Source organism: Conger conger, chromosome 3, assembly GCF_963514075.1.
Source record: "Conger conger chromosome 3, fConCon1.1, whole genome shotgun sequence".
NCBI classification, from domain to species: domain Eukaryota; kingdom Metazoa; phylum Chordata; class Actinopteri; order Anguilliformes; family Congridae; genus Conger; species Conger conger.
In genome coordinates this window covers 57,136,376-57,280,554 of record NC_083762.1, presented here as the reverse complement: position 1 = coordinate 57,280,554, position 144,179 = coordinate 57,136,376, and the positions used below count along the sequence as shown (strand labels likewise).

Here is a 144,179-nt window from a genome sequence, read left to right as displayed (position 1 = left end):
GTTGTTCTTTAACTTTTTAATAAATTAACCTTTTTGAGTTTTATACACATCCCATGGTGTGCTTATCACGTATGGCTAAAACCTGGCAGGACTTGTAGCAATCTGTGCATTTTAGTTTTTTATCTGTTTTGAATAGATATACTTCATATACACAGTGAGAACCTTATTAGGTATTTATTAGACTTTTTTTTTTGAATGATTGGTCTTCTGCTGCTGTAGCCTATCCACTTAAGAGGTTTGAAGCATTGTGTGTTCAGAGATGCTCTTCTGCATACCACTGTAGTAATGTGTGCTTATTTGCGTTACTGTCACCTTCCTGTCAGCTTTGACCAGTCTGACCCTTCTCTCATTAACAAGGTGTGTAAACAGAACTGCTGGATGTTTTTTGCGTTTCGCACTATTCTCTGCAAACTCTAAAGACTGTTGCGTGTGTGATCAGCAGTTTCTGAGATATTCTGCATGCTTTTATGCATTTAGTTGCTGCCATGTGATTGGCTGATTAAATATTTGCATTAACAAGCTGGTGTACAGGTCTACCTAACAAAGTGCTCAGTGCGTATATCATGGTTGTAAATCAGATAAGGAAAATTTTTTTTGTCATTATTTAACTACACGGTCTTTGGGTCTCTATGTTTTTCTACTGTACATTGAGATCAGCTGATGGAACAATGTCAGCAGTTTTTCCGAATACCATTTTTTATTCACTACCAACTGCCAGTCAGAGCAACATAGAGCCTGTGGCCACTATTTTTACTGTTAGTTTTCTAGAGGCTATGGGGAATTAAATGTATAATAATACTAATAATAATACTACTAGTACTACTACTACTACTACTAATAATAATAAAATAAAAATTAATAAAATAATAACACTGTTGCTGATAGAGCTACTAGCAGACCTATGTATCTTGTTGAATCTTGCAGATAATGCATGCACTTGAGCTTGGAGTAGAGGAAAGAATGTTTGTATACCAAATTATATTTGCAATGCGCAGTAATCATACAGCAACCCATTTGTTTGGCCATGCACAAGACTGCCATCTAGTGGTTGTGTTTCACAATCACCTGCTTTGCTTTCGGTGCATGGGCATGTCCAAATACTTGAAAAAATCCTCCTTTCCTCTGCTCATTTCCTCCCCCCATATTTTGGAATTCATGTGACTTATTTTTTAGATTTATTGGTCATCTGCTGCTGTAGCCCATCCACTACACGGTTCAATGTGTTGTGTGTTCAGAGATGCTCTTGTGAATGCCAGTGTTGTAACGCCTGGTTATTTCAGTTGCTCTCACCTTTCTGTCAGCTTGAACCAGTCTGGCCCTTCTCCTCCAACCTTTCACATTAACAGGGCTGCTCACTGGATGCTTACTTGCTTTTCGCACCATTGTCTACAAACTCTAGAGACTGTTGTACATTTGTATATTCTCCCCATGTCTGCGTCGGTTTCCTCCGGGTACTTCGGTTTACATTACATCGCATTAATGGCATTTGGCAGACACTCTTATCCGAAGCGACGTACAGTTCATTAGACTAAACAGGAGACTCCCCGGGAGCTCTGCTGGGTTATGGGCTGTGCAGATCTTATTGTGGCTACACCGGGGATCGAACCACCGACCTTGCGCGTCCCAGTCATGTACCTAAACCACTACGCGACAGGTTGCCCTGTACGGTTTCCTCCCACAGTCCAAAGACATGCAGGTTAGGTCACCTCCTGCCGTTACCCTTGACCAAGGCACTGGCCTCAGAACTGGAGTTGGTCCCCAGGCCCTGTGCTATGGCTGCCGACTACTCCTGAGTAACTAGTATGGGTTAAATGCAGAGGACGCATTTCATTGCCTTAGAAGGGAATGACAAAAAATCTAGTTTCTGAGATACTCAAACCACTCCGTCTGGCACCAACAATCATTGCACGGTCAAAGTCACTTAGATCTCCCCCATTCTGACGTTTTGTCTGAACAAAAACTGAACCTCTTGACCATTTCTGCATGCATTTATGCATTGAGATGCTGCCACACAATTAGCAGGATTAGATATCTGCATTCACAAGCTGGTCTACAGGTCTACCAAATAAAGTGGTAACAAAGAGAATATCAATGGACATTACTGCAGGGTAACATAGTGATGTGGCACAACAGAGTAAAAGGCAACAGAGCAAATGGTATCAGGAAGATCCAGGAAAGCCTAACACATCATGAATGACTAAAGGGAAACAACTGTTATCTAAACCAAGAAGACCAAAGTCCACACCCATGCATCACGCTAACACAAACTTTGTACTCGCCATTGATTGAACTGAACACTCACTGCCTATAGGAAAGAAGCCCACAGACCACAGAAGGTGACTTCTGCTGGCAGGGGGAAACGGTTGGCATTTATATAGCGCCTTTATCCAAAGCTGTCAGGTTCTGTATTTTTCTGTATCTGGTTTTTGTCTGAATTGTTAGCATTCTCGATCCTTGTTACCCTCTGTGACCACCGTAGTTCTGTTTCCTGTTCCATTCACCCTCAGTCATTTGTTTCAACTGTGCTCCATTTAGTGTCTCCGCCTCCCACTCCATATATGTACTTCCTTCCTGTCTCTTGTCATTCATCTCACCTGTTTCTCATCTGTTAATCTCTGTTCTATTTAAGCCTGTCTTTTTCAGTTCTTGTTGCTAGTTCCTCTCTCTCTGTTTCTGAGTTCTGCCCTTGTGTTCCCTACCCTGGTTCTAGCCTGTACTTCCGGATTCCATTTCCCTGTCTGTTTGTCTGTACTTCAGTTTTTGGATTTTTTTTGTTTGTGATCTCTGCCTGCTTTTTAGATTACTCTTTGGATTATTTTGTATGTACCTGTCTGCCTTGATTTCAGCCATTGCCATTTCTGGGTTGTGTTTTGGATCTGCCCCGTTAATAAAACCTACCTTTCACGTTACCCCTAAGTCTACTCTTGGTTCATCTGTCCCACAATCCTGACAAAAGCGCTGTACAATTGATGCTTCTCATTCACCCATTCACACACACACACAACAACGGTGATTGGCTGCCATGCAAGGCACCACCCAGCCCATCAGGAGCATTGCGGGATCAAACCGGCAACCCTCTGACTGCCAGACCATTGCTCTTGCCGCCTGAGCCAGTGTCGCCCCATGCAGGTATAGCATAAGAATAAATTATTCTGAATTTATATTGCCTTTGTCTTTTTCATCCTTCCTTTCTTCTTAATTCCTGAGCCATTCCCACTACAAAAGCACTGGGAATTCCTATTACGAACCAAAACATGCTGAAATTATAAAGAAGGGAATGGAGCATTGGAACTGAGTATCTGCTGTATCTGCTGTAGGGTGATGACTGTAAGAATACATTCATCCTGGATATTATAGATCATCTTATTTTCAGCAGTTTTCATGAAAATAATGTCAGTTTCAAAATATGAAACTGCCATAGCACATTCTAGCACATCCATAGCGCATTTCAAGAAAATAAATGATAGGATAATACTTTAACCAGAGAGTTTAAATCAGTGGTATTTCCTCTTGCCTTTGGAGAGCTGTGCAGGGTTATGTTGTTATTCATAACTTACTTCATTAAAGCAGCTAATGATGCAACTAATCCATCTCACCTGGTGTCTTTAGTTTCAATTGGTTGTTCAGTCACAGTGCATACCACAGGTTTCCTGAGTGTTTATGGGGGCGACATTGGCACCGTCATCTGACTAAACCTCAAATGCTCCTGACGAGCTGGTTGGTACCTTGCAGGGCAGCCTGTAGTGTGGTTAAGGTAAATGACTGGGACACGCTAGTTCAGTGGTTCTAATCCAGGTGTAGCCACAATAAGATCCGCACAACCGTTGGGCCCGTTCCTCAAGGCCCTTAACCCAGCATTGCTCCAGGGGAGGATTGTCTCCTGCTTAGTCTAATCAACTGTATGTCGCTCTGGATTAGAGCGTCTGCCAAATGCCATTAATGTAATGGCATAGGTGAATGAGAAGCATCAATTGTAAAGCGCTTTGGATAAAGGCGCTATATAAATTACAACCATTTACCATTTGTTGTTATCAATAAATGGACGAGTGGTCAGAATTAATTGTGGAAAAAATGCATCTGGCTTCACAGTACTTTGTACAGTCGATCCCATGTGTGTTTGCCATCACCAAAGATAAGATATACTTTATTTAACCCCACAGGGTATTTTTTCCTCTTCATTTGATCTAATCCTATTTACTTAGGAGCAGTGGGAAGCCACAGTGCAGTGCTAACCACAGCATTGACCACTGCACCACCATGCTGTCCTATGTGTCTTCTGCAGTATGACACCCTTTGCAGAAGAACCTTGGAAATTGAAATGTATTGGATTTAATTTTGCCAAAATGAAATGAAATGAAATGAAGGAAATGAAAATGATTTTGAGATGACAGATTGTCTTCTGCAAATAGTTCTAAACTGCCATCTACTGGGGGGATTATTTTCACTTTCCAATTTAATACAATACATTCAATCACGAGCACCCATGGAGAAATCATTGACTCATTCCCCCCATGAACAATAATTGCACATACAAAAGTATTGTAGTGGCAAAGTCCTTTACCTGCCGCTACTGGCTGCTAACAGGCGTACTTTTTTGAAGACGTGCACTGAAACATAATACTCAAATCACTTGTTGTTAATTGGCGTTTATTCTCACCATGTCCATATTCGTCCATTTCATCCGTTACTCCAATAGTAACAGGCAACCAATAAAACATAATAAACAGCCACAGATTTATTCTGGCGTAATTGAGCACAAATGAGTACAGTCAAAAACTGTTTGCTTCCCTCTATTAGCAACCACTGGGCATTGCCTGACAATTACCTATATAAACTTGCATGACCCCACATGACCTGTAGTCAGCCTGGTCATTGACATGCATGGATGACTAAAATGCATATGGCTCTTACACACCAGCCCCTAATTGCGCATGGCAGAAGACAAAGCAATTCTCAAACAAAATTTAAAGGAGCCATTAAATACAATCTGTAGCTTCACATAACAGACATATTTTAGTCACAGGTCTTTCAATCATATTTGTCTTGGTTTGAAGACGAACTGAACGTACAAGACCTTTCTTATCGGGAAAAGTCTTCACTATTCTCCCAAGCACCCATGATCCACGTGGTGCTGTAGAATCCACAACCATAACAATGTCTCCAGAAATGAAACTCCTCTTTTCCTTTGTCCATTTTTGCCGTTCTTGCAATAATGGTAGATACTCATGAATCCATCTTTTCCAAAAGAGATCGGAGATGTATTGGACTTGTTTCCATCTTCTCCTCGCATAAAGATCTCTCTTGTCAAAAAGTCCTGGTGGTAGAATTGGTTTTCCTTTCATGAGAAGCAAGTGATTTGGCGTCAATGCCTCGAGGTCGTTGGGCTCCTCTATCTGGCTGTCTGATTGGACATCGCTTCCACCTGTAACAGTCTCCGTGACCTGTGACCCCAGTGTGGTCTCCTCTATCTGGCTCTCTGAGCGGACAACAATTCCTCCCTCATCTTCCTCTTCCAGGGGATGCCCTTCCTGTTTGAATGACATCTTGACGTTTTCTTTCTTGAAAGGCAGTTTAAACTTGTAGTGTCCTTCCTGAAGCTGGGCCGAGCTTTTCATGATTTCAACTAACTTAATTTCCTCTCTTGACATCTCCTCTTGATCTGTAGAGGTTCTCTCATTGAAGTCATAGTTGTATTGCTTGACCAATAGCTCCTCAATCCTGTCGACAGTAGTCCTGTTAACATTAACTTTAGGGTAGCCACACCCACTGTCTCGGTTTCCTTGTAATGGACCATTAATTACCCATCCCAGTAGGGTTCTGACAGCGTATGGTCCATCACCACGGCTATTAATGACCTCCCAAGGCTCCATTAGCTTGGAGCCATTGGTGCCGATTAATAGGTCAACATCAGCATTTATACGAGGAATCCTAATATCTTTAAGATAAGGCCACTTGGCCAGCTCCTCTTTACTGATAATGTTGTCTGTAGAGACAGGCATCTCTTTCTGTGTAAACACATCTGGGAGCTCATAGAAGTGCTTGCCAGAAACTCCAGATATTTCCAGGCCATTAATAATACAGCTAGGTACTGCTTTATTATGACCCATGGTGCGTAGATGAATTTTGGCTCTATGTCCCTCAGTGTTCAACTGGTTCACCAGCTTTTCAGAGCAGAAAGTACCGGTGCTTCCTGGGTCCAGAAAAGCATAGGTTTCAATCACCTTGTTTCCCTTTGTGCACTTCAACTGTACAGGCAGAATGGGAAGAATGCCATTACTGTGGCCAGCCCCTGTATGACCACACGTTGAGGTACTTGTGCAACTTATTGATGGCTCCTTTCGCTGTTCAGTGTCCTTCTGGCTAATTCTTTCCTGCTTTCCAATGTGCAAAATACTGGGATGTGTTTGATTGCACTGTCGGCAGGTAATGCGCCTATCGCAATTCTTGCTTAAGTGTCCTCTGCGCAAGCAACCGAAACACAGACCTTTCTCCTTTAGAAAGTCTAATTTTTCCCTGTGTGTCTTTTTTCCCCAGTTGTGGACATTGCTCCAATGCATGACCACCTACACAATACAGACAGGAAATGGGGTTGGCTTTGTTACCGGATGTAACTAAAGACTGAACATTCTCATTCTTGCGCGCTTCCACTTTGAATTCATTCTCAATAGACACATGAGTTGCAAAACTGTTTCTTTTGTACTGTGGTTTCTCTTGATACTTGCTCTTGATCCCTCCCTTAACAAGTGGAGTGTCCTGTATGTCACCAAAGACTGGATCTGAAGCAATTCTGACCTGAAGCTGACGATGTCTGGGAAACATGCTCTTTGTTTAGTTCTGTCCAAAATATCACATGCTTTAGCTCTCCATCTTTCTCGGAGTTTATATGGGAGCTTCTGGATCAAAATTCTCATGTTTGCTGGCATGTTTAGCTCTTCTAAGTATTGTAGTTCCTCCATAGCATTGGAACATCCACGTAGGAAAAACCCAGACGCTTGGAGCCCTCCAGTGTCCTCAGACTTGACACTTGGCCATCTATTGATCCTCTCCATGTAGGCTGCTGTTACCTTTAGTCCATTTCCAAAATGCTCCTGTAGCAGATGCTTAGCAACAGAGTAACCTCTCTCAGGCAGCATATGAAGGCAACTGCGTACAAGATCCCTTGGCTGTTCCCTTGTAAACTGCTCAAGGTAATACAAACAGTCTCCTTTGCTGTTAGTCTTTGCTTCCACGCAGTGCTCAAATGCCTTCATAAATGTTTTGAACTGCAGAGGATCTCCATCATAAATCGGAATTTCTCGGTGAGGCAGAAATTGAGATGTTTGCATTTGAACAAGAAGTGATGTTATGTAATTTTGTTGTTGCAGCAAACTGTAGAGATTTCCTGATGTTTCAGTTTGGCCTTGAGGAGGAAGAGAGAATTGAATGACAGCTGGCTTTGTTTGTGAAGGAGGATTCAAAGTGGACTTCCCGGTAAATACTTGCATATTTTGTTGATATGCGGCATCATCCTGCTTAATATAGTGAGCTGCATCATGATCAGATGTAGTTGGTCTTCCCACCATTGACTGAGCATTGCCTTGCCTTGAATGAAGAGAGAAATGCTGCTGTGAGGACTCAGGCTCATATTCTGTGGCATGCGGATTGAGAAATATAGCCTTGCTTTTAGGTTTAGCTCTTTTCCTGATGTAAGACTCCATTCCATCCGTTTGTTTAGATGCAACAATGCTGCCACATGCTTGGAGTACTGCTAGCCTAGCAGTAGTAGCTGCTAATTCAGTGTCCAGCTCCAGCTGCTCCTTTCTCCTCCTAAAAAGATGCTCCTGCTCCTCCCTTCGCCTCCTTAAAAGATGCTCCTGCTCCTCCAAAGCGTGTTTCTCCCTTAAAGCAGCAGCACGAGCCATGAGTGCGGCTTTGTCTGCCTTTGCTTTAATGCATGCAGAAGAGGTGGTGGATTTGCCGCTTGACCATTTACTGGAGACCCTCGACTCAAAATTTGAAATACTGTCATGAGGTTCACCATGAACCTCCTCTTCACCATTACCACCATTAACAGCAGTTTCAACCTGAACCTCCTTTTCATCATTGTCATCACCATTAACATGATCCTCCTTTTCCTTCACGTTAATGTCACCAGAATGAGCAGCAGCAGGGCACCATTGAATTTCAGTCAACCATTTAGACACAACAGCAATAAAATCATTGACATTCAACATTTTAGCTTGGTACCATATTTCCTGTTTGGTTGCCTCAGCTGTAGGCAAATACCCCAAAAGAGTTACATGCACCCGGTTTGCTTCATCACACAAAACCATGTATTTTTCAAAGGCACATTTAACCTCATTTACATGCTCTTTATCACGTATCAATTCAGCAATAGCTTGTTTTAGTTTAGGCAATTTATATAATTTAGCCTTTCTTTCCTTTTGTAAATTGTCTATTTTTTCCGTTAACGCTTTGGATGTTAATTTAACCTCACGTCTTTTCACAACGTCCGTTTGTAATACCTCCGCACCCACACCAAGTTCAGTCTGTTTTACCGAAAGTTCATCATGAGGACGCGTGTCGGATTCGGCGGTGCGTTCGCCAAGCGGCGCATTTTCGGACATATTTATTTTAAGTCAGTGGCTTATTTAAGTCCACAAATAGTGCATTTCCAGCCACAAAACAACACGTCTTAACGCGCAAAGTTTGTTTTAAGACGGTCGCTACCAATGCATTGGGTTTGTCACGTGTGCACACAATTTACAATGAATGGCCATTCATGTGTCAGCGCTGCTCATACCCCAACGTTGGCCGGCTTAGAAGGTCTGACGTCCGATGTCTGATGCTTGGTGTCCCTGACAATTACCTATATAAACTTGCATGACCCCACATGACCTGTAGTCAGCCTGGTCATTGACATGAACCCCCTGGTGGCATGGATGACTAAAATCCATATGGCTCTTACAAGTATCTTAGTATTAATGTTGTATTATTATTTGTGTATTAAAATACCTGAAGCTGTAGGGTTTTTTTTAAACACCAGCAATGTTAAAATGGGGGTGGATGTAGTTACCTGAAATATTATTTTCAAAGTGATTAATGAAATATGCAATGTTTAATGTGAGAGAATATGATGGTTGAGACATGTTAATCAGTGGTGAGTACAATAAAGCCAATTTGGGGTAAGGTCTGTGTTGTATCGTACCTACATTAAAAGTCGATCAGACCAATTGACAGAGTAAGTAATGCACCAATAACTATTGTGGTTGCTTACTACCAGGGATGCCAAACGTTCAAACAATTTAAAACGTTCCTATGCATGTGCCTTTGTAACGTCAATATTTGTTACTGAGATAATGTGACATTAAGTGGATACAACATCCTTAATTCTTAAAACGGTCTAATACTGACAACCAACAGCTTGTTCGGGAATTGCATTCATGTTGGAACAACAAAAGGCAAACCAAGTTTGGGAACCCCTGGTGTAATGTCTCTAGGAAGAAGACTACACTACAGAGATTTCAGTGTGTGCGTATATTTCCACTCGAGCAAAAGCGCAGTGGGGCTGTGATTAAATCTAGTCAGGACCAATGCCCGCTAGAGGGCAGCAATTTCCGTAGTGCCAACCGTAATATGACGTCAATGCCAGTATCTTGCTACTTTGAGGGAAATGCTGTGTCCGTCCTTTCTACTGAGTCCGCAATAAGAGAGGGAGCCGGCCTGCGAGAACTCAAATAAAATCCAACAAAATGATCATCTACAAGGACATCATCTCGGGTAAGATAGTGTTTCAATGTAGCCTAAAATAATTTATTATTCTGATTTCATGACCATTTTTGGCGTATAATATATTTGTGTGCAAATATTAATGTTAGTTTCATACAGCTATTTCGCTAGCTAGCTACCATTAGGCCTACGGGGTGGCCTAGGAGCATGCAAATAGCTTCTCGAATAACAGTTTTCCTAAATGTACCGTTTACCTCATCTAGGCATACGTAATTACTCATTAAATAATGTTATATGCTGTAATGTGAATTATTCGATGTGTTGCTATCAAATTAATAAACGTGGGATAATCGCTGTTTCTAGAACATACCGGCATTTCGCCGGTTCTCCAGCCAGGCCGATAGCTAGCCACCTAGCTAACGTTAGCTATGTCATTATTGGAGTTATGACTTTTAGTGCACTACATTGCTAAATTAATTTAGATTACTGTGAGCTATGGTTTTGGATACCTAAAGGCTACCCTTTAGCTAGGACATACATTGCGGAAAATGAATTTGCATAGATGGATGATGTGCGCTAACGTTAGCCCGCTAGAGTAGCCTGGGAATATAACGTTGTATCGTTCCGTTATCTTTAAAGAGTATAGGGTCGTAAAGCGGATGTTTCGGGAACGATACTTCCGGTATATTGATACCTATTAGATGGAGCGGAGAATGTCTGGATTCAAAGTATATTTTTCATACTATATTCTGAATATGGTGGGGTTTCAATTCATAAAAAGTAATGCTTTCCGTTTTTAGATAAAACACAATCTCCCATAATGCCTTCCCTTTCATAGTGACGAATTTTCCACCATGTAATGCCGCCGACAGTGTCTGTATTCATCTACCGTCCCGACTCGTGTGATTTTAAAAACCCGTCTTAACTGGCATGATTCTAACGGTTAAACTTGACTACAAATAGTATATATTCGTGTTATCGGTGGCCTATCTATGACAGCCTGCAACCGATGTCAAGTGCACTTGAGGGAAAAAACCCATGGGCGCGAATGTTTTCGCACGTCCCATGAAAGTTGGCCAGCCGAGGATACATAACGTCACCTTTGCTGTTGGATTTGGTACACAAATCTGACCGTGCGCTCGTTGCTCCTGCTGTCTACAGAATCATCCTGAAACTCAATACTAGAGGGGAAAAGTAACTTTGGAGTTATGTGGAGAACTAGGAAAGCACACCTGTCCCTGGTTTTTTGGTGTTGAGCTACTGGCATCTCCAGTTACGGAAAAATGTGTCAGGCGTATTGCTGTAAAAATCCATGTTACGATTTTGCACGCTGTCAATCCTGGTACCCAAATTGATGCGGTGAAGCTTCTGCTGTGAGGTAATCGTCATACTCTTAAAATAACGTAAACTTTTTCCTTTTTGCAGGAGACGAAATGTTCTCAGACATCTATAAAATCAAAGAATGTGACAATGGGATGTTGATTGAAGTTGAGGGAAAGGTACGTAATTCCTTTAAAAAATCTTAAAGCTTTTTAGGTGACAAATCAACTACACTGACTGTGATACTGTGAGTTATTACTTACTTGCTGTTAGTTTTAAATGCTGCTATAGTGATTAACTAATAACACACCATTTGTGATAAATGTGAGAAATTTGTGAGAAATGTCTGCATCAACAGTTTACTTTTGGCTAATCACACACAAAGCACTTAACCTGTTGCCTTTCTGAAATTGCCTCTCACATTATATCAGTCCACAGACCCAATGTACACCGACATTGATTGTAAACCTACCACAGCATTGACCACTGCACCACCATGCTGCATGTTTTGGCAGGGTTAGAGTGAAAACAGCATGGAAGTTCTCCAGGAACAGGATTGGGAATCACTGGCATGTCTTCAACAACAATTTTCTAAATGTTCAGATCAGGTCAGGAAGAAAAAACAGGGGTTCCAGATCAGGGCTGATAAAATGTTGTTGCAGCCTTATAATTAATTAAAAGAGACAGTATTTGTTTTAATTACACTATTATTAAACCATGATTACAACCAACCATAAACCTTTCATAGCTAACTCAAACATTAGCGCAGCTTTGGTTTCATGAAGACTCTGCATGCAAAATAGAAACATCAATGCTTTTATACAGAGATATTTAGGAGAACTTAATGCCATATCATATACATATGATATATATCAACATATTTAGCCTATTGAAATTGAACAGCAGAAAATAATATTGTAGTGATATTTTATAGTAAATAACCAAAACAGTAATAAAGTGAATAATAAGGAAGTTCTGAGAGTATGCCGTTTTAGAATGTATAAATTCTTCAATTAAATTACCACATGCATATACACTCCCCTCCAAGTATTGGAACAGCAAGGTTAATTCCTTTGTTTTTGCTATACACTGAAGACACTGAGGTCAAATGATGTACATGAGATGACAGATCTGAATTTCAGCTTTTACTTTCTGCTATTTTTTTATCTAGATTTGTTAAACGACTTAGAACATATCACATATCACCACTTAGAACATATCACATATCATGTCATACTTACTTACATCACCTTGTATCAGACCACCCAGGTTTGGTGAGCAAAAGTATTGGAACGTGTGACTGACAGGTGTTCCCTGTTGCCCAGATGTGTCCTGTTAGATTGATTGGTTAAACACTAAATAGTTATGAATATCATAACATAGTTTTTTTTTGTAAATGGAATTTTCACAAACAGCATTTGTGTTCGAAAAGATAAACCGACATAAAGACCAGAGAGCTGTCTTTGGGAGAAAAGCAACCCATTTTGAAGCTTAGAAAAGTAGTAAGTAGTAAGAATCGGAAGGCGAGATTACAATTTGCGTAGAAGTACAGAGATGAGCTCCTGAAACAAAGTTTTACGGACTGATGAGACCATAAGTGACATATAGGGCGGCCTGTAGCATAGTGCTTAAGGTAAATGACTGGGACACGTAAGGGCGGTGGTTCTAATCCCAGTGTAGCCACTATAAGATCCGCACAGCCGTCGGGCCCTTGAGCAAGGCCCTTAACCCTGCATTGCTCCAGGGGAGGATTGTCGCCTGCTTAGGCTAATCAACTGTATAAGAGCGTCTGCCAAATGCCATTAATGTAATGTAATGTAGTGGATAGGCCAATGTGTGGAGGGATCTGCTCATGATCGAAAACATACAAGCTCATCTGTGAAGCATGGCGAAGGATGCGTCATGGCTGCTTCCGGAGCGGGCTCACTAATCTTTATTGACGATGTAACTCATGACGGTAGCAGCAGGATGAATTCAGAAGTCTAAAAAAGATTGTTTCACGGCCCCTCCTCTCCCGGGTTCCAGATGGTGAGCAGGACCGAGGACATCGACGACGCGCTCATCGGCGGGAACGCCTCGGCCGACATCCAGGACGAAGGCTGCGACTCCACCACCATCAGCGGCATCGACATCATCCTGAACCACAAGCTGCAGGAGACCGGCTTCACCAAGGAGTCCTATAAAATCTACATCAAAGAATACCTAAAAGCGTAAGCGCCCAAATCGCCTGCCTCCCGCAGCCCACCCTCATTCGCTCACCCACGTTACATTCATAGATACTGAGACCATCGCCTGCCAGTTGGCTGTGGTTGACACGGGGGCTGGGAGGAGGACAATGCGGGCAGACTTTCTTGGCACTAAGTTCGATCGGACACGATTGTCCGCTACACGGCTGACCCCACCCGAAAAACCCGTACGACAATGCGAATGTTATGTTCCCTAAGCTGAGCTGTAGCCGTTTAGCTGAGCAGGCTCCTCGTTTGTCTTGCTGTTTCACGCCACGCGGACAACACGTACGGTAGATCACAAAACCCCAGCAGGTCCTTTCCTGGGGGCTAAGGCTTTTACACAACGTAGAATTCCGGAAGCATTTCTCTCGTAAAGCGAGGCGAAAGACAGAAACACAGATCTAGGTTTTAAAGATGCACTGAAATAATCTTTGCAAAAATCACACTATTTCAACCCCCAGAGCAAGAAATCATCAAACTGATTATTCATTGTAAATAGGAATTAATGATTGCAGCCAAGTAATTATTAAGGCTGGGTGTTTGTCACAGAAAATATTTAGAACATTTTTTTTTTTAATTAAGCGATATCTCATGTGAAGCAGTTGGAAGTGACTGAAATAATGTGCTCAACAGTAGTGACAGTAAGTAATTGGCGTAAGAAAAAAAAAAAACAGCTTGTAAAAAATACGAGTCGACTAAATGCAATGATAACCCTCTTTTAATCGCTTTTGTCCTTAGTCCTCCAAAACTATCCTCCAAAACAATCGGGGAAAAGAAACAGGGAAGTAAAGGGACTGCCAAAAAAAGAGAAAATCACTTCTGTGAAACACCCAGACATACAAATAACTACGCTAAATAATACATACGAGAAATAAAAGATGTTCTGGAACCTCCCACACAACATTCCTATTTCATCCCGGCAATAGTCAAAACCGCAACATTACATCTCACATTTCATTGAAACACCACTAGCTGCCACGGCTGGAATATGTACACATTTTGTCCTGCGCTGGACATGCTTTTTTTGGACTGCGAGTACGTAAATCTGGTAAATCATGTGTTTTGTTAGTTTGGTATTACAAAATTTTCAAATGGCAGACCAGTCTTATACTTGAAGTGTAAAAAATCTGCTGCATATTACAGTACCTATGAGCCACGGAGCTGTTACTATGGTGATAGCCTGGGCCAGAGCCTATGGCCAGAGCCTGTGAAATCAAAGAAATAGGCAGCATCCATGCAGTCTATTCTGATGTTACCTCAACAAAATGGCTGACCAACAGAAAATGGAGCTCTGTGACTGGATGATTCATAATTCAAAGGTCTTCATGACTGGTAGTTTATGTAACTTCTACTTGTACCCTTGCCTTTCTTCAGTGAAACAACATTGTTATTGCTATTTTTGAGGTGTTGATTCAACAATGAGTTTCATGCCCATCAAAGGTTGAGAAATTCCCGAAAAGCACTTTCATGTTTGAAAAAAAGTTCTGGGAGTTTTTGCTCCCAGAACCTAAGCCCTCAAAATAACCATACCCACATTTACACAGGCCCTCCACCATGTATACCACGGATACCCTTGATACTGGCCCGTAGTGCAAGTAGCTGTGGAATTTTTAGAAGTTCAGTTTATCCCCTCTGTACTTTTGTAAGTAGAAAATGCAGGTACGTCTTTGTTTTAAAATAGGTTGTTGAATACTAAAGGAACTAATGGGTCTGTTTCCCGAGTGCAGATCAACAGAAACCCAACAAATGAGGGAGAATGTCAACTCCAATACCCTGTCCCTCAAATGAAACAAAGGACCAAATGGTCATTTCCTTGAATAAGAACACATCGCAGGAGATTGGGGGGATGGGGGGTGGGGAAGGTGAGAGACACACAAGGTGTGGGCAAATGGACTGAGGTAGGGGGTAGAGGAAGTCACACAAAGGCAACGCATATCAAAGAAGAGGATTTGAGTCGGGTGAGGGGTAGATGTGGTTACCTCATATTGGCCCACCTGGGGTAGAGGATGTAACACAGAGGTACTGATGAAAGAAGTTAATTTAACTGGATTAGGGAGTAAACGAGGTTGTTTAAAATTGGCCCACCACAAAGTCAGAGGGGGGGGGGGGGGTTAACTGTACTTGGCTCTCATGCTTTCCATGCATTGCTGGTTTGGTTAATGTCATGTAGAAAATCATTTCAGCTGGCCCTTGAGAGCCATCTTTTAGTGTTCTGGACCCTTAAATGAACATAGTATTCAGCAGGGCTTTTGAACCATGGTTCTGGAGGCCAATTAAGTGCTGCGTAACCAGCACACTACATGGTCGTCCAGGACCAGCGCTAAGTAGCCTGGTACATAGGCTTGGATATAGCACATGACTGTCAACTTCTTTCCTTAATGTAGTAGAAAAAAGTGTCTGTTACTCCAGTATTTCCTGTTCCTGGCCTGTGTTGGAATGACCCTCTGCATTTGTACAGAATCAAAGGCAAACTGGAGGAGAGCAATCCTGACCGCGTGAAGCCCTTCATGACTGGAGCACAGGAGGTGGTCAAGAAGATCATGGGCAACATTAAGAACTTGCAGGTAAGGAAGCAGGACAATACCTGCCCGACCATGCCAAAATGACTAACTTCAAAAGCGTGTTTCCAAAACTGGGTCCTGTAATAATGTAATGGGAGTGAGGTGGTTCTGGGTCAGGGAGAAAGAAAATATTTTTATTTTCAGTAAATTTTGACACTTAAGTTGTTCATATATAGTTTCATCATGCTAAAATATGACATATTATCTGAAAATATATATTTTATATACAGTATACAGTATATAATATATATACAGTTTAATTAGGCAGTAAAAGACCATGTTTGTAACACTTTCCAGACACATAAACACTGGTTGGATTAGATACTGAGCTTGCGAGTGTTCATATGTAGGGTAGTGGGTCATTGAAAATATATTGGCTTAAGCGGGTTTGTGGTTTAAAGATTGAAAACCATGGATCTTAGGACCCCTTTGGAGGTAAAGATGAAAGCAGTTTGGTTTTGAGCCTTTTGGAGAGCAAGAGAAGTCTGTTCCTCCCAGGGGGTGATGTCTAATGCCGTTTTTCTCACTGTCTCGAAACTTAACCATTCATTGTAATTCAGTGAAAAAGTAAAATAGATCCTTCAGTTTTCTGAATATAGTGGTTGCCAACGGAATAATATCCCTTCAAAATTGAACACCGTGTTACAGAACATTTAAGTAAGCAGCCCTCTATGTTGACTCTCTGTGGAAAACATTGTGATATAAAACCATCCTCTTTTTTTGTATGCTTCTTCACTTCTCAGTTTTTCACTGGAGAAACCATGAACCCAGAAGGCATGGTGGGCCTGCTGGACTTCCGTGAAGATGGCATAACACCCTTTATGACTTTCTTCAAGGACGGCCTGGAGATTGAGAAATGTGTAAGTCCCACGCGCTCTGGTCTCGACAACGACACCGCAGGTTTTCCTGACAAACTGCCTTTCATGGCTTTTCCATTCAGCCCAGCGAGCAAATGTCATTGTGGTTTGACACTCGCTTGAAAGCAGGGAGGTCTGAAAGCAATGTCAGGAGTATTTGCTTGTGCAAACGTAGTGTATCTGTGATTTCCCAGCTTTGTGCAAATTTGAAAATCCCAGCTAAGTAAATTGTGGAATGCAATGACAGTGCCGAACAGTCTATGTGAAATGTTGATAATAGATTAGCAATCCTGGGGTCTTGGCTTTAGTGGTTTCCACTAAAATGCAGGATCAATGTTTCCTTATCGTTATATTATGTTAAGATTTTATGACCGCTTTTACGTTTGAGTTCGAATTGACAAAAATTATTGTAATAGAAAACGTTTCAACATTTTGTGTGTCGCTTTCCTATTGTCTCCCGAATGACTAGCCTTTTATCCATAAAATATAAAATATCTGAGAGTAACATGTTAGCCTGATGTAAGTAAAGTTTTGACACCTTTATGGTAAAGTGCCACCAAAACACAAAGAAATCTGAGATTGTATATCGAGGTTGTATATTTACTTACATTTTATACAGCTAGATGGTAAGGCTAACCCAGCACCTGTGTGCAAAGTTTATACAGGACTTTTGAACATACAGCCGTATGTTCATTTCATGTTTACAGTTTAATCCCACCAAATTAAGTCTCAAGATTAAAACAAGCTTAACTGTTTTTTAAGAGGTGTCAAATACTGAATGGGGTCAAATAAACCCCAAACCTAATATAAAGGTTAAACTTTGATGATACAGCAGAGCTTATTGAAACAAGTTTTTTCTTTCTTCTTTGTTACAGTAACGCTTCCAGACGTGGTAGCATGGAATCTCTCACCTGTGGCCTCTTACCAATACAGACTCCAATGGTCATGGACTAGGATTTATCTCTGTTCCATGTTTGGAACGGAGGAATTTCCCAAGTGTCAAATAGTAAAATATGTTTCGGCCCTCAAACCAGCAGCCAGCCTAGACGACCTGCGTTGCAGAAGATGGAGTCCACCTGAAAGAACATCGGACAGTATTTTATTTGGTTGGCGATAGAAATGCGACAGCATGAAAACGCTGTGTAAATAACAGTTCCGTTCATTTTATTTTGTCAATTCATTTAACCTCTGGCTCCTGTTTGCTGTTTATTCGTATGATACAGTCACCCCCCCTCCCCTCCAATGCTGATCAAGTAAAATGTTGGAAAAAAAAATAAAAAAATAAACCACTGAACTTAAGTTTCAAGTGTTCCATCATTTGTGTGGTAGTCATCATTTTCTTCTGAGCTTTCAGTCTATAGGATCCCATTTTTGCCAAAATGAAATATGGTTTTATGATAAAAATAGTCATGAATAAATGCAGGAATATATACAGGATACAGTGGATCAAATTGTGAAATAAGTTGGCACATAAAATAATGACTAATTTCCCGATAACATTGTTAATTAAATGTCTAGTTTAGGGGTCGGCAACCCTGGTCCTGGAGAGCCGCAGGGTGTGCTGGCTTTCGTTGTTACTTGGCATTAATTGATCAATGAAAGCCGTTGATTAGACAGTTAACTCACCTCACCTGGTTTCTTGGGTCTGAATGGGTTGCTTATTTTAAGATGGAGACGAAAGCCAGCATACCCTGCGGCTCTCCAGGACCAGGGTTGCCGACCCCTGGTCTAGTTGAATGTTTTATTTCAAAATTGCTTTATTCAAGACTACTTTTCCTTGTAGCACATTTCCTTGTAGCTTTTTTTCATTTCATGGTAACATTTCATGAAATTTCTAATGACAGTTTCACAATGTCATGATTCATTATGCATAAAAAGGTGCGACATCACAGATCAACGTAACGTGTCATGGTCTTGGACAGTCATAGGCTATTCAGCATTGCATGATAATGGATACAATTGGTGGTAAGCAAAATAGTATCCAGTTGAGAGAAGAATAAAGGATTTAATAAGTTATGCTTGCAATTTGTCAACACATAACGAAATGGGCAGCATTAATGAAACATTAGTATTTTGACCATACACTGGTTTCCTGCCACAGTATGTCCCAAGTTAATTAAATGGCAAGGTAATTTGGAAAAGCCACCACATTAACTGATGACTGGGTGAGAAAGAATAGAATATGTATAGCCCCCTTTGTGCGCAGACATTCCTTGGAAAATCCATAAAGAAATGCAGAGCTTTGTAATAATTCAGGAAACTAGATTAAAGATGGCAATGTAAGTCACTGACTTGTACTCAATCTGTCCTCACGGTGGTAGTATAACCAAGTTTTTATCTCCAGGCATTGAAATAAATAGATTCATACATACACCGCAGGCACACTTGTCCTTGGGATAGCATGTCTTTCATGCTTTGGTTGCAAACTGAAATTTGGATGTAGATCACAAATGCAAAACAAAACCAAGATTTTTCAAATTTACCTGAATGTTCCAAAATAAATATTCTGTAGCAATAGAGATGAAACAACCTGATCATATTATCAGTCAACATCGGTCTTTAATGCTTGTCAACTGATTCTTTAAATCAGGTTGCCCAGGCACAGGTTACCAGGTTACTAATCTTATTATAGGAGGTCCTATTTAGGAACTGGAAGACACGTGTGCTATAAGCCAGGCTATCCTACTTTGGGTCATAAAGGAAAATGCATCTGATACTACCACTACCCTTAATTCACTGTGAAACCTACATTGACACAGGCAAATTGTACAGCAGCACTCTACATAACATAATGGTACAACACAATTTATTTGCATATAAATGTGACACCTGAAAATGATTGTACTTATTATTGTACGATTGTACTGTGATTGAATTATGCAAGTGGAATGTAATGTGAAAAATGTGGAATGTAATGTGAAAAATTATTTTGCTCAAGTCGATAGGAAATGACATTACCCTAGAAATTAATTGGATCTGCTACTCAATGTAAATTGTGAAAAGGTAAGACCAAAGTTAATGTAATATTTACAACAAGGGTTCATATAAAATAAAAAAACATAAAAATGACTCCAAATAACATCAACATTTATTGGACAAGTTACTTTACAAGGGTAGTTTCCGTAAAGGGCCATACAAAAAAAAAAAACCTGATATGACAAATTATCTTTTCTTATAATGCACTCTTGCACATAAATACACTATATAAACGGCAGATTCACACAAGTCTTCCTTTTATAATTTACAGGCACTAACCACCTATAGAGCTGACCATGGTTAAGGTTATGCGCCTTACATGATTTTAAAAAAATGATAACTGTAATGATAATGACCAACAGCGATCCCCTTCCCTATGACATTTCTGGAAAGTGTTTGGAGGAGTGAAAGCACTGCCTTCACACTCACAGTCTCTGGCCACGGAATGAGCTCATTAAAATTGGAAGTAAAAAAAAAAAGAAAAAGATCCAATGACCGCAGTCAGTGCTACTTCATTATGAAAGTGAGCCACTAGCATGGCACTGAACAGGGGCAGTGCAATGTAGGCAAACGCACAGTGCCTGGCTAGTCACTCTTCTCCTCCACTTGGTAATGCCTATACTCCGGCTTGAGTTCCCATGTGTTTTTGTGTGTGCCTTTCACATTGTAGATGCCAATGTCCCGCAGTATTTCCTTCAGGTAAGTCTGCAGAATGTGAGAGAGAGACAGACAGGGGTGTTAGCACAAAGTGAATTGGGGACTGTTATTCTTCAGGGCATGCAAATAATCCCTCAAAACATGAAAATAATCGATTTAAGAACACAGATCAGTTTTCTAATTCTGCGATTGCAAATGTGGTTGGAAGAGAAACCAGCATACACAGGGACCCCAGGATATTATATAGTATGTGATATTATAAGATATGTATATTACAGGTCCAAATATCCATAAGAAGTGTGATTTTAAGTACCAAAAACGATAGTTGCCCGTTGTGCATGTCCGTTCTCTAACACCTCTCATAAGCTTTACCAAGAACAGACTGTTTTAGAGACTGTGTCTTTAAGGCTCATTAATAACAATGACCTTTGTTCTGATAGGCTGGCTGGCTAGCTCCGCAAAAGAACTGAATGCGGCCTGTAGCGTAGTGGTTAGGGTAAATGACTGGGATACGTAAGGTCGGTGGTTCTAATCCCGGTGTAGCCACAATACGATCCTCACAGCCGTTGGGCCCTTGAACAAGGCCCTTAACCCTACATTGCTCCAGGAGAGGATTGTCTCCTGCTTAGTCTAATCAACTGTATGTCGCTCTGGATAAAAGCATCTGCCAAATGCCAATAATGTAATGTAATGTAATGAATGCTTGAGCGCTTGGATTTCTTCTGGCTACAAGGTGGGCTGGGCTGAAGGCAGACATATGCAACTGAGCTTAAAGTTATGGTCCAAATGCCTTGCTTAAATGCAGTTCCTTAATACCGACTGTGTGGAGTGTTTTGACACTATTTATAGCACCTACAACTGCTTTATAATCCACATAGCAAGGGAAATGTTGTTTTCCAAAAAGACATTTATGTTTCATTCATACAAGTATCCAAATGCAGATCTATGCTTTTGACAGGATATTTGCTAATAACCGTAATTGAATGCCCTCGACTCCCATTACACCGGCCTCAAGCGATTGTTGATGCTTTTCCAACGCATTTCAGTCTTGCCAATCTGCTCTGGTTTATTACATTACAGTGTATTACATTACAGTTACATCAGCGGCAGTTAGGATATAATTCTTATGCAGCCAGAGCATGAAATTACCATCCTAGTCAGTAAAAGCTAAAAACGAAGAAAATAAAAAATATATATATTTGGGGGAGGTTGGGTTGCTCATTCTGTTTAGGCACTTTGCCAGTGTGCAGATGGGCCCCACGGACTGGCATCCTGGCAGCACCAGTTTAGAGTTCAGCTGGCTGGGCAGCTGGCAGATAATAGCGCTCTAGGAAGCCTCTCGAATCAGGTGCCCACAGTCTGCTTGTTCTGCACCAGACCTGGGTCACATATGTAATTATTTTAGATTCAAATACTGTCCTCAATTGATCTTGCCTGGTGCAATTGATCTAACCAAGGTGAGGGTTAATACTTTTTGAGAGCGTTTCATAGGTTCATACACCTGACAAGCTCAGTAAATTGTAGAAAAGTATTTGAATCCAAAATAATTACATATGTGACCCAGGTCAGAACTGCGCATGCAGTCTTCCTCCGCCTCAAGTCTGTGCGAGCTCGGCTCATGGATCGCATCGCAGGAAAGAAGCAGCGCCATCACACCACACATCCTGCTTCTTAGCACGTTCCTGAACAGAGGTTGCGGCAATGAGTGTAGCTAGCGTATACAGTAGGGGGTTCCCCAGTGTCCTGGCTAAATTTCCAACCAAGCTCTTTCAACCTGCCACCTAATCACCCCCTGATTCAATTGGCAAAAACATTGTTCTCTCACTTTCCACCTCAGCTAGTGTGTGGTGAGCATTCTGGCACAAAATGGCTGCCATCGTCACCCAGGTGAGTGCTACACATTGGTTGTGGTTGAGACGAGTTTCCTCATCGTCACTTTGAGTGTGTAGAAAAGCACTATATACAGTGAGCACCATAATTAATTGGACAGTGACATTTTTTTGTTATTGTGGTTCTGTACTCTAGCACTTTGCGTTTGAGAGAATACAATGACAAAGACGTTGAAGTGCAGACTGTCAGCTTTAATTTGAGGGTATTTCCATCCATATCGGATGAACCGTTTAGAAATGACGGCGCCTTTTGTACATGGTCCCCCGTTTTAAGGTACTACAGGTATTTGTTCAATTTGCTTCACAGATGTGTTTCGTTTGGCATATTAATTTGTGTCGTTAGTGAATGCAGGAGAGCTGTGTCTAGTCTAGTCTTGATTCTAGATTTGCAATTGCCTTTGGAAATTGTTGTTAGGGTGTGATATGAGTAAGACAGCAGTGTCAATGGAAATTAAGCTGGCTGTCGTAAGGCTGTCAGAATCAATCAATCAGGAACATTACAAAAACCCTGGGCATGCCCAAGTCAAAAACTGGTGAACTCAATCATGTCAAAAGAACCGGTAGATGCCTCCAAACTTACTGGACAGCACTTCACCATGCAACAAGACAATGGCCCAAAACATACTGCTGGAGCAACGAAGGGGATTTTGATGACCAAAAAGTAAAAAATCTTTGATTGGCCGGGTCAATCACCGGATCTGAATCTGAATGGAACATGCATTTTACATGCTGAAGAGGAGACTGAAGACCCCAAAAGTCCCTGTAAAAAGCAGGAACTGAAGATGGTTGCAGTCCAGGCCTGGCAGAGCACCACCAGGGAACACAGTCAGTGTCTGGTGATGTCTATGTGTCGCAGACTTCAAGCAGTCATAGCTAGAGCACAGAACTAAAATACCAAAAAATGTGTCACTGTCCAATGAATTTATGGTGCTCACTGTAAATGCAATGATGTATCCATCAATCTGAAAAATAAAAAACAGCGTTCGCGTGGCGCCTGGCGTGGGAGGTGGGACAGGTGGAGAGGCACTCACCACCGGCTGCTTGGTAATGTCCACCAGGTCCTTGATGTTGTAATACTGATGTTTTTCGAAGGCAGAGAAAAGCATGTCCAGAACCTGCTGTTTATCTGCTCGCGCCCGCTTGCCTTCCTCTTTCTTCTTCTTATCGTACTCCACCTGGACGAGGAGGCCGCCCATGCACACACACACGCACCCACACACACACGGACGCACAAACACCCACGCACACGAGCACACAGACCCACACACACACACACACGGACGCACAAACACCCATGCACACTCACACACACACCCACATACACAGACACAAGGACGCACAAACACCCATGCACACGAGCACACAGACCCACCCACACACACACACACACCCATGCACACGAGCACACAAACCCACACACACGGACACACAAACACCCATGCACACGAGCACACACACCCACACACACACACACACACACACACACACACACACACACGCACAAACACCCATGCACACGAGCACACACACCCACCCACCCACACACACACCCACCCACACCCACACACACACACACACACACACACACACACACACACACACACACACACACACACACGGACGCACAAACACCCATGCACACGAGCACACACACCCACACCCATGCACACGCACACGAGCACGAGCACGAGCACACACACACACACGCACGCACGCACACACGCACAAACGCCCACGCACACACGCACACGCACGCACAAACACCCACGCACACGAGCACACACATGTGCATGAACACACGCATGAAGAGGGTAGAAAAGGCACACGTGAAAAAGTACAGAAATAACACGTGTGCGCACACAGAGAACTTGAGGAAAAGCACACGTGAAAAAGTACATACAGACTCAGTGAGCACTTTATTAGGTATTTACTTATTTTATTATGTCTTGCTGCTACAGCATATCCACTTTGATGGTTTGTGTGTTCAGAGATGCTCTCCTGCATACCACAGTGGAAATGTGTGGTTATTTGCATTATTATCACCTTCCTGTAAGCTTTGACCCTTCTCCTCTGACCTCTCTCATTTCTGCCCACAGAACTGCTGCCCACTGGATTTTTTTTGTTCTTCGCACCATTCTCTGCAAAATCTAGAGACTGTTGTATGTGGAAATCCCAGGAGATGAGCCGTTTCTGAGATACTCAAACCACCCTCTCAGGCACCAACAATCATTCCACGGTCAAAATCATATTGACTGATTAGATAATCGCATGAATAAGTAAGGTGTACAGGTCTATCCAATAAAGTGCTCAGTGAGTGTACCTGTACACACACACCTGCACGCAAGCACAATAATTGCTCTTACATTGTAGATGTGATTGGACACAGGTTTGTAGTTGGTGGTGACGGCTTTGTCAAGCTGCTGGGAGAGGCGCACGGGTTTGGACGACTCCTCTATCTGGAGCCTGTAAAGGGAGAGGAGTACTCTGAATATCGAAAATGCAAAAATGTACCCAGCGCCCGGTACGAGCCGATTCAGCCAATCGGAGGTCACGCTAGACATTCAGTTCGTTCATTCCACACTGCAGAGTTCCATCCCATGACTGGGATTTACGCTGGAATGAAAATGCAGACAACTGAAAAACACTGCAAATGGCTGCCGGAAGCGGAATCTTCCCATACTCACTTTTTTAATTTCATGTAGTTTTCACTGACGGCAGGTCTGCATTCAGCTCTCTGTACCACCACTCCCTCCAGGGCGATTTTGTCTTCAAAACAAAGAGGCAGTCAGTTACTTGGTTATTATTTTGCGGTCTAACACAGAAAATGCACGTCTTATTTATAGTACAGACTCAACAGAAAATGGATATACAGCAGAATGGTCTTTAAAACTGATATTAAGAGCTCCACATGCTGGCCTAGAAAGTCATATAAAGACAACAAAACCAGCCATACAACAACCATAAACCTTAAAACGCGCAGTCAATACCTCAGCTACAACAAAAAAAATGCTTGTGAAATCGGCATCACGTTAGAAACCTCACTCGGTAGGTTTATACCCCGTTTCAGCACCTCGGCCAGCCTGGCCTGCAGCCAAATTCGTCGCTTCACTTCAGTCATTATACAAAAGCAGAAGAGCCTTTGTTTCTCCATTCACAGTGTGCAAGAGGGTCCGACACACGGGCTCTGCAAACAACCTAGGTTTCTAAGCACTTCAGGCGTCGAGAGCATTTAGCTCCAAAGCATCCTTCCATCCCGGGTACATAACTAGTCTATTAGCCGATTGTAGCGCGCTCAGCCTTAGTTTAGCCATGTCCTTTGAGTGCGTTTTAACGTTTAAAGTTGAGTCTCACGGACAAAAAATATTCACTGCATTTTTTAAAATGGACACACTTAACAGCAATTTATGTTAAGAGAGCAGCGACACTTGCCGTAAGAGTTCCATAAACACACCCACACGTGTGGGTTCAACGCTACCGTCATTACGAAAACTTTACTGAAGTAGCCATTTGCTTTACTGCCGCCCAGGAGCCTGCTAGCTGAAGTCGAGGCATTTGACTGTGTTTCTCATTTCAGCTGCGCGACAAAGGGACCTTAGTTTCTCTCAATTCCTTGGTTAAAATTCAGTGAAGACACTGGCGCGCTTCCCGTTCGGATATTAGCTACAAGTTATCAGCCCTGAGGAATTACGCAAGAGGTTGTTCGGAGGGATGGGGTTGCTGGTGGGGGTGGTTGTAGATCGCTTGCCTGTTTCCTGTGATGCACCAGCTCTGCCCTCGGCCAGCCCTAAAGGCTACTCTCTTTAGATTAGCCTCCCTCCTCCATATTCTGTGCAGCTTAGCCCCAGCGCCCACACCTACAGCACGCTACTGACTCATATACCACCATCCAGATGGGCAGAGAGGCTATATCTGTCGGGCTGGAAGACACCGCAGCACCCTTTGCGATCTGCGCGGGTTTCATCTCCCGTAAGTCTGTCCCGAGCCACCAAATGAACCCACTTCCCTAGACTGCCAAGTTTGCAAAAGGCCACGGGTGTACGATTATTTCCAGATTGTTCAAAATAAAAATAAAAACATAAAAATGTTTATAAACCTACATATGTATGCCTGTGAGGCTTTTTGGAATACACCTGGGATGTTGTTGGAGCAGTACAGAAAAATCATTGCAAGAAGTCAAGCAAAGCTACCATTTCACAGGTTATCCTACATCCTTCAACATGTGTTTTTTCCCCCAACAGTATCGCTAAAAGGACAAAGAATACACCACAAAGTAAATCTTTCAAACGCACAATTTTAACAGGCCAAAGCATGCTCGCTCGCTCCATTTTAGGCAGATTAGGCACAGTGTGATTGTTCTGGCTGTTCTGTGCAGTAATTGTTTATGTAGGACAGGCATTAACATTCATTACAACTTACATAAAAGAGCAATAATAGGATACCTCCTGTTGAATGCTTTTCCTCAGAGCCCAACCAACTGTTGTCTTCAGTAGATTTGCCAGTAAATGTAATTTCTCGGCAAATGTGCATGGACAGGGTATCTACTCCAAAATACTCTCCAGCACAAAACAGAATGCTCATCCAGGAAAATGTATTTCTATTGAAAGCGATTTATCTTTACATTTGAGACAGAAAAGAATCAATGAGTAACTAATAGAAACTAACTAGATTCTAACAAGAAACAAACAAAATTAACTGATTCGAGGAAAAGGAGTTGACAAAATCAGTATTTTGCTATAGTTGTTGAGCACCAGAGTTGCCAGATGCCAAAAACCAAATAATTGTATAAAGACTCCAGAATTATCGTATTTCAGGGCAAACTCCGGGTACTCCGGTTTCCTCCCACAGTCCAAAGACATGCAGTTTAGGCTTATTGGAGAGTCTAAATAATAAGCGGGTTAAGACAATGGATGGATGGATGGATATACATTATATATGTATTTCTTTTTGTTATTTTTATTGTTTGTAGGATTTTCTTAATCTTCACTGGCAGCCATACATTCATCCACACTTTGCTCTTGCCATCTCTCTCATACAAGTCGATCTAGCTCTCATCTCTCTGAAGTCTTCTGCAGAGAGTAGTCAGTCATACACCTGCCTTCTGAAGAGTGTTTCTGATCTGAAAATGTGTACTAGTGACAGTCTGCACTTGAACCTCATATTCATGGTTCACAGCCAAAAGAAGAGAAATTCCACCCCTGTCCAAATATTTACAGACTGCACTGCATTCGCCTATTTGTGCTGCTCTTCAATACACTATTCTTTATTTCACTTTCACTTTCTTATGTATTTATATGCCTTCAAACTCTAATTGTGTAACAGAGGGATTTTGGGGCTGATCTGCATGTTTGTGGGCTGCATATTTCAAGTGCGCATCTCATCATCTGAAGTGCTGTAAAACAGCCGCATAAGTGCAATTAATTGGATTTTTCCATTTAAACTAATACTAACAAATAAACTGAGAAAAAGGATTAGTCTCAGGCAACGTTTAACAGCAAATACACTTCTGGTGAATTGCCTTTTAGAAAACAGTGAGAAGACTGGTATCCATGTTGCCAGTGAAAAACAAACTGTATGAAATCCTGTTATTTAATAGGATGGCTGTTAAATAAGTTACTGCCATTATACTAAATGACTGACAGGGTTTTGAAAAACTGAAATCTGGCATTGTCTGCAGATATACCTTACTACATTTATTTTATACATATACTATGTGGTAGTATTGGACCAAGATGAGCTAAAACCTGAAGTCAAATAATGAGATATTCCAAGTAGAACTTAATACATGTAAGGAAAGGTGGAGCAGAGCTCTGTCTAGTTACAAATATCTCATCTAAAACCTAAAAGGGATACAAAAGAACAATCATGGAAGGGGTTCTTCAGTGTAGGGAGCTTGATATGCAATACACAGAAGAATAAAAAACAAAACAAAAAAAACAATGCAAGATGTATTAAATGGCCATGTTATGTGCATGAAAAGTGTGTTTTAAACTGTTAATTTGAACTTGCCATATATTAAATGAAATTTGCCTTTTTTATATTGAATATTACATCTCTCTATTGAAATGCATTGCTATACAATACACGGCATATAATATTTAATATTTCTGTTTGATGACAAACTGCAAAATCATCAGTCCATGAATTACCAGATATTGAAATGCTGTCATTGACATTAGAATCATGACCAGACCCAAAAAACCTGCAAATTTAGCACACGCTAAATGAATCAAACTGTAATTGTATCGGAAAGACAGCAGCGGAAATGGAGCCCTCTGCAAAGGTTAGCAAATTCTGACAGTGTCCCTTAGGGGCTGAATCTGAGAAATGACCATCATTAGTCTGCTTTTATTTCCCATAGCCATCTTAAGGTTCTGTTCCACTGAAAAGAAATCACATTTTCAGTCAAATTTATCTTTCTTCATTTACTGCTGCAAATCATCAGATTATAGACATATGCTACCAAAATGTGCGAATTACTCATTTCCGCCATCTTGAATAAAGTACGCAAATGAGACAATTATATGTTTTGTCAGAATTTACCCTTTCCAAGTCCATACCTCATGATAATTGAAGTATGAACCTCTGAAATTATACACTTAAGAAAAGCAGTCTGTTCAGTGACACAATTTTAGTTGTTTTGGCTCTGTACTCCAGCACATTGGATTTGATATAATGGATATGAGGTTAAAGTGCACACTGTTGGCTTTAGTTTGAGGGCATTTACATCCATATTGGATGATAATTTCACTTTCCCAATAAGTCTTGAGACAGATATTTTTCTTATTTGAGTAAGTTTTTGTTTCAGCAAAATCGGTACAGCACATTCTATACATACCCCCCTCCCATTTCAGGGCAGCATAATATTTTAAACAAATTATTTCAAAGGTGTATCTGATGCTTTAGGGCAGGTATAAGAGATATGTTAGTGTCTAGTCTGGATTCTAGGCTTTTGATTGCCTTTGGAGTCATTGACATTTGAGCAGAGTTGTGCCAATGGAAGTCACAAAACCCATTATGAGGTTGAGAAATAAGAAGAAAAAAAACAGCCTGGAGACATAGGCCAAACATTTATAGGCTCAACAAAATAAATTGTTTGGAACATCATTAAAAAGAAAGAGAGCACTTTCTTCCAACCACATGTGAATTGTTTGATCACAAGTTTAAAATTGTGAGCACAGAGGCAAATCAAGAAAAGACTTATGGAGCTGGGCGATATGACCTAAAATGTATATGACAATATATTTTGACATAACCAAGATAATATTAGCACATGCTAAGACCACACAGGTTTCCTTACCCACTCATATACTTCCGATTTTGGTGTATCTGGGGGATTCTTACAGTCAGTCGCACAAATATGAGCTGTCATCTGTAAAATTCTCACACTCAGATAACCATGTTTTACAACAGTGGTATGCCTAAGAACATCTCTGAACAACAACATGTTGAACCATGAAATGAATGGGCGACAGCAGTAGAAGTCTCTGAGTGTTATCAGGGTATACATATTTTCTCTCGATTTCAACAGAACATGCTTTAAAAGGAATTCAAGACTCAGCGTTAACTGTTCCCCGGTATATAATTAATACTACTGGGCTATTAATAATTAACCATTACTGTTTCCAGGTAAAAGGGAAGGATACACCCATGTGTTTCTATTGGCCAATCAGTGATGAAGCCTGAAGTAACAGAAAGGGTTAGCAAGCAGTGATGCAATCAGTGTGAACAATAGCTTTACCAGGCCTTGACATTCAGGTTTTGTTTTCGTCATTGATCTTTCATTGTCATAATATTTTTTTTGTCAGTGTATATTTCAAGTGGCGCAGCTGCCAAAATACTTTTTAAAGATTAAACAAATCATTCACATTAAAAAGCGACAAAACGCCAATCTACAGCGCTGGTTTAATAAATTGCAGTCTCCTTTTGTAGCCAGTCTAGAGCGGGAAACCACTAGAAGATATTTATTAGACTGAAATATAAGGCGGAGTCAGGCCATGCAGAGCTTTGGAGGTAAGGAGTAAAATTTTGTAAATCAATTCTGTGTCCAACTGGGATCCAATGCAAGAAAGGAGTACTGGAGCAATCTGTAATCTGGGAGAAGTTGTAGTCAGTCTGGCAGTAGTATCTTGTACCAGCTGGACCCACAACAATGCAAAGGCAGTGTATAAAGTGTGAATTATTTGCTCAAGGTCTTTCTATGTTGATCATGTTGATCAAACTTTAAATGTCAATCAAAGACGATGGCAAGTTTTTAGAAGAAGTGTATATATTAGCAGCCAGTGGGCCAATATACTCGCTGAGACCTCAGGACCAATAACCAGAATTGGGTTTTATCTGCTTTTAAGGGACATCCAGTTCTTGATGGCAGCCAAGCAGTCATGCAGGAGAGCGATGTTACAAAGAAGGTTTGGCTTAACTGATAAATACAGCTACGTGTCGTCTGCATAACAATGGCAGGAGGCTGAGCTAATCTGAATTACAGTAGTCCGCCAAAACTGTACCTCTGGTCAAAAAGCCTTTTACAATCAACATCTAAGTGAACTAAAGTGAACCTGACCTCTAAATGGTACAACATTAAACATTTCTTTAAATTTTTAAATTTTTTAGTTTCAAAATAAATAATAAAAAAAGGGCCTGTGTAAAAGTTTGGGAACCCTGTCAGTTAGTACTCCTCCTCTTCAGGCAGAACACATCTAGTACAGACATATTCTTTGGCCTCCTTGCATGTACAGCATGTTTGAGATCTCTCCACAGATTTTCTGAGGACTGTAGTGGCCATTCAAAACCTTCATCCGTCTTTCTAGGAGGTACATCATGCTTGATTTTGAGGTATGCTTTGGATCATTGTCTTGCTGGAATACCCAACCGCTTTTCAACTTCAATGACCTTTGAACATTAGCCTCCACAGTTTCTTCATATTTGATAGAATCCCCTGTTCTTCCCACTCACAGAATATTTCCGGTGCCCGCAGCTGCCACACAACCTCAAAGCATAATCGATCCACCACCATGCTTTACAATTGGCAAGGTCTTCTTCTCTACAAAGGTCTTCTTCCTTTTTTCACCAAACATATAGTACCTTCTTTGGTGGTGGCATTTTGGATTTGTCAGTCCATAGCACATTGTTCCAAATGGCTTCAGGCTTGTCAATGTCTTCTTCTGGAAAATGTGTCACGTAGTTCCGTTGTGTTGTTATCCTGTGAACAGCTAGACATGCGTTTGCTACTCTTTTTGCAGCTGTTTTGCAGTGATGTGTGAGTTCTTCTGAACCTTTCTCACCAGGTCTCGGGCCATTCTATCTGAAATCTTTCTTGTTCTTCCAGAACTTGCCTTGACTTCAACTGTTCCATTAATCTTCCATTTTCTTATCATGTTTCTGACAGTAGAAATAGGTAGTTTGAAACATTGAGAGTAGCCTCTTTCTTCTTGGTGTAAATGAACCATCCGCATTCTCAAATCCTTGGACTGTTTAGAAGAACCCATGGTTTTGACAGAACAGCCACTGTAGCTGGATACTTTAGAAGGCATTGAGATACTTCAGAATAAAAAGTTCAGGAATTATACTCACCCAACCCTTTGACTGACATTGAAGCCCTAACGAGAAAATCACCTGGGTCTGGGCCATAGTAGTGATCTTTTTAAAAAGTAACAAAGAATAATCCAAAAGGGTTCCCAAATTTTTGCACAGGGCCCTTTTCCTTTTTAATAATCTATAAACGGTAAAAATTAAAATAAAAAGCAATCCTGCTTTAAAATGTGCAGAAAGGTCTCATGTTTAACTCTGTACCATTTAGAGTTCAGGTATGCTTTTGAACACATACAGATTTATTGTAACAGGCATTTAAACCCGGGGTGCCCAAATCTTTGCACCCCACTGTACATGACCAAGGGGAAACATACATTTATACCATACACAATTGGGTAAGTGACAAATCAATCAACTGGCCTGGACCTCAATCTCATGGTAAGGTCAGGCCAGCGGACACTCCTTATTGTTGAGTTATTTTCTGACCAAAATATTTGCACTGATGCTCTCATGTAACCATCAAACCATCCATTCTCTACCGGTATAAACGACAAAGCAAAATTCATATCATGGCGCATATTTCTACCGGTATACAATTCATACCATTTATACCGCCCACCCCATGCTCACTATAATTAGTTTAATTATATCCCTAACAAAATTCTGCTGACATATCCTTTCCCCTCTCGTGGAACACCAATTACATGCTACCTCAAGCATAAATACCGGTCTTTATCTTCACAGATAAACGTATTTAGTTCCACACCAGCTGCTCTTAACTAGGGCACCATTTCCTCTGAATGATAGTCGGTTAATTAAGTAGACGGATCATTTCCCTGGCCGTATAACGGGAAAGGTCTTGATAACTGAAACGTTTCCATGACATATGCGCCCAGCCTGTGTCGGCCTCTGCAGGGTCTTTAATTCCCAGGATCATTCCGTAGCTATATCCAACAGTGAATAAAACACCAGGGTAGTAGAGACGGGGGGCCCTACTTTTATAAATATAAATATAACAGCGGCCTTTATGCAAACGTGTCGACATGGTGGATACATCCGAACGCTGAACGTTTTATACGGGCATCACGTTTTCTCTCCGCTCCAATTAGTTCAGTAGGTCGGCACCCCACAATCTCTCAGTGTCCCACCCCCGACCCCCCACATCTGGTTCAGGATTCTTCAGAGGGAGAGGGAGAAGGAGAGGGAGATACAGAAAGAGAGAGCAGGACAGAGATAGAGAGAAAGAGAATGCGCAAGAGAGATAGAGGGGTGCTAATTGATCCGATGCATCAGTGTGAGCAGCAGTGTCTGAGAGGAAGAGGGAGATACAGAAAGAGCAGGAGAGAGATACAGAGAGAAAGAGTGTGCAGGAAAGAGAGATAAAGAGAAAGAGAGAGTGCAGCGGAAAGAGAGACAGAGAGGCGCTAATTGCTCGCATGCATCAGCGTTAGCAGCAGTGGCTGTCGCGGCAGTGAGCGGGCAGAGCGGTAATTAAATCCCGCCTTCAGAACGGAGGCTGTGCAAGCCGGGTCTGGCCCTCCCCCTTCAGCAGGAGCTCCACTCTGCGAGGCGCCCCCTCCTCCCCAGCGTTCGCCATCTATATCTCTATCTCCGTACCTCAATTCTTCTCTCTCTCTCACACACCGTCTCCCTGCCCACGCCTCTCGGCTGCCTCTCTCTCTCTCTCTCGCTCGCTCACACGCTCCACACACAAAGCAGGGACCAGCGGGAGGCCCCGGGGCACAGCGGCGGAAGACGTCGGGCATGGAATGGAACCTCAGAAGGATGGACAACGAGCTCAGGGAGATCAACCCAGACCTGCTGCAGCCCAGCAAGAGCTTCAAGAAGCCCTCGGCGGGCACCTTCACGCTTAACGTGGGGGGCTACCTGTACTCTGCCCAGAGGCAGACCCTGCTCCGCCACCCGGGCTCCCTCCTGGAGGAGGTGGCGTGCGGGAAGAAGCCGGTCCAGCACGTGGACGGCACGGGCAACACCTTCCTGGACCGCGACGGGCCCGTGTTCCGGCACGTCCTCAACTTCCTGCGCATGGGCGAGCTGGTGCTCCCGGACGACTTCAAGGAGTCGGAGCTCCTGCGCCGGGAGGCTGAGTTCTACCGGCTGGGCGAGCTGGTGCGAGCCGTGGAGGACTGGGAGCTGAGGCGGGCCTCCCTGAAGGAGCCGGCTCTCCTGGAGCTCACCGACAACTCGGAGCGTTCGCAGGGGTTCCGCATCTACTGCAGCGACGCCGGCTTCATCGACAAGGTCAAGGGCCGCCTGGTGCAGGTCTCCAAGAGCCGGCTGGACGGCTTCCCCGAGGAGTTCGAGGTGTCGTCCAACGCCGTCCAGTTCCGCCACTTCATCAAGTCGGAGATGGGCTCCCGGCTGGTGCTGAAGGAGGACAACACCTTCCTGTGCACGCTGGACTGCCTGAAGCTGGAGACCATCATGATGGCCCTCAAGGGCGGCTACCGTCTCGTCACCAGCCTGGACAGCTGCCGCGGGTCTGTCCTGCAGAGCGAAGCCCTGCACTTCGTCAAGTGACCCGGCCCTAACCTCCCCCAGCCCTGACCGAACGCCCTTCCCTCACCGGAACTCCCTCGTCGGGAACGACTCTTTCGGCGACTCGGGGTACACCTTTTCCGCGTTGTGTTTCTTCTTTTAACCGAAAGGCCGGCGTCGCAGTGTGAGCCACGTATATATCGGCAGTGTGCGCGTCTCGCCTGTGTTTAGATTCGGTGTTTGGTTACTTACCGTCAGGTTCTCAGCTGCTTTTTGAAAAAGGAGAGATGTTAGATGTGCCAATGCCTGAGGAGCATCTCAGAATTTTCACACTGCATTTACAATGCTCGTGCACTCTGTGCCGCGGTCCATATTTATCCAATGATTTCATAGAAAGGCATGAAATTGCATATGGAAAACCTGATGTGCTCTTTCAAAGGTGAAACCGATATAATAAGCACACAACTAGACTAACCTGCTGTAAAAGTCGCATCTGTAGTTAAAGGGGTTAACAAATTGGATTGCTTTATGAATTGCATGTATAAATGTGAGAATTACTGCATTTGAAGCTATATTGCAATTTGTATGTGTAAAGTGTCCCTCAATTTGTGTATTACTTGACTTGTGGCTTTACCATAAAATAAAATGCCATTGATACAGGTAGAGACTGTAGTCTTTGACTTTAATCTGATATGGATCCGGTCGGAATGTGTCATTTGCCATTTCTGCTCATTCAAGCAAAGCCTGTGTATTTTTAAAAACGACAAAGGAGTGTTGCTGTACAATGAAGAGACTTTGGTGAGCTTTGACAGAGCGTACAGTTACAAATGCTGCACTTCACTTCACAGTTACAAATGCTGCCTTCTTAATTCATTTATTGCTTTCACTCATTCAGGGACTGAAGGCAAGAGTGACAGTTAATAAGTTAATCATTTGTTAAAACGGGAGGACTTATGTACTTATAACCAGCTTCCCGCCTCTAATTCATCTCTGGCATTTCATTCTGCAATTCATGTATTATACATTTGCTAATCATCTCTGTGACTGGTGTGTGTTGACTGAGGAGACATATCCCATTCTAGTGGTATTGTGGCTGTTTCCCTTAAACAGTATTCATAGATAGTAGCCGACATTGTGCATTAATAATGCTACAACTATGTAGGCTACTCCAGCATCTGGACAATGTGTGCCACAGAACGTGAAGAAAGAAACACATTAATTTTAACTCAAGAGGCTCCCCATAGAGAGGAATAAAGCTCATTGTTTCCTGCAGTATTCTTGGAATCTTCTAGAATTGTTCCTCCTATTTCAAACTAGGACAGGTCAACACAGCTGGTCTTGTACACTGATAGCAATTCAACAGAAAATATCAGTGGTTACTGCTTGCAACTGTACACAAAGGAGGTGCACCACAGATAATTTGCCTGAACACACTCAAAGGGATTCTTCTGGCAAGTTTTCAAGGGTGAGGTATCCTTCCCTTTCATATCAGACATGAATTTCTTCCTGATTAACTTGGAATAACTGACCAGTTACACCCATTTTGAAGGGGACATGGATACAGCATGAGCACAAACATCACTTTAACTCTCCCATGTCTAGTGTAGTAGGTTCAGCAGGGTGTGTGTGCCTGCGTATATGTGTGTTTGTGTGTGTGCCTGTGTATACATGCGTTTGTGTGTGTGTGCCTGTGTATGTATTACAGAATAATGCTATTCAGTGTTAACCAGCCATGGTCTCACATTTCAGGCAGACACTCTTACCCAGAGTGGCTTACGCAACTCGCATTGTTTTTACATACAATCAATTTATACAACTGGGAATGTACGGCTATTCTGGATAAATACAGGATACAGGATACAACAGCAACACCCCACCAAATAATGACCTTGGACTTACAAGCCAGTTAAACTGATGTATTACATTCTAAACTCAGACCAAAAGGTAACACTACAAGAAGGTATCAGGATATATTAGAATTATATTTATATTAACACATCATTATTCATCCCTACAATAGACAGACACGTTCATCAGAAACAGGACCAACTCATTCTGGGTTGATGAACACCTTCCGTTTACTGCCCCTATTGAACCAGTAATAAAATACCTTTTCAAAAACACCCACTGTAGGTGATTCTTCTGGTTGTTGGCTACTGCTTTATTTATTTATTTATTTATTTATTTATTTTATATCACTGCTGCATCGATAAAGAAATCCAAGGCCACTACACCATGGATGTCTCAGACAAACACGAAGAACACCAGAGAAAGCAGCAGTGAAGCTTGCTGTCTTCAGAAATACAACCAAAAAAATCACGATGCCCACGGAAGTGTAAGACACGTGAAATTAACAACACGTTTCCTGCCCGACGGCAGCATGCCAACCGGTGTCCGTTGGCACCGAGAACGCGATTCCTGTAGGTATCAAAGCGGAACGGTGCTTTCAAACCGCAGCGCGGAGAAGCAAACAACCCTCCCTGGTGGTGAGTCCTTCGCCGCAGGGTTCTAGTTGTATGCACAGCCTGTTATTGAAGCGCGTGCCTCGTCATAACAACCGACAAAACCCTGAAGAACTTACCGGGAAAAAAAGGTCACGTTAAGCCGCCAGCCTATCTAAAGGTCTGAGATAATAAACCACGGCATGTACATTGACACCTACGTTGACACCTACGTGACAGTGGGCCGCGTGACCACGCGCTAGAAGTCATCTGACTTAATTAAAACCCATTATCCAGCTGACACCTTGATGAAGTGGAAGCGCACTGGACATTTTATAATTAGTACACGTGGCATGGAATAATGGCATTTTGTTGAGTGCGTTCTATAGAGTGCGTCGGTTCTCCTTCTTGATTCATCATCGCTGCAATACCGAAGAGCACTCGGCATCATTATCAGTCGATCCTTACAGCATACCCAGGTAGTGCTCCATTCTGCGGTTTTCTTTGTCCTCCCGTTCAATTATCTGCAACTGCCCCCCGCTAAACGAGTTGGGGGGGGCTGGCTGACTCGAGGCCTCCCACGAACTAAGCCGTTCGACGGTGCCGAGTTCAAACCTCTGTGCCAGTCAGGGGCCATTCATTTTTAATGAGCCTAAGCGCGGGTTGGTGGAGGTCTAATCAACAGACGACAGGAAGCCGTGGCCTTGCACAGGATAGAGGGGGGAGGTAGGTGGGTTGTTATTTCAAACTGGCGAAACGCAGCCCCCCTGCCCCCATGTCTGGGGCTCGCTTTAGCATCTCTGCGCGACCTGGCAAATTAACCCCTTCCTTTCTCATTGTTCATTGACCCGGGGGGTTGGATGTGGACTCGCTTATGAATTCCCAGCAGCGTTTTGCATACTGTGGCCCACGGCATGTATAATGTGGAGAAAATCACGTTGGTTGAGATATACATTAATGCAACACCATACTGCTGCAACAAACCATATAGCACACGGTTACTGTGATTTTCAATATCAATAGGCTTTTATCTGGAAAGGTTTTCCCCCTTTCCATTGTGGAGACATGAAACCCATATTTAATGAGTTGGGGATTGGAAGGCATTACCAAAGCAATCAGCTCCACGGGTAACAAGGGCCATTATGAAGGCGGATTGAAAGAGCCGGTCTGGGAACTCTCCATTAGAGCCATAGGAGTGTAATAACGACAAACAATTAGTTAGGACCCAGAAAGACAGTATCTCCTGCAGGGAAGTCTTCCCTGTCACTGAGCCAGAGCACATTTACCTACACGTGTGAATAATTATTTCCATCTCGCCTTCAGTCTATCCAGCACAGTCCCCTAGAGTAAACAGGTGCGGGTGGGTTGCAATAGCCACCCACTTCTCAGGGAAGGTATCGCACGTATTGGCCAGATGGTGGCACAATAACGCATTGCAGTCCATAACTATTTGGAGAGAGGTATAATTTATTTTAGAATTTCTTCTTTTAGCTCCGTACTCCAGCACATTTGATTTTAAATGAGACTGTAAATATTAGGGGGGTATTCAAATCCGTATCGGATGATCTGTGTTGGCATTACACTTCTATACAGTCCCTCCATTTTGGAGGACCAAAAATAATTGGACAGTTGGCTTCTTAGCTGTTTCTACTAAGTCAGGTGTATTCAATCGCATCCTTAGCCCAGGTATAAGAAAGCTTTCAGTATCCAGTCTTGATTCTAGGCTTTTGATTGCCTTTGGAGTCTGTTATTGGCATTTGTCAGTATGAGGACCAAAGGTGTCCCAATGACAAGGAAGCCATTAAAAGGCTGAAAAATAAGAAAATAAATGTCACAGACATAGATCAAACAATAGACTTCCCGAATAAACAGTTTGGAAGAAAGAGGGCACTGGTCAACAATTTCAAAGGGCTGGTAGGTCAAGGAAGACCTCTACAGTTCAGAATTCTCACCATAATGAAGAATAACCACCAAACCCCAGTCTGACAGATCTGAAGCACTCTTCAGGAGGCAGGCGTGGACCTGTCAGTGACTACTCTCCACAGAAGACTTTACAGATCTACAGAGGTTATACTGCAAAATACAAACTATTAGTCAGCTTACAAACATGAAACCAAGATTGACTGTTTCACAGTTATGGCAAGAGCAAAGTGTGGAGGCTAAAATTAACTGCCCAAGAAATAAAGCACCCTCTCATGTGTGAAATATGGTGGTGTGGGTGTTATAGTTTGGGCATGTATGGCAACTGACACTGAAAGCTTTCTTATACCTGCACTAGGGAAACGACTCAATACACCTGACTAATCAGAAACAGCCAAGAAGCCAACAGTCCAATTATATTTTGTCCCCTAAAATGAGGAGATGGGGGGGGGGGGGGGGGGGGGGGGGGGTGATGCAATGATGATGCAGTGGTGCTAACAACAATGATGCAACTCCTACATGGATCACCCAATATGTAAATACCCTCAAATTAAAGATGACTTTCTGCACTTCAACCTCATATTCATTGTTTCATTTTTAATCTAATATGTGGGAATACAGGGCCAAAAGAACAGAAATTGTACCACAGTCCAAATACTTTGACTGCACTGTATTTTCAGGTTTTGGCCCAGAACTCTCCCATGTAGAATGGGGGCAATAGGGGGTACCATAAGTGTTTTCCCCGCAAAATCCCATTCGCTCATGAAAGCCAGCATCCTGAAACTTCTCATACAACCAACAGGCATGATGCAACACCAAATAATTTTGTAAGACCATGATTGTTCCAAAGGTGCCATTAGAATTGCCTTCCAAACTCAAAATGGAAAAAAATTGGTAAAAGGGGTAAAAACACTTAGGCCTTGCAAGCCACAATTTTCAGGCCATGTCAAGTGAGGCAAACCGTTCATACACAGGTACCTACCACTGGTTCTGTCATTGATTCATAAACTAGTATAAAGGTCATGGTCTAAGACAAGACTAGCCAAAACTTACGAACTGCCTGTCAAATCTTTATCTGTTAATGTCTTCTGTGTTCCATACTTTATCTATTCCTGTGATATGAGCAGTTGGAAGCCTATCCTTGCTGCTTGCAATTGTATTTATTATTGGGCTGATAAGTGCTCTACAAAGGACAGATAAAATTATTATTACAATTACTATTATCAAAACCACTTCAAGCAGAAACATTCAGTTTTCCCAGGAGGCCATTTATCTGTGCCATTTTAAGCAGGCTAAGCAGAGCAGCAACTTTCAGACAAGGGGAGGGGAAACAGCTACTGTGACTAATGTCTCCCCGCACCATTAGAGAACCTAGGTCCTTTCCGTTAAATGCCCTTGCATTCCTGCAGACGCATGCACTGACAGCCGACGACCCCTTCGCTACCTGAAGATTCAGACAGACCAAGAGGAATTCAGCGGGGAACACGACACCATGTCCCCTTAGTCTTTTGAACTGTGTTTCCATTGCTAAGGGAGAGTTGGCTGGCCTCACTGCAGCTAAAAGATGATTGTACAAAGGGGGAAGCCACCACACTCTCTGTCCTGGTCTCATTGGGTAAATAAAATTCATGGACCAAGTCCTGGGAAATTAGATGCCTGGCAGCTGCTACTGTTAAGTTTGTGTTATGATTTGTGTCAGTTAATCAGGTTGTTGGTATCAATGACTGTAAGATTCAGATGTGTAGGGTTTAAGAGGGCTCTGTTTGGCCTTGTAAATAACTGTAACCACACAAGGCGAGAGCTGTTGGACTCCCGTTTCCCAAAAGCATTTAGAGATCTATGCAAGCACTTTCACTTGCATGTAAAGCGTCTTTTTGTATTTACGAAAAAATGTGTGAACAATATTAATGTTAGATGTTTGTAAACGAAATAAATTTCAGCAGAAAAAAAAACTAAAACACATTTGACCCAGATGAAAAGCCGCGCTACACAGTATTCGTAGGATTATTTTCTATCAGCACATTTTGCACAGCACTTGCTTCTGCTCTGTCAATCACGCTGGAGAAGGTCAAGCGAACTAAATAAATGAGTCCGTGACTCAGAGAGAGAAAACATAGCATCTCAATTTACTATCATTAGCACATGCAGATCTTCTAACCACCGTGTCAAAAACGAAACTCAATTAAATGACAGTGATTTGAAGAGGGGACGGCAGAACCCGATAGGCAGCCGCAATCAAGACTCTGGAGGCGGCTGGAGGCGGAAAAGCGCGCAGCGGAGACAGACTGGGGGATACGCTAACGTTTTTTTCCGAGGAGCACGTGCTCCCAAGCTGACCAAATTTAGGAGCGAGCTACCGCATCCCAATTAGATGTGCTCCTAAATTATCTTATCGTAAGCATCAATGTTCTGGAGAATACGCTCCTAAAATGGCCGCCCTGTCAGGTGAGGTGGGGTCCGGACCTGAGCGCCCGGGCGGGGAGAGGAGAAACTCACCTGGAACTCCGCTGTCAGATTTCTCTTCTGACTGGCCTACAGAGGGAGAACGCGGCACGGTCATTCAGACGTCAAAACAGGGACACCTTCAGCCAGGCGTTAGTAAGGGGCACACTGCACACATGCGCACACGCGTACAAAGCACGGTACCACACAAGCTGCAATACTCCAAAAACCCTCACACACTTGTGCCCAATCAACACCATTGTTATTTGTTTCGACCGTTTTGCACAAGTACACAATCAGAGGGATCGACTTTGAAAGTAATTAAATACCCAACTTTCTGTTTTAATGCTGCAAGGTGTTCTCCACTGAAGCAAAATGATTTCTGTTGAAAGAGCACTTTCAACAGGAACATTTAGAGAAAACAATATTAAATAAAGGTAAAATAATTCCATAAAAGCCATTACAGTGGTCATGTTTACTGCAGAATTTCAGTTGACCTGTGGCTTCTCAGCTACTGTTAGCAGAAATACCACTACTGGTACAATCTGTGCCTCACTTGAAGAAAAAAAACACCTGTGAGCAGTAAAACAGTGTGGGAAGCCATTCACTTGCACGGGTCAAAGACTAAATTAGATTCAATTTCTCTTTCCACTCACACAAAATTCAGTCCCGTTAAGAAAATCACCAAAGCGCATTTCACATGCAAAACAGCAAGGCGATGACAAAAAGAGTGTGGGCGAAGCTGGAGAGAGAATCACAACCAGTGGCCTACAGAGGCTCCCTCATTACCACAATGCAAACTCGACCAAAGCGCGGCTCTCTTTAAGGTGGTGACCAACTCCGTAGCCTCCTGATAATGAGGGAGCTCTGTAAGCAGATCTGCAGCGGCAAGCCATATATCAATAGAAACTTCTGGAAGCTTCCAGCTTTACAACTAGAAAGAGAATCCCGTAACCCCGCGTGACGCACACATCGTCAGAAGCTAAAACGATTCACCCTACATCATCTGCTCCGTGTTCAAATTGTCAGGGGCATCACGAAGCCATCCAGTGGAAGAGACACTAATGATCCAGGAGAACCAAACTGAGCATCAACCGCCTATCAGAAGTCCTCCTTTTGGCAAACACTGCAAGTAAAGTTTTGTAAAAACCTGTAACCTTGACAATTCATCTGCAAGGAACTATAGAAAAAAGCCAATGGAAATCCTGAGAGAAATGAGAGCTTGCCCACTTATAATAGGTCAAAGGTGGAATAACTCAAAGGCTGAAAAGTGTGTTGCAATGAGCCACAAGGGGTACAGATCAGAGATTCTACTCAGCAAGGTCCCTGAATATACAACCTCCGTTACCAGCTCAGAAACAAGCACAGTAGAATCCCTCAGCTCTTACAGAGTTTCTACTAAACCCTGAAATTGACTCAAATTAGAGAATGGCTTGGTTAGTCTAACCTGTGCACACTGACAGAGGCAGCTAGAAATGTTGAAAGCATAGTAAAATCAACCAATATTTCAAGCACTACGGATTAGTGTGCCAGGAAGCTGAAATGTAACAAGCTGTCCCCATGTTCAAAAACATGAATGGGACATTTGCCTTGAACGGGCAAGCCCTTTGGAGCAACAGTACTTGGAATAAGGCATAGTTAGACATAAACATTAGACATGGGTCGCTATAGATATGGGTAATCCCTAAATGCATAAGGTAACGGATAGAAACTGAGCATATAATGTCACATCTCACAAAACACCACAATATGGAAATACACAATATCAGACCAATTACGCTAGCTTGTTTTCAGCAACTTCAATAACGGGATCCAGCTTCACTCCGTCACAGTGACTCCAAATACCAAACTGTACATGCAGTCATAGTCCAAAATAAACCAAGAAAGTTGCTCGGGAAAGCGACGATCAACACGATAAAGTTTGAAGAGCCCCCTGTCACCCGATTGGGAGTTCCAGCGCAAATCAAAGAGCGGCAAGGCAAGCGATTATCACAGCAGAAAACCGGGTTTGAGCCGGAATGCCGAGAGCACCCCTACCAGGCCGCTCACGGTACTTACCTCTGAGCAGCTGGCACAAGTCAAAAAGTTCAGTGAAGACAGAAACACAATATCAACTCTACATTGAAAAAGGTCAGTGAAAGACCATTTTGGCCTTTCCTGCCTCTTTTCTTAAAGCCTTTTGATGCAAGCAAAACCATATTTATCGCTGAATGTCTTAACTGGGTGTTGCCGTTATTATATTTGCCAATTCCATCAATGACGAATCGAATCTGAATGTGCCACACAATGTGCATCATTGAAAATGGGGAGCTGACACTAGTCACACCTGAACCGGTAATAATTCTGAAGATTTTGTGGTAACGTTAGTCTATAGAGAACTTCTGCTCCTTTGACAGCTGTATAAGTCAGTCAATCAATCTAAATGTATTTGTATTGTGCATTTCATACACATTTGTCTCAACAAGCTTCACTGAAAACCCTGGCCTAACTCCCCTACAAGAGCAAGCCTACGGCAACCGTGGCAAGGAAGAACTCCCTGATGGCAGTTAGGAAGAAAACTTGGAAGGAACCTCCATGTAGAGGTCCCTGAAAGTACACAAGGTCATAGAGCCATTTAAAACACACACAGGGAACAACATTGTTCCTGAAAAAAGTAATGAAAACCTTTTATTTAACTAAAAGTGATGCACAAAGCCTTCACCTTCACGACAAAGCCAAACACGCTTTCTGCCCCCCCTACAGTGAAGGTTCAGCATATCTGGCTACATCTGCTGGAGTGTTTACATCCTGAACCGTGACAAGTGAAAAGTCCCTCAGTCGTGGCAGGCTTTTAAAAGCACTGAACATCTCCACAATGCCCCTATTCTTTACTAGGACTGTGGAAAAACCTGTTGCTTAGCAACTATTTAATCAATACCTGTCATTTGTGGAAGCTTGGCAGAAAGCTAGTAATCCAGCAGATATGACAAAGCGAGAGCAACAATCGACATTCCAGACATGTTTCAGCTGAAATCAAGCATTACTACTAAGAATAAAAGGCTCAGCTGTCCTACAATGTTCCTATATACATCTATAAGGATTATATTCAAATTACAGCCTGAGGAATCTACCAACCCCATATATTCTAGGTATGCTGCTGAATGCATTTGCAGGTCTCAGTTGCTGTACTGTACAGCACCTCTATGTGTGCATTTTGCACAGTTTTAAAATGTATTTCAGAGAGGACTGAAAATCCATAAAGACAAACATCACACCTTTTGGGTTTCATTGTGCATATTGGGGATACTTCAAGCCTGAGGATCCTATTCCATTCAATTAGGTTTCCCCTGAACAACAGCCAGGATATGCCCAGGAGTGCTGTCACACTACCTTGCAGGCCAATTATCACTGAGATACAGTGTCAAGTGCAGTCCAACTGCCACGTCCATACTAGCACTATCAATATCACATGTCATATTCCGTTTTGGAATGTTTTCCTCTGACTTTACAAGGACAGTGGGATATCTGACCATTTTCCGTGATGTTTCAGTGATTTCAAGGACATTATCGAATCTCAGCTCTCACCTGAGGAGGACTCGGTAAACACAGCCAGGGTTTGGCCCCCCACGGTCTGCATGGTGAACGGGTGTTCCCGAGGGGCACGGACAGTCGTCACCTTCTCCCCGATGGTATCGATGGTGGTTAAATCCTCGTTCAAAGTGAAGGAAACCTGCGCAGGGGAACACAGAGGGAAGATACCTTCAGCCATCACAGCATCTGCTCAATTTTGGAGTAAGAACAGAATAGAATATGCCTTATGTACTCTTCTGTATAACAAAATTATTACTGACTGTGGAATTAGACTATCCTCACTCATTCGAATGTGGTTTTACACCACAAACATTAAAATAATGTCACAAACACAGTCAAGTTGAATTTAGATGCAGTGGTATACACAGTACAGAAATACACTCATTTCCAACTTCATTATCAGCCAAAACTGGGGTCTTACCTCTGCTTTTCCTTGATTCCTTTCATAAAACAAAATAATAAATTCAGATTAATTACCTCATTAACAATACACAAATTATGACTATTATTTTTTCAACTACATCAAAAAATACAGATTTGAAATGAACATGTATAACTCGTTATTTGTTTGCTAACAACAGCGACAATATTAATAATTCATTTGCAACGTTACATACAGCATACACCACACAGCATACACTGTGTGAACAGCTTAATAATTAGTGTTCAGTAAACCAAAAGAAAATAAACATCTAGATAGTTACAACAGGTAAAAAATAAAAATAAAAACCTGCAATTGCAAAGTTTGTACTCACTTTCCAATTCTGAGTTTACCGACTTCGCCTCTTCCCGTTGCTTTGTTCCATTGCTGTGACAGATACTTGGGGACCTATGAATTAGACAGAATTTTCATAAAGTGCAGTAGTTGGTTAGCTATGATATATAACCAACGTAGAGTATGTGGAATTAGCATAATGTTATTACATATGACAAACAAAGTACGCATCTAGGATTTGAAACAGGGTGCCATGTATAACACATTGCAGGTTTGTTAGCTGAAATATGATGATAATGATCAGGGTGACATACAGGGATGTCAGTCACCAGGCAGCTAGTTATCTTGCAAAACTTTCAGGAAGTGTCCCGATTTCTGTTAGCTAGCTAGGTATAGCCTATGTAAAGTATATTCAATATGACTGAGCATGTCGGTAGCAAGCCGGCTAGGTTAGCCAGCTAGATGGAAATACACATAATGTCTAGCTAGCTAGCACAACAAATGCAAGCCAAGTTGCCGACATGCGTTATGTTTCTACAGTCTATTGTCTGAATTAGCTAGCTATGTTACCAAGTACAGGCTATTAGTGAAAAGAATATTCACGGCGTTCTCAAAAACCTAATCTGGTATTAATCCAGATGCAATTACTTTAATTGCATAGCTAGCTAACATTTATGGTTATTCTTAACGGATCTAGCTAATAGCTAAATTACAGTTATCCGAGTTCAACATGATGTGATGTGTGGGCCGCGAGAGGGGAAGTTCGCTAACCAGTTATATTGAGTTATATATCAAAGTATTCCACTAGTTTATCTTGGCAAGTTAATGACAGCTAATGTTATCTTGAACAGGACAAGTATCTAGCAACGTGTGTTAGCTGGTGAGGGAACAATCCTAGCTAGCCTAACGTTAGCTACATGTGCAAGCAAGCTAAAATACTCACCTTAACAAGCCAGACACCAGTATTCTGCTTAGCCCCAGTTAGATCGACTTCTCCTTTATCAGACATGTCTATTTTTGTGCTTATTGTTTTAGTTGTTCGATGGGACTTATGATTTGCGTACCAAATAGCTTCTGTTTGTATTTACACACACGACTATTATCACAAAGTGCCGGTTTGTAAACTCATACGGTGGCTCTGAATATTCAAAAAGAACGAAACGAGGGAACCGTCGCTGTTCTGTTTGCCTCTTGGCTGACACTTTGTGGGTATACGTGGTTTTACAGTTAATAATATTATTTTGCTCTATATATACCAAATACAATTCTAATTGACATACTCCCCTCAATGGAATTTTGAGGACGAATGCGGAATGCTATGATTTTCTATTTTGTGGTAGCAATATTGAAATAACCGATCACATATGTTTCTCATGCACGTATGTCCTCACTTTTTTTTTAGAAAGCATTGCCCTTTTGACTAACAGGAAACAACATTGTTTTTGTTCACATACAAGGTTATACAATTAGGAATATCTTCTGAACACAGCAAAGCATATTTCTTAGTCATACTTATTTTAGCGATTCTTTTTCAAACACTAGTGTAGATTTCTTAAGACAGTACGCTTGATGTTCATCATAAAAATGTTTTGTAAATACTTAAGACTAATGAAAAGCAGGAAAGTTGGTGAATTACTTTCTAAAATGTAACCTGATTGAATCTGTCATGACCCCAAACTGGTGCATATGTGTGCATACCTATATGTATTTCTTTTTTCATACAAATAATAATAAGCAGTTACTGTACTTTATTTTCTATAATTTGTTTATTACTGTACCCTTTGATTGGGTCATTGACCATGTAATGTAATGTGTTCATGTTTGCAATGCAATTAATGCAATCTTTAAAAAAAAGAAAAAAATATACAAAATCACACTAAATATTAAAAGAATAGTCAACTAAATAGATCACAACATTATTTCCACTGAGTGCAAAGATAATTCTAGGAAATTAATTTTATGCAATAACAGATTTTGTTAGCCCAGAAGCTGTGAATACACATAGACCCATAAAAGCTGCTTCCCTTGTAATTTTTGTAGGGAAGAGATAAGGTTCTTCTACACAGCTTTATCAGCGTTGCTAAGCCCCAGAGACCCTGCCTGTAGGAGTCTGTGCGTAGTGAGTCTCCTTATAGTCATGGCAATTAATCAATGGTTGTGTTAGTGTGATCATCTGCAGTCATATGTCTGGACTTCAATCTTCTTGATTAGCCACCAGTTGCAGTCATTGCAGTTCTTTGCTTCTGTAGTTGCATTTTGGTCTTTCCTGATTGATTTTTGGGTCTTGCTGATGAGCTGTTTTGTTCTGTCACTGTTTTCAGGCTTTCCAATTCACTTGTTCATCAAGGTAATTTTACTTGAGGTCGCTCTCTGTGTGTCTCTTCTAATGTCAGCTGTAAATGTGTTTTCACTATGTTGTGATAGACATAATAAATATGCCTGGTATTAATGGAGAAAAGAGTCATTATTATAAGTAACCACTGGGTGGCAATGTCTTGCATTTTGTGTAATCTGAATTATGGTACAGTACTTGCTATGTTGACATGAAGTACATGTATAGTCCTACACGATTGAGAATAGTAATATTGCATAAGTATTGTGACTTTTTTGGGTAGCTGACCGGTGTTGTACTAGTTTTCAGAGTCGGCAGATTTTTAAGGCAAACCTTAAAATACAATACATTGAACAACACACGTGATAAACTGTTGCTGGAGATCCCTTTGTTCTGAGCGCATCAAAGGCAGTTTCACCAGATGCTCAGCAGATGGATGAGTTTAAATATTCCTTGAACAGACTTTGTAAGATCAGCCTTTCCTAGAAATGCTTGATAGGCAGAGGTCAGAGGTCATGCTAGAAACAGCAGAGGGTCAAGAATCCCACGGGAGATGGGAACGATTCTACATGGAAATGAGCAGGTGGATGAAGTCAAGGCTGCAGGGTCAATGCTATGCAAAACTAAATGTTTGAACAGAAGACTGGATTTAGATTATATTTGATCATCAAAATAAGACATTTTGTGGTTCTTCCACACCCTTATATGCTGTTAGACCTGCACAGGTCAAATGATAAAACGAAGGAAATTACTCAGCTCAGCATTCACAAAGAAGCACTTTCAGGATTTTTGATGCAGTTTGCCCTTCACGTCCTTTTTAGATGTTCCCAAAATCTCTTACGGAACATATTGCATAACACAGGGCTTAAACTAATGGAACAGTGTTGAAATTCCTTGTGATGTATCCTGGCAGACTCAGACAAGGGCAAATTAAAAAAGCAGAGCACAGGAAATATAGTTGGAGTGCCCCTGGAATATCAACACATGACCTCAGCAACACAGTGACCAGGGTCCATACAAACATCTCAGAGCAGGAGTTCTGGACTAAGATCAGGTTTTCCCCTGTCCATATCCGAGCCTAATCCATCACAAAAAACAAAACTGGCCCTAGCTCTGTGCTCCTAGTCCCAGGCACTGTAATGAACCCAGGAGCCTGAGTGCATCAGTTATGTGATTTGCCCCAAATTTCTGGGGGTGTAAGTTACATTTTAATCATCTTAATGCTGATAGTCTGTTGATAGCTAGGCTTAAGCATTTGTGTCCTATTTTTTTAATAACTTTATAATTGAGTGATTTAATTGCAGTGGCACGGGACACACACACACAATTGTTGGAATTAACATACGCAGTATATTCTGTACATCTAATTGGGGCAACAGGATCCAAATTATCAATATACAACATCACAATATCACATCACAATATCACACCCTGTTTCTGTTCTTTTTTTTGTATAATTTATATTTTGAATTGTTATTGTATTTAAACAACCATTTAGTTTGGCATTACAGCATATTGACCTGACATTCAAACTTGTCTAGCTGTGGTGACCTCAAGATGACCATGAACATGAAATGGTTAGGCCTTGAGTGTGGCAATGTGTCTTAAATTCCCTTATCATGTAGACGAGCAAGAGTAAGTCAGGGACTCCAGTCTTACCAGTGCAGCTGATGCAGTTTACAATCTGTACATGCAATCCATTTATACAACTGGATATTTACTGAAGAAAATCAGGTTAGCTTCCTTGTTCAAGAATATAATAACAATGCCTCACATGGGAATTGAATCTACAACCTTGGAATCCTAAGTCCAGCAATCTAAGCAGAAACATGTTAAAACAGTTCATTTTTAGAAACAATGTCCTGCAAGAATTAAAATTAAAAAGTAATTAAAATGAAAGCAAATAAGCTCACCAGCAGGAAAATAGCACAACTTGGGAGTGAAGTAGCTACATGTCACACCATCCAATGGACTGTGACGATGTCCTTATTGACCAGGCAACACTGAAGCCTGTCAAAGGCGGATGTGAATGAGATTCGGCTGCTGGAGCTCCTTCAGTCATTCAGCAGCACAAAAAAAGATGCTGCGGAAACACTGTATTGAGATTCAAACATGTTGCCAGGCTACTAACCCCTCTAGGCAATTCCAGCACCTTTTACCCAATGAGGTCACATTGGAAAAGGAATGCGTATTCACACAGAAGACTTGTGAGTGAAAAGGAGCAGGGGTGGGTGGATGGGGGTGTTGGGTAATGTGATTTTCACCATTCATTACACACTTGTTGCTTCAGTTCATAAACTCTGCATAATAAATGCACACTGTACCAGTGAGAGAAATTCCCCATTCACAAGCCTATTCAGGTTAACGATCCTGTATAATTGCAGGATGTTCTATTCTTGTAGAATAGTTCAATTCCTGTGCTTGTAGCTGTGGGTATGCCCACGGGTTCCCTAATCTATGTACATTTCTATTGAAGTTTGGAAATAACTGAATAACTTATTAATCTGCAGATCCTTTATTTTGGTTCTATATTTTTTATTTATTTTTTTATATCACATTATTGAAAATGGTAGTGTATTTACAGTGGGCTCCAGAATTATTGCCACCCTTAATAAAAATGGGAACAAAAGGCTGCATATAATAAGCAACATGGATAATGATCTATATTTTACATGCAAATGTGGGGAAATGATATACATCTCTTTCAATAAATTTACTGTCATGTTTCAATGTTTTTTTATTTAGTAATCAATTTTTTTCTAAAAGTCACAGGTGGCAAAATTATTGGCATCCCTAACAATTATTTTCGATAAAAATAAAACAAAGTGAAATTGGCAAATTAACTACACTCACTGAGCACTTGTACACCTACTTATTCATTCAATTATCTAATCAGCCAATTGTGTGGCAGCAGTGCACTGCATAAAATCATGCAGATACGGGTCAGGAACTTCAGTTCATTTTCTCCTCAACCGTCAGAAAGGGGAAAAAATGTGATCACAGTGATTTTGACCATGGCATGATTGTTTGTGCCAGATGGGCTGGTTTGAGTATTTCTGTAAATGCTGATCTCCTGTGATTTTCACACACAACAAACTCTATAGTTTGTAGAGAATGGTGCACAAAAAACATCCAGTGAGGGAAATAATAAAAAGGTGTAAAACATATCGAATGGTTGCAAACATGCTAGGAAGAGGATGCAAGTGCATATTATCGCCGCAGACAATAAGGAGGATGTAGTATATCAATTACCAAGGGTGTTTACAGTCTCGCCACCTGCACAAAATGTTCTCCTAATGAACCCCTGCGAACACAGCGAACATGCTCTCAAAAGATGACCCACTGGAGGTGAATGGAGGCTTCACCCTCAGGTAGTGCAACAAATCTGGAAGATGACCTCCCCCACTGGTTCTCCACATAAGACCCCCCCCCCCCCCCCCCGGACAGCTTGGCTTGGAGGATTGCCCTGAGAAGAGAGTTATTGTTACCACTGTTCCTTGTGCAGACCCGCAAGCTCAACACTGCACGGGAGTGAAGGTGGACAGTCATCAATGTGGGGGACTGGGGCATTGATAACTATGTCTTATTTATCGGTTGGCTAGTGAAGCACAGACCGACTGACTTATTTATTATGTCCTACTCCTTTCTCTCCCCTCCCAGTTTATGTACAGTGCAGCTTAGTGGGAGGGTTTGATTGTAGTAGCTTATATGGTGCTGAAGCCTGTTCTTTAATCACTAATGTATGGGTGAAATATGATGTATTTTGGGTGAGAAGTTTGATCTGATTGTGTAATTTATAAACAAATTGCTAATTTATCTGGAGTGTACCACTGCATGCTAACAGGTGCTGGTCTGAAGGCACTATATTGAGGCATTTGCTGCCTGCTTTGCCTCCTGCTAATTGTGCAATGCAAGTGTTTACAACCTTTAAAATATACTTACCTTATAGTGCTTCAGGGGGATCCAAACCTGCAAGCAAAAGAAACTAAGTCATTGTAATACCATAAAGCATAGCTCGTCACAACAGAAGACATGGGTCAAACACCTCCGGCAGAAACACTCTTTATGAGGCAGGCATGGATGTGTCAGTGACTACTCTCCAAATAAGACTTCACAAACAGATCAAAAGAGGCTATGTTGCAATACGTTATCTGCAAAAACAGGATGGCCAGATTATAGTTTGCTAAGTAGTACCCAAAAGATAGTGTTTAAAAAAGTAATAAAATATATTAAGCTGCAAACAAACACTAAGCAGTGTAATGTTTGTTCTACAGGTTTAAAAATAAATTATTTCATGCTATTTTGCTTTAAATCCACACATCTTCAGTTGCAGTTGTTTTTTTTCTGCAGCTGGGATGGGGAGCCACCATGGAGGAAATGCAGACTATCTACTTCATTATATAGCAGGCTGTCTAAAATGCTGAGTCTGGAAGCTTAAATTGACAAATGATTGATTGGTTGAGGGAGGAAACAGACACAAAACAGGCATACCAATGTCAAAAATATGTATGGGAAGTCACCAGAGGAGGGTACAATTTTTGGTGGAAGCCCGGGGCCCTACAGAAGCAAGCCAGATGCTAAACAACTCCAAGACTATGGGAGACATTCCTATGTGGGCAGCTGTGATTGGTATCCCTGGGTCAACTGTACATATTAAATATAACTCTTTGGAAGGAGTAATGCAAATACCTGAGGAATTTCAGCAAAACATTCTATCAAAATAACATTCCCATTGACTTAAAACTATAAATTTATCCTAGAACTTTCCAAGTACTTATATGTCCCACAGACTATTTCTAAAACGGATACTTAATCCTTTAACTGTAAATTTCCCATATATCTGATACATGACCCTCAGGCATATTATCTACAGGATATTATTAAACTGATACCTGATTATATAAGTTTTACATTACCCATTCCTTAAACTGGCACTAGATCCTATACTTTTCCCAGATAATCCCTCTAACACTGTAATTGATCCTATAGCTTTCCCGTGGAATTAATCTAAAGCCAGTAAATATTTTTGAGCAGCTTATCTATGCTGAGAGAGCCCATATGTCTCTTCAGCCAGAATCTATTGTAACAATGAAACACTCGTCTTCCTTTATGAATCTTTGATTTCAATATTCATCTAGTATTAGCACTGTGATACAATGTAGAATTGAATGGCAGTAATAATTGTGAGGCTTTGCAAGTCCTTGCATGTGCACTAAAGGCAAATGTGAAGTGATTAACTTGGCTGAAGCCCTTCTAGTGGAGAACAGGTAGTATATTTTTTTATGAAATGTGAAGATGGTTTTGTGAGGTGTAGTCACAAGATGTATCAGTGATTTAGTAATCATTATGTATGGCTTTCTTCTCCTGTGCTCTTTGGTTAGGTGTGCCTTGTCTTTTTGAACGAGTTAAACGAGTGATTTTACATCAATAGATTCTGCTGACATGACATTAAGGCTAATTATTCCAAAGGCAATGGCAGCACAAATCCAAGCAGGTAGCTTTGATGAAATATGCCCTGGCAGCATATTGCTCTGCAGTTACTGTGGGGAAAGCACCTGTCCGCAAGCATTTATTTTTCGACCCCTACTGAGAGCACAAACAGCGATCTCAGAGATGTAATTAACTTACTCAATGAGGGATCCATATCATCACTCATATTATGCACCAGGGCCAGAGAATAACTTCGAAATTGCACATTTTATACTTGGCTACTATTTAAGCTTCCCTGGGTAGGAATTCATAATGCACCGTGAAATACTGTTTATGCATACAATATGGCAGTCTGTAGTCTGTAAAGGAAAAAAAGACACAAATTGCTTACTGTCCTTATGTAAGCCAAATAATAGAGTATGTTCTTCTTTGTGAGAAAATGTGCTATATTACTTTTATGGAGTGCCTTTTCTGATTGGAACACCTTATATGCCTTATATGTCATAAACATTTGTGCTAAAAAGACATTATATCCTATGTTGATATGATGCTGTGTTTCCACAACAGAAAGAAAGGAAGACACGAAGCAAACATGCTAAAACAAGTGCACAGTATTTTCAAACTGAATTCTTTGCAGATAGCGTTGACACTGCCTCTACGTAACATAATCCTTTTAATCACATGGGTTGGTATGCATTCCCGACAGACCCTTTGCAAATACATATAGACAGGCTTTGAGTAGACTGACGCCATGATGAGAAGGATTTGGTTTTGGGTGTAATGTATGACTTGGGAGCAATTCAAATAACACAGTGGTGGCTGTGGAGCAATGAGTCGATATGGGAAGAACATCTCATGAATGACTGTGGTGTGTCACATGGCGTCTAAAGATCCAGATTTTTCTGACAGGGTTGAAATAAACAAAAATAAAGATGCCATTTTGACTGAGCAGTGGGTCTTCCCACAGGGTACAAAAGTGTGGACGTGGGACCTGGTGGAGCTACATTAAATCATCTGGTTGTCTGGGGGGGTTAAATGATTCCTCTCCCCTCATAAGTCTTTCAGCCAAGGGTTGTGTCTGAATTTGTCCTTGAAATAAATGAATGGTAGACTCAGTATCTCAACTAATAATTAACATCCCTTGTTACCAAAGCTCTGTTGACATTTGCAAAGCCTAAATGACACCGAAAATCACTTTAAACGTGTACCGTCGTATTAATGCGTACAGTCATATTTATTCCCATTGTAGGTCATTACATAGCTGTTTAAGAGTGTTTACAAAATGAAAGCAGAGTCTAGTGTATAAATTGGCTATTATTGTTCTGGCAGTACAATGGCACTCTGTGTGTGCTTTTTGTTGCAGAGTGGCAGTGTGATTTAAAGCTGCTGACAGCACCAGACGCTTACATTGCAATCAGCTTCAGCTCCTGCAGTCTCTCTCTCTCTCTCTCTCTCTCTCTCTCTCTCTCTCTCTCTCTCTCTCTCCTCCATCCCTCTCTCTCTCCTCCATCATCTCTCTCTCACTCTCTCTCCTCCATCATTTATATGGTTGGGTACAGCCTGTCTTATGTACCCAGTCTGAACACTGTCTGCCAATTATAAGAGATCCACACTTATTTTGGAGGCAGAGGAATTCATCTCATGCTTACTGTCATGCTACTCCTAAAAAAACATTTTTGAAAAACCCTTTTCTAAACCCTTTTACTTTATCAACATAAATCTAAGTATGAAACAGCATGAATTAGGATAGCTTTCAAATACCAACGCAACAGTTTGAAAAACATTTATAAAAAAATAATGGGTCTGTAGCACAACAATTATTTTTACAATTATCCTTGCATAGTAAGAAACTACTCTGCTGCACTCAAACTAAAGAAAGATTTAAGAATGAACTTTATGGGTGCGCCTCCTATACAGTCACACAATGTATGTGATTATCTATAAGAGGTGTGTTCAAATGCTGCCCTGTAGGTACTCAGCCCTGCTGGTATTTTTTGGGCTCCACCCCCTTAGTGGCTGTTTGCTGCTATCTTTGTTATTGTAACGATTCTGGTGGCTGCTACTGCTATTGCTACTCTGTTCAGTTCAGTAACTTGTTTTCCTGTTTACATGGCTCTCACTGCCCAGTCATAATATGATCCCCCCGTGACAGTCTGCCCTCCATGACAGCCCATCAGTCCATCACAGCCAACAGTGAATTGGATAAAATAGAAATCTCTGGAAAGTAAATTGGTGGAGGCACACAGCAAAGATCCAGCACAGATGCGTTGACTGGGGCTTGACTGCAAGGTTTCCAGCGACTACTATGACAAAGGCTGTATTCATGTGCAGCAGTATACCTTTTCTGATCTGATCAAAATGTAGACTGATGTTTTATTTCTGTTGTAAAGAAAAGGTTGTTGGAATTAATCTGTTATTTTACTGATATTTGGAGATTTTCCTTATTGACTCTTAGGTACTGTTTAATTTTCTTGATATATTTGATTGATGTACTGTTTTGTAATTCTTTGCAGTAAACACAACTTGGTTTGAAGGTTTCAGGGCAATAATATGCAAGGCCTGCAAACTTTTGGGAAAATATACACATTTCTTCATTATGCATATGTCTACAATGTGTAAACACCAAGGATTTAGATTTCCATTTTTACTGAAGATGCAGCAGTGTTTTTTTGTGGAAAAAAATATTGGTTCTGCTGTACATAGCAGTATGCAGGACCATTTTGTGTGTGGGCTTCTCTTTGATCCTATGTGTTCTGTAAATATACTAATCTGGTTGAGGATATGTTTATGCGCTCATATTTGCAATTTTCTGCATTTAGCTGGGTGTACTTTTGTTTTCTGAGCCCAACCCATAAACATTACCCTGCTGAAGAATACAGCATAGATCAGTTAAGATGGTTATACCTGTGAAAAGCATGCTGGAATCAGCTGGTCTAGAATGACCTGTTTGATGTACAACCATCTTAATATAATCTTGACAAAACTTGTCAACCAGGACAGATATTTTCATTAGCCTATCAAATTGACCAAGCTTGTCAAAGAGTTGGATCAGCATACAACAAAATTAACCAGCGTGGAACGTATGCCTTTTAAAACTTTTCAGCAGGGTATGAGGTATTTTATGAATAAATAAAAACATGTTTAAATGTTGACAAAGTGCTTTTTTCAACACAAAAAACACTACATTAAGATAAATAAACTGCTTGTTAAAATCCTGGGATTTAAATTGTGGAAAACCAGCACAGACAGAGAACCCCAGGACCGAGTTAGAGAAATTCTTCGACATGGTTGATGCTACCGAAGACAACGCCCTTGCGAGACTAGCAGGCACAGATGTGATGAGAGTAATCGATTCATCATCCGCCAAACTCTGATTCTGTAAGCTATTCAAAATGAGAACCTCAGTTAAACGCGACAAAGTCCGCCTCTCGTCATATCGCAGAATAGGTGACTGACATGCACATTAAATACATATAATATTGCTAAATGACAAACGTCAACGCAGTACATTTCAGGAGCTTGTGTGAGCTCGGCAAATTTCGTTGAGGACTCGTTTTTATTCGATCATTGACACGACCTCTCGATACTTTCCGGGAAATTTCGTGTTTGTTCGAGGCTTTCCAACCATTCCCTCCTCCTCTCCAGAGGGCTTTATGTCTGGCTGTTTATAGGGTGTCAGTGAGCATGCGCCATCGCCATGTTAGCAAGTCCGCCTCCCCCTTCGGCTCGTCACTCAGTCGGAGAGGAATAGCTAACAAGCTAACCAGCAACACTACAATAAGGTGGCCGGCGAAAGGTCCCGTGAGAGGTATACAGAAAACATTGGATTAAAAACTAAGTAACGAGGCATGGATTAATCACTTGGCGTCAAAATCAAATGGAAGATATTCTACCAAGGGAAACTGTTCATCGGCCTGGGATTGTTTCATTTCGTGAAGATAAGAATTTTCAAATAATGCGACTCAGTGCCTGGCAGTGATGGAGGTGATCTGTCGGCGTACTAGTGGTGAATGTATTGTATTATCTAACTGTGTCGTTGTCATTAGAATATATTGAAATATTTATATATAGGCTTATAAATAATACATGAAACGGAATGTTGAACTGCGTTTAAGAGCACCCATAACAACAAGCACCTGATAGCTAGATAGCGAGCCAGCTAACGTTAGCTAGCATTACAGGCTCACAGACGCCTCGCTTAGCATAAGCCTGCTAGCAAGCATTTTCAAAGGGGAAAGATTGAATTGAAATTTATGGCATTTGGGTGCTGTTATTAGGTGTTGCGCAAAGTTTTGCTGTCGCGCCAATAATTGTCACTACGATTATAACGTTACTTTTTATCGGATTTTACAACTCGGTCACTAACTACCCCTGGAATTTTACAAAATGCATCATTCCGAATCTACCGGAGACTCCGCAGGCATTAGGAAGATGGCGCACCCGGCAATATTTCCTAGAAGGGGTAGTAACACCGGTAGCAGTAGTGCCTCTGCGTTGACAACGGCGGCTAATGCGAGCGTTAGCAATAATATAATTCCGAATGACGATTACCAGTCGCCTTTGGTGATACAGCCTCCACCACCGGCGGGATCGTCGTCCCCTGGGCCCCAGCATCACCCACAAAGCCTTAACCTCCTCTCCCAATCCCAGCTGCATTCCCAAACTCTCCAGGTCGGGGCTCAGATAAAAAAGAAGAGCGGTTTCCAGATCACGAGTGTTACGCCGGCCCAGATTTCCGTCAGCACAAACAACAGCATTACAGAAGACACTGAGAGCTGCGACGACTTGGACGAGTCGCACACGGAGGACCTGTCTTCGTCTGAGATCCTGGACGTGTCCCAGTCTCTGTCGCGGGCTACTGACATGGGGGGGGCGGAGAGGAGCTCCTCTGAAGAAACTCTGAATAACTTCCATGAGGCAGACACACCGGGTGCCCTGTCTCCCAACCAGCCCCCTCACCCACTCTCGCATGGGACTCAGCACGGGCCAATGGTGAACGGGACTGCAAATCATCACCCGCACCAGCAACATAGCCATATCCATCACCCCAACCTTGGGCATCGCCACCAAGTGCCCCATTCCCAGCCAACCTCCGGCTTACCAGTAGGGGGCGGTGTTTCTGTTGCTGGCACGTCCACCTTGGGGGCTTTATCCGGCGTCGCTCCAAAGTTCCAGACGGGTTTGGTGGCCGCCGCTGTGAATCCGCACACCAATAAACCTGCTGCCTTGGCTCAGCCTGTTGCCACATCATCCTCAGGTACGGGAACACTCTCTATGCCTGCGGCAGCGGCAGTTAACATGGTCAATCCCTCCATCAGCAAAGTTAGCGATGTGAATATGTTGCGGTCAACCGGCAGGGGCCCCTCCGCCGGTCCGCAGAACGCTAAAAGCATTAGCGCCGCCATGGATAGCAGCGGTCTGGGCGTAAACTCGATGCAGCAGCAAAGTGCGGTGCAGCCGGTTGCCATGACGACAGCCAGCGTCGCTCCCCCTGGTGTCGTGAGGCCTGGGTCGGGGGGTGTTGCTCCGTCCCCTGCCGCCATGACTCCTGCCCCGCCACAACAGGTTCCTGCCCCCACCTCTGCTCCCAACCCTCCTCCCGCCTCCACCAGCTCCCGCTTCAGGGTGGTGAAGCTGGACTCCAACTCCGAGCCGTTTAAAAAGGGGCGCTGGACCTGCGCGGAGTACTACGAGAAGGAGGCCCCGCCGCCGGCCGACGGCCTCAGGAGCGGGCAGCTGGCAGCCGAGGGAATGTGCGAACGCGAAGGCCCCGTCGCCACTCCCGGTCACCACGGCGACACCGCGGAAGCCCAGCAGGCCTTTCAGCAGCCGCCTCCGGGCGTCCAGAACCAACTCCTGGGTGCGCCCTGGCCGCACACCGTCCAGGACCCAGGCCTCCTGAAGTCCGCCGCGGCTCAGTCCGTTCCCACCGTGCCGGGCGTGGCGCTGCACCAGCAGGCCGCCGTCAACCAGGGAGGCCAGCAGACGGCTCCTGCTCCCCAGCATCAGATGGCGTACGCACTGGCAGGGCAGTCCGCTCAGGCGGGCTATGTCCCCTCCGCCCAACAGCCGCCGGCGCCTGCCCAGGCCATGGCGACCGTGCAGCCCGGGGTCCGAGTGCCGCAGCCACACCCGCCGGGCCACTTAGCGGCCGGGGCGGTTCCTCCGCCCGTAAGCGGCCAGCCTGCGGTTAGCATGCCCTCCGCCACGGCTCAAACCCTCCCCCAGGGTCTCCAGCAGCCTGCCCCCCAGGCTCAGGCCATTCCCCCCCAGGCCTCCAGCGCCACCCAGCCCCGCCCGACTCCGGTTCCTGTTCCTTCCGAGCAGCTGCTCCCGCCCAGGACTCAGTACCCGGGGAGCCAGCCTCCTCTTCCTGCCGCTTCGTCCACACCCATCGGCCTCCTGCTGGAACGCAAGCCCAGCCCCGCCCAGGCCCCACCGGCCTTCACCTCCACACAGCTGGAGGACTTCCTCTTTCAGCACCATTCCCTGCTCTCCCTGCCGAAGCTTGGGGCCGGAGAATGTGCCTCAGGGGCCCCAGGCCTGGAGGATGGCGGAGGGACCAGTGCCTTACCGGCCGGGGCCGGCCTGTTCCCCCTGAAGAGCCTGCCCATGGACGGAGAGGAGGATAGGTAAGAGCCTGTATTGCGTCGACATTTGTGGGTATGGTTTTCATTCCAAACTATCACTACACTGGCTGATTTCACCAATTAACACACCTTCAACCAGAGAGTAGGGAGCTAATTGGTAAAATCACCTGGGCAGTCTTTTGCCTAGTGGTGCTTGACTGGGACACAGAAGGGTTAGTGGTTCAAGCCCCAGTTTAGCCACAAAAAGATTAGTGCAGCTGTTGGGCCCATGAGCAAGGCCCTTAACCCCACATTACCCCTACATTGCTCCAGGAGGGATAGGCCCCTGCTTAGTCTGATCAATGTAAGTTTCTTTGGATAAAATCATTGGCTAAATGTCTGTAATGTAACTGGTGTAGTGAATGATTGGAATGGAAACCTGCGTGCTCTGTTGCACATGATTGAGCAACCCTGTTCGCTCTGTTAGCCTGTCGCTAACAGCACAGATTCTGCAAGCTAGCCAGATGCTCAACTCCTGTATTCAGTTGCTTCGGCTCTTCTCGGCTTTGGAACCGCAGGAGTTTCTGTTTGGTAGCAAGAGTTTCCAGCATCACAGTACACTGGAATCAAATTGGAATCTTTTGGCTTGACAGAAGAGACAACACTTTCACTGCAGAGAATATGGAGCTGAGTATCTGGTCGCTCTACACAATCTGTGCTAACAGGAAACGCTGTCTCCTAGAAAGCACGTGAGGTCACTTAAAAGCAAAAGGATCTTTAGCATATCGCTAAATTAGCAAGGTAGCAGCAGCTGTACGTTGTGTGCCTCCGTCTCTCTGCCACACCTACTCAGAATTGCACCCTGAGCGATTCTCCTCATTTTTAGCTGACAGCTTGCATACATGGCCTCCAATTCAGGTGTTTAAAAAGGTCCTAATTCAGGGTCTTTCTAGTGAAGAGAGGTTCTAAATATAAAGTTGCTTGCTCAGTCTTCTTGAAGGGAAATATTTGTATCAAATTACAGCTCTGGTCTCATCGAGGGCCGGTTGAAAAACGACTGCTTAAGTGGGTTGTGGAATTCACTTTTTTTTTTTTTTCTTTCCTGCTCATATTACGAAGGCAGCATCTTGAGACAGAGCTCTGTGGGATAAATTATTCCCCCGTATAAATGGTAGAAAGCAGTCTTTTAACGGTTGTCGTGTATGCTGGGCTGACCAGCAACACGGACTCCATTTACCACGTAGCCTATGTTTTCATCGAATTCACACCTTAACATGTGAACGGCCAGAATGACCTTGCATTCCCCTCCTCGGACTGTATTGATTTTTTTTTGCGATGTCACGGACCTTGGCTGTCGGCTTATCCGGCGGTTCAGCCGGTTGCTAGGCTTCCACTCCCGCTTGGCCCTGGGTCTGTTTGGGGTTGAGTGATCCTGGTCACCGTGGTAGCACCGGCTGATTGACGACTGCCCAGAAACCCCTCCACTTGCAGTCTCTCAGCAAGCTACAGCCGTCCTACTTGTGGTGACGGTGTTGATCTCCATGACCCGACCCCCCTCCCCCTCGAATCCTGGCCAACCATGTGTTCAACACGTTGCCTAAGTGACCAGGCATTCCACATATTAAGACAGTGGTTCTCAAATTTTCAGTGCCACCTAACCACTGAATGAGAGAAGACATTTACTGCGGCCCACTCCTTATTAAAATGTAGCCTGGAACAAGTTTAAGATGTAAAATCTTTTGTACGTTTAAAAGTTTATTTAAAGATGTGTCTCTTGCTAAAGGGGGGGGGGGGGGGAGGGAGGGGGAGGGGGGCAGGAGAGCAGCATGCAGTACGTGTGCTGTAGCGCATGCAGTGTTGACGGGTATGAATGTCAGAAGTGCTTTGCATGGGCCACAGTTTGCATACAGTAAAGTTATCTTTCATGCATCATCTCCCCTCCCACCTCAACCTCTACCATGAGCCATGGTACTACTGTGTTGAGACCAGTCACGATTCGCATCATGGGTTTGTGCTCTGTTTGTTGTGAGAATTATTATTATTTCTTTTTTTAGCTGTATTTATTTAACAGTTTTATTACTAAGCCTCTGCATTTCAAGTGGGCTATTCTTACTGTGAGAATGGCTTGCGTGCTTAACCAATAGTCATGAGGCTGCTTCCGTGTCAAGTTTTCATGATTTTTTTCACATGAGCCAGTTCTCTGGATCTTTCCTTATGCAATCCTCTTCTTATGACCTAGCCTTATGCCAACTACAATAGTAACAAAGCTTGCATCATAGACTTCAGTGGGCGAAGCAAAGTTGCTGCCCAAGTTGCCAGTATGAGACGTTTAGTAGCATCCACCGAGGTACTATCCACAATTTTTGTTGAAGAGCAACAAAAAGTTCTGTGGAAATTACCAAGTTGGCCTTTAAGGCTTTAGAATAGGCAACATACTTTAATACAGTCTGCATCAGATCACACACACACACCCATGTACACACACACAGAAATGATACGCAGATCATGGAAATGCTAAAGGTAGGACTTTTGTACCTGTAATTTCAGTAATGCCTCTATGGATTGTTGCTGCTGGATTATATTAAAATGAGATGTTTCAGCAGTTACTCAAAAGGCGAGTCATTGGCAGGGAGCAGGGTTTTGCACTGCATGTTGTAGTTAGTATTAGTATTAGTATTAGTATTAGTATTAGTATTAGTAGTAGTTGTTGCAGACATTTAAACAATGGAAATGAACAGCCTGACAGTGTCCTCTTAATTGTTTCCTTTTTTGGGAAACTGCCTTTACGGTAGCTTTCAGAAGCTGGCCTGAAGTATTGAACAATTGTTGACTGAGAAGTGGCTCCGTTTGCTTTTTTTGGTTTACCATTTTGATACCGCATCCTTCCCTGTTTTTGTTGGCACCTGTGGCTAAAGGACTGATGAGTAATAGTTGGACTGTTATGACACAACTGTAGCCCGGTTCTCACCACAATTTGCCATTTTAATCTGTTTTAATGCCTGCATTGAGGTTAGTGCTGTAGGCATTTTAATGGTTTAATGTCGTCTCTTCTGGACCCGCATGTTAAAGGGCTGGTTCAGTTTTTAGTGTATGGTGATGATGATGTTTTTGATATAATTTTTTGATGACTGTCTTTACAATGGCAGGGTAAAAAAGCAGGAGAGCACTCTTCTAGCGACTCCGAAACTTGTATAATGGCAGAAGTGAATTATTCCAATAACTATAACAATGCATTTTTTCCTTTACTATCTGCATCTTTACTATCTGCATCCAGTTTTTAATCTCATCTCTATGTTTACCCACAATCCCATGCTTTAGAGCATGACAGATTTGCATTGTTTTCTGGAGGGTTCTTTAGGAGGAAACGTTAAACCGCTCGGGAAGGAGAGCGATTGGTTTCTGGAAACCCTCATAACTGACCCTCCCTTGCTGTAAATTTGGGTCCCGATGGCTCTCAGAACTGCCAGATCCTACCTGATACAGTTAAAACTGCTGCATCCGTTGGGCATTTCAGACCCTGTTAGTGCTGTACTGGTATTCGTTAATTGAAAGCAGTAATTCTCACACACGTGGAGTTTATGCCATATTGTGTATTTTTAAAGAGCTGACATGGCCAGGATGGTGCAAAGCCCTTGGGCTGCTCACCAAGAGAGCTACTGAAAAGTTCCCCAGCGTGAGGAAAGTTTCATTTCATCTGTGAAAATGAGGATTTTTTGTGCTGCAGCGATTTGGTGAAAGCTGGCCCACATGAGCACCGTGATTTTAAATTGCGCGATGAAATAATTGATACTCTTTGCTGCTGTGGAAACGGGTTGCTACCTCTGCCGCTCCACTCAAAAAAAGAAAGGCACTTCCGGTGAAGTTGGCCTTCAAGCGGGCATTTTAAGAGATGGCAGAGTGGATCCCTGTGCAAAATATGTCCCCGTCTGCTTTTTCTAATGCGGTGAGCGGCACGGCTAATGTTTCCCTCGTGTCAGTGGTCAGACCCTGCAGGCTCTTGTGGGAAGTCCCATCAGGCAATTTGAGTACGTTGGTTGCTTTTCAAAAAGCATCTCAAAAGCAAAAGAGTACTTGACAGTAACTTGATCTTGAGCTTTCAGACCATTGTTTTTTTTTTATCTTTTATTTTATATTTATTTAAGAGTCTTCTTTTCAGCAGAGCCCTGCATGACAAAACATCAAACCTATACAAAACATGATTGCCACAGTAGCAAAATAATAATCACGCAAAGCAAGAGCAGTTGTCTTTATAATAAGGCATCAGCCACGTTTTAAAATGTGGCACGCTTCTCCAATTTAAAGTCACGCCGATTTCAGGTATTTATATTTGACTTGTACATTGGCCATCCGGTCATTTGGATGGTAACATGTTTATTAACGATTATTTGGGGTTATTGATAAACAACATCTCCAATTTTACCAGCTTCTAAAGGGTTAAAAGTTTTTCATCCTGGTTATTGTACTCTATCCAATCTTGCACAGCAGAAATGGCATAACCTTTTTTTTCTCTTTTTTTTTAACCCCCCTAATGGTCTTGAGGTCAGTCTTGACTGGCAGGGCCATATGGGAAGATGATTATCTCACGTTTGCTTTTTCTCAATGTAATCTGCCTCTGGCAGTGTGGGGAGATGCGCATGTGAGCCTCCGTGAATCACTCTTTGTGTGGAGATCAAGTAGATTATCCCTCCAATTAACGGGGCCCCTATGGAAGGGGAGAGGAGGGGGAGAACTCTCCGGTCAGATCGAGTCCGGGCCCGTCGCCTCAGCCGAAGATGCAGCACAGCTGGTTCCCATGTTCGCCTTTTTTTTCTAAATCTTGATTAAACAAACCAGGCTTTTAAGAGGGAGCGCCGCGGGCTAGTGCTAAACACACTTCCTTATTGATGTTTTTCGTTTTTCCTAATTTAATACCGAACGCTCCAGAGTCTGGAGCAGTTTGCGGTAAAGCGCCGTGACATTCTGCCGGACGTCAGATGGAGCGATACGGCCCGAAGCTTGTGGCCCAAGCGTGCCTCTCTGCTAGCTACATTTCGTGTGCGCTCTCGCAAACACTCGCTCTTTGAAAGGCTGGCTTAACAGGAAGCTCTGTGTACGAGAATCCCAGGAGTCTGTCTCGAACAGTGATGTCATTTGTATCATGTTCATGCATTTGTGAGTATTAGCTGTACAGTACAAGGAACAAGAGCCCGGTCGCTGCCAAGTTGTTGCCCGTCAGACAAAACCCCCGAGAGACTTCACCCTTTTTGGAGAATTACACATTTTCCACCCACCTTGACCACCACTTTTGGTTGTGTTTTTTGGTTGCGGTTTTTAGCTGCCGATTGGATCTGGTCAACGCGTTCCTTTTGACCCCCTTACAGTCGGACCATGGAGAGCAGCCTTGTTGTCCTTATGAAAGGCACTCTTCATGCGTCTGATATGTAGTTCAGATTAGAAAGTGGAGAAGAAACTTTGCTCCGTGTGAACTAATACGTTTTGCAATGTCTGCTGATGGCTGCTGTCGTCAGGCCTGGGGGTAGGAGGAAATGGGAAAGTTTTCGGAGAATCCTAATTCCCCCAGGTCTGCTCCGAATGAAAACCAGTAAGGGAGTGAAATTCCATATTTTCATATTAATCAGGAAATATCTGATCCTTTTATATTTGGGAGGGCCTAACAAAACCAATTATATCTTCAGAGTCTCTGTCGTATCAAAGTCCTTTTCCTAGACGGCCACACCAGGCCTGCAGACCAGACGTGGGTTATATAATGTACGTAATTGCTTTGGATTCAAATACTTTAGGGTGCTTGATTGGTCTTGCCCAGTGCATTTGAGGCAATCAAGAGGACCAGAATGCGGGGTTTGCACTTTTAGAGAATATTCCTTAGGTTTCAAGACACGAGACAAGCTCCGTAAAACATTGAACAGTATTTGAATCCAAAACGCTTACGTATTTGACCCAGGTCTGCTGCAGGCCACAAACATTTACTGACTCTAACTTCGTTACCTCCGCCGCAGGCTTGTTGCGTCTCTCCTCGATTCAAAGTGTGGGTAATTGAGAGAGCTGAAACACCGGGAGTCCTGCCATCCTTCTTATGGATGGGACCACCGTTTTCCGAGGGGCTGTATCGATTTCTGTGCTCCCCATGACATTGCAATTTAAGGGCGCTAATCACACTTTTAGAGGGAAGTTTTCGGTTCTGGCCTCTGGAGCTGAGAGCAGGCAGAGCTGGTACTAAATTGGGCTTGACCCCCTTGGGCCTGAGTGTTTTAGAAGAAGCCACACTCAGTCGCAGACACATTACATTACATTATTGGCGTTTGGCAGACGCTCTCATCCACAGCGATGTACAGTTGGTTAGACTTAGCAGGAGACAATCCTCCCCTGGAGCAGTGCAGGGTTAAGGGCCTTGCTCAAGGGCCCAACGGCTGTGCGGATCTTATTGTGGCTACACAATAACCACCAACTTCACGTGTCCCAGTCATTTACCTTAACCACTACACTACAGGCAGCCCTTTCAGGCAGGGCTACAAGGAATCCAGAATGCTACAAATGCTTTTTCATGCTAATAAAATGGGCAGCTATTGATGCGTGCCTTCTGAAATTTATTATTTATTTAAGATTCATTGTCAATATTGGAACTTGTAGCTAGCCATCTCCCACCCTGGAAAGGTCTGCAAAAGTATTTCGCCCAACTGGGGCTTCAACATACTAGCCGTTGTAGCGAAACATAGCTGAGTCAAGGAGATATGTTTATCTTTAACTCAACAGTGGAGGGATGAAGTCAATACAATTACATGGAATTTAGGTGAGGTTCCCTTTAGTTCCCTGCAAAGCTGTATCTGGGCTTGTAACTTCTTAGCTTGTAGGAGCAGAAGAAGTGATTCATAGGAATGTAGTCATCAGGGAGAGTTCTGCGGTTCGCTTTATCAGAGTGCATGTAGCATTTGATGTGCTGTCAGAGGGGAAAAGTGCCTACAGACTATCACTTATCACTTTAAATCCCTCCTCTCACCTGGAAACGAACAATGGGAATAACAGGTTGAAATATTCCACCATTGCAACTAAAATAGGACCTGTAGTAATAATAATACTAATAACAATACTACTACTACTACTTCTACTACTAATAATAAATCTTATACAGCACACATAGGATAGAGACGGGTGGAAAGCTGGTTTCACATGGTCAGCGTCAAAACACTGTACATGGCGTCAAGCCCAGCTAGTTTCTTAATGTTTTCAGAAATCAATATTAAAGCGAGTACGCAATTTAGCCTTTTATAACCGCAGACAACCTACTACTATCGCACATTGTTGCGGCTTGTTGCAGTTTAACAAACTAACGGCTTCCTGGATGGATGACGACAAGTTTCAACAACTGGCGGCACTCGATTCTTCTCATGTGTAGTCAACGCCTAACTTGGCGTCGAACATAGAGTTTGACGCTGAACATGTGAAAGCAGCTTAAAGGTTGTTAGTTTCTTCACAGTGTGGACGTAAATAACGTTTGTTTTTGTAAGACACACACTCGCATGTGCACATTACCCATAACCCCTCTCGGAAGTAAAGTCACAGTGGAGGTACATTTTTTGTTCTTCAAGGACCAAATTTCCCAAACGTACCCTCAAAGTACAGTAGTGTTCTCTTTGGGTACAAATTGGGTAGAAAGTATGTCTTTCAAGCAAAATACTGGCTAGATTTCTCAATTTCTATTCGATTTCAGGTCTTAAAGTTCTCAGGCACCATGCCTGATTTCAGGCATAGAGCAGTCTTAAATTCATGTACTTCTTTCAATACATTGTACACATTTCCTCCTGGACAACCTTTCACGTTCACAAATTTGTCTTGCTTTAATACGTGCAATTTCATGTACCGATAGTGTACTGGCCCAGTGACAAGCACGTGTACCTATTTAGGCACTTTTTGTGCTTTCATTTCTGAGAGTGCTTTCACTCTCACGTTCATTTCACCTCAGCTCCACAGAACGGCCTCGTGAATAGGTGTCTGGGGCCTTCGGTTCTGGCTCAGCAGGGCAGGTTAGTATAATCAGTCCTGTGTAAATGAGAACCCTGGGTGCAAGCTGCACTCAGACCCGATCCAAGCTATCCTCCTGTTAATGAAGGTTTTTGTGTCCTTTCCGTAGCGTCAACATCTCAAAGTAGCTCCGCAAGCAGAAACGCGCTCCAATTCTATTACCTCATGCCAAACGAAACAGCGTTTCTGAAGGAACTTCTTTGTGTGAAATCTTTGTCAGGGTTCATGTCTTTGATGCGTCTGATGCTAGCAGCATTGATTAGCAGACAGGCGATGTGCTGTTGCAGAGCTGTCAGCTGTTTCGTGGTTTTCCGTGATGTTGTTCTTTCAGTCATCAGGCAAACCTTCACTGATACCTTAAAGGAGCACTCTGTCACACTACTTTTTCAGTTGAGCTTATTGGATTAAATGCTATAAATTATGTGTGTAGGCATTTTTCAAATCACCGTCAGTGTAGCCGTTTCCTAAATATGGGGCAAAACGTCTTGTGTTTGGCTTGAATCTCCAGCCTGTGTTTCCCAAGAGGTAACAGGTGCTGAAACTCCGCCCTGGAACACAGAGACTGGTTTATGGACATCACTGGACGTGTTGGTTTTGAGTTTTGCCCCATATTTAGGAAACGGCTACACTGACAGTGATTTTAAAAAATACCTACACACATAATTTAAGCACTTAGGCTAATCCAAATAAACTCAACTGAAAAATGTGTGACTGTGCTCCTTTAATTTGAGTACCTCAGTGCTGAAACTCACCCAAAACCAGCAGGCCCTGCAGAACTGGAGTTTTAGGATATTGATCTAATGTTTGCTGTGTGAACGCCAGCTCCATTCAGGCCTCCCTTTCCCCTCAGTCCATCAAGAATTAATATTTACATTTAGGCATTTGGAAGGTAATCTTACAAGTAAATGAAGTGCATGTGACTCCTCTGAGTTGTCTTTCCACAATCCAGATGATGCTATTTCAAGTGGAGCACTTTAGTTCTTTGGTTATTTGACTTTTATAATTGTAATTTCCCCGCCCCCATTTTTTACAGTAAAAGGTGTCATACTGTACAATATGGGTGTATAAAACTGAATACCCTAATTGAAAATGCACAGATAACATATTGTTGTTTGCAGATGGGGGTGGGGGGTGGTGGGTGGTGGGTGGTGGTCTTTTTTCATTCATTGTGGCAATCCAATGCCCATTCTAAAATCTAAAATAATTATGAAAGAGCTGCCTTATTTAACCCCTTATTGGTGGATGTGACCTGCACTTTACATATCCCTATAATGATGTATTTGATCATGTGCCCGTTATTCAAGACACCTGACCGTTGAAATGCATTGTGATTCCTAGGCTTTCCTATGTATTTTCTATAGGGCGCCTTAGTCTATAATGGGTTAAAGAAAAGACGTTGGTCGTTTCATGTGAATAGTATAATGTTCTTTTAATGCATTTGTTGACATGTGAATTTGTTAATTAACAGAAGCTAGAAGTTGTTTAAGTTGCCAGAAACAACCTTTGCATCCACAGACTGTTGCTTCCCTTCCAATCTCCTCTTGCCCATGGCATTTATTTTATGGCATGGCAAGAGCGAGCTTGCTTTCAAATGGCAGTTTGTTACACTTCTTGTTTTATGTTAGGTTCTCTAACTGACACACCTTGGAAAAATGTTTGATATTAACCTGGCCTACAGTGTATATTTTTGAAAATTCAAGCCTGGGAGAGCGTTTTAGTAGTTCTTAATAGACAAAAGTATTATGCTCTTTCAGAATGGAGACATGGGAAAAATGTTCCCATGTACCGCTTGTTTGATTAGGCTATGGTCAAAAATGGGAGCTCGATTTAAAACAACTTGACGGTTTGAGCAGGATAACGCATGTAACCATTCCAGTTTCCCTTGCTTACATAGCTTCTGTTTAAGCCACACTCACTTAATTACATTCTAAATATTTCTTTGTTTGAGCAGATCCACATAGAGATGGTGTTGTCACTGCACACTGAGTGCACACATGAGGTTGTCGTTTCAAAGGCGCGACACTGCAGTACGAGGTGCTTAAGCTGGACTGTATAAATGGGTTGAATGTAAATACACCGGGATATGCGAATTTGTGTCATTTTCTCTGAATAAGATAACCTATGGAGGTCCATACGTAGGAATGGGAATGTGCTATGTGTAACTGTTTTTCCAGCAATATTTCAGCTTGTTACTATGACTGGAACTGCCATCTTAGAAGCTGGGGTTCGCTGTGGGTAAATAGCTGGGATTATCATAATGAATGTATAAAGCCTGCATTCCTGGCATTATCCGAACTGGTTTACCCACATTGCCCCCCCACCCCCCCCTCTCTCTCTCTCTCTCCTCCCCCCCCGGAATACCATTGCATTTTTTTGTTGATTAGCAGTCGCCACAGAGGTAGCAATAAAAAATGAATGGCGTTCGCCTCTGTTAACCCAAGCCTGTTGTTGCAGATAACCCCTGACGCCTGCCATTCTCTCAGTAGTCTGGCAGTACTCTCACTGGGCACTGTATTAGGTAGGCCTGTACACCAGCTTGTTAATGCAAATATTTAATCAGCCAATCATGTGGCAGCAACTAAATGCTTAAAAGCATGCAAACGTGGTCAAGAGGTCCAGGTGTTCTTCAAACCAAATGTCAGAATGAGGAAGAAATGTGATGTAAGTTACTTTGACCGTGGAATGATTGTTGGTGCCAGACAGGGTGGTTTGAGTATCTCAGAAACTGCAGATCTCCTGGGATTTTCACATGCAACAATCTTTAGAGTTTACAGACAATGGTGTGAAGAACAAAAATCATCTAGTGAGCAGTTCTGGGAGCATAAATGCGTTAATGAGAGAGGTCGGAGGAGAAGGGCCAGACTGGTCGAAGCTGACAGGAAGGTAACAGTAACGCAAATAACCATGCATTACAACAGTGGCATGCAGTAGAGCATCTCTGAACACACTGTCAACCTGTTTTATTTTTTATCACAAACCCGCCAGGAATGTTAATGAGTTTTCAAACGATGCGCCTTTCCGGAACTTTCCTTGGAGCCACCTTGCTACCTGAAACGTATTTTTTTTTTTTTGGCGAAAGTACGGAATCATTGCTGTTGAACGCACGCAGGGTGAAAATCCATGAGCACCAATTGCTGCAGTTTAGTGTGAATGGTTTATATGCAGTTTAGGCAGTTTAGCATAGCAGTTTAGCAGGGTGACTAGTATTGTTGGTTGAAGTGCATGTTTAGTTCAAAGTTGGGGCACTGCTGTTAGCCTTGAGCAAGGTCTCAACTGCTTCAGAAAATGTCCATCTATAAATGTATTAAGGATATACGTAATTGTTTTGGATTCAAATAGTTTTACGGAGCTTGTCCCTTGTATTGGATCTTCTTTCCGACGATCACAGAACGAAGATCACAGAAAAGTATTTCAATCCAAAACAAAGATGTATTTGACCCAGGCATTCATGTTCTCCTTGAAATGGAGCTCCTCAGGCATCTCTCCATGCCTCCCCGGAGCTGAAATGCGACATGGCTCAGGCAGTAAGAGCTGTCGTCTGGCAGTCGGAGGGTTGCCGGTTGGATCCCCGGTGTCTAAGTGTCCCTGAGCAAGACCCCTAACCCCCAAATGCTCCTGACGAGCTGGTCGGCGCCTTGCATGGCAGCCAATCGCCGTCGGTGTGTGAGTGTGTGTATGAATGGGTGAATGAGAAGCATCAATTGTACAGCGCTTTGGATAAAGGAGCTATATAAATGCCAACCGTTTACCATTTACCAAATGCAAACAGACCTGCACCAGGGGTGGAAACGGCACGGCAGGTTTAGCTGTTCTGGGGGGTTTGAACGGAAGTGTGCAGCGGTATCTGCCGGCTTCACGGTGCGTTACACCCATAGACTGCAGGAAAGATACGGACCAAGCGCCTGTTATGTCGCCCACCGACTATCCAGGGGCTTGTGAGAGGTGTTTTTAAACTGTGGAATTGGACGTTTTCGGGCACCGCCATTTGGGTCCGGAAACGGGAAGCCTTCATGTGGGCGTGAAGTCCACCGAGTGCTGCGTGTGAGAGAGAGTGACTCTGCACTGACCCACACCCTTCCTGATACGTCCACAAAGTGTTTTTACATTGTCGAAAAAACACAATAACTTAACAAATCGGCACATGGGGAGACATTAGATAAAGATGAAGTTGAAGATGATGAAAAAACACTAATTGCAGTGACATTGATAAAAAATGATTGACTTCGTATTTTTATCATTTTGTTACCGTTGACTTGCATTACAAGGCATTTATACTAGAGCCAACTGCACTGGCGCTAGTGGGCAAGACGAGGAGATCTCTCAACAATTTCAGTCACAGTTTGAATATAAAGGCCATACACTTTGTGTCTGAGGAAACCATAGACTCCTTCCCTCCAGACCTGGAGTCTGACAGGCCTTCCCCGGCAGAGGATGAGTCTGTTAGCCAGTACGCAGCAGATGTCGGCCCTGATATAAATTGTAGAATCTCCCGTTACGGCTGGGACCTCCTGCGGTGAAGAGGCTGAGAGGTACTAGGGAACACGGGAGCTGAATATCCGGTGTGTGTCATGAGTCTATGACTTCATTTCGACGTTCTTTCCGTTCCCCGTCAGTTTGTCTTATCGGCATTCTGCAGCTTCCCCTCGTTTCATCCGAGTCTGCCCGCCATAGGATCCCTGCTTTCTCATCCTTAAACAAACTGCTTGACTTGAATTGCTACGGTCGATATCCGTCAGCAAAAATGCAGGCTACGCAATCTGTATGAATTGCTTCGGATGAGTGACCGTTCACCTGGAGGTCTGGTAAGGTGTGAGTTTCTGTGTAAGTAGCTCTAAATGTAGATATCAACCAGCCCTAGATCAAATACGTAATTGTTTTGGTTCTATGCTTTACTGAGCTTGGCTGGTCTATTGGAATCCATGAAATACTCTCAAAAAGTTTAAACCCCACCTTCTGGTCCGTACAGTTGCACCAGGCAAGGTCAGTCAAGCACAGGAAAGTATTTGAATCCCAAAAAATAATGTATTTGAACCCAGGTCTGATGTAAACGCTTGGTTTCGAAAGGGCCCTGCCTCTCGTGAGCGGGCCGGCAGCCTTGAGCTTTTGCCCATGCGGCTCTCCTGCTCTGTTAAACAGACACAATGAGACCCCCCCCCCCCCCCCACACTGCTCCTATCGCCAGCCTCTCTTGTGCAAAATTAGGTCAGTGTAGAGACAATGGCAACTCCTGCACAAAAGCATTTTCCCCCCTTCTTAAAGTGGCAAAGTTGCATTGGAATGAGCATGAGTGGAGTTGGATGGAATTGGCCCACAGCTGTCTTGTCTAAGCTTTCCTCACAAAATGGTAAAGAGCTCTACCAATCACAATGTATGCTAGTAACAACCAGTCGGGATCCAGGAAGTAGTCTTCACCAATCACCAGCGACGTGTTCCATTGCTTGTCACCAAAGTATTCAAGTGTAGCTTCCCTTGTTTTCAACCAGTAATGTGACTGCTGTTCTATCCATATTTTACTTTCCATGGTTACAAAATTACCACTGTACCCAGTAGGTCAAAGGTGCATGTTGGAGGGTTCCATCAGGAACCCCTGTGGGAGTAGGCGGAGCTCCAGTGGAGCAGCGAGAGCGCTCGATTGGATACGGCTTCTGAGGAACTTGTAAAACTTAGACTCCTGCGTTCATCTGTGCTTCCCCCCCTCTTTTTCTGCTCTCTGTAACCGTTGGGTGTACCTGACTCACACCCCTGGACTACAGACATGTCCACACACTGCAGAACGCTCGTTCGACGCCATGGCCCTCATTTAGCAGCAGTGACTCATCGCTGAGCCACAGGACCGTACTGTTTAGACCCACTAACTGTTAAAAGGGAATGATGTAAACCTGAGCCTGCTCTCGGTTTACGTTTTCCTGTCGTTTGTCGGCCTGGTGTCACATAAACATTAGAGCTGGGCCGCAGCGTACACTCGTTTTCGCGGTTTCCTTTCCGCAAATTTCAGCAGTCGACGTAGACCTTAGAAGTAAGATCTGTGGCCTCCAATCAGCGACTTAAACTCAAAGAACAGTCACCTAACAGCACGATCCTCCCAACGGCCTTCACTGCATCTACCTCGATATCAGTGGGAAAGGTTCAAGGCTATGGAAAAAAAGAAACCATCTTTCTGCTTTAATGCATATTTGCACGGTTATTCTCCCAGTATTTCAAGGTGCCTTTTTGTTATTCATTTTATTATTGTACGAAAGGTAATCTTCGGCATTTATAACAGGCCGGTAACGCTGAAATGGCACTGACAGAATGGCTGATATCTTGAAGTACGAGTCCTGGTATGAAAAATAAAGTGCCTTATCTTACGCTCTGTTGGAGATTGTTCAGTCAGTAATTTGTAAGTGTGTGGCAGTAGGAAACTGGGAGTTTCAGTGCTTGCTATAGACCTAAATGCCTCTGCACTGTTCAAGTGCTAACAGTATATCAAATAGCAGAGTATTCTGAAGCAGGTGTGACAACATGTTAGTGCTATTCATGCCTATAGGCTAACTAAGCTATGATTAATGATAATATGTAGGTAGGTGCGATGTAGCCTGTCCCAGGGTAGCCATTTTATGATTTAACAATGAATTGTGTTGAAAGGTGTTTTATGTCCTGCCGTTTCGGCAATCTGATCCCCTATCTACTGCGATAAAGCTCCTGAATTTCCTCTTTCATTACAATTATGTTTTTATTGCTGTCGTATCATGCCCGTCATATTGTGTTTGTTTATGGACGTTACTGATAGCACTGGGAAAGTGAGGTATTGGTAACTCCACGTCAAAGCATTATGATTGGTTGATGTCAGAGTCCTTGAAAGGTTGCACATGATGTTAGCAACCTTTTTAGGTTTCTCTTACCCGTAATCACCTGCTTCTACACACACGCACACGCACACGCACACACAGGCACACGCACAAATAATAGTTTTACCCATTGGAGATGACACATTTCTGCACAACTGTGTCATTAGCTTTGGCTGTAAAACCGTGTTTCTGTTCTTCTAGCCTAGAGCATCAGTGCTGTGATAGTTAATATCCTGGACATGCCGAAGCAGGTTTGTGATAATAATTAATAAACGGTATTATGAAAAGCAGAAAAATGTATTTTGTCCAATTCAGAGATTCGCTGGCAGAACCCCAGATATAAACACTCCACCCATTTTTGATTTTGTGAAGCATTATTGGCCAACACTAGCAGGTATTCTCCATTATTTTGTTCAATTAAATGAGTTAACTAGCCTACCTCTTCCGTCCCATCATCTGAGCTGCCATGGCAACCAACGCACCAGTGCTGACATTCTAGGGCCATGAAGCGTTCTAACAATTTTTAAAAATAGTCATAGAAAGTGGTCACGTATTCCATGTCAGAAAGCTAAACTTGGTGTCATTCATCCATCTTTCTTCATTCAGCTAAATCATTAACTTGATGTCACTATCAGGTCTTGCCGTATTGGTCTTACTTGCAGTAACGTGTTCTACACATTAATAAAGTATAGATTACAGGGTTCGCCCCAAGGGATGTAATGGTGGCGGTGTGCCACTGTGTAACAATTTGTTCAACCCCTATCAAGAGATTAACACTCAAGGGCTCGCCCGTTTCAATCTTTTATTATTTTCAGGTGAGAATGTTTCACAAGCCCTCATAAACATTTAAATGTTATTTTAATAACCAAACTAAAATGCTGTAAAATGTATTTTCATATCCCAGTGAACATTTTTTTGTGGTGAAAAGTCAGTGAAAAACCGTTGCTGTTGGTGTCAAAACCCGGCTACATCTTCCTAGCCGACTTGGTCATAGCCAGGCTATATCCAGGTGAAACCTGATCTATATTGAAGTTGACCTCTTCCGTTTGTCAAAACGTCTCTCAACTTAGATTTCCACCCCTCTAGACATCTAGAATATGGGTTTAGCTCACTGGGATAGTTTTTACAATTGGCTCCGCATTAGCATTTGTCATTAGCAAGTTAGCGAATATAACGCCTTTACAGTTTTATAGCTAATGTATCGTCCAACAGCCGGCTTGCCAACTCTCGTGCTTTCAGCTCTCACGCTCTCGTGCTACTACAAAAACGCATCTCGCGTCGAATAAAATGACTGAACTAAAAAGCCGCTCCCTCATGAAACAAATTACCTACATCATCAAGCCCATCAGATCGCAGGCCAAAGTCCATTTCAGCATGCTAAACTGAGATGTAGTTAGGTATTTCCATCAGACTGTAGGTTGTATTTTCCCACAACCAAAACAACACGGATCTTCTAACATTTACACCTACTTCCAGGTGAAAAGAACATATGATCTTAGCTTATAGGAGAAATGAGTGGCCTTTTACTAATCCCTTTAAAATAAATTGACATTTGTTGTCAAATTTGTTGGGTGTTTGTTCTTCACCATCATTGTCTGAAGGAATTTCTGTGTGTTTTTAAGGCCCTTAGAATGCATGAAATTACTGTAAGGTGGTATAAAAATGCAAAAGCTCTACTCACCCCAAGGGAATATAGTCCGTGTAATCCAAAGATCTTTGTTTTATTTTATTTATGGTTTATTTACTAAGTCCAGAGGGGTACATTATGCTAAGAGCCAAGCTCTCCCTTACCGGCGAGCCTTTTACAAAAGCGGATGTAGATAAAAGTACAGAAGTAAAACATAATGTGAAAAAAATACATCTTGCATAAATAATAAATAATACAAAGTAATTATAAGAGATCAATATTTACAACCAGAACAAGCGTAAAAAAGGGAATGCAGTCTTGTTGTAAATTAAGAGTGACTGTTTGCGGTCATTTGGAAGTCATTCGATTTTAAGGGTGCATAAACATTAAAGGTTGTTTTTTTTTTTTTTTTAACATAAAAAAAAGGCTGTTTTCTGTTACACAAATGTATCCTTCAGTTATCCGATTAAGCCGAATGAGATGGAAATCTCCTTTTTAAGAGAGCTCTGGTAGAGCACTATTCAGCATTTTTAAAATATGAATACATACAACAAAAAGAAAACTAAGAAATGGTCATTTTGTGCCTTTGTTAATGGCTGTCCATCCAAATGTCTTTCTTTTTTTTGTGTGTGTGTGTGTGCTCTTGCTCAGTGAAAGTAGAAACCTAACAGCACAGTGAAATAAAATTTGCCTGCAGATTCTTTAGTAAATTAAATAATTTTGTTTTTTACTTTCTGTGGTATTCAGCCTCCAGCTGCAGTGTACCGATACCGTGAAACATCGGCAGGCCATTTTCAAAACTCGCATAGGCCTGCGCGGGATCTTCAGGGCTGGGTGAACTCACCCCGAAGGATTAGGTTACTTTTGAGAAAGTGAAGCCGGGGAAATGTTTTCGGTTGTATAATGGTGGCAGAGCCAGCTCACATCCAAGGATAGCACAAGACATTTAACCTTGAGGGCATCCGAGCGCCATTGGTCAGTGGGCCTTCGCAAGAGGTTTCCGGCGCTGTTCCTGGATCAGTGGAATTCCCCTGATAGGTGATGTTCCACCTCTTACTGTATAGCCCAGAAACTCCCAATTCCGGAGGGCCCAAGTGTCTGCAGCTCTTTGTGGTTTCCTTTCAATCTGCTCTCAATTTAGGCCTCAGTCAACCCTGTAGTCAATTAGTGGCTTCAATTAAGCGGTTACAATATAACTGCTGACTAGCATCGAAAACCACCAGACTGCAGGGCCCTCCAGGACCAGAGTTTGATGTCCCTGGCCCACAGGGATAACTGGAAACATCGACGTTTGCAGGAAGCGAGGCGCGGTCCTGAGAAGCCTTCCCTGCCGTCGTGAAGCAGCATCTGCTCGGACCCTGTCTGAGTTTGAGCGTAGGACACCGGCTTTCTGTGAAGCTCAGCTGTGATGCATCAGGCCTAAATCACTTTATGACCGCGACAGGCAATAAAACATGGTTAACTTGGCCAGCCATGATCTCAGCTCTGGCAGTGTCTGTGAGCCTCCTTCCTGTGGTGAAAAGTTCAGAGAGTGAGAGAGAGCGGTTCTCTGTGAATCCTTTCCTCCTGTTCGCAGACACAGAGTTGTTAATGGGGCTTCTTCGCAGTGACACGTCTGAATGTGTGACCGCTGGGAGCTTCTTCGAGGTGTGCCTCAGCTGCGATTGGTCATTTCGATCATCTTTTGCAGCTGGTGCCGGGTTGGAGCTGTCGGGAAAGCCACAGGGGCCAAATGGGTTAAATATGGAATTGTTTTGGTTTCAAATTGTTTTCTGCCTTTTACTGAGCTTGTCTGGTGTATTGAAACCTATGGAATAAAAGTGCAAACCCTACCTTTTGGTCTTCTTGTTTGGCTCAATATCACCAGGCAAGATCAATCGAGAACAAAAGTATTTGAATCCAAAGTAATTGGACTCACCAACTGGGTCTTCTTAACATCTTAACATCAATGACGTGTACATTCTGGTGAAAATGACGCATTCCATTTTAGCGCATCTTTTGAAACTATTAGCCATTAAGGGCTGTAATCAAGGACAAATGTTGTGGAAATGGAGGGAACGTAGTTAGCGGCAGTGTCGCCCAGGAGGGAAGGAGCTTCAGTTGGCTCATCCCATCTGGTCAATCGGGCACCATTCTTCCACCCCACAGGAGCTGCGGGTGAAGTGCCCCCCCCCCCCCCCCCCCCCCCCCCCTCAGCGCCTACACTAGTTTACCTAGAAGACCGGCAGTCCGACAGGCTAAGGTCGACCGCTACATCGGCGAGCCTGTGCTCGCCTGTGCGCTCGCTAACTGACAGATGTGGTTAGAGCAATTGGCACACACACTTGAACAGGCTTTCCAAATTAAGGGAAAACGGAAATAACCTCACAAAACAAAAAGAAAGAAAAGGAAAAGCCTTAAGCCACAGTGCACTGCTCCTCCTTGCCTCTGCCCTTTTTGTTTTGGAGTTCCGTGTTTACAGACATTTATTTAGCTGATGATTTTATCCAATGTCACTTACAGTTGATTAGACTAAGCATTGAGGGACTTGCTCATGGGCCCAATGGCTGTGCGGATCTTATCGTGGCTACATCACCAAACTAACGTGAACCACCAACGTTCCGGGGCCCAGTCATGTGCCTTCACCACTAGGCTACAGGCTGTCCCCATAGGACAGTGGTCTCCAATCCTTGTCCTGGAGAGCTACTGGGTCTGCTGGTTTCTGTTTTCACCTTAAAATCAGCACCCTGTTGAGACCCAGGTAACCAGTTGAGGCGAGTTAAACTGTGTAATCAACTGCTCTAATTGATTAATTAAGTGCAGAGTAACAATGGAAACAGCAGAACCAGTAGCCCTCCAGAACCAGGATTGGAGACCACCACTATAGGACCTCCTCAGACAGGTGGAGCTCGAGGTCCCCAGGGGCGTTTCTGTTCAGCTTACCTCCGTTCTAGACGCTCAGCATGACAGCAGTTATGATTTATTATCGCTATTGCTATAAATTACTTAGCCCGGTTCGTTCAAAGCGAAAGCTACTGAGTCACCGGCTTAATTAGCGCTCTGGTCTGGACCTGACTGTCAAGCGGCTCGATCTGAAGGCTTCAGCACTCCTCGAACACAGGGGTTTATTAGGGACGTCTGAGGCCAGGAAAAGAACACTGATTACAGAGCCCTCTCCTGTGCGGCAGTCTGAGTCCGTGACTCACGCCTATTTGGTTACAACGTCAGTCTCTGAAGGTGACTAACCAGGAAGAGAACTTGTGCGGTCAACAACTTGCGCCACTCAAACTGAAGGGACGGACCTGCCCACCCGGGCTCGGTCGTCACCTTTTTACCTCACATGAGCTCGATTCATAAAATTACCTGCCGGCCATGAGTCAGGCTGTTGCTTGTCAGCTGGTATTTCCCAATATGTTGCTCAGTATCTGTTACTACAGCTCAGGTTGTACTGGGGCAAGTAGACAGGGTCTTTGAGCAAAAACGGTAATCTTACATTATTTTAAAATGATACAATTGTGAGGTTGATAGATTTGGTTCATTAATTTTCTTAACTGGTTCCCTGATCCTGGTGAAGTTGTCCTGCTTGCACATTCTCAAACCACAACACACACACACGTGCACACACGCATACTATTGAACACACTTGCTCATACACGCGTACCCCTACTCTACTCACACACCTACACACTCTGGACCGCACACACACACACACACACACACACACACACACACACACACACACACATACTATTGAACACACTTGCTCATACACACACACACACACACACAGGACCTCACACACACATGGTCACACACGCACAGACAGACACTCTGCCAGTTTCACGCGTTTGGTGCAGAGGAGAGAGGGCTGGCAGCAGGCTCTGGGGCAGTCATGCAGTATTCATAGGGAGCTTTCCTTTCAGGCCACACAGGAAGTTCCTGCAGACGGGTAACACGAGCTTGCATCAGCGTCTGCTCCCATTGTCTGCACATGCTCAGTCTGACCTTCATCCACACCTCGGTGTGTCAGTGGCAGACCTCTTCTCTGTGTGTGTGTGTGTGTGTGTGTGTGTGTGTGTGTGTGTGTGTGTGTGTGTGTGTGTGTGTGTGTGTGTACACGTGCGTATTTGTGTACAGTGTGTGTATGTATTTGTGTACAGTGTGTGTGTATATTTATGCGTGCGTGTGTGTATGCGCACGTGTATTTGTGTACACGTATGTGTGTGCGTGTGTATGTGCATATGTGTACACATGTATGAATGTGTGTGAGCATGTGTGGTCTGAGCTTGTGTATGGCAGCGCATGTGTGCACTTGCGCACAGATGCGTGTATGCGTGTGTCTATTCACCAATAATGTATGCTCCGTATACATTGGCTTCAGAAAGCAGCAAACGGAAGTCCCATGTAGGCACAATAAAACCTCCTCTTGTTTAACTAGCTGAGTTTCTCTCTACCGTTCCTCCCCCTTCTTCCATTCTCTGCACGTTCTGTTATATATGACCCCTGACACCTCACCTCTGACCTCCTGAGCCTTTCTCCTTGGCAACCGGCGTGCATAGCCATCGACCTCTCCAGGGCCAGGGAATGCGGTCAGCCCCCCCTCCCCCCACACTCCAGACCCATCCTGCTCCAGACTCAGCCCTTTGTCCTGCAGAAAGGGCACTTTGTGCCCCGCCATTTGCATGCGGGACCGACCGGCCGCAAGCGACGCTTTGACCAGTCTGGTGTCGGGGGCCCGCGGCTGAATGGGCCGTGTGTGTGGCCGTGGTGCCGGGCCAGGGCCCGTCTGAGTACGCCACTGATCTGGGGTCAGCATTTCTGTGTTTTTCCTCCAACGTTAGACTATATGGTTGGGGGAAGTTGATCCTGGATCAGTACTCATGTTCAAAGTTGCTTTGTGAATTACAGGCCCTGGTCTGGGATCAGTTTTGTCTTTTTGCACTTAAAGGGTAATGTTAGGCTATGAACAGGGGAAGACTGATCCTGGATCGGCACTCCTCTTCTAGGTTGCCTTGTGAATTGCAGGCCCTGGTCTCGGATCAGTTTTGTTTTTTAGGTCATAAAGGATAATTTTAGGGTATGGATAGGTGAAGACTGATCCTCGATCAGCACTCCTAACTGGCATGCTCTATGAACGAATACAGGCCCAGACCTCGAACAGCAGTCGCCTTTGGGATTAGGTTTGGGACCAGATCCAATCTTACTCAGTCCTGCAACGGTTGAATTATTCAAAGAGGCACTCTGTTTGTGTTGGAAAAGTGTTCTTACGGCCTTGTTGATAAAGCGGAGGTGTCAAGTCCTTATCGTGCGAGACTTTAGGTTTTTTCAGGTATTTGCAACAAAGTCTTCCATCTGTGGGCAGCATTTCAATCCGTTCAGTTAAACTTTCCGGGGCTTGATAGCTTTCATCTCATCTAAATATACCACTTCAATTACAATATGCTGCATAACTCCACACTGTTTACCTCTATGTTGACAACACTTCATGTTGCAGACTGACAATTTGGTAGAGCCATTACTTTGCATACATCAACCACTGAACTTTGCCACTTTTTAATTTATGTCTGTTAAGTGGGAACTGGTAGTCGTTTTGCTGCCAGTCACTTATCTCATAAGTGCCATATTTTGCAGCTTGTTATTTTAGCTTTTTAAAGGTTACTGCTGTGAAGATACTGGCTCACATGACGGCTTGCTTTGTGATTGATAACCTTAAAGAAATGGTAGCAAAGTAAAACATTGTTGGTTGTAACATTTGATCCACCGGCAAGGTTGACAGAATACAATCTGTTAGCCAACTTTTTAATAATAGTTCATTACAAACATTGCATATCATTACGCGTTAACTCTCAGCGGCCTACAGTACATTTACTTTATCTTGTTTATATACTTCCAGATACAAGACAGTCAATAAAATGTATCATTTTTTTATTTTGTTTTTAGCATTATTAAGAATAGCATAAACAGTTTACATCTAGTTACTAGCTGTTAGAATGTACATTTCTACATCCTTAAACAATGCATGACATTTATAGACTCAGGTATGAGTGCTAATGCTAGACATATACATTGGAGTTTGTCAGGGGGAAAAAAAGTGGTCTCCTGTCTCTTTGTGTAGTGTGCAATTCCCTCCACTAGGGGGAGCACATTTGTGCCACTGACTCATAACATGTCAGTCTCTGCTGTATGATCTAGTGTGACTTGGAGTCACGCTGTAATGAAGTCACTGTGTGCGGTATGCACTGTGAGATCCTTATGAGTCAGCTGTATTGTTCTTGGCTTGCTAATTCCCTGTCTTAAAGGGGAAGTCTGGTCGTACTTGAAACCTGTGTTGCTTTGTACTTAAAAAGTAGCCACCTGGCCTTTTCACTGATCTGAATGGTAAACTGATTGTATCTGTGTGGTGAAAGGTACATTTCCACGCTATACCATACTATAGCAGGCTTTGTGTCCAAATTCACCTCTTTAGCATATCCAGTAAGTTCTACATATTGGTTCCCTCTTCCTGTTGGAATTTTGTTGAAACATCTTTAACCATCTTTAGATATGATGTCATAGATAACATTGTATTTGGAGGAAGTCCGTTCATAAAATGTCTGTTACATTTTGAAATCGGATACCAGGGAAATCCGATACAGTTCCATTTATCCGTGCACCTGTAGCAGCTGACGTGTTTGGTTCTGCGTGGGTCTGAAACAGGCCTTTTGAGGGGTGCTGTGATTGGTGCAGAGCTGGGATTCAGCCCTTGCCAGCACAGGTCAGTCTGTCGTCCTCCGCCCCTTACCTCTCCCTGAAGCGTCGGTGTCCCAGAGTGACATCACCACAGGACCGCAGTTGTGCTGTGTGACCCTCTTTGTACCTTTGCTCACAATGGGAGTTTGTTGTTTCCGCCTTTGAGTGTCCATAACCTGTTATTACCGAAGTGTCTGCACTGCGTGTACTTTCACTGCAACCTGGCTGCCGCGCTGTAGGGATCTCATTGCACGTTTCCTTATTGCCGTTGGCCCAGCTCTGATCACATTCAGTCCGATCCCCTTCAGAACTGACCTCATCGGTTTCACATTTCACGTGTGAACTGCGAGCGAGAGGAGCGTCCATCTCAAAGGCTGCTGGGAAACTCGGCTGCTATTTTAGGGTGCAGGAGCGAACAGCGTTACTCAAATTCTGCCAGTTAGGTCAATCAGTCACTCACTCGCTGAGTCACCGAATCACTGACTCCCGACTCCCAAGTAACTCACAAATCCCCTTACTCGAGAAACTCACCTATTCCTTTTCTCCCTCCTCCCAGGTAACTGCAGGTGGCTCATTCTGTCCAAACTAACTAACTGTACCTTGCTTTGTCACTGAATGGCTATCTATGAGGCAGCCACAGAACCCCGTTTAGATAGGACTCACGCAACATTAACATGTCACCATGGATACAGACCTGACAGCATTCTCCTATTCCGGCTGCCCATGCCATGAACTGCCTGTTTCTAGGCCAGCTTGCTTTAGCAGGGCACTGTCTATGTTTTATTATCAGCACGCACTAAAGTCCTTTATGGCGTCAGATACGCACCTGAATTGTTGAACCGAGCAGATGTTGATTGTTTGGTCTGTCAACAGAGACTCTGCAAATAAACAGTGCCGCCGTTGATTTAAACAGGTGTGGCGTCTTCTGGTGACTAAACGGGCGCTGCCGTATGACACGCATGTTCCGAATGCCGGCGTGGTCACCGTCTGCGGGTGGGAGTGGCATCCGGAAGAGTCCGTCAGCCACCTCACCTCTTACTCATCAGTAAAGTCTTTCGGTCTTTTTGGTTCTTAAATTATACAATCTCTGTTGCCCTCTAGTGGACAGTTGTATTAATCCAGGAATACTGTGCCGTGTTTGGGTAGGCAGAGTAGAGGAAGACCTTACTAACATGGTTATTTATCATTTATTTAGATTATTTATTCAGATTTATTATATAGGCTATTTATTTTTTGCCATTATTGAAATTTAATATTATTGACGTATTGAAATGAAACATTATCGAGCTCAGAAAACTCAAAATCAGATGGTAATACAAATGAATGCTGCTTTCTGATATTGCATTATCCAAGCACAAACTGCTGGAACCCACCAAACTTAGCAGCTAGGTTCCTACGGTCACCCACTGGTCAGGTTAGAAAACTTAGAGATTGGCTAGATGAAGTACTGGAGTTAAATAAATCCCTGATTTACACGCACCAAGCACTTTGTTAGGAACATTTTTACTTCATTACACCTACTTATTCATTTGATTATCTAATTAGCCAATATGTGTGGTAGCAGTGCGATACATACAATCATGTAGATATGGGTCAGGAGCTTCAGTTAATGTTCACATCAAGCATCCGAATGGGGAAAAATGTGATCTAAGTGACTATGGAATGATTGTTGGTGGCAGAGAGGGTGGTTATATACACAAACTGCTGATCTCCTGAGATTTTCATGCACAATAGTCTCTAGAGTTGGCGCAAGAGTGGTGCAAAAAACCCCCACAAAAAATCCAGTGAGCAGCAGTTCTGCAGACAGAAACGCCTTGTTAATGAGAAACGTCAGAGGAGAATGGCCAGACTGGTCAAAGCTGACAGGAAGGTGACAGTAACGCAAATAACCACACTTTACAACAGTGGTATGTAGAAGAGCATCTCTGAACGCACATCACATCATAACTCTAAGTGGATTGGCTACAGCAGTAGAAGTCTAAAAAAATACATCTAATAAATACCCAGTGAAGTGCTCAGTGAGTGTATATTGTGACTAGAACTCCTTAGCTGGGGCTGGGCTCTTTGTTCCCTGAGTGATGAATGCTCTGTGCTTCTGCCTTGAAAATAGGTCATACGATGTTGTCATCTCTATTATACAGTCTGAGCAATGTCTTTCCCAGAATCTTTTTTAAACCCCTTGCACTGATAAAACGTGAAGAAAATTCGGCCTTGGAGACCAGCTTTAAAATGCCTCTGGACCAGGTTGCGTATTTTTTGCAAGGAGTGACTACTTTACAAGGCAAGCCATGAGAAATATGATGAATAGGCTACCTGTATCAAATAAAATTAGTTACTTATCATTCTGGAATGGGCTTTGTTAGAAATGATGGCAAATCACCCATTTCCAGCTATCAGCAGTGACTAAATTCTTGTAGCACCTGTTATGAGATTAAGATTTCTAGCTGAAAGACGTTGTTCATTTAATCAGAGTGATAATCTGCTGTGTTCTGTTGGAGACTTTCAAAGCCGCAAAATAAATAGTCTTGAAAAAGCAAGTTAAATTAAGTTGATTAGTGACACCTAGTGGTATAAAAAAAGAACTGATGGTTACGTTGATACAACTGCATTTCTACTGGAGTAACTGGCTAGGTCTAGTTTATTTGTTTATTTGCCCCGAAAAATAACAATGTGACCTGAATTGATTAACTTACTGCAAATTCTCAAAATGTTGTCTTGCCACATTTCGTCTGATGAAGTTATTGGTAAATAATTGATTATATAATTAAATTAATTTGTGTACCTTGTTCAAGGGTAGAGCCTGCATGCTTGGAGTTTCAAACTAACACAGTAAAAGCATCTAGCGTTAATTCAACTCTGACAAAGTTTATACAAGTCCAGTCTGGCCATAGTTGATTGAACCCATTATGCCACACTGTTGCTGCACATAATAATCTTCCAGTTTGTAAGCATACAGGACAGGCCATGCTGGTACACTGTGGGAAAGCGGCTGTAATAAGTGTAGGCTAAAGTGTAGGTTAAAATCCAATGTTCTCCACTCTCAGAAAAATCCACAACTGGATACTTGACCATAAGAATTACCCTATATAATTCCTATATAATATAATATAATTCCTATATAATTTGCAATATATGTGCGTCATATGCCAGCACGCAGAAATGCCGATAGTTGAGTGCACGTAAATGCATATTTTATGCAGTGGTTTTAAGCTTTTGGAGATGTTTTGTGAAAACATGAAGCTTTCTACATAAAGCATGCCAGTGATCTGCCCATCAAAAATAATCCTGTGACACAAGCGTTTAAAATCAGAAGTTTAGTTGAGAGTAGCCATGAGAAAGCACTGTTCACTTCTAAATATTCATTTCCTTATTTCTATTGGTGCTTTGCCTCAAAGTCTTGCAGTATACTGTAATTTCTTATTTTACCTGTAGATGGCAGCATTGTTGCGCTGCACTATTGGGGCCTTCGGCAATCTCTGTTTACGGAATCTAAAAGAACAATGGCAGCCTTTGCGTGCATTAATATCACATTGGCAAACAAAGATAAGAAAACGCTTGTTAATGGCAGCGTGACCTTTATTGAAGTGGTGTGAAATATCACACAGCATACTGCGTGGTAATGGATTCCTGCACTGGAAAGGAGTGAGAACCCCCGTTCGGTCCAGTGACTCATAAGATGTTTAACTTTACGCAAGATGTCCGCTTGCGTGACGCTTCCAGTGGAGAGACGGAGAGAGGCAGGGAGAGTGGGGGCGAGGGACCAGGGTTCGACTGAACAATGCTTACGTGCGACGCGCAAACAGGCTGCCCTGAACTGTGGTATCGCCGATTTGCCTCCTCTCCCCTTCATATTTCACACGTCATAATCGATGGAAACATTCACACAAATGACCGTGGTGTTGGCTACGTTTTTTTCTTCTCATTTTTATCTCGTTTTGAGAAGTGGGCATCATTTTGAGATATTAAGAGTTATAAAGTTTTAACTGACATTTTTGGCAAAAATCAGTTGGTGATTTTGATGTTGAACATTCAGAGCATTGTCACTTTTTTCTTGAGTTTGCAGATCAGAACATAGTCTACGGTGTTCTTTAGACTAGAGCAGGGGTTCCCAATATGGTGGTTTTCATTCCAATCGATAAACCTGCTAAATTCACCAATTAGTTCCCTCCTCTGTGTTAACATGTTCATTTAGTAAAATCAGCAAGTCTAATGATTGGTTGGAATTAAAACTAGCATACACTCGGCCCTCCAGTGCAACATGTTTGGACATTGCTGGACTAGAGCAGGGATCAACAACTCTGGCCCTCCAGTCCAAACCCAGCCCTGGTTTTCTTTCCTCCCGGGTAATTAGCGCAACCAATTGGCCAGACAGCCTTCACACCCAAACTCCCAGCTAAAGGGAGGGTGGAAAACCAGTAGTTCTCAGCCCTCGAGGAGCACGAGTTGCTGATCTCTGAACTCGGGTACATTGGACTGTACTGGTGATAAGGCCAGACTGACCCTGCACATATTGTGCCAAACCCGTAAGTCATGCGGCAGTCCTGTACGCAGTGCCTCGAGGATCCTTCAGTCGACGTCGCCATTTCCCTTCGCTTCTTAGCTCCTCGATTGAATTATTTATCAGGCTAGATAATTCATCCCCACCCACAGGGCCCATTCGGTAATGTACTGTATTTTCCCGGAAATGTCTGGGAAAACATTAGACTTTGACGCAACTGCGCTATGTGAGGCAGGCTAACTCTCGCTCCCTGCTGTACTGTACGTTGTGGGCTTCACGGTAATCTTGCTGTGGCTGATTGCTCTTTTCTTTCTCTTTGCATGAATGGCCGGACCCTCCCTGACTTCCAAAGGTAAGAGATTCTTTACAGTATTTCATTTTATTTGTTTTATTCGGTATGGACAGTGAAACACAATGCTCTTGAAAGACTGGCCACGTTAATATTAGTTGAGCCTAGTTCTAAAATACGCCAAAGTCAATGATGTAGGATGACTCAGAATGAATTTGTGTGATTAATAGATGACGCAGGCTTTTTTATTATGTTTGTGAATTCAGGAGGCATAGCACAACAGTCCCAGCTTTTTTCTTCTTATTATTATTATATTCTACTTGATAACATCATAGGTCAAGACATTAAAATGAAAAGAAAACGTTAAAATGATAGGCCTCTTCTGGTGACGGTCGAGTAGTGAACAAAGACACACAGCAAGAAGAAATATAAGGCAAAGTGCATAACTAAATACATTACCATAGTGACTACATGCTATATCAGTCTGTTTATCTGTACTGATGGACTGCGCACGGCCGTCATTTTTCAGTGCGTTTGAGTTTTCCTCTTTCTGCATCATAACACATTCACGATTGTTGTTAATGGTTCAGAACTGCGCTTGTAACCAGCGGTTTATGGCTTCAAACCCCCGGCAGGACGCTGCCATTGTGCCCTGGAGGCACTCGACTCGAATTTCTCCAGTAAATATCCAGCTGCAGGCTATAACTGGACTGTGTGTGCGCGAAGCATCCCTTTACCCCAGTACTGGAATGCGTTGAATTCGCCCAAAGCTGTATTAACTCTCTCGAGGCGGGTGACTAAATATAGAATGCGAATGTGACGCAAGATGTACGTTTTCCGGGATGTAAAGGATGGCTGTATCCTGAGGGGTTGAAGCGGAGGTAAGAGGGACTGGCTGGAACATGGCAGAACGGGATCTTTGCCAGGGTTTGCCACGGGCTGGTTCAAACCGGCTGGGCTCCGTAACGACCCCCCACGCCCAGGTCCCCCCCCCCCCCTCTGCAGCACACAGAGCCAGTACAGGGAGGGCGGAGTCCATACGGCACTGGCCAATGACATCAACGCCACCCACCGCTTTTTACGGCTACATTCAGTGTGGGTGCTGTTCCCAGGCCGTAATGCCTCCCTGTAAAGCCACAGGGCCCCAAACTTGGTCCGTTCACTTTTCTTTTTTTTTTTTGCTGCTTGGCACTTAATTTCATCAATTAAAATAGCTAATTACCAGGCTGACCTGATTTTCTGGGTCTGAATCACTTTTAATGTGAAACTAAAACAAAACCCCCAGGACATTGGGGATCCCTGCTTTAGGGTTTCCTCAAAATCATCCTGTGTAATCGATGTGGGTGAGCTGATTCTGAGGGAATGTCAGCGTGCCTGCAGTGTGATTGGCTCTGCCAGTGTGCCCAAGCTAAGAATGCAGTGTGATTGGCTCTGCCAGCGTGCTCAAGCCAATAATCCAGTGTGATTGGCTCTGCCAGCGAGCTCAAGCCAAGACTGCAGTGTGATTGGATCTGCCAGCATGCCCAAGCCAAGACTGCAGTGTGATTGGCTCTGCCAGCGAGCCCAAGCCAAGAATGCAGTGTGATTGGCTCTGCCAGTGTGCCCAAGCCAAGAATGCTGTGTGATTGGCTCTGCCAGCGTGCCCAGGCCAAGCCTGCTGTGTGATTGGCTCTGCCAGCAAGCCCAAGCCAAGCCTGCAGCGTCATTGGCTCTGCCAACAAACCGAAACCGAGCCTGCACCTAGCCAAAATTTACACCGGTCCACTGAAACTAGAGAAAGCTTTCCACATTAAGATGAAAAGAAGACAATTATCAGGGAGGTGCTTAATTAAATGTCATGGTAACATGGTTTTGGGCATTAGATAATTTTATAATCTTTTGGAATTACCATAAAATTAGATGTGCACACTTATTTAATTACACATTCCTTTTTACTTCAAAGGACAATATAGTCTGAGAATAATTCTGCAATATTATCCTGTTTCTGCACTAAACTGGTAATACAGTGGCATCTTTAAAATGCATCAAAGCTGAGCGTGTTCCATTCAGGAAAAGGTGACAAAAATAAGCCTGAACAATCTGAATCTGAATCTGAATTATATTTCATTAACTGGAAATATTGGATGCAAAGCATATGCAGATTAGGTCTGCCTTATGTTGCATCAATACACTAACCCAGATAGTCTTGTCGTTAAACTGGTGCCATTCGTTTTTCACCACGCATTTCTAACTAGGCATTTAAAATACGATATTCCCTGAGATAATGGAGGAATGTCTGATGTCTGCCCTGATGCGTGACGAACACCACTCGTAAAAAGCCCTACCGTAGCCAATCGCGGAGCTCCAAAGGAATAGCTGGACCTTGACCTACGAGAGTGTTGGATGAGTGTTTAGATGAGTGTTGGAGTTTAAGAGTACAGTATTGGTCAGATGAAACATCATCAGCATTGTGACATACAAACCAACTGGAGTCACACAGTCCAAATACAATGACGCCTCCCAGATCCACCTTTCCCGATTGGTGAAGTACACACACACACACACACACACACACACACACACACACACCTGAAAACATGGTAACCATATTCTGCATTTGGGTGTCTTCAGTGGTCACAGTGACATAGTCGCTTTCACAGCATAGACTTGACGGTCCACATTTAATTTACATTATGGCCTGACATGCAGAAACATGAAATAAAAATTCTTCATAACATACACACGTCAGAATGTCAACAAGCACAGCACTTGCAACAGGTGCAGCGTTTAAGCGGGCTGGTGTAAATGTCATAGGAAGTGTTTTGTATACAGTCGGCTATTTTTACCGTGCGCCACCTTGGGGCTACCCTACACCCCTCTCGTTACCCACCGGTTCCTGACTCGCGTTCCTAAGCCTCTTGGTAGAAGGAGCTTACAAAGCAACTGTAGCATTCCCTGATGGCACACCCCCTCCCTCAGGCAAGTGCACTGGGCATTCTCACTGCCTCCGGGGGCGGAAGGAGGCTACGCATCGGCTCAGTGTCTGCTCATGTCTCAGAAGCCCTTCCTGCTGGAAGTACAGGTCACAGCAGAGGGGCAGTCGCGGGTCAGTTCTCCATCCCAGCCTTTGTGCAGGGAATTAGAAATTCATGGGTCTTATCTAAGACCCATGAACTTCAGGGTCTGATGGCTACTTTGACCCTGGTCATGCATGGTTACGGGCGATAGTCAAAGCTCATTACCAGGCGTTATGTTTGAGGGTCACCTTTACCAGAGATTTGCATGTTTTAGGGTTATGGTCCTAGACCACCTTTACCAGAGATTTGCATGTTTTAGGGTTATGGTCCAAGACCACTTTTACCAGAGATTTGCATGTTTTAGGGTTATGTCTTTACCAGACTCACACATGTTATTGTCCACCACAGCTCATAACTCAGTATTGACCATCAGGACCTTGTTTGGTTGGTTATCTGAAGTCTGTCTCCTCCAGTGATGTAGTGATAAAAGTTAGCCAACTTGTCCAAAAATAGGTCATGGGGGTCTGTGTTCGGGGAACACAGTACAGGCAACCCAGAGGGGTGGCTCCTGTGGGCTTGTTTATGGTGTGGGGTATTTTCTGTGTACTGGGCTATCCTCCCTCCCTCTCGCGCGCTGCCGTTTTCTTTGTGTAGAAGCCCAGGCATCGGCAAAGCCAGTTTAAACCAGTTGGAAAGATCAGCGCGTTCTAGCAGTAGTATGTATGGACCACGGCAACGCGTGTCACTGTGACCCTCACCTGCCCCCTCCATCCCTGATTGGCAGCTCTGAAGCCCCTCCCGTTTTTTCCTCTCCCCGCTCGCAAACTGGATCGTACCGGTCCTCGCGCCTTGGAATTAGGACAGGCTGACCGGGAAAGAAAGCGCGGGTCGGGGTAAGAGAAAGGGATGAAGGGAGTGGGAAAGGGGGGTTGGCAAGAGAGAGGCATATAGGGAGTGAAGAGACAATTTAATGGATTTACAGAAACCCTCTTGTTGAGGGGGCTGGACAGGACACCAGGATGGCCTGTACGAACATTAGAACATTCTGGAACTAACGTATGGAATTGATGTTTGGAATCGGTACATTAATTTCCTCATTTCCTGATGGATGGCTGTGTAGTGTAATGGCAAAGGACCTGAAATGGGTGGGGTGTCCATCCAAAAAAGGATTGCAATGGTTTTGCACCTATTAAACCATCCAAAGCACCAGAAAACAAATTGTGTATGATTCACGGAGCTATGGGTGGAAAGTCATTTAAAAGGCATTTAAATTGTATTATTGGCATTGGCATTGGCAATTGCCAATATCAGTTTAATAAATTCTTAATTTTATGCTAATGCCGCTCATTAGTGCATGTCCATAATTTGCCTCTAGAATTATTGCAAATTACCGCTCTCAATAAGCATCGATTTAAAAAATATATATATTATTGTTATTTTTTTTATGGCAGCATGAAACTGGCCCGTTATGTGGTTATTCATAATTACAAGCAATATCTGGCAATGCTGGAATTGCTTGAGGACAGAGAATGTCATTGAACCAGCCCCCTTTTTGTTTTAATTTTGGCAAGTTGTTTCATTGCGTGGCAAATATTTAGACCATTCCAATAGTCACGTTACTTTAATAGAGATTAATGTCAAACGGTCCAATTCAGTTAATTTAGCTGGCCTGGTAGGTTGTTTCAAAATAATATTAAAGGGATCACAATTTCAGGTCATTGAACTTTTCTTGTCTGTGGGCTCGATGGTACTTTTTAAAGTCATTATTATTCCTGCACCATTGTATGGTTGCCAAATGAAAATTAATCCCCTATAAAATGGCAGCCAGGTTTCCAATCTGTGTTATTAAATCACTGCTTACTCAAGCAAAACCAGACTTTTTTTTCTTTTAAATTTTTTTTAGTACTTTTTATTCAGAGAAAGCTTGACACCAAGACCCATTTTTGAGTAAAAAAAAAAAAAATTGTTTTCCGACTACAGAGACAAGGGTCAGTCTCAAATGTTTAAACCAATACAGCAGAGAAAATAACTGCACATGCCTCAATTTAAAAAAAGGAAAGAAAACAAAAGGAATGATCTGTCTTCTGTCAACGACAGCTAACAGCACAACATTATTTTCCTTGTGAACTGTGCTATTTGGACATGGGTGCATGGTAGCTTGGTGTCCAAGAACCATGGCATGGATTGAATTTGAATTGTTTTATTAAATATCCTATGTAACTGTATAGATTGTACATAACATACAATATGACTTTCTTATGGATAAGGACTTCTCAAAAATTTATGCAATGGCAGATGGTTGGAGAACATACCTTAGAGAGATCTTTCCAAAATAATTAGGCTAGAGGTTTTAGGTGTGAGGTTTTAGGTGTGTGTGTGTGTGTGTGTGTGTGTGTGAGAATGGCGTGCACATATATCCACGTGCGTTGATTTGGATATGAGACTGTGGATTTAGAGGTGAACATTGCAAGGATATCATTTGGTGTGGACTTGATGATTAGAAGTTCATATTTACAGGTTAAACATTTACAGTGGGTTCTATTTTGCCATGTCATCTTAAATATAGAGACTATATCCAACTGATTACTGATTTGGTCATACAAGCATGTAGAAGCATCTTCTTGGTCTGTTTTTTTTATTTTTATATTCACCATTTTGATGCACATTATGAACGAAAAATCATCAACATTTAGGCCCAAACTGACATTCTCTGAGACACGGAGATGGCGGTAAAACCGCAGACACTCTCTCGCCCGGGTTCCATGTGCTGTTACTTGCCGTTAAACCGTCCGGTATGCATCAACTTATTTTTCAAATTCTTTCCAGAACTCACAAAACAGAAGCACAAGCCTGTCCTTATCGCTCACGGACAAGCACGCTTAGTTTGCTTACAGCACCGCGTTGAGAGGGCGCGTTGTGCTCAGACTTTCGCGAGAGCGAGCGTGTTGTGTGGGTTGGCTGATGCGTAATGGCCAGATGGCTCTGTCCAGTCATAAATTCTTAATCTGTACATTCGCAGAAGGTATTTTCACGAGGTAGGCTTTATGGGTTGCTTGAATTCTCTCCCCTCGAATCTCTTATCTTCTCGCGAAGTTGACGGGAATGGCGCTAACCTGATTTGATGGGTTATGACAGTTTGCCTCTCCCGTGCTGTGCTTCTGTTCGAGACCTGACCGCGAGGGGTAACCGCAGGGGCATACCCTAGGAAAGCACAGCAATCCTAAAAAAAAACCTTGATTTAACTATATAAAAAGGGCCTTGGGAAAGTTCATATCAAGAAAGGACGACGGAAATGGCATTTAAAAAACGCAATGCACATGATATATCCATAAACGTACGGATGGGGTCGCGTTAGTAACTCAGGCGGAAGCGTGGCTCATGCTCGAGTGGGTTTCTGCGGTGGGGACGTTATAAAGAGCGTAAGCAGCCTCTCTTCTATCCGTCACATCTCCGCCATTGTCCGATACCGCATCGCTGGAATACCGTTCGGAGAATGCAACGCTCCGGACTCCCCGTGTCGTTACCGTGGTCACAGTCTTCGGGACTGTGCCCGGAACAGGCTGGATGTTTTCACCCCAGTAGATGGGTAGTGGCCCTTGCCTACGTTTGTACCTTCGTGCTGGGAAGAGTACTGCGATTGCCTTTATTTTGGCGGGAGAGGGAAGAAGTCAGTGTGAGGGGGTTGGGCAATCTTACATCACAGCTCAGAATCATCTGCCACTTCATGTAAAGACCGCTATGGTTCCAGACAAAGAGAGGGAAGACACAGGCGGGGCATCGATGACATAGCTGTAGGCATCTCACTCTCGCTCTCTCTTTCTCTTTGCCATCCTGGGCCTTTGTCGCCTTTTCTCCTGCGGCATTTCTGCTCTCGGTTAATCCTGTTATGAACAGGTTTTGCTTTGCATTACTTTATACCTGCCACCCCTGCTTTTGACTTGTTGTCTAAGGTTTAACCTATGGTGGCAATCTGCATTGTATAGGCACGGTACAGTTGCTGGCTTTGGGACCTGTTACCTTACTATGGAAGTGTATTAGTCAACTTGTTGAAAAATTGAAGGCCATCCCACAGGTTGAGACTGAGAGATGCTTTACTTTGGAACTTTAAATCACGCTTGAAATTCAATCACTAGCAAAGCAATCAACGCGCCACGGGGAGGGTAAACGATGATATCCATTTTGCCGAAGGCACGCGCCGTTAGGCACAAACTTTCAGGAAGGCATCCGCTCTGAAGAACAGCACGGATGACTTGCCAGCCTTTTTTTTTTCTTTTCTTCTTTCCCCCCCTCTGTATTTTCCATCGTGAATAAAGCCAGTTGCATAACAGAGCGTGAGGAGTGGATGGAATCAAATATGCAGAAGCTGTCAAGTATTTTTCTTTTTTCCTCTCTTTTAAATTTTTCTTTTTTTAAAATGCGTGCAGCGTGTTAGAAATGACGCAGCGTGTCAGCTCGAGCCAGAGTCCACACCGTGCAGATCTGGTGCTGCAGCCTCGCAGCCAAAACAACTTGGAGAAAAAGCAATAAGGAATCGAAGCGAAGCGGTGGCGGGGGTTCATCGCCCTGTATCGTCCTCCTATCAAGTGCAGTGCCTATCGAATGCACCAATCACAAGCCTGATGAGAGACCTTTGAATTCCCCATGAGGCTGGCGATGTAAAGGGCCCAATATATATTCATATACTGTATAAATGTATGCCTTGAGGTCCGTAAGTATTTGGACAGTGGTACCGTTTCTGTTCTTTTGGCACTGTGCTCCAGCACATTGGATTTGAAACAATAAGTGCAGACTTCTAGGCTATTGATTGCCTTTGGAGTCTATTATTGGTGTTTGTCAACTTGAGGACCGCAACAGTCATTGAAGCAAACAGTCGGAGACATAAGCCGAGCAATATGCTTGCCAAAAGAAATGGTTCGGAACATCATTAAGGAGAAAGAGAACACTTGAGTTCTCAGTAATCTCAGAGGACACAGTAGGCAAGGGGAGACTTCTACAGTTGATGGAAAAATAATTATCCCCATAATGAAGTGAAACCTCCAAACACCTGTTCAGCTGATCGGAAACACTCTTCAGGGGGTAGTGACTACTGTCTGCAGAACACTCCATAAACAGAAAAACAGAGGCTACACTGCAAGCAAACAGCTGCAAAAACAGGGTGGCCAGGTTACAGCTGGCTAAGAAGTACCTAAAGGAGCCTGCAGAGCTCTGGAAAACGGTCTTGTGGATAGGGAAGACCAAGATTGACTTGTGTCCAAGTGATTGCAAGAGCAAAGTGGGGAGGCTAAAAGGAGCTGTCAAAGAACCAAAGCAACCCCCCCACCCCATCTGTGAAACATGGGGTTGGGGAGTGTTATAGTTTGGGCATGTATAACTAACACAGGTGCTGCTTCACTTGCCTTCGTTGATAATGTAACTCCTGACAGCAGCAGCAGAATGAATTCTGAAGTGTACAGAAGCATCTTATCAGCTCAGGTTAAATCAAGCGGTTCATCCCACAGCAGGGCAATGATTCTAGAATCAAGACTATGTACTGAAAGCTTTCTTATATATTTAAGGAATTGATTGATTATACTTGATCAATCAGAAACAGCTGAGAGGCCAACTGTCCAATTACTTATCGTCCCTTAAAGTAAAGTAAAAAGGGATGCAATTCCTACACCCAATCACCCAACATAGATGTAAATACCCTCAAATTAAAGGTGCGCTTTAAGTTCATATTCATGGTTTCATTTTAAATCCAATGTGCTGGAGTACACTATCCAAATACTTATATAATCCTCACTGTGCATACATATGTCCTCAGCACACTACAGAGGAATCTCTTTGTAAGTGAACAGGTGTAATTGTGAAAAGAGGGCAGCTCTTTCACCGCAGTCAACATGAGACCGCCTCTTTAGCATCCACTTAGAATACTGATGAGCCCAGACAAAAAGCCCCGGGACTCTGCTCACTCGAAGACGGAGAAGGAGAGAGATGGAATGGAAAGAGAGTGAGAAAGAAGGAGAAGGAGGACGAGAGTCGATCCAAGAAGGAGACAAGGAAGAAGAAGGAGGGGGGGGGGGCACAAAGAGGGCATGTTTGCATGGGAAGGCAGCCTCGCCCGGCCAGTGGAGAGCTCACCCGTCACCGCGAAGGAGCCTAATCTCTGCTGAAGGTTTATGTAACCGCCGGGGTCACGTGACCTGCCCCCCCCACCCCCCCGGAGGCTGTGACATCACGGCTTGCCTCCTTCTTGTTTTCATTCAGTCGTCGGCGAATCTTCCCGCGAGACGCACAAAGCCCTGCGCGTCGAAAAACAGTTGGAGAGTGAGCCGTCGTCGCCGAGCTCCGAACGGGCCTGCGCTTTTCTCCTGCCCCCCCCGCCCCCCCCCACCCTACCCTGCCCCCCAGCCCAGCTCCGCCCCGGCCAAAAATCTTGATGTGACACCTTTTGGGAATACAGCGTCCAAGGGGGGCCCCCTCGAGAGTCGGCCAGCGCCGCCAGGGAGGGAAAAGGGGGTCCCGTGCGTTTTCCGGGGTGGAGCTCTGATTAACACATCAATGAGAGAAACGAAGATCCTGCTGACGGGTGGAAGCGAGATGGCCATGAAGCTATTGTTCTGGCAGTTGGAACAGCACTTGAAGAGGTAAAACCTGCGAGGGGAAGCCGTCGACAAACAGGCTGCAATTTGCTTTAGGTTTCCTTCTCGTCTCCGAGGTCTTCCTGCTACGGTCCGGGCGTTTTTTTTATTTTTTACTGTGGTTTCCTGTTTTTACTGTGGCGCTTTATTGGGGTTTTTAGGGCGAAACGCGTCGTGATGGTGAGGAGAGGGAACAATGTCTAAGGCAATGATTATTGACACAACAAAGAGGTTGCAGACCTCAAGGAATAGTGTCTTCCTCACATAAGCATTCCGGTGGATTTCTTCACTCTTTCTTGATCGTTAGGTCTCAGTTGTGCATCTCTTTACAGCAGAGCCTAAACTAGGTTAAGAACAGCGACTTCAGAGAATCTCCAGGACGTTACAATAAATAGATTGTGACCTTTGGCTGAGGGTATTGCCGAAAAGCACGAAGATTATTCAAATGATAGTGCTTCTTTTATAATGTTTAATGAGAACATCTGATGGTGTGTGAATTTTGCACCGAGCCATCGTGTTTCATGACAGCATGTTAACCACTAAAATAGCCCCTTGTGAAGTTGCTGCATAACTGTAAATTCCTTTTTTGTCTTGGAAGTTCCTGGTGCTCATCGCTAATTAGTACTCTTCAGTGTCTCAGTAAAATGATGTCTTTGCACTGAAAAGATTGTTGTTGTGATGATGTCACTATCAGGACCTCCTGTCACTTACAAAGGAAGTCATATGAGAGATTGTTATCCAGTTTGGTAGCTGCATGTCTCTCTGTCCCTCCATGAATGCAAAATAATATTATAATATTAAAAGGTAATAATACTATGCTTATGGGACAAAAATTTATTTTATGAATCTGCGTTTGTGAAATGTTCATAAATTTGGCTTGGTTGATGCAAGAAGTATGGGGAAACTGTGGTTTCTTGCCATAATTAGCTTTAGATTTTGCCGTTAAGCATAGAGCACAGTATGGCCGCGATAACCATCAGGTAAGATCAGGGATAAGGGAAGGCGCTTTGTCTTGCCCTAGAGCTAGCGTAGACTCGAACAACAACACACCCCCTTTCAGGACTTGACAACTGCTCTTAATTAGCCCAGTCATTTATTTTGATGTGACATTATCGACTACATCTGCAGACTGAATGTGTCCTTGGTAAAAACACATTTTACTCTGGTTTGATATAGAAGTGAGCCTGCATTGGTGTATACAGTCTTTTTTTTTCAGTAGAATATTTGCATTTAGTAATTAACGTGCAGGTTGAAACAAAAACCAGAAAACCATAGTTATAGTTATAGTGATAATAGTAAGTTATATTGATGCGCTGGAAAATATTTTTTTTCTTCATAGAAGGAACTGTGAGGGATATCCCAAAATCAAAATGACAGTTTAGTATACTGGCAAGGGAACTGGGATTGTATCTCAGAGGTTGTGTGTGTGATTCCCAGGGCACTGCCTTTGTCAGAAGCGGTCAACATTCGATGTTCCCTTCTCTGATCGGCCGACAGCACCTACACGTCTTGGTTGAGTGAAAGGTCCGAACAAAATGACAGTGGTAGGACACACAGGATGACAACAGCGGCACGCACAAGGGTCATATCCCATGTTTTGGGGTCTATATTTGGTCCAGTAATTGCTTAAACCCGTCAAAGACGGAAGGGATGGCTTTACCTTGAGCTGCTTACCAATGTCCCTGGCTTGGGCTGGAAGAGCTGGTGCCTTTAAGTAGGATAAATAACCTATATTTACCGGCCCTGGCATTCAATGTTCCTGCACGGAGCACGTTCGCAGATTCTTTGCTCGGGCTACACTGGAGTTAGCATAGAGGCTCGATGATGTCAGCCAGTCGTGACTAGTTGAGGGGCAGCCTGTAGCTTAGTGGCTAAGGTACATGACTGGAACCTGGAAGGTTGGTGGTTCAAGCCCCCGGTGTAGCCACGATAAGACCTGCACAGCTGTTGGCCCCTGGTGCAAGGCCCTTAACCACACAGGCATTACATGGTGGCTGCCTGCTGCTCCTAAGTAACTACAATGAGTCAAATCAACACAAATCAATCAACACGGAGGAGGGATGTCATCAAAGGGCTGTGGTCGTCCCTAGCAACCTGACGTTGAAGAGCCGTGGAGGCTGTGAATGGTGTCCTCCTGTAGTTCTTCTTCACTTTTACTTGGCTTAATTTTCAACAGGAAAAAATGCCCTCATTGTCACTATCACACATTGGCCTATACAGAACAGGCCTATATATGCTCAGTGATCACTTTATCAGGTAGACCTGAACACCAGCATGTTAATGCTAATATTTAATCAGCCAGTCCAGGTGGCAGCAACTAAATGCTAAATGCAGACGTGGTCAAGAGGTTCAGCTGTTTTTCAGACCAAATGTCAGAATGTGATCTTAGTGACTTTGACCGTGGAATGATTGTTGGTGCCAGGCATGGTGGTTTGAGTATCTCAGAAACTGCTGATCTCCTGGGATTTTCACACACAACAGTCTTTAGAGTTTGCAAAGAATAATGTTCTGCAGGCAGAAACGTGTTGTTAATGAGAGAGGTCAGAGGAGAAGGGCCAGACTGGTCAAAACTGACAGGAAGGTGACAGTAACGAAAATAACCACACAAAGAGCATCTCTGAACACACAACACATCAAACCTTTAAGTGGAAAGGCTACAGTAGCAGAATACTTAATAAGTCTAAAAAAAATTATAAAAAATATGTCTAATAAATACCTAATAAAGTGCTCACTGAGTGTTTATGACATTAATGCTCTGTAGCCGTTACCAAATTGTATTATTGGAGAGGAAAGAGCTGTCCTATCATGAGAATAGGACGCTTGGCTTAGTAGAGGGAGAGCCACTGTGAACAGTGTATTTTTATGGTGAGCTTTTACTTGAAGGGGAGCCGGATGCAGCTCTGCTGATCCAGCTATTGGAGAACGGCTCATGAATCATGATCCTCGTCCCTGTTAAACTGTGTCAAGGTGAATTAAAGGGGGGTTCTGTTCTCAGCAAAGGTCGCCAGAATGCAGATGTTGTCAATTTGAATGACGCACTGCCACACATCTGATATTGTAGTTGCTGCCCAAGAAGCCCAGGGTGCTTGAGCAAAAACAATATTCTCAAATAACTTTTGCGCGCACACACACACACACACACACACACACACACACACACACTCATCCTTCCCGTCATCCTTCTCTCCCTAATCCTCATGCCTTTCCAGAAGTCCCTCTACTGTTGTCCAAGGGCGCCTCTCCTCTCAGTTAGCCCTGAAGCTCACGGAGAACACTGTTCACAAAGCCGGGCGTGGCACTCTGGGCCAGGTTCCCACAGTCCTCAAAGATCAAGTATTTTCATCATGCAGAGTCATAGAAAGTGCTTAAATGTCCCACTGTCCTTGTAAACTTAAAGGAGAAATTTACTCTTTCTTTCCAATGCACTAGCCCTCCTGCTGGCTAGCACAGGCTCAAATTGACTGATGTTTGTTTGTTTGTTTTACGTTCTAGTACCATTTTCTCTGTCTTGTAAACTGAAATATTGGCCTATCTTTCCAATAATGGATTATTGCAAGGCGGACCCTCCAATAGAAATATAAATCAATAAATCGGTCTCTACAATGAGGGTACATAATGAGAAGTCCCTATCAGGTTTCTTTGGGATGTTATACTGTCACCCCATGCACAATCACTTTCAGTCCAGTCGTTGACAATTATAATGGGACAGTATATGGGAAATCTGTTACTGTGCTAGACCATTTGAGAAGTGTACATTGCAAATGAGATTCGTAGATAATATATTCAAAAATATTTCCAAGTCCATGCTCATGCTATCCATGTTTAGTCCGTTAACGCTGTGAACTTCTCGAGAGTTCTCCCAAATCAGTGTTGGTATGGCGAGGTGTTTTGACAAAACAAGTGACAAATGAAATTCGATCTACCATTCTCTTTTAGTGATGATCAGTTTGGTTAGTCTGTTCCCCCTCTACTTTTAACTTCTCCACCATGGTAATGGTTGTGTCCAGCTTTGAAAACATATTTCTGGAAATGATGCACAGACGTTCCAGTCAGTTTTCTTTTTGTAACTGCATCACCCATTTATCAATTCAGTAGAATGCAGATCCAGTTTATAGCTTATTTCTCTCCTTTTCCTCTTATTTTGAAGCCAGGAATGGGTAGGGCAGAAAGTTATTCTCGCCCACTTTGGCACTACATGTAATCTCCATGTCCAAGACAACAGATACAACACAAGAAAAACTCCAGAATATCACCGGCCATTTTACAAGAAACCTCTATTTTCACTGAACAGCAACATTTGATACAAAAACATATGATACAAAACAGTTTGGAATCTACTAAAGTACTACAGGAAGATTTAAACAGAATCCAGAATTTGGCGGAAACTTACTTTTAAAATAAAAGGATTACTTTATGGGTGGTACAAAATTGGAAGGTGCTCACGTTGTAATAGTTCATCAAAGACTTTCAGGTTCTAATCAATGTGCGGTAGCAGAAAAAAGGCCAACAGGATGCTAGGATACATAGCCAAGAGTATTGAGTATAAATCTAAGGAAGTTATACTCCCCTTATACAATACCGTTGTCAGACCACCCTGTATGCAGTTCTAGGGACCACACTATAAGATATAGAGGTGCTCGAAAAGCTCCAGAGAAGGGCAACCAGATTGATTCCATGTATAAACAATAAAAGTTATGAGGCAACACTTAAAATACTTAATCTCTTTAAGCTTAGTGAAAGGAGACTTTGGGGTGGATATGATTGAGGCTTTTAAATTCATTAAAGGGATTAACAAAGTGAACTACAGGCAATTCTTCAGTGTGAGTTCTGTTTGCAGAATGAGGGGGCATTATTGGAAATTGGCAAAGGATAAATTCCGCACAGATATTAGGAAGTATTTTTTCACACAGCGAGTGGTCACTGTGTGGAATAGCTTTCCAGGACATTTAGTGGAGGCACTGGGTTTTCAAGACCAGCCTTGACACGGTGCTTGATACTATTTAGCTTTTTGGTAAACTAAGCATTAAGTACACTTTAGTGGTAGGAAGAGGTGAGCATTGCAGGGCTGAATGGCATGTTATGTTATTTTATGTCATTTGTTTTTCATATGATTGTACATTTTTGTGAGAGGAATCTTTCCTTCTAAACTCTCATGGTTCAGTGTTTCATATTTTTATGGGCATCTAAAGTGTTGAAGTTGATAGGCTACAGCAGCAGAATTAAGTAACCAATAAAGTTCTCACTGAGTGCATATGTACAGCTGTAAAAGAATATTTTCACTCAACAAACTTTAAATACTTTCTCGTGTTCGTGTCTGGTTTATTTTATAACTGCAGCCTACAGGAAAGGCGTAAATATATTCAATGGGCGTTGATGTCTGTTGGAGGTGCTTACAACGTTGTCCACCTTCACAGTAGTCTGAAATCGGTGGCTATTCTGTACTGTCCGAAATAATTAGGAGAAGAACTCGTTTGTAATACCTAGCTCAAAATTTCCTATCATTAATTGTTACTGGGCGTAGATTGTAAAGTAGTAAAGATTTTTCTTTTTGTGAAATAAAGGTATACACCTGTTGTTTAAGTATTTTACGGTAGGCGGCAGTATGAGTGCATATAGGGCAGATGTAAACCATTATCTTCCATGCACCTGCAGAAATCAAATCTATTTTAACAGACCACTCTACAAAATACTACACGTGTGAAAGCAGTAGAAATAGGAATATTTACCATAGGTTTGTGGGTGGGGGCACTATTCGCAATGTATAGTTTAACGCCATTTTCGGAATGAAAATGATTATAAGGGAAACTAATTTTGACGAATATATCCCTCAAAGCAGCCTTTCTTTTCCAGACAAAACCCGAACCTGTCTTGTCATTCCAACCAGCTTCGCTCAGTTTGTAATATGCGTTTCAATACAGTATATTATCCTGTTGGAGTCTGCTGAGCTGCAGGTGGGGGTGTTGCTGCATAGACTAGTCAAATGAGTCTCTCCGCCAATGGGCAGCAGTAGTGCGCTGTTTTTCTTGGATAAATTATGCAAATATCATGGGGGCTGCAGATTTTCACCAAAGCGAAGATGAGCTGACCTTGGAGATTCTTTGTGCAGCGCTAGTACATGCCCAGGCAGCACTGGATACGAGGTTTTTCTTTTGGGTAACTGAAGAAAGCCACTCGAAGCGACAAAAAAGGAATGTGATTATATTTATTGGCCAGCGTCGAGAGGACGACTGTTAAGCTGCACTTTGGTATATGTGGACGAAATAGCATGAGTACCCGATGCTACACAGTGGCGATGGATCTTGGTGTTTGTCAGTTGAGACATTTTTCGATTTCTTTTTTATCATCACTACTGGGAACAGAAAGTTCGCCTGTCAGTCTTGACAATAGGTAAACGCTGCTTTTATGAGAAAATGCTAATTATTGATCACAAATGATATGCTTGAAAGCAACGGTAATGCCTAATAATTGAATTGTGCATTAGCTACATTATGTCATTGCCGCTTTTACTACAAATACTACTGAAATCTGACGTTGAATTATTATCATCGATGCTGCTACTACCATTTTGATGCAGTCCATAGGGAGAAAATGTAACCAATGATGTTGCAAGTAGTCGAGATGACCATACATTAAAATGCTGTGCTCATCATGTTGTTACATGCATTATTATAATTGTTACGCTATTTTATTAAACAAAAGAGACATGCTATTCTTCTATATGCAGCCTAAAATGTTCCACTAACATTACCCGTGTCTGCGTAAAACATGAATCTATTTGTCGGTTTACTGTTGGAAACAGTAAAGCCTGTTCACATGCATTCGGTTTTTCTTGATAAAGTCTGGAAAACTGAAAACAGTACGATATATGGAGTTATTATTTTTGTTGCGGTGTGCTCCACGATGATGTTTGGTTGCTTTTTGGAGTTGATGCTTGCTGTTGCATTGCGTATTAATGTATCCGTGTTTATGTTTGCTTTCAGTTCTTCGGGTGCCAGTGTGGTGGCGATAGACAACAAAATCGAACAAGCGATGGTAAGTAGCCTACATTATTTTGCGTTATTGTAATTGTGAAATACTTTTGCCTGGAATATATAGATTCCCAAGTATAGATCACTGCTTGCGTAAGAGGTTCTGTGTCGTCCTCACCTCCCTAATCTCGAGTAGCCTACATCACATAATCCATATCAATTGATGCATCACGAATGAGCGCAGTACACTGCATGTAAATTGCTCGGTGGCGTAATAGAATATTATGTAGCCTTTTCATGTAGAATAATCGGGACAACAAGACACTTTTCTCAAATAATACTATTGTCAGATAATATATCGTAACCCTAATGATTGGCTTATTATTTTTCAAATTGTATAAATAATTTGATGAAAAGTACGCAGGAGGTGGGCAACAATGGCCTTATCAATTTCTGGTTTTCATGCCAACTTAAAAATTACTCAATTACCCCGAACCTTTAAGCCATCTGGCAATTTCGCAACATTTCTTCATAAAAGCACGAATAACAGTCGAAGACTTGTGTCCCTATATAAAATGTTTAACTGTGATCTAATCTATGAGTGAACCAGTATTGGTGTATACAGCCAATTAGCTCATTTAGCCAGGGTGATTGTTGGGAGCAATCCCATCCAGAACGGAATTGACCAACTCTGTTTCAGAATAGAGTAATTTATGTTAGTGTGAAAAAGTATGAATATATATGTGAAAATACTTCAGTCTTTCAATGTTCAGTGTTTGAAATAAGTTGCCTGAGTTGGCAAGTAAATAGTTAATTATTTAAAATCTCACATTTATTTCAAGATTTCTTTCGATTTTGGACGTGTGCCTGAAAGAGGCTCTCGCGATTCTGTCACTCTACTGTTGCTAGGCAAGCACTGAATCTCTGACGCCTTGTTATAAATAACATGATCACCGATTGGTTCGCTTTTCTGGAGGCCATTTTGTTCTTATAGTGACGGACTGAAGAGGGGTGTGTCCCTGCACGGATTTCTCAGATGAACAAAAAATGTTTGTACTCGGTATGCTCCAGCTGTTAGCTTCAAAAATGTTGCTGAATATCAGTTTATGTAGATTTGCATTTGAAAACATTCTTATCTTTATCCGTAACGGACATAGTACAAATATAATTATTATTCTGATTATTGTTGTTGTTGTTATTATTATTTTTATTATTATTACCCTAACAAAAAATTAAATGTCACCAGTTATATGAGTACAAGGTATTAAAAAGAACACTTGTTGTAAATGTTTGTAAATGTAGGCTAATTTTGCTGACTGCTAATGATAAGTTTGTAAAGCAGAAAATATGTTGAGTGTGTATGTATGATCTCCTAAAGTCCTGCTTCAGTGTGTTTTTACTTTTTACACCCTTTATTATGTTGGCCTGCAGCAGAGCTATTACTGCAGCAATCATTCCATCTTACTCTTTCAAATTCATTGAGACAGATTGAGTCCCTTGCGCATTGATATTTACAGAATGTTGTATGTTACTGACTTGTGCGCTAAGTGCATAGCCCTTGACTTTTTATTAAACCAATAGGGCAGGTAGAGTTGTAACAATCATTACTGTGTAGTGTATTATTGTATTGGCTTATTCACCTTGTTATTGTGGTTAGTAGTGATGGTGGCAGTATTGAAATTCTTGATTAACCCCTTATGGGCGGATGCGAGCTGCACATTACATCTCCCTTAACAGACGCCAGCTTTGTATTCGATCATATAACCGTTTTTCAATACACATGATATACTATGGGTTTTCTCCTTAGTCGAGTGCTACTGAACACCACGTCCTGCGGGCTGCAGTGTATACAGGTATTTTGCTCCTACCATGCGCTACATCATCTGATTTCACTAATTAGCTTATTGTCTGAACCAAGCAGGTAAAATAATTTGTGAAATCAGGTGGCGTAGTGCACGATAGGAACAAATACCTGCAGACACTGCAGCTCGCAGGACCTGGAGTTCAGTTGCGCTGCCTTAGCCCGTAACGGGTTAAATGGCATTAAAACGGGCCGTCGTTCATAACGCCTACCGTCTGTGTCCTTCCTCCCCAGGACCTGGTGAAGAGCCACTTGATGTACGCGGTGAGGGAGGAGGTGGAGGTCCTGAAAGAGCAGATCAAAGAGCTGATCGAGAGAAACTCGCAGCTGGAGCAGGAGAACAACCTGCTGAAGAACCTGGCCAGCCCTGAGCAGCTGGCCCAGTTCCAGGCGCAGGTCCAGAGCGGGTCGCCGCCCCCGTCGGCAGTACCGGCCGGGCCCGGCGCGCAACCGCAACCGGCCGCCCCGCCCGCGCAGACGGCCCCCCAGAACGCCGGGCTGTCCGCGTAGCCCCCCCCGACGGGCAACCGAGCAAAAGAACTCCAGCTGCTAAACCCCCCCCCCCCCCCCACACGAACGAGGGAAAGATACACGCCACGTTCGCGCTGAAGAACTCCGGCCGCTGCTGCCAACGGGAGGATTCCGTTCCCAATTTGCACATATTTACCCTTCCAAACTGGACAGAAAGCATTAGTATCTTTTTTCCTTTTCTTTCCTCACCTCTGCCCGAGATGCTTTTCACACTTCAGACAATCGTCTTTGCGAGAGAGAGGCTTCAAGGTTAAAGTTACCAAAATCCACAGAACTGCTGGGATCACTAAGGACCGTTTTGTTGTGAAGACCGCTCAAAGATTCATTGTGCCTGTGTCAAAAAAAAAAAAAAAAAAAAAAAAAAGGATTTCAAGTGATGTCAGTTTTCATCGGTGACTCCAGAATTGTGCAGGTGTTACCATGCTTACCTTTTTTCTTCTTTTTTTTCCTTTTCTTTTTTGTAGTGTAAATATACCAGTATTTTCCAGGCTGTGAGCATAATAATGAGCAAGCACTTTCTTGGTGGCTAATGTGAAGTTGTTTTGTTTTTTTTGAGGACCATCACGCTCCCCCCATCTGGTATGGGTTAGGCAAAAGAGAAGTTGACTGTAATCTTTACATCGCTGTTGTCGTTATGTTGGTTTGAATGAAGGAGACAAACCTTTGCTTTTGGGGTGCCGGGGCGCACTGTGTTTTCCATTTGGAACTCCTCATTCCTGCCCATTTTAATTTGAGGCTGTATATTTTTTTTCTCTCTCTTTTTGGTCAACCAGTAACGCCTAGTGCAATCTGAGGGGGAAAAAAACAAATGATTTGGCTCTGCCGAATTTCGGTAAGGGCTTGTGTATATTTGTGTAGTTAGCATAAGTACTTTGTGAAATTGCCATTGCAGAAGGAAAGGGCAAAGAAAACGACATGTCTGTTTCAATTGAAATTGTACAGTTTGAAGTGAGGCTGTTAATGGACCGCCCTTTGTAAGTTTGGGCAGTCTATTTTTTGCTGTAACCCAGGAATGTACCTTCTCAACATGCTAGGACATTTAAGTGATAGTAAACTGTACTTGGTTTTCATGGCTGAAGTAAATCCTACTGTGAACCATTGTTCACTTGAAATTATTTTAGGCATTGCACCATTGTGAGCATTTTTCTGACAGTGAAACACTCCGGACATTCAACTGTTATTTTTTTTTTACATTTTATTTTATTTTATATAAAGCAAACTCAGCATAAGGCAAACCTGACATGAATTCTGCATTTACATATAAGTTGTATGCTTATGTTTTTGTGCATGTTCCTCAAACCAGAAACCAGAAAAAGGTGTAACATAATACAATTGCACTTGACAGTTGCACTTCTCAACTTTCAATAAAAATAAATAAGTGAAACCAAATATTTCCTGTTCATAATTGTGTGTAGCAGGTCCACTTTGTTTTCTGTACTTGCCTCCTGTTTTCTAAATAATTTTCTTACCCTTCCTATGGTTAGATTGTATGCTGTACTGGGTATGACTTGTAAATGCTGTGACCTATGAGTGAATTTTGATTTGTTGGGGTTTTTAACCCCTCCCTTCTCGGTCAGACTTGATCCCGCCCCCTCCACCTTCTCACGTGCACAAGCACACGGAGGCTTCACAGCAGCCAATATGCTGTGTTGGCTATGCGACCCAGGGCAGCTGTGTGGAATGCCATACTATTTCGACCATCAATTAGCATCTGTCATCAGATCTTTGTGCAGAAGTCTTTGGCTACAAAATGTATGTTTGTACAGTTTTTTTGCGTCTTTTAATGCCTTTAAACCGCAAAAAAATCCATTGTGAGTTAACCTTACAGAAAGACATGAGAAAGACTAGTTTATACAAGCTGCTGCAATGCTGAACCATTCATTATACACAATGTAAAACTGTCAGTGCACACTCAGGACCTTATTAACAAGGACCTTTAACACATGCAAAACCCTTTGGCACCCACAAAACCTGAATTGATCATGGCATTTGCTTTGCACCAATCAGTTTTGCATGTGTCATAACTGAATGAAATATAAATATTTATTTTGCCTGTCCACATATGTATAGTCCGGTCAAGAATTATTGGCATCCTTGATGAATTTTGAACTTTGAAGAAAAGAGTAAAGTAAAGTAAATTAAATAATGATATTTTATTTCTTCAGAAACACAGGTGTCAATGATTAACATTTCAACACATTTATTCTGTAATAAATATTCATATTTAAGTCAATCTCAGACAAATGTAGGCCTATTGTGGCCTTCCATCACTTGCTAGGTTATAAAATGAGGTCTCGCACATGTAAAATCTTTGCATCCATCACCATGGGGAAACCCAAAGAGACAAATGGATGTTAATCTACACTTTCAGGTAATTGACCTTCTTAAAATGAAACCTTTTGGCCATTTTTTTCGGTTTGCATGTCTGCTTCAAACGAGAGAGGCATTCAAGGAAAGACACCTCATACTGGCAAATATGGTAGCAGATGTTTTTGCTGCCACTTGTCCCTGGTCCATAATGGCATAATGGATTACACTGAAACCCAGGACATTTTATCCTAAAATCTGGCTGTCCCTGCATGATTGTCTCCCAAAATGTCCACATGAAGGAATGGTTGAAGATCCCTCCAAATGATTTCTCCCAACTATATCAACCGCGGTAGGAAAAGTCTCCGTGCCATTATCCTTGCCATGGGAGGCTGCACCAACTTATCTAATAATAGAAACATTTTCTTTTTTAAATTAATTTAAATGTTAAAAAATATTTTCCACATTGTAACAGTGTTGCTGTGTATGTTTTCTGTTTAGTTTATGTGACTGCACAAGGCAAAAATACCTTCCATTTTAAATGCAGTCTTTACATAGTTACGCCATCTATTTTTAAGTGTACATGATAGTAATTCCAAGGTTACTTTGGTCCTGTGTAGAAAGGAGACACAGGACCTATTTTTAAAGGCACTGTGGCCTTTTTACACATCTTCCATGGCATGTGTTAGAAACCTCCTACCATCTGGCTTAATGAATTCAATTAAAAACAATTCTTACATCACATGAAATATAGACACAGTCAATTAGACTAAGCAGGGGACACATCACACTGAAGCAATGTTGGGTTCAGGGCCTTACTAAAGGTCCCAACAGCTGTGTGCATTTTATTGTGGCTACACCAGGGATTGAACTGCCAACCTTGCAGGTCCCAGTCATGTACCTTTACTTTAGCAACCTCCAGGCCTTGAAGAAGAACAGTAGTATGTGGAGAGTACGGGAGTAAGGCCAAGTTACTGCCTGCAGTAGTGTGAGTCGGGTAGCATCTGAGATGAGCCGAGTCATTTGTTGTCAACTGGAGGTAGAGGGTTGAGTTCTAGGCTTACAGAACATGGTGTGAAATGCTCAATAGGCATCCAAACATTTCAAACAGCATGTACGGTATGCCTAATGAAATGTGTAAATCCAGCATCGAAAGAACTTCTCTTCTCTAGAATCGCATTGGGTGTACTTTTCACTCTGATAATAATAAAGCAGGTTTAAGGTAATAGCTTATATTCTTGTTGAGTTTGTTGTTTATATATGGATTTCTATACACTTTGTCCATTTGTAAAAAGTCAGTATCAGAACTAGGTATTGAGTGATTGTGTTAGCACTACCAATTCCTGCAGGTTGTGTACACATGCATGTATGCCTGCATGTTAACCAGTGAATGGGTTTCCTCTTCCAAAGAAGCTTCTGGAGATCACAGTTTCACAGCTCTTCTAATAACTAGAGCTATGTCGCCAATGAGAGGTGATTCTCTGGGATTCAGTTGACCTTATTTAGTAGTAGTTTGTAGTAGTAGTAGTTTGACTCTATACACTCATTTTTTATTTATTTTAAAATGTATGGAGTACCAGGGTTGGAGTTTCATTAAGATTAATTAATTGAAATATCTCTACATTTTGGGCTTTTTCAGTTTATGTATGATCCATGATATGATAAATGACTGACTTTATACAGGTAGAATATCTTTCTTATATTTTTTGTCCATCAAAGATGGGAAAATGTGCTCTACCATACCACAGTTAACCATAAAAGGTGGACATTGAAGAGTGCAGTATATTTATTTATGGTTGATGTAGAAAGTGTGATAGTTCAAATCAAGTCTATCCACAGAAAAACATAATTACTATTTAACTCAATTGTTATCGCTTGCAAAAAAAAAGTTAACTATATTTTTCCCATGTCAATGAAAACAATTTTCTTACCATGTTCATTTATTTATCTTTTGCCAGCCTTGATGCAGACCTTGTCCTTTTCATCAGTAGCCAGTTAAGGCCTTGGGCACAAGGTGTGTGCCAACAACCATACTAACAGCACTGCAACTAAATGTTCAATACAGCACCAGTTGAGTTTATAAAACAGCTTTCAATATACTTATCTTGAACACATTCATATCTTGAACGCTCATCCCCTCCAACACACATACACACATCATTTACCATTTATTTAAAAAAAAAAAAAGTTCACCGTAAACACATATATATAGAAAAATTATGGCACACATTGTTTACTTGGCGGCAGAAAACTGACACTTTTAACCATCGAAATGGTAAATCGAGTAGCATGGGCAGGCACCTGCTGGCCTGGGGATTGACAGCAGAGTCAATAGAAAGGCACTGCGTTCCCTCATCCCAGGGCATAGTCAGTGTGCGAACCTCGACGTTGTCTACGGGAGAGGGGATCCCCTGGCAGGCTGCGACCAAAATCCGCTGGGACCTCCAGCATTTCCCCTGGATCATAGTGAAAATGCCCCCCAAGTCTGGGAAGGGTCAGAGGTCACAGAGAGAGAGAAACGCTGTGCTCGGGATCGAAGGCTCACATGCCCATCCTGATGCTCTGGATGATCTGAAAGATGGCTGCCATAAAAAAGGACAAGTTCAGACACCCCACAATATGAGTGTCCTCAAAATATGATACCCGTGTGTCATATTTGTAATATGCGTAACATGTATTTACATGTGAAAGTACAGCATGCATGACTGTCTACTGTTCCAGGTGTGCAAAAAGTCATATTCCACTCATATAATCTTCAAATAATCTTCTATGCTTTACTGAGCTTGTCTGGAATATTGAAACCTATGAAAGACTGAAAAAAGTGAAAACCCCACCTTCTGGTCCTACTGGTTGGCTGTCACACCAGGCAAATCAGTAAAACACAGAAAACTATTTTGATCCAAAACAATTACCTATTTTATTCAGGTCTGATTCTACTCTGTTCTATTCTTGTATACCCTTCATGCTTAAAGATGGACTGAAAGTGAGAATCGACACTGAGCAGCATATGTTTTCTTTCTCCATTCAACACTGATATACATACAGTGAGCTCCATGTTTTGGACAAAGACATAAATATTCTTGATTTGGCTTTATACACCACAATTTTAGATTTGTAATCAAACCATTTGCGTGTGGTTAAGGGGCAGTACACCCAAAATTAAATTAACGTATGTTTCCACTTGTACTACCTATCAGTACTATCTATCCATCCAGATGCAGTTTTGCTGAAATGTGACAACTTTCTTAGATGCAGTTCACCGTGATATAATGGACCTCTATGGATCACTCCTTTTCTGGTATTGATGTGCCAACAATTTACATTTACAACTCGACAGCAATGTCACTTTCCAAATATAATATAGTGATTTTAATCAAAAACTATTTCTTCTATTGCCGGGACTCACCAACTGTGTCCATGCAAGCAGAAGTTTCCACCGAAGTATACCAGTATTCTGGGGCAATCTTGGTCTCATCTGTCCACAAGACCTTTTTCCAGAACTCTGCAGGCTCTTTTAGGTACTACCTAGAAAAGTGTATCCTGGCCATTCTGTTTTTTTGGCTAATTTATTTGCATGTTTGCATTTTAGCTTATGTAGCTAGATCTGTTAGATCTGCGATGTCTTTTTCCTCGTTATTTGATCATCAACTGCTGAGGTCTTCCTTGGCCTACCAGTCCCTTTGAGATTACTGAGTTCAACACTGCTCTCTTTCTTCTAAATAATGTTCCTAAAACTTTATTTTGGTAAGCCTTCTCTTTGGCCTATGTCTGTGACTGTTTTTTTCTTATTTCTCAGCCTCATAATGGTTTCCTTGACCCATCCTCATAATGGTTTCCTTGCTCATGTTGACACCAATAACATACTCCAAAGTCAATCAAAAGGCTAGAATTGAGACTTATGGCTCCTTTCTATCGCTTGTTTTTCTCCTTTTTTTCCACTCCTAGCTCCAACCATCGGGAGAGGCTAAAAAAAGAGGCAAGAAAACAAAATGGCAAAGGCAAAGTGAATTCCTAGCTCCATAATGGAATGTCCTATCTCCTTCAAATGCCAGTTCGAATCCACATCAGTTACAGATGGCAAATGGGGAGAGGTGGATCCACAGGTCCATCATTTATACGTCAGGCTTTCCAAAAGAATACTTCCGCAAAGGATGCGCTGATGTTTCCCCTTGCTCAAAGGAAAGATTGTGAGTTCCTAACTTCTACTTCTAGCTCCTAGTTGGAACATTGAACAGGTTGAAATGTCCTTGAAGATGGCTGACCTCAATCGATTTCCGCATCAGGAGCAAAGAAAAGAAAAAAGAGGAGAAAAATAAGCAATTGGAATGAGCCCTAAATACTGAAAGCTCTCTTAAGCCTGCACTAAAGAGGTGATTGGACACAACAGACACATCAATCACAATTAGACACACCTATGAAGCCATTTGTCCCAAATATTATGGTGCCCTGAAATAGGGAGACTATGCTGTGAATAAAAATAAAAAAGTGCTGTAATGTCTACATGGTGATACCAAAATATAGAAAATCTCCACTTTAACCACATACTGTATGAATGGTTTGATCTTACAAATCTAAAATTATGATTTTCAAATTACTCATTTCTAGCCAAATCAAGAAAAATATGTCTTTGTCTCTTATGGAGGACTTATGGAGCAAACTATATATACACACACATGCATGCACAGACACACACACACATACACACAATAATACACACTTAATAAAAACTGTGCAGATTGCATGTAACCAAATAAACAGTCAAAAAGCATATTCACACAAGCATTCACAATACCAAAATGTGAAATAAGGCACTGAATACTGAGCCTGTATGCTAATCTGTGAAGGCGAGGGTACGTTTTTACCTGATCCACAAACAACGAACACAAAGAGAGCCAAAAGCCACGGCCCAACAGGATACTTCTCCTCCTGAGGTCGCTGGAAAGCAAGCACACCACATATAAAGAAATTACAGAAATTATGTGGGGAGAAATATATATAAACAACTTTGCTTGCCTTGCCCCCTTGTTTATGCATAGATGCTGTCAGTAAGACCTTGATTTCCACAGAAGGAGAAGTTAAGAAAGTTATGCAAAACGTATCACACAATGGCACCTGACCGGGATGGTGGAAGGAAACAGGGCGAGAAGACCGCACACAGAATACCATCCACTACTCATGAAATGTTATTCAACTGGAATTAGAGCTGACCCATCACAAGTATTACAGAAGCGATGAGTCGAGCCTGTAAAAGGCCGCTGTGGCCAATACACAATCCAAAAAAACAGCAGAACTCTGTGGCTCTGCCAGACTTTAAAGTGTAGTCAGTAAATATTTGAACAGTGATACTTTTTTTGTTGTTTTTGCTCTGTGGTGAGGTGGCCGGAAGGGAGCCACAGCAAGTCCTCCAGAAGCAGAGGCATAGGTGCCGGCCACAGCGAGCACTCTAGAAGAGGAGCACCTGCAGCAAGCCACCATCAGCCTTCCTGAGGGTCCCTTGCTGCTTCTTTTTGCTGCAAGCCCTCCCACAAGCCTTCTGGGACCACCACCCTGCCCTGGGGTTCATCCAAATGCCACCAGGAGCCTGTCACTCTGCTGCTCTGCCCAGGAGAGCTGCCGGAGCCAAAAGAGCTCTCCAGATGCCACTGCTCTAGATCCTATGCTCTGTCCCTGGCTGCCAGCAACAGTTGTGGGTCCTCCAGATGACAGTCCCCTGCAGCCAGAAGCAGGAAATGCACCAGCCATAGCCAGCCAGAAGGGTGCACCAGGTCCACCAGTGCCAGGAAGCCAACCATTCAATCCTGGGAGTGGCCTTTGGTGGGCAGGTGCACCTTACTGGCATGGGGGAAATTTGGATCACTGTCCTTCTGCATGATGAAGCATCGTCCAATCAAATCAGCATTTGCTTGGATCTCAGCAGACAAGATGTTTCTGTATACGTCAGCATTCATCCTGCTGCTGCTGTGACTGTAGTGGCATCATTAATGAACACAAATGAGCCAGTTCCAGTGGCAGCCATACATGCCCAAGCCATAACACTACCTCCACCATGTTTGACATATGAGGTGGTATGCTTTGGATCATAAGCAGTTTTTTTCTCCACACTTACCTCTTTCCATCACTCTGGAACAGGTTCATCTTCATCTCATCTTCCAATAAAACTGGAACTCTACTGTTTTTTTTAATGTACGTTTTTTCAAACTGTAACCTGCCCATTCTATTCTTGAGGCTTGTCAAGAGTATGCATCTAGTGGTGAACCCTCCGACGTTATGCTGCCTTAGGCTTCTCTTGATCGTCGTCTTTGACACATCTACACCTACATCCTGCAGTCTGTTAAACAGTAACAAAGGGATTTTTCTACACCATTCGGATGATTATTCTGTTATCCACTACCCTGATCTTCTGTGGTCTACCAGGTTGTAGTGCATTCTTACTTACTAACGGTTACAATTCCGACACTGTTCACCCAATATCAATGTAAAACCCTCAAATTAAAGACAGCTGCACTACCCATATCCTTAACTGCATAGTCATTGCTTTATTTCAAATTCAAAGAGCCAAAACAACAAAAAATGCGTCACTGTCCAAATACTTATGGACTGCAATGTAGTTGGCTATCCCTGGCCTAAAGGGTAGCCTATCCAGCACTGTGTCAACCCTGGACTTGAACACCCCCAGGTTTTCTTGCTCTTCTACATGACTGAGAAAGCTGTTCTAATGCTGTACACTACTATACACTGAGGAAGGCCTGCATAAAAACAACAATTTAAATGTCCATTCCAAATTAAGAGGGATTCTTGTTTAGATGGATCCAACACAAACTACATGCATTACACATATTTGGAGTCTGCTCAAGAGGATGAATTGTGAAAAAAACAAACCATTATGGTTCACTGGATCACTTGATGTGCTGTATATAACAGGTGTATAGTACTTACAATGTAATTATATAACTTCTAATATGTTAATGTTTGTATCAGCAACTTTTAATAATGAAGAATATCTATTCACTGCATGAAATGAAAATAAATGAGCAAGTGCATCAATTTGACAGAGCAGACAGGACACTTGTATTCTTAAATCGGATAAACCAACTTATATCAGCAGCAATCTTAAGAAATGTCATGATTGACATTCTGTAGGTAGGCATGTTATTACAGCGGATTTTGGTTGGATTCTGCCCAGGTGTTCATGTTGATAAAAACCCCATTGTATTTCATTTTTGAATTCACGGGACATGGGTATATGTGGCTGATATGATTAAATATGTATAACTATAACTTAGTACAGTTGAATTCACATATATTTAGTAATATTGTGTGAACCCACTGCCCATCATTTTATTAAGTAAATGCAGCCATTTATTTTTTTTATGCACTTAAACTGACAGGAGAAGATATCGATTTTGCTTCCAACTAGAATCTATCAATTGAGAGAAATGAAAATAAAATAAAGCTGGGATATCAAATGTTTTTTGTTGATATCATTAGGCAGCCAGGTCAAGTCACAAAAACAAAGTGTGTGTACCAATCCCTGACTCAGATTAGGCACCTAAGTGCTGAAACACCAAACACAAACAGACACCATGACCCTCCAGAATTGGTCCCTGACATAAAGGTATAGGACTATACAAGTGCTTTGCAATTAAGCTGCCAGTCATTACCTGTTATATATGGTTTCTGATTCAAATTGATCTGTTAAAATGAAGAGCCACAGAAACCATTAAAGGAAAATGTGTAGTCCTATTTTGAGGATGTTTCTGTGTCCATTCTTTAAGCCTCTTCAGGTGTTATGCTACCCTTACCGTGCCACACAGTATAGTCTAAGAAAACTGAGCACTGAAACCAGTAAGTATATTAGGCTATTTTTTTCTTAACCGTCAAAACCATAAAGTTAAAAGTTAGACATTTTTGTGAAAATGTGCAGGCCTCTTATTCTGTTTTGATGCGCTGCAATGATTCAAAACTATCTAAGAATATAATTTTATAAACAGCTGTATGTATAGACGCACGTGTAACTTCCATTGCCCCTTATTCAATTAGTTACGTTGCATTCCAGGCTAAAAAGTACTAAATGCAGATCGTTAATCAGTCTGTACATTTTACATAAGCAAAGTATCCATTCATAGGTATATCAGTCATAAGGACTATTTAGCTATTTAGCTACAACCAACCTGCATCTATTTGTAGGCTACACTTGGTGTTAAACTTAAAAGTACAGTAATGTAAAATTACTAAGTATTTATCTCGGAAAAAAACATTAATTGGATTCTCCAACATTTATCTTTGATTTAGATATAGTGATTACATAATTTTACGACATTTGTTGGAAATGCTTTCCTGCAAACTGGGCCATTCGGTGGCTAGGTGAAGGCTATTTGTTATGCCTGTGTGCACGAGGCAGAAATTGCATGCTGTCTGCTTTATCGTGGTAGCTGCTCGGTAAAATAATTTGCATGTGTTCTGAAACCCTTGAGGTGTAGCCTACTGCCGACATATCAACGTTCAATCGTCTTGGGTAGCGCTTTGATATGAGGTTGTCTTAGCAAGACCGAATGTTAAGAAAATACACATATTTTGACAGTGATTCTATAAATGACCAGTTTTGGTACATCACAATAGAAAATCAGCTTGTTATATTATTTGGTGGTGCAAAGTTGAAGACATGGCATAAGAAACGACAGCGCAATTCTGTTTTCAAAGGGCTGACTGTCTATGAGTGCTGCGTAAAATACCCCTTCGATTTTTACACGCATTTCAGAATGACAATTAAAAGTAAATAACGTCACATGTCTATAATAATTTCACGTTTGATGTGAATTTGTGCTGTGAAGAGGTCTCCATCTGTCTTACCAGAGTCTTTGCCACGTTTCCCCTCTGTGTGATATTCTTGCTGTGCTTTTCATTTGCCATTCGGATCCTCTGTTTTGCTACCATCTTCCGAGGAAATACAGTATTTATTGTAATGCCTCTTGTTTTTATAATTGGCCGGTGGTGATGCCAAAGTCGCGATTCCTCGGCACCTGCAGGTCAATAGCGTAACATATAGCGGACGGAAGTACGCCTCAATAGATTGGTCGCGACTGGGGATGTTCGCATCCCTTCCCGTTTCACTTGCAGGTTCACGTCTCCCAGTTATGCTGCTTCGCAATTATTCAACGTTTCGAACAGATTTGAGTTCAGTTCTTCCTAACAGAATCTTTTTTGTTTTCTTTACAATACACATACTGTTTTGCACTTTTAGCCCAAATAGCAAAATCACTATTTAAACGTGCTGCTGCTGATAATATGGTTGTTGTTCTTCTTCTTGCATTACATTATAGTCATCTAGCAGACGCTCTTATAAAGAGCGACGTACAATAAATTGCAAATCGTAGCCAGGGACAAGTGCGCTGAAAACCAGAGGGACTTCTTCTTCTTCTTCTTCTTCTTCTTCTTCTTCTTCTTCTTCTTCTTCTTCTTCTTCTTCTTCTTCTTCTTCTTCTTCTCCTTCTTCTTCTTATTATTATTATTTTTATTATTATTATTAACACATTTATAGATATAACCCCTTCCTGGGAGTTTACTTTCTTGTTTTCATAGTTCCTGTAAAAAGACGCTATGGTCTGAAATTATATACAGAATCAAGTTTTAATGTATTTGTAACCACTGTTAGGAAGGGGAAGCTTCCTGGTTGTAATTAGCCGGTGATGCTTATCAGTGAGACATGTCAACATTATGTCACATTATGTCCTACAATAAGAGTGAATTCCACCACTCATAGGCATGGTTTCAATGTGTTTGAACAGCTCATACCTGCCTGTTTGCCTGATGTGAACTGAGGAGAAGCATTACATAGAATGATCTGTTATAAACTACTACTGTCACCACACTGTGAGTTCTTATTCCCTATAAGAAACTCTCCTACTAACCGTGCTTGTTTCCATTTTATGTGCCCCACCATCCTGTCTGCACCACACCGTTGTCTCATCATCCATACTACTATAATATTTATCTTAATTGCAAATACCTGCTTAGTAAACGTACTTGCTTGTATTCAATTTATGGTGTGAAATTTAGGTTTGCACATTTTTTATTTGCATCATTCTGGTGGGATTATGTGAGGTTATGCTACACACTCTTTAGGCCTTACAAAACTGCACGGTACAAAAATCAGTTTTTGTTTGCTAGGAAAACTGCTTTAGCCCATCAGCAGTGATCCTGCATGCTTGTAAAAAACGGTTGCCTAGCAACTGTGGGGGGAGGAGGGTATTTGAGCAGCCAACCTGGAACTGCTCCAAAGAATAATTGGATAGGACACATTTAATATTTTTTAATATAAGAAATTGATTTTGATTCATTATTCAGGACTAAATGACACAATCACTACAGGAAAGAAATTCTGCAGCATGGGATGAAGGTGATCACAAACACACATTGCCAGCTGTAATGCTTTAGGTTTGCTGTCTACAACATGATTAGTATTACAAGTTGTCAATTCTTGATTAATTGCTTGTAATTAATTGGTTGCTTAGCCTTGCTTCTCACATTGATGCATGGACATCAAGATTCAGGAGCATGTGCTTCCAACCAGTCGCCTTTTGTTGATAATGTTTTTCTTCAGGATTCCATGATTGCAGCTCCTCAAATATCAGCAAGTTTATCACTGGAACTCCTGAGAAAAATGTTCCAACAAATACCCCTCTTTCAAAGTCACAGTGGTCTCTTAACCTACCTATGGTAACCATGATCACAGACAACCCAGCCTGCCAAGCTTTTTTGTACATGGCTCTGAGCATGCTGTGATGTACATTTTCGGAAGAGAAACATTGTTTTATGAAATAATTTATCAAAACAATGCTGAACAATGCTGATTGGAACCGGATGCTATGGTAAAAAGAGACCAAAAATAAGTGATAGCCTAATCTGCTGGTCCTGGGGTGTTGTTAAGGTCAGTGGAATGATAAACTCAATGCAAGTACCAATGATGCTTTCTGGTCAGAAACCTGGTATCTTAGCACCAGAAAAATCTAACTTAAACAAATTCAACCAAGAAATGGTTGATGATGACTAATGACCAAAAATTACTTTTTTTTTGTTTCTTTGAATTGAAGAGTTAATTCCAGAAATACAGACTGAAAGGACCTTGAGAGATTTTGTATTGGGAAAGGTTAAGGATTCCACGCAATATATAAGCAAAAATATTATGGGGTAAATACTAATGCTATCTATGCCATATATGACTGATTCATCAATATATATTATCAGAAATTAATCAGTTCAAATTAATTCAAGTATCAAATTAATTCACCATGTAAAAATGTTTTGGGAGGGGATTTCATGAGTTTTTAGTTAAACATGATGCTATTTCCTGATTGACGCTCAAACCAATTTTCCTATTCTCTAGTCCATTTGTTTAGTCATTAGTCACATCTTAGTCATTAGTCACAAGTCTTACATCTGTCTGAGCACAATTATATTTGTTTAATTTTAAGAAACAGGTCCTGGTGTCAGGTTATACCTGAATGCACAACTTAATTAAAGGTCTGGTTTTCCTACTTTTAAAGTTGATTATGTGTTGATTCAATAACCTGGATTGGAAACCTGGCTGTTATTTATAAATAAAATGAAGGGATTCATTTTATTTGGCAAGCAAACAATGGCGCAGTAATAATGATGAAATAAACCGTTGAGCTACAGACAAGACCAGGTGATTCACCAACAAATGCACATCTTCAATATTTCTGAAAACAATTTACTATCTTAATGTATTTAATTGGAATTATAGAATAATTAATGAATATTTTTTCTTTAAGCAACTGGTTATTGGCTATCAGTCATTGAAGTCTAAAATAATCAACAGAAAACACATTATGCAACTCTCATATTGGATGACTCAGCTTGTGATGACCTATAATTTCTCTCTCTGTTAAGCGAAAGAGGCATAAACTTGTACTGAAGATTCCCATTAGGACCAGATTTCAGGTCTGTAAAATCCATGCTTATTGTAAGTGGTAATTTATGTCATGCCCTGTATTGAGCTACATTTGAAAAACACATGAAAATGTGTAGTCTTGGCATAGTAATTTATATTTATGTTGATAACATACTAGTTAATGTATATACTGTATGCTGTACTAAGATGGTGCATTGCATCACTATTTCCCTGGTAGTACAGTTGCATGTGCTTTCTGACCACTGAGGGTGCTTGGTAAACCATATGTACTTTTTCCTGTTACTTTCAATGAATTTACATTTGCAGGTTTTGAGTTTGTGTTTCAGCATTTTAATGCTGAATTAAATAATTGAGAAGCTAAGACGTTTAGCCTCATTTATCAAACGTGTGCCAAACAAATTTGACTCTAAATCACTCGGAAATGCATTTCTATAAACAATGTGGGATTTATCATTGTTTTCATATGTCAGTTTGTTAGTAGGATCTAAACGTATTTCATGAGTGCTCTGAATTGTTAGTATCAAAAAGAAAATGATGTAATTGATGATTTCTTTGGTGAGGCTCACAAGTGAGTTCTGACAAATCCCAGATACATCCTTGTGAGTTTGTGCAACCCACTGGAGCCAGAACCCAGAAGATCCATATGCCATCCTGGTTTAATTCATGTTCAGGTGCTTTCCTTATCTCCTTGGGGACTGTAACAGGACTGTGAAAACATATCGCTGTCGCCCTCCTGTGTCATAGCCTCTGCCAGTACTTCCCCCTAGCTCTCTCCCTCCCTCCTAGGAATATCTGGGTGTGTCTGCTTCTCGGTCTCTGTCCCCTCCCCCTGCCTGGGTTCACACACCTACATCACCTGTTTAAACTCAGCCTATCAGAAATACCATTCAGAAATTTGAGACAGAACAAATGTATGTCAGCACTTGCATACAGTGTACACAAAAGATACATAAAAATACCAAATACCTGATGTTTTTATAGTTTAGCACTGAAAATCGAAGTCAAGAACAAACCCAGTACTACTTTATATTTGTGCACTTGCTGTCTATTTTTTGTGTATACTTGCTGTCAATTTGTGTACAAGATATGGTAAAGATATCAACAGGCATGGCAGCACGGATGGTGCAGTGGGTAGCACTACCGCCTCACAGCGAGGAGGTCCTGGGTTCGAATCCCGGTCGGCCGGGGCCTCTCTGTGTGGAGTTTGCATGTTCTCCCCCTGTCTGCATGGGTTTCCCCCGGGTACTCCGGTTTCCTCCCACAGTCCAAAGACATGCAGGTTAGGCTGATTGGAGAGTCTATGAGTATGTGTATGAGTGTATGAGTGTAAGACTTTGTGTATGAGTGTATGAGTGTATGAGTGTATGAGTGTGTGAGTGAATGGTGTGTGTGCCCTGCGATGGACTGGCGACCTGTCCAGGGTGTATTCCTGCCTTTCGCACAATGTATGCTGGGATAGGCTTCAGCCCCCCTGCGACCCTGTTCAGGATAAGTGGGTTATGATAATGAATTAATGAATCTACAGGCATTCAAATTCCACATGAGTTTTCCCAAAACTGTACCCAGATGTCCTCAAGTGTCCCCAAATCTCTCTGAATACAAAACATCTGCATATCTTTTTGTCCAGATACATGAATGATCAGAAAAGCTTATTTTTCTATTAAAACACCTTCACGTGTGTTTTGTTCACATATATGAGAGTATATATGTTTTTATAAAGCATACTCAAAGTGTCCAAAAAGCTCTCCAAAAAGGACTACTCACCCTAATGCTTTCTAACAAACCTGCAAAATGGAACTTTATAAAAAATGTGGTTAACCAGAGCTCCATTGGCCACTACAATTACAGGTTTATCTGCAGTAAGTTCAACGCAAACACTCACTGGATGTTTTAAGCACATCTAAATATTAATTCTGCTATGTGAACAAAGCAATATAACTGTATGTCACCTGAATATGACATAATATACCTTGTTGGAAAGGGTAGGAAACCCCATATAAGAACATTACCATGTTATAAATTAGCTTTGGAACTGAAATGACCTAGCAATGCATTTACGCAACAACAACACATTGTTCAAGACGACATTTGCTTAGGTATACTCCCGGGAAAAAGGAATCCTGAAAGGGTTATTAAATAAAAAGATTAGTCAGAACACAGTTGTAGCTTCATAACCAGGTGGGATATTTGGTTCCATAAATATGCCTAATATGTATTCAATAATTAGCAAAACAAACTTATATTTCCACCAAACCTAGATATGTTGGCCGGACATGCAATAAAAGTAAGAAAAAACAAAAAAAAGATGTGTTGATCCATGCAACTTCTGAATTGTATATGTATATATATATACATATATTTATTTATTTATATTATTTATTTTTTATAGCGTGCCAAGGGGAGGGTAGGGGCTTTATTTCCCTGTTCTGCAAATAAGAGGCTGATAATCATCTAAACTGCTGTTCTCTCTCTGTTTTGTTTAGTAATCGGGCATTGCCATCTTGCGGTTTTATTAAGTTGCAGTTTTATTATCTTAGAAATATGAACCACAAGGTGGTAAAGTGGATGGGGTTATGATTTACATCTGCCCCCATCTTGATTCTCCCTGACCCACACCACCAATTTGTGGAGAAGGAGAAGGGGCAGTTCTGTCACAGTGTGCTCTCAAGGATAACAAACAAATTGTACCACTGAGCATAATTATGAGAACTGAGAACTCTCGCGGGTCAAGATGGACAGATCGCACTGCTAAGAAGTTCAATGCCCACCTGGCTCACTGGGCAATATATTTCGCCCATTTCAATTTCTGTCTGTCCTATCAACCTGGATCTAAAAATACCAAACCCAATGCGTTATCTCACCAATTTTCCCCAGATGAATCCCCATCTGAACCAGATATCATTCTCCTTAATAAATGCTTTGTTGCCCCTCCAGCTGGTCCAGAGTGCTGCAGCCCGCCTGATTACCAGTCAGCCCAGGTCGGCTCATGTCACCCCACTCCTCATTGGCCTCCACTGGCTTCCTATTGCCGCACGAAGGCCCTAGTGTTGGCATTTCAGGCTGCTAAGGGGACTGCCCCACCTTACATACAATCCTTAATCACTCCCTACTCCCCAGCTAGACCACTCCGGCTTATGGCTTCGCCTTATGGCTCCCTCACTACGAGCACCTGGCGGTCGAGCTGCACGTTCACACCTGTTTTCCGTTCTGGTTCCTCAGTGGTGGAATGATTGCCTACCACTGTTAGGACAGCAGAATCCCTTCCCCTATTTTGACGCAGACTAAAAACATACCTTTTCAAACTGTACCTTAGTCCTACCTCCTGATTTCCCCCGCCCCCCTTTCTGATATCACTATCCCTCTTGTCTAACCACAAAAAAAAATAAAAAAATAAAAATAAAATTATGATGACTGTATGGGCGGCACGGATGGTGCAGTGGGTAGCACTGCCGCCTCACAGCAAGGAGGTCCTGGGTTCGAATCCCCGTCGGCCGGGGCCTCTCTGTGCAGAGTTTGCATGTTCTCCCCGTGTCTGCGTGGGTTTCCTCCAGGTACTCCGGTTTCCTCCCACAGTCCAAAGACATGCACGTTAGGCTGATTGGAGAGTCTAAATTGCCCGCAGGTATGAGTGTGTGAGTGAATGGTGTGTGTGCCCTGCGATAGACTGGCGACCTGTCCAGGGTGTATTCCTGCCTTTCGCCCAATGTATGCTGGGATAGGCTCCAGCCCCCTTGCGACCCTGATCAGGATAAGCGGGTTCAGATAATGGATGGATGGATGGATGGATGGATGACTGTATGTTTAGAAAAACACTTCATGTGTATTTTACTAGTTATGGATGTGATGCTTTAACTTGTGGAATAACCTATGCACTTGTAAGTCACTTTGGATTAAAAGTGTCTGCCAAATGACAAAAATGTAAATGTAAATATACTGCCACTACGTGGAACATCTATTGTCCAGCAGGCTTAGCGGAAGCAACCAGACCCAGGTAGCAGGCCCCAGAACTGTCACTTTGTACCTGACTCTGTCCCCTCCGTTCACAGGTTTTATAATGGGGACAAGCTTCCGGACTAACCTGCCATCCTGGTGTACAACGAACACTTGCATGCCTGAAACAACGCTTCTGGTGGTCGACGGGATGTTCAGAGTTTTGTTGCTGCTTGCACCACTTGTGCTCAAAATTCCATTGCACGCCATGACTTCCGCGTGTCTGTGATCTATCAACATCATCAGAGTCTGGATATCTTATTTTCAGGTTGTCTGACAAGAGATAATAAAACTCTTTGCATTTGAATGGATCTCGATGAGAATTGGAGGGTGGGACTAGATTCAGCTGTAAATCATGCTGACACAGTATGGAACACATTTGTTGGCTAAATGGCTTTAAGTCAACAAGGGTCCAAGGCAAACCAGACTGGTCAAAGCTGACAGGAAGGTGACAATATTGCAAATAACCAGGCATTACAACAGTGGTATGCAGAACAGCATCACTGAACACACAACACGTCAAACCTCTAAGTGGATAGGCTACAGCAGCAGAAAACCAATAAGTCTAAAAAATAAGTCAAATAAATACCTAAGTACTCACTGAGTGTATAATACAATGAAATGTTTTATTTTATTCATGTAGCTCACACTGTTCTGAAGAAATTGGCTGTGGCTTGATGGTGAAGGTAAAGATAGACTGAAGTTATGATTTTAATGTAAATTTAAAAACCAAGAGAAGGGAAAAGCATCCAAAATATGCTTAGGTCTCAGAGGGTTAAATATAACACATAATACAAATAGCAGCTAAAGCTTGATTTTATTAGCTCTTTTCACATTTTCTGACAGAAGAACATTAAATATTTTATCCTAACTCGGATAATTATGTCAACCTTTTAAAAAGGTTGTACACACACAAAACAATGTGTTTTCCTGCTTTGGATATGCTGGATTGAAGCCATTGATGTTCTTTTCTGTGAGCTGTGTGGAGTTGGTTTTCTTCATTTTGATCCGTAGTGTAATATGGGATGATAGAAATGGAACCAGTCACCCAACATCAGATATCTCAGGAAACAATAAGGGAAATAACTCAGTACCTACTGGTTGAGACCCACAATTAGCTGGTTGACATTCATAGAAGAGAAACAGGAAATGATAGGAAGCCCCTTGTGGGCAGGATTCCAAATGCCCAACTGTAGACTTAGTACTGTACCTTGTCATGCTGATGATGAATCACTGACATTCGCAGTGGCACTGGCAATCGTGTTCACCTCATGTTAATGAATCTCTTGCCTGCTTTTCACTTGCATTAGCAAGTTGATTGATTTTCTGGTGGAATAAGGGTGTTGACAATGGTCAGCTCTTAGATACAGCTCACACAGACTAGGCTTGATACAACAGTGGATACTCTTCTGACTGCAGGTAAGTGAAGAGAGAGAGGGTGACCTGTTTTGTCAACAAATTTATAGATAGTTTTTTTGTTCGGGTAGAGATTTTTCGAGAGTTTGACATGGGAAAGGTGTGAGTGCCTGTGTATAGTACACATGAGTATGTGCATATACACTCACCGTTTAATTTATTGGGAACATTTTTACTTTATTACACCTACTTATTCTAGCGATTATCTAATCAACCAATTGTGTGGTAGCATTGCAATGCATATTATCATGTAGATATGGATTAGGAGCTTCACTTAATGTTCACATCAACTGTGAAAATGGGGGAAAAATGTGATCTAAGTGACTTTGACCATAGAATGATTGTTGGTGGCAGACAGGGAGGTTTGAGTATCTCAGAAACTGCTGATCTCCTGGGATTTTCACATACACTAGTCTCTAGATTTTGCAAAGAATGGTGCAAAAAACAAAAAAAAATCCAGTGAGCAGCAGTTCTGCAGACAGAAACGCCTTGCTAATGAGGATAATGACCAGACAAAAAAGGGACAGTAACGCACATAGCCACACATTACAACAGTGGTATGCAAAAGAGCATATCTGAACACACAATGCATCATAACTCTAAGTGGATAGGCTACAGCAGTAGTAAAAATAAGTCTAATAAATACCGAATAAAGTGCTCAGTGAGTGTACATTGGGATCAGAATTGTACGTCTGTATGTTTGTATGTCATTGGTGCAAGTGCGCAAATGCATTAAAAATTAAATGTGGGTGTGTGTATGTGGGTGTGTTCGCGCGTGTGTTTATGTGTGTGTATGTGTGTGTGTGTGTCAATATGTGCTCTGTGCTTAGTAGGCTGTTGTTTTTGTGACTGTGGAGGTGGAGTTGGATAGAATAGAGTGGGGTCCACCTGCTGTTCACAGCCCATTCATAATTTATCCTTGTTTCCACTCCTATCAGTCGACAACCTGATTTTTGTGTACTTGATACATGAGGTCCTCTATAATCAGACAATTCATAATGTGCGGTATATCTCACCCTGTGCATTTTGATGGATATTCTATCAGCTCATCATGCTTATTATGGAATTCTTCTTGTCTGCAAGGTGTTGGCAATGGGAGTGGACTAATTAACATTAAAATCCAAGTTCAGACAAAAGCAATTTCTTTGCTTTGTCAAGATGCTGAAAAAAACAGCTCAAGCTAGGTTTTGAAACAGCTGCCAGCTGGTTGACCAGTTCTGACCAGCAACCAGCTCGACATGGTTTAGCTAATTGATCAGATCAGACCAGCTTCCAGCTTGACAGGGTTTCACCAGCTCAAGCTATGTTTTGAAACCCGCTACCAGCTTAGACAAGCTACCAGCACTGTCTGGTTGACCAGTTCATACCCAGCTAGACCAGTTTATGACCAGCTTGACCAGCTCAAGTGTCACGCTGGTCAAACTGGCATAGCTGGATTTTACCACAGGATAAGGTCCACACAATTTGATTGAAAAGACTTGGCTGCTCTTTGAAAGCAATCCCTGGAAGCCTATAGAGCATTCCATCCCTGCAGGACTACAGTTGGAGATATGTGTTGTAGTATGTATCTGAGCTCATGAAAGCCACCCTGCCTATTCATATAATTGAATGTAACCAGGAGGACGACAGATGGAATCCATATTTCATTAAAGAAAAAAAAGACAGACAGCAGTTACCGCATAGTAAACCCAAAGATAACAGGGCAAGCTAGCCATGGAGGAAAGGCATACATTCCATATGGGGAAAAATGTATATATATATATATATATATATATATATATATATATATATATAAAACAGGAATGTTAAACTCGTTCCAAAGGCTGTTTTCAGCACAAATCAATTCCTGCATTTAAATAAATGTCCACTAAAATAAAGGTAAAAAAATGTAATTGGCAAAAAATATATATATTTCATACACACCAAAATTATATTTGCAAACAAATATCCCACTAAGTGACCAAACTAGCATATTCAGCATACATGACAAGTCAACGCCTAAAATGAGATGTTTATTTGATGCGCTATGAATAAAATAACATTTTTAAATCAACTTGCAGAAAGAACTCAAGTAAAACTTCAGCAGGTTTTGTGTATATGAAAACCTGGAAATACGTATACTCTTTACAGTATGATCCCAAAATCCCAAAATAGTATTGTTGACGTCATTACCCCCATTTCTTACATGCAGTATCTGACTATAAAGGGAGGACCAGTTTTAAATGTGGTATTAGAAACATTAGGAAGGAGCAGGAAGCAAAGCGTTCACTTCCACTTCACAGATGTGCAGGTATTCTTTTTTCCGAAGGATCACCGTCACGTAGCGTCCGATCATTGGCTGCGGACAGTGAAAGGTTTTAGTCTCCCCAGTTGACAAGCCGTCAATCATGCTGCACCTGCAAGAGGGAACAGACTAAAGTTGCTAAGTGGCTCACTGACTATTGACTATATGGTACTGGTTATTTTTTCAACAATAACTATCCTAATTATGAATAATATGATGCTCTGTACATCAGCTACTGTAGCTACCATGTGATGAGGTGAAAGCTTATCCTGAGGTTGGGGTGGTATATGAAAATGATTTTTCATTGTTGGCAGGTCTGTACTCTGATCTAAACTGCAGAGTTAAACAGAAGTGGCTGCTGGCAGCACTCTCTCTAAATGAGAACTGCACCCTTATCTGCACTGCCCCAAATAAAAAAGGGGATGTTGTGATGGACATTCTGACTGGGCATTTCAAATCATTTTGTTGTTTTTATGAATACAAGGCTCTACACTGTAAAGATCGGTACTGACTGTGCAGCATGGATGGAGCTGCCGATTAGGATCCTCGCTTTATTGATCCTTTCTCCACAGCAGTCTCCTCTGTTGGTGATGGTGACAGAAGCGATTAAGTACGTCTGCAGCAGATCCACGCGCCACCATGGGTTAGGTTTGTTTGTGGTGTGGGTACAGGATCCGAGGGACATATTGGAATTTCGGTTTCCATCAATCGCATTGCTTGCATGGCTGTAAGCTGTCCATTCCCCCAGATGAAGGTCCGATTGACTGGCCTTGCCGCGTAAAGCCACATTCTCTGCAAGCCGGGGAAATTAACACAGCAAGCCGGGGAAATTTTAACACAAAATGAACATTAAAACAATATGTTTGGTTTAGGTTTGTCAGGCATAATATGAATCTGATATGTGAAGCTGGCTGTCATACTTCACAAACTTTGGTGAACTGACATCATAAAATTAATTTATTAATTTAACTTAATTGTAATTATGTCACTGCCAAAGGTTTCTGAACTGACTTATATTCGGTTAAATGATCAAATGCGGCAGTGCAAAAACGCTTTGTCTTAGGTCCGCATTTCAAAATACCATTTTCTTCTCTCTCTCAGAACATAACAGATCCAAATAGATTGACAGTGGAAATAGGCAGTTTGAAGTACTGAGATTGAGTTTAGAGGAAGTCATGGTTGTTAAAACCAGACAGAACAGCCACTGCAGTTGGATACTTTTGAAGTCATGGAGTTACTTCAGAATAAAAAGTTCAACCCTGGAATTATATTAACCTAACGAGTAAATCACCTGGGTCTGGGCTTAGTAATCATCTTTTTAAAAAGTAACAAAGAATAATCCAAAAGGGTTCCCAAATTCATGCACAGGGCCCTGTTCCCTTTTTATCATTCATAAACATCCATTATCTTAACCCGCTTATCCTGAACAGGGTCACAGGGGGGCTGGAGCCTATCCCAGCATACATTGGGCGAAAGGCAGGAATACACCCTGGACAGGTCGCCAGTCCATCGCAGGGCACACACATCATTCACTCACACACTCATACCCATGGGCAATTTAGACTCTCCAATCAGTCTAACGTGCATGTCTTTGGACTGTGGGAGGAAACCAGAGTACCCTGAGGAAACCCACGCAAACACAGGGAGAACATGCAAACTCCACACAGAGAGGCCCCGGCCGACGGGGATTCGAACTCAGGACCTCCTTGCTGTGAGGCAGCAGTGCTGCCTCATTTATAAACAGTAAAATGAAAATACAAAGCTGTTTAAAGCATGTTTACCTGTAACATTTACAGTTCAGGTTTGCTTCACCAAGATATTAATTGTAAAAGGCTTTTTGACAAGGGGTGCTCAAATGTTTGTATACGACTGTATTCTGAATATTGGGCCTATGTATCCATGCATCTATATTTACAAGATACTGAATTTTTTTTTTACACTTATACACAATAATAATAAAAATAAAAAAATATTTTATGCAATATTTTTACTCTTTGCATGAAAGAAGGCGGACCTCTATCGATTTCTGGGTCAGGAGGATGGAAAGGTAAAAGGTGGAGAAAAATTGAAATGAGCTGCATAACCCAGTTAGCTCACAGACAAATAACGAGACAAGTCGTCCAGCTTCTGAGGCAGCAAACCATCCCCACACCATCACACTACCACCACCAAGTTTGATTGTTGGTATGATGTTCTTACTGTCAAATACTCATCTTTCCATAGAAAAGAATTCCAAAAGGCTTGGGGATTTTTGTAAATGTGAGACAAACATTGATGTATCTTTTTGACTTCCTGGACCCTTTGTTTTGTGAGAAATCTCCTGGGAAGATTCACCATTGCTCCAAGTGTTCTCCATTTGGAGATTGGAGGCACTCATTGTAGTTTAGTGGAATCCGAGTGTATATCTAAACTACATTTTTTTTTAAACTCTGGAATTTCCTCTGATCGTGGCACGGTGTGCTTGTAGAAACCTTGCGGTAACTACTTCACTCTGACGTAAGGTTGAAAACAAGTGAGGTTTAAATTCAACAGGGCTGACTGCAATTAAGCCTGGCTGTATCAGCTGAATGTCATTATCAATTACATTTTGTTAATTTGTTGATTGAGTAACTATGGGGCAATTACTTTCTCACATTGTTGATATTGGTGTTTGAAACATTTTTTCATGAAAATAATAAAAAAATGTATATTGTCTCATATTGCATTTTTTTTTTAAGATTAAAAAAAAAAAACTTTCCTTGAAACAAATGCATGGGGTGATATGTACCTTCCACATATGGGTAAGGTGGAATCTGAGCTGAACATGAATTGAGGGTTAAAATTGATAAGATTTGAAAAAGTAAGATCATCATCTTCACCTTCATCCTGCAAAAGAGACAAGTGTGAGAGAGTGTTACAGATTAAACAAGCATGTTAAGGAATAATTCTGATGAAAATGTGAATATACGACACGTCACTTCTTAAAAAAAAAAGATTTATGACATTATGCTTCCTCATACAAATGTATTAAGTCAATTTGACATTTGTCTTCCAATGCTAACTAAGCTTAGGTATTGACATCCCACATTATTGTTGTGCATTTCTAAAACAATATAAACTGTGACATAATAAAACCGCAAAATGACAATGCCAGATTGTTAAAAAAGCCTCTACACTAGCAAGAACTAGTTTAGATGCTTATCAGCCTCTTATTGCAAAACAGGGCAATATAACTCCAGCCTCCCCCTTGCCATGCTCACGAGTAACAACCCTCACCTCACCACAAACTCAGACAATAAAAGACATATTCCAGCAATCCTCAATACCATTTCTCTACATCAAAAATCATGTTCCAATATAAGAACAAAGCTATACAATTAGCATGAAGTTGCGTGAATAAAGAAAATAATTTTCTTAGCCCACTTTTATTGCGCGTATGGCTGTCATATGTATTTCCAGTTTGGAAGAAATATACGTTTGTCTTACAAATTATTCAATACAGACATATTTATTGAGCCAAATATCCCACCTGGTTATGAAGCTACAACTGTTTTCTGACTAACGTTGAAGTTTATTTTGTAATCCATTCTTGAACTGATTCTTTTTGTTGGGTAAATGCATTGCTTGGTCCTTTCATTATTGAACAAATATAAAATGTGGTAAGCTTCTTGTACAGGGTTTCCTACCCTTTCCAACAAGTTATAATTAGTTATATTCAGGTGACGGACAGTTTGGAATATCGCTGCATTTACATAGCAGAATAAATATGCAGATGTACGTAAAACATACAATGAGCGTTTGCGTTGCAGGCAAATCTTTGTCCAATATAAATCTGAACAGAATAGACTAAGCTTTCACCACAGGGATGGGCTATATCACTGTAAAACTATGTTTTTATCCTTGGGGATTTATCCAGCTGTTATGCATACATGCCCGTGGAATATCATTATCAGAGCACAGTTATTTTCACGCATGAGTGGGTTGATGTTTGGTTATAGAGCTGACATCATATTGCTTTTGGTCTGTATGTATTCTGATATTGTACTTTTGAAAATAGTTTTATGTTTGTTTGGTTCCTAAAATCCAACCTCATATCCATGTTGTCTGAGGTGGTAACAGACAATTACAGGATTTGGACTTTTGGGTTATAGATACCTGTAATTATACTGGCTAATGGGGCTAACGGGATCTAATTTGGAAATAAAATTCAAAAGTAAGTAATCATTTTTGGAGAGCTTTGGACACTTTGGGCATGCTTTAAAAACATATTCTCATATATCTGAATAAAACACATATGAAGGTTGATTTGTATCGAAAAACTCAATGCTAAACTATAAAACCATAAGTCATTTTGTCATTTTATTTGTATTTTAATGTATCTTTTGTGTACATTTTATGTACATTCGCTGTCATAAATTTGTCCTTTCTCTAAAGCCTCTTCTTTCACTTAAGTCTTCAACCAGTAGTAAATAGTTTTTGAGATATTGACACTTATAGAACTAGTACAAAATAGGCGGAAATTGCCCTCTAAGTGGAAAGGGTTGACCAGATAGCTAGCATGAACCAGGCATTTTTAGCAACATAACTACTTAAGATAGAAAACATTTCACAAATGAATTACTTCAGTGTGAAGAACATACAGTTGGTCACCCCATTTACAGTACATGCCATTTAGAAACATAGAAATCTATACATACTGTATGTGTATGAATGTTTAGCTTGTTTCCTTTTCCTTAGAAATAAACAATCAAACTGAGTACTAATGTTCAATAAAATGTTTCATCATTCATTTTTGGAAGATTGCTAATATAGGCCTTTGCAGATGGATCTAATCTGTAATCTTACCTGTCAGTAAGGCAGCAAGTTTTCACAATGAGGACGTGTCCAGAATGATGCCACTTAAATACCACAGAATGGAAGTACATGCCAAAAAAGTTAATACAGAATTCAAATAGTTGGGCAAGTGACAGTATGAAGAGTTATGCAAGTGAAGTTATTCAATTAGGGAAAAACCATTGACCATTGACATAACAGTTTGGAACATACTATATTAATCTGAAGTAGTTTACTCTATGACATGGTCCAGTGTCCATGAAGAAATAAAGAATGTATAAAAAAGTAACAAGACAGAAAAGTGCTTTGCGCCAGTACTGCTGCTCACTGGATGTTTTATTTGTGCATAAAAAAATCAGGTGATCAGCAGTCACTTAGATCACATTTTTACCCCATTCTGATATTTGGTCTCTCTTGCTTTTATGCACTGATTTGCTGCCACATGATTGGCTGTTTAGATATTTGCATTAATGAGCTGGTGTGCAAGTTTACCTAATAAAGTGGACACTGAGTGTAGAATGTTCTAAAATTGAACATAACTCGGTTTAAAAAATAACTCCGCCAACCTTGCTGTTGATGAACTGAAAAAGAAAGCAGGACATGATAGTTTAATATACATTTACAGAGGACTAGGCTTATTCTGTTTTTTGTGAAACCAGTCCATGATGTTATAATATTATTGTACTCAGGAAATAAATGTGCATTTGAGATTGGGAAAAGACAAACCAAATTCATCAATCAGGGGCGTGGAGTGAGAAAAAATTGTCCATCAGAGTGTTTCGCAGTCCATACATAAGGGACCCAGGAGAGATTTTGAACAAATACCTGTCTGGTCTGAATTGTTAACCAAATAACAGAACAGCGCTGTCCTGAATTAATGTTCCCTGTAGTGGTTATACTGTAGTGGAGGACAAGGTTCATCCTGTGAAAACTGTGATGTAGAAGTGTGGTTAGATGTCAGGTGAAAAGACTGAGGGATCTTACTCTCAACACTAAGTGGCAAATGTCTTTTCTAAGCGCAATTGGCAATGAACCAATTGAAGAATTAATATTCCATTACCACAATTAACAATTACAACGCACCAATCTCTGACTGTCTACAATGTGATCTTTCTGTCCTTCCTTGCGGCAAACTCAGCAATTAAATCCATATATAGTTGAGGCCTAAAAATGAAATTCCCATCCAGTCATAATGGCTTTCAGGAAGCTATTGCATGCACAATAAATTATTGCCCAATCAAATAAAATAAAAAACCCTGCATACACCAACAGAGGCTACAGTCTCTCTTGGATTTTTGCTGTTTTATCAAACCTAGCCAGCTGAGCTGAAGGGACAAAAAACTTTCCTTAAATTGATTCTTGGTGTGAGCCTGTTGTCAATCATTTTCCTTGCAGAAAATAGATAAAAATTAAATTACCAAAGTAACAAAAGAATGATTGACGCCCATACTCTAGTTGAAAATATTTAACCATAATTTAATCATAAACACCTTGCCATTTATTTTTTAACCACATCTGCATGCAAACATTTCTGAGTGCGTGGCTGGTTCTGCATTTGTGGGCTCGTTTATGTGTGTGTTTGTTGGTGTGGAACAGGAGAATATAATGGGTCCCCTGACTGCAGCAGCATACAGAAACACTGTGTAACGGCTCTACTGGGAACAGTGGTGTTCAGAGTGTTCCCCCGTTCTAGGGCGCTCTGCGGTATTTAGTGACAGCCATCTCAGGCTCAAAAACAGACAGCTTTGGCTAGACGTGGGGAACTCTCCGGAGAGCAGCGATCGTGTGAATAAGAGGACATTTGAAGTCTCTATTTTGCTCTATTTTTGAGTAAACACTTTCCTACTGAAGGAGGAAGAGGGCAAGTGCAAGCAGGAGGTCGGTGTTGTTTGATGTTCCACGGCCGCCTACTTTCCTGTCCTCTGGGAATGCAGTCACGAAACTCTCTATACCTGTCTTAACAGCAGCTGTGCTCTTTATCCCAAAATAGGTTCTGAATCTCAGTGCTGCTGCCAGACACAGGGTCCTGGTTATATCCCTACTTTGCAGTCACCTCTCACACAAGAAATACAAGTGCCAAAAGACCTACAGAATATAAATGGGATCATCTCTCATACAATTCTGAGTCATTGCATTACACCCAGCAGGAAAGCAGGTAAGATACCATGGTTGGTCAGAGGTAAAAGTCACAGCTTTGAGGAAGATATTTGATCTTCCCAAGCTAGATTTCAAATGTATGCAAGCATTTTTTTTTTTTTTTTTTTTGTCTGGAGGGCCTAAGAGAATTGCAGTTTCTTTTGTTCTCCAAATGATTAATTTCTTCATAAATATTTAAATACAACAGGCAAAGGCTTTTCTTCTCATCCATAACAAGGTCATTACTTGTTTACATTGCATCGCACTAGCAGGTTTTAAAATGAGCTGTGCTTTTTTCAAAAGAGTATTTTCGTGTCTATGCATAGCCACCAGGTGTTCAGAGAGAATGTGGGGCAAATAAACCACAGCGTGTGGAGCAAAGATTGCCCTGACATGGTCACCTATCCATGCACTTTAACCCTATCCACTTCCCCCCCTTGTGGTTGAGTTGTAGACGTTACAAATTATTGTTGCGTTTATACTCATATCATTCAAAAAACTATGTGAGACATAATAAAACCACAAAGTGGCAAAGATTGTTAAAGACAGTCTACTAGCGAGAACAGCTGTTTAGATGCTTATCAGCCTCTTATTTCAAAGCATGGCAATATAACTCCAGCCTCCCCCCACCAAGCTCACGGTTTACAACCCTCATCTTGCCACAGAGTCAGACAATATTTAATAGGCATATTTAAACTATCCTTGATACCATTTCTCTACATCAAAAAATTATGTTCCAAAATACAATTCAGAATAAAGACATAGTTTTTTTATAGTTCACTTTTATTCCATATCCAGCTGACATATTTCCAGTTTGTTTTGCTAATTATTCGATTCGGACATATTCATGGAACCAAATATCCCGTCTGAGCTAACGGGGCTCTGGTTAACCTAATTTTTAAGTAAAGTTCAATTTTAAATGTGACGGAGTTTGGTTAGAAAGCATTAGGGTGAGTAATTATTTGTAATAGCTTTTGGACATTTTGAACATTCTCTATAAAAAAAACATACTCATTATGTGTATAAAAACCAACTGCAAGTTCATTGTCTTGAAAAATAATCTTTTCTGATCCTTCATGTGCCTGGACAAAAAGATATGCAGATGTTTTGGATTTGGATTTGGGGACATTTGAAGACATCTGGGTGCAGTTTATGGAAAGCTCATGTGGCCAGTAGATATCTTTATCAAATTTGTACACAAGCTGACATCAAGTTTGTGCTCAAATATAAAGTAGTTCTGGGATGGTCTTTGACTTAGAAATGTAGATATTCTAACGATAAAAACAAAATATGTTTTCTAATTTTTGTATTTGAGTGTATCTTTTGTGTACACTTGCATTAACCCTTTCCACTTTGCCCCCCCCCTAGAGGGCAATTTCCACCTATTTTGTACTATAAAGGTGTCAATATCTCAAAAAGAATTGACTGCACACACATGGTTTGATTGGACAGATGACTGTGTTTTGTTTTTATGTTTTTATATCTGACTAGAGGAAGACAATGCTGTGGAGTTACAGTTACAGAGCAATACTCTGGCCCTGCACAGCCACCTCCTTCCTCAATAAACGTATCTCTGTTGTCCAAACCCTATCTACACCACACATAAGTGGTGCTTAGAAGCAATACACAGTAAAATGCCCAGTACTGGTTCCCATGGCTAATTGTCCTCTCAAAATTCTTCTTTGGATGGTCCAACTTGTAGTTCTATTCCTCTGTGATTAACTTGACTATGATAGTTCAACAGTTATTTTAGCTGAAACTTTTAATCAAAGTGACTTACAGTTGATTAGACTATGCAAGTACAATATCCCTGGGGCAATGTGGGGTTGAGGGCCTTTCTCAACCTTCTAGATCCCATGTACCTTAGCCACTAGGCTACAGACTGCCTTGTTATTTTGTTTTCTATATTGTGGGATTTATCACCCCACTTTCTCCTTTTCCCTTCACCCCCCCTACTAATCTTGAGATTCAGCCTTAAGCCTCCTATCTTCCTATCTTACTCAGCAACAGACAACACCATGACAACACATTACATGACCAAACAAAACTCTAATCTGGTCACTTCTTTTCTGTCAGATTAGGCTAGAACCTGATACTCACATAATGTGCTAACAGGCGATAAGCAAATCCAGAATATCCAGAATAGATTTCGTATTTCATGACATTTTTGCTAAATTCACAGAGGTCTGCAGGAGCGTATTTAGATGTTCCCAGCATCTAGAATTACAAGTATTTCACATAATTTCACCCAGGCCTGCTGTCTACTGGGTTAATTCTGCTGAGCTATAGTGTATAACAGTTCTGTGAAGGAATTAATGTATTAATATATTTCATTATAAACCTTGCTTGAGCAATTATGGTGAAGAAATGGAGGCAACCTGAGTCCCTTCAAGAAATGTAATCACTTTGGGTGGAGCCCCCCACGCAGGTCATTCGTATGAATCTGTTGTCCCACTGCGGAGCCTGCTAAGTGATTCTGGGAAATGAACTGCGGGAGCAGAACCCCCGAGGGAATAAAACGTGTTCCTGTAAACAAACTAGGCCGGCCGTCAGGGTGGAAGGGGTGCCGCGATCCACCATCTCTGCTGGTTCACTTCAGCCTCCCGCCTGGGAGGAAACCACCTCTTACCCTGCGTCTGAGCAGCGCTGCGGTGTTGAAGTCAGCTGGTGAAACACAGAAAACGCAACTCAGAGCTGTGGTCTCTGCACAGGTCGAGGGTAAACGGGCTATTCTTTGAAAATAAATACACACATGCAGGCATACATGTAGGAGCGTGCACACACATACACACATGCCAATTTACTGTGTGTGTATACAATAGACCTTGCTACCAGTTATCAACATCATCTGATTAGTTCATTTTCATGTGGCAGTTTCTACACTGTCTTTCTGCAAGAGTAAGCAAGAAGAGAAAATGCAAGTAAAACAATTGCTGGAAAATAAAGGGTAAAGTTACATGGTTTATTGCCGGCCTGCAAAAATAATTCTGTCCGCCACTGTAATCACTTGCTGTCTGCATTTTTCACAAAAGGACCAGTGAGGAGTATGAGGGTGAAATGCCCTTTTGCTTAGAAAAACTCCAGACAGATGTATTTATATTGGAGAAAGGGGTTTGACTAATACATGGTTGTACTGCATGACTCTGCTTGGATAAGACTTCATTTGCTAAAATTCACACGTTTTCACCCCATGTTTTCCCTTCCAAAAATGATTGGCTTGTTTACCCACAAATAAATGCTGTGGGTGAGGAAATGAAGGTATGACAGTCAGTCCCCCAGCCCCTGAATGTCTGTCACTCCTTTGAGACACAAGAAGGCCATTGTCTCACCTAGATGTGACGTCCCATCTTTGTCCCTTATGTAGGTATGTATGTGTTTCAGAAGTGCCACCTATTTAATGTTTAAAGTCATGGTTCCTCGCGAGACTCTGTAGATGGGGATATATGGGTTACAGCTAATCACTGTCCTCCTCAAACTGTTGAATGTCTGGGTGCCTGTTTCACACAATAATACCACAAGAGCATCTCACTAAAACAGCTTCTGTTTGCACATAGCAGATGTTATTGTGTACTTCCCCTCTTTTCCAAGTATTACCCTGAGGGCCCTGCTGAAAAAAACTGATCAAGCTAGGTTTTGAAACAGCTGGTAGCTGGTTGACCAATTCCGAGTAGCTCGCAGCTTGACATGGTTTTGGAACAGCTGGAAGCTGGTTGACTGGCTTATAGCCAGCTAGACCAGCTTTATGACCACCTTGGCCATGCTGGTTGATCAGCTCAAACCCAGCTAGACCAGCTTATGACCAGCTTGACTACCTCAATTTGCAAGCTGGTCAAGCTGGCACAGCTGGATTTTACAGCAGGGGGAGCTGAAATGGAAGGTTCTAGGTGAAGAACTTTGAACAATTGAAGGAGTCACGTACATGTGTAAAACGGTTTGGGTGATGGTCCTGTTGTTCTCTTCCTCTAAAATTAACTTAACCTCATCCACCCTCCTTACATTTCATACACAGCTGGTACTGTTTGTTCCTCTGACCCTTTGAAGGGAGTGGGTAAAGAGTCAGTCTGTGATAAATGTGACATAATTTCTGTTCTTTGCTGATGCCGAGAGCGGTATTTGTGTTGATGCTGATTGGCAAGCGTGTCTGTCTATGGACTGAAGATCGTGTTCACCTAAAAATCAATACTGTATGTGGACATTTCTGAGTCTAATCAGATGTCTAATCTGAGACATTTCAGTTCAAATCAACTCAATTCATTGTGTGTATGTGTGTGTGTATCTGTGCACATGCACAGTTCAGTCATTTCAATTTGAAGATACAGGATAGCTGTAGCTGTTGCCGGTGGAGGTAATGAATATGTTTTCTTTTGTATCTTTGTCCTTCATCAGGTTTTCAAGAGGTGATATTGAAAATACAATATATGTGGACTTCCTTTCTAGACTTTTCTTCCTATTTTCTTCTCTTGCAGCACAGTAAGACTCAAGAGACTTCAGGGGCCAGTGCTGGGATATTTACAATCCTGGATGAACACCACAGATTCTGTTGATATAACAGATTCTCAGCTCCATATTCTTGCCACTGAACGTCCTGTTGCCCTACTGCCGAAGCCAAAAACATTCCAATTTACTACATTTCTCTGAAGATACACAAAGGGGTGACCAAGACAATACTGTGTCAATGGATATTATGTGTACACCTACTGTAATATAGCACCCCAAACTCCTCCAACCAACCAAGACCGCCTATACCATAATTATCAAGCAGAAAGGATGGATTGGATACAGCAGATGAGTGTCTATAGAATCTATGTGAACACTTTCCTTCAGATAGAACAATACGGAACGGGAGAGGATGGTCTTTGTTTTTGTGTAGCCTGCTGAATTGTGAGAAGTCACTAAGAGACATGCACTGAAACCATGCCAGTCCAAACAGGGCCGAATAAAAACTCTGGCACAGCTGGCGATCACACAGCTCCTCTCAAAAACACATCATCTCACGGATCACATAAATACACACACACACACACACACATACATAAAAATACATACACACATATGCATTTGCATGTGACACACACACAGACACACGGTCACACACGCATGTACACACACACTGCACGTGAGCGTTTTATTTGTCTAATGGGCGATGTGTGAGTGAGGGATTGTACAGGATGTCTATCCACAGTGAGAGAGTGTCTGGGGAAGGCTCAAGGGGTCTGTTTGAGGTGGAAGAAGAGAGGCCCAGGAGGGAGAATGAGGATACTGTGCCAGCAGTCTGGGTGGGGTGGGCTACAAGGTCAAAAGCTGGGTTTCCCCAAATTTCCTTTTCATCCTGAGTCATTAAAAAAGCACTGATCATGAGAAAAACACGTCTCCAGGGGAATATTTACACACGTCGACCAAAGTTCCCAGCAGCAAAGGTTGTGAGGCCTAGTCTTCCCATAGCAGATGTTCTGTCTGGCTGAGAGTGAATCCAAGCATTGAGATCACCACAACGCTCCCAACCCCCTCCCAGACATGAGCCCCAATGCCAGAAGCTACTCTCGCAAAAACATCAAATGGAGCTATAGCCACAGCCATAATCCACTGAAGATGACTGCCAGGTGAGGCAGCTGGCTGCCATTTTGGGCTCTGAGAACAAGAAGTCTAGACCAAGGCTAGGCAATTCTATTATTGGAAGGTCAATGTGTATTCAGGTGTCTGTTTCCACCAATACCTAGCTAATTAGCTGTATACACCAAAGCCAGTTCACTCATAGATTAGATTACACTGAAACCTGAAACTTTTTCAAAATATCCAGGTTCGTGTACCTCATAAATTAATGAATAAAAAACAAATAGTTGAAAACCTGCCCTGCAATGGATTGGCAATATTTCTGTCTCCCACCCAATGCATTCTGGGATAGGTTTCAGCCCCCCCCCCCCACCTTGACTCTGGCCAGGAATAAGCAGGTTAGATAATGGATGAATGGATGGCTCAAAACCCCAACCAGAATGCTCTGCTTCTATGTTCGTAAATGGTAAAAAGAAGATGATTTGTATTGTTCCTCCTGATAATGACATTTTGTGGAGTGGGGTCAAAAAGTCTGAGACCACATTGAAAATCTGGGATTTATTTTTCATGTAATCGTGCAAATAAACAGAAAATTTTAAAACAAATTAAAGTTACTTCAAAGAAGTAGAAGACCAAAGAAGAGCAAGGAGTGCTGCACAATCCACAAGCACCTGTCCTCAACCCCATTGAACATTTATGGGGACACTTAAAGAATGACAGAAGCCAAGCAGTCAGCAACATCACAACATTGTCAAATAATGCTGTTTTTTGCACAAATGTGTGGAGTCTGGAACAGCTTGAGTGCATGTTGTCATTAAAGCTGGGGGACATACCAAATACAAAGAAATTCTGAAATTAATGTAAACAAGAAATCGACTTTTCACTCAAATCGTTATGCTGATAATATAATCTGTAATGAAAAGGTTTGTATTAAATTAGAAAAGAATGCAACAGAACAGCATTTTCACTGGTGGTCTCCAGACTTTTGGAGCCCACCGTATGTCTATTGGCCTCACTTAAGGAGTTCTGGAGTGTACGGAGGAAATAGTATGTACTGAAGCTGTTTTGAGCAGCGGGACTGTCTCGGAGCTGGGAGCCCTCAACACACCCAGCCTAAATGAGCAGGACAGTCAGCAGCTGTTCAGCCCTCCCTCTCATCCCCTGCTCTACGGGTCACCTCCTCGCCTTGTTAGCAGGAGTATTTGTGGACGGGAGAGCCTTCTGTCGAGTCCCGTAACAGATGTTCGTTAATCACCGGGACTTCCGACCTCAGTCCTGTTCCGTCAGGGCACCTTGTCCACACACGTCCGCAAAAGAGTCCACGCATCACACCCTTCACTGGTCATGTGACCTGCTGTGCTTGACACATGATTTGACATCCTACTCCTCTCTGGCCATGTCAGCTGCCATTCCTGTTACAATGCTAAAGTGTTCAATTAGACAGTTAACAGTAGGCTAATGTACCTTCATTAGCATGCATAGCATGCCTGTTGCAGACAGTTCATCTGAGCAAAACTGTCTCCAGGAGAGGCAGGGTGATGGGGGAGTTTGGGGGATGGGGGGTAGTTAGCTTTAAGCAGATTTGACAACCCTGCTGTACAAATTCAGCTATAACCAGCTTGAAATTACCTGCTGCCAACTGTTTCAAAACATAGCTTGAGTTGAGCATAGAGCTGGTCTGAACTGGTCAACCAGCTACCAGCTGTTTCAAAACCAAGCTTGAGCTTTTTTTTCAGCAGGAATATTATTGTTTTCTATGACAGTAAACTGCACAAACCAGCAAATCTTTCACAAGATGGATATCACAAAAAACACATGTTCCCTGACATGAACCATGTCCAAGGGGATTGCAGATGGTATTGGGGCATGGGAGGCACCTAGGAGATTTTGGATTTAGATATTTAATTTTTATGCTGTTGCAGCACCCCAGTTGGTGAACAGTGTGCATTGGTGCCCTCTGTCATTCAGATTGTGGGTGTTATATGAGTCAGCATGATGCTGGTTTTATATGAGTCAGTGCAATGCTGACCGTGACTCATTCAGCAGTGTGCTTTATGACTCTGCCTCGCTGTTGTGCTCAGGAATGCAGGTTCAAAATGTACAAGTGGCTAGAGGCTTTCTGCAAGTTCCCCCCCTTTCCTCCCCACTACTGCAGTAGGAACGCTTTTAAAGATAATGCAATCACACTACAGGTACAATAGGTAATTCCGGACTCCTAATGGTCAAGAGAGGAATTGCAGCAACAAACACCCTCAAACCACAACACTGTTTATCATTCCCCCTTCTTTGTGAATGTGCTGATGTTGAAACGCCATTGGCCATGGCAATTAGAACCTATTTTCAACCAATGAGCTTGAATTATTGTACAGCTTTACAGTGTTTTGGTACTGTGTCGGTGCGTCAACTGTATATATATATATATATATATATATATATATATATATATATATATATATTTTAAACACAGGTAGAGGGTGAGTCAACATGTCAGTGAGTCTTTCTCAATGATAGGAAGGGATTTACAATATGCTTGTAACAATGTTTTAACACAAAAATTCTACATAGTCAGAGCCTTTCAGCAGCTTTATTGCAATGGAGGCAGAGGGCTTTTCCCCAGCAGAGGTCATAATGTCAAAATGAGCCAAAATGAGATCATCATCACTGTTGCTCAGGAAAGAAATTAGATCATTATTGTTCCCTTGTTCCCTCTCCTGTTCTTATTTTCTTTCTTTCAGAACAGGAGTGTTTTTATTATGAAACAAAAAGATCATAAAAATGACAAATCTAGTATTTTTTTACTTCATGAAATATTTGCTTGCCCAATTTGTACAACACCAAGGTTGCACAACGAGAGTTGTTTTTGTATTTCTTGCCAACTTCTGCTATTCATTATTCAGTTAGCTCAAACATTTTAGCTACATTATTGATAAGCTCTAAAAAAGACAGCTGAACACTGCTCTTTTAAGCCAGTGCCTCTCTAAGAGTGAACAAATAGGCATTGGTTTATTCAGCAGACTGTGTCGGGGCAATTCATGCTAAAAAAAACATGCTTGCACAACTGGCCCTATAGGAATGGAAATGCCAGCCCTGCTCTAGCTACCTGCGAGAACACTCTAAATCCAGAAGATTTGTGAGATGTTTTCCCATTTTTGGAAGTGAGATCTGCCATGGT

The 144,179-nt window shown here is 42.2% G+C and overlaps 6 protein-coding genes across 8 annotated transcripts; 3 read left to right on the top strand and 3 right to left on the bottom strand.

Annotated features, from left to right (window-relative positions):
* Positions 1-9,601: 9,601 nt before the first annotated feature.
* tpt1 (tumor protein, translationally-controlled 1) lies at positions 9,602-17,968 on the top strand. The gene is made up of 6 exons (XM_061236495.1): positions 9,602-9,759; positions 11,134-11,207; positions 13,054-13,238; positions 15,715-15,820; positions 16,561-16,677; positions 17,550-17,968. Exons 1-6 carry the CDS (start codon positions 9,732-9,734, stop codon positions 17,550-17,552), a joined length of 513 nt encoding a protein of 170 aa, XP_061092479.1. The 5' UTR covers positions 9,602-9,731; the 3' UTR covers positions 17,553-17,968.
* A 1,776-nt stretch (positions 17,969-19,744) lies between these two features.
* Positions 19,745-46,457, bottom strand: LOC133125159 (general transcription factor IIF subunit 2). Of its 2 annotated transcripts, XM_061236908.1 has the most exons (9): positions 46,252-46,457; positions 45,349-45,422; positions 45,015-45,033; positions 44,588-44,732; positions 41,078-41,113; positions 24,881-24,962; positions 24,560-24,659; positions 23,228-23,371; positions 19,745-20,355 (listed from the first exon to the last, which is right to left on the bottom strand). In XM_061236908.1, exons 1-9 carry the CDS (start codon positions 46,315-46,317, stop codon positions 20,236-20,238), a joined length of 786 nt encoding a protein of 261 aa, XP_061092892.1. In that variant the 5' UTR covers positions 46,318-46,457; the 3' UTR covers positions 19,745-20,235. The 2 variants fall into 2 exon arrangements, with proteins under 2 accessions (XP_061092892.1, XP_061092893.1); XM_061236909.1 differs by lacking the exon at positions 41,078-41,113.
* On the top strand, positions 33,294-34,883 carry kctd4 (potassium channel tetramerization domain containing 4). Its single transcript, XM_061236910.1, has one exon. The coding sequence runs from the start codon at positions 33,486-33,488 to the stop codon at positions 34,260-34,262; it is 777 nt and encodes a 258-aa protein (XP_061092894.1). The 5' UTR covers positions 33,294-33,485; the 3' UTR covers positions 34,263-34,883.
* Positions 46,458-56,820: 10,363 nt separating the features above from the next.
* On the top strand, positions 56,821-107,969 carry tsc22d1 (TSC22 domain family, member 1). 2 transcript variants are annotated; one of them, XM_061236478.1, is made up of 3 exons: positions 56,821-59,702; positions 104,201-104,252; positions 106,284-107,969. In XM_061236478.1, the coding sequence occupies exons 1-3, from the start codon at positions 57,457-57,459 to the stop codon at positions 106,557-106,559; spliced, it is 2,574 nt and encodes an 857-aa protein (XP_061092462.1). In that variant the 5' UTR covers positions 56,821-57,456; the 3' UTR covers positions 106,560-107,969. The 2 variants fall into 2 exon arrangements, with proteins under 2 accessions (XP_061092462.1, XP_061092463.1); XM_061236479.1 differs by lacking the exon at positions 56,821-59,702 and adding an exon at positions 103,235-103,607.
* Positions 107,970-110,655: 2,686 nt separating this feature from the next.
* LOC133124801 (stress-associated endoplasmic reticulum protein 2) lies at positions 110,656-118,292 on the bottom strand. Its single transcript, XM_061236292.1, has 3 exons — positions 117,738-118,292; positions 113,750-113,822; positions 110,656-111,469 (listed from the first exon to the last, which is right to left on the bottom strand). Exons 1-3 carry the CDS (start codon positions 117,819-117,821, stop codon positions 111,429-111,431), a joined length of 198 nt encoding a protein of 65 aa, XP_061092276.1. The 5' UTR covers positions 117,822-118,292; the 3' UTR covers positions 110,656-111,428.
* Positions 118,293-128,221: 9,929 nt separating this feature from the next.
* On the bottom strand, positions 128,222-133,353 carry LOC133125193 (fucolectin-6-like). The gene is made up of 4 exons (XM_061236950.1): positions 133,334-133,353; positions 131,277-131,374; positions 129,022-129,301; positions 128,222-128,621 (listed from the first exon to the last, which is right to left on the bottom strand). The coding sequence occupies exons 2-4, from the start codon at positions 131,371-131,373 to the stop codon at positions 128,465-128,467; spliced, it is 534 nt and encodes a 177-aa protein (XP_061092934.1). The 5' UTR covers position 131,374; positions 133,334-133,353; the 3' UTR covers positions 128,222-128,464.
* Positions 133,354-144,179: the final 10,826 nt, after the last annotated feature.

What these genes read in the sequence shown, in the direction of transcription:
- tpt1 (XM_061236495.1), top strand. Translation starts at nt 9,732, where the DNA reads ATGATCATCTACAAGGACATCATCTCGG. An exon ending in TGATTGAAGTTGAGGGAAAG is followed by an intron (nt 11,208 to 13,053) that starts GTACGTAATTCC and finishes CCCGGGTTCCAG; the next exon opens with ATGGTGAGCAGGACCGAGGA. An exon ending in GCAACATTAAGAACTTGCAG is followed by an intron (nt 15,821 to 16,560) that starts GTAAGGAAGCAG and finishes TTCACTTCTCAG; the next exon opens with TTTTTCACTGGAGAAACCAT.
- kctd4 (XM_061236910.1), top strand. Translation starts at nt 33,486, where the DNA reads ATGGAATGGAACCTCAGAAGGATGGACAACGAGCTCAGGGAGATCAAC.
- LOC133125159 (XM_061236908.1), bottom strand. Translation starts at nt 46,317, where the DNA reads ATGTCTGATAAAGGAGAAGTCGATCTAACTGGGGCTAAGCAGAATACT. An exon ending in GTTTACCGAGTCCTCCTCAG is followed by an intron (nt 41,114 to 44,587) that starts GTGAGAGCTGAG and finishes CTCCCTCTGTAG; the next exon opens with GCCAGTCAGAAGAGAAATCT. An exon ending in ATCTGACAGCGGAGTTCCAG is followed by an intron (nt 24,963 to 41,077) that starts GTGAGTTTCTCC and finishes TTTGTTTTGAAG; the next exon opens with ACAAAATCGCCCTGGAGGGA.
- tsc22d1 (XM_061236478.1), top strand. Translation starts at nt 57,457, where the DNA reads ATGCATCATTCCGAATCTACCGGAGACTCCGCAGGCATTAGGAAGATG. An exon ending in ATGGACGGAGAGGAGGATAG is followed by an intron (nt 59,703 to 104,200) that starts GTAAGAGCCTGT and finishes GTTTGCTTTCAG; the next exon opens with TTCTTCGGGTGCCAGTGTGG. An exon ending in ACAAAATCGAACAAGCGATG is followed by an intron (nt 104,253 to 106,283) that starts GTAAGTAGCCTA and finishes CTTCCTCCCCAG; the next exon opens with GACCTGGTGAAGAGCCACTT.
- LOC133124801 (XM_061236292.1), bottom strand. Translation starts at nt 117,821, where the DNA reads ATGGTAGCAAAACAGAGGATCCGAATGGCAAATGAAAAGCACAGCAAG. An exon ending in GAAACGTGGCAAAGACTCTG is followed by an intron (nt 113,823 to 117,737) that starts GTAAGACAGATG and finishes CTTGCTTTCCAG; the next exon opens with CGACCTCAGGAGGAGAAGTA. An exon ending in GTTCGTTGTTTGTGGATCAG is followed by an intron (nt 111,470 to 113,749) that starts GTAAAAACGTAC and finishes TTTTTATGGCAG; the next exon opens with CCATCTTTCAGATCATCCAG.
- LOC133125193 (XM_061236950.1), bottom strand. Translation starts at nt 131,373, where the DNA reads ATGAAGGTGAAGATGATGATCTTACTTTTTCAAATCTTATCAATTTTA. An exon ending in ACCTTACCCATATGTGGAAG is followed by an intron (nt 129,302 to 131,276) that starts GTACATATCACC and finishes CCCGGCTTGCAG; the next exon opens with AGAATGTGGCTTTACGCGGC. An exon ending in AGCTCCATCCATGCTGCACA is followed by an intron (nt 128,622 to 129,021) that starts GTCAGTACCGAT and finishes TCCCTCTTGCAG; the next exon opens with GTGCAGCATGATTGACGGCT.